Below are 144,179 nucleotides of genomic sequence, written 5' to 3'. Positions count from 1 at the left end.
TTGTTATTGTCATGTATCTCACACTACTGTAGATAACTGTATCTTACCATGCTATACATGACTGTAACCAGATATGACCTGTAATCACAAGCTTACCTTAACACCAGGGGTGCACTTGCAGGAGACACTGGATATACCTGTTGCACACAAGTATATAAAGACAGGTCTCATTCGAGAGCTGTGTAATAAGGGTGCAGGTCCTGATTGACCTTGACTTCAGCATGTGCCTTGTGTGAGTCTGTACTGCAGGGACAGGACTTTACAGTGGTGACAAGTTACGGGATTACAGAATCCACAGAATGGCGACCAACTGCTCAGATGAAAAATACAATGCTGGAGATAATTGGGAGGACTTTATAGAAAGGCTCCAGCAAAGCTTTGTAACCAAAGACTGATTAGGCGATGAAAAGGCAGACAAGAGAAGAGCCCATCTCTTGACCAGCTGTGGCTCGAAAACATACGCCTTAATGAAGGACCTGCTAGCACCCGAGAAACCAGCAAACAAGTCGTTTGAAGAGTTGAGCACACTGGTAAGAGACCATCTGAAGCCAGCGAGCAGCCTACACATTGCCAGACACAGGTTCTACAACTACAGACGTTGTGTGGGCCAGAGCATACCCGACTTCGTGGCGGAACTTCGGAGGTTGGCTAGCTTATGTGAGTTCTTCAATGAACTAAGGAGCGAAGTACTGAGAGATTTTTTTATTGAAGGAATAGGCCACGCAGGCATATTCCAAAAGCTCATAGAGACCAAGAACTTGACCCTAGAGGCAGCAGCACTGGTTGCACAGACATTCTTGGCAGGAGAAGAAGAAACGAGGTTGATCTACACTGCGGGTACGACAACTAACGAAACATCGGAACAAGGAGTTCACAGCGTGAAACAAGCTGCTATCCCCACACTCAGACAAAGGCAGGAGAGCAGGTCCTCAACAGCAGGCAGTGGCGCCTGAAGCCATCAAGGGCCACATGATTGGCTGTTCACACCTCATCAACCCACAATGCGAGCAATCAACTACAAACTGAGAAAAGCTCAAGAGAAATCAGCCAGCTGCAGCTCATCCTTTGGAAACAATGGAAGCGGTCTGTGCTGGAGATGTGGGAGAAGGCACTCATCAAGGGGGTGTCGATTTCAGCATGCCGTTTGCAGAAACTGCAACTATACAGGACATCGGCCCGCATGTGCAGAAAAACGCCAGCTCGGCTGGTATACGAATCGGAGGGGTCGGAAAGCGGACCAGAAGACGGTGGGTACAATACCCAGATCACCGAGGTACAGCGGATCAACACGATTAATGGCCACTGCTCTTACAACAAGACGCCTCCAATAATGATGAGGGTCCTACTCAACGGGATACCCGTCAACATGGAGCTGGATACGGGAGCGAGTTAATTTCTCATGAGCACTCAACAATTTCAACAGCTGTGGCCGCACAAAAGCGACAGACCAAAACTCACAAGGGTCGACACCAAACTAAGGACCTATACCAAAGAAATCATCCCAGTCCTTGGCAGCACCATGCTCTCAGTCACACACAAAGGGACAGTGAACCGACTTCCCCTGTGGATTGTCCCCGGAGATCTCCCACTGCTGGGGAGAAGCTGGCTGGCAAAACTAAATTAGAAATGGGATGATGTTCACGCCATGTCATCAGAGGAACGGACCTCCTGCTCAACAGTTCTAAGTCGATTTGAACATCTCTTTCAGCCAGGTGTGGGCACCTTCAAAGGGGATATAGTCAAAATCTACATCACACAGGATGCTAGACCGGTCCATCACAAGGCTAGAGCTGTGCCCTATGTGATGAGGGAAAAGATTGAACATGAACTGGACTGGCTTCTGCGGGAAGGCATTATCTCACCCGTGGAATTTAGCGACTGGGCAAGTCCCATTGTCCCAGTCATGAAGCCTGATGGATCTGTACGAATCTGTGGGGATTACAAGTCTACCATAAACAGAGTCTCCCTACAGGACCAATACCCACTGCCCAGAGCGGAAGACCTATTTGCCACATTGGCTGGAGGAAAAATTTTCTCAAAACTAGATCTCACATCTGTGTATATGACGCAAGAACTGACCGAAGAGTCTAAGCTACTCACCACCATCAACACACATCGAGGCCTTTTCATGTACAATCGATGCCCATTCAGCATCAGGTCGGCAGCTGCTATATTCCAGTGCAACATGGAGAGTCTGCTCAAGTCCATCCCGGGGACGGTTGTATTTCAAGATGACATACTTATCACGGGCAGGGACACCGACTCCCATCTCCGCAATTTGGAGGAAGTACTAAAGCGGTTGGATCGGGTAGGCTAAGATCCAAGTGCCTATTTCTCGTGCCCGAGGTTGAATTTTTGGGCAGAAGGATTGCCGCTGATGGACTCCGCCCAACAGAATCCAAAACCGAAGCAATTCGTCTGGCACCCAGGCCCCGGAATGTCTCGAAACTGCGCGCCTTTCTCGGGCTACTCAATTACTTTGGGAACTTTATGCAGAACTTAAGCACACTGCTGGAGCCTCTCCACATGCTACTCAGAAAGGGGTGCGATTGGTTTTGGGGGGACGCCCAGGAACGCGCCTTCAAGAAGGCACGCAACCTTCTGTGTTCCAACAGTGTTTTGACTTTCTTTGATCCAGGTAAAAAGCTAGTCCTTACGTGTGATGCGTCAGCGTATGGGGCCGGGTGCGTTTTACAACATGTCAATAGTGCGGGTAAATTACAAGCCATAGCTTATGCCTCCAGGTCACTTTCGCGGGCGGAGCGCGGGTACGGAATGGTGGAGAAGGAGGCGCTCGCGTGCGTGTATGGTGTCAAAAAGATGCACCAATACCTTTTCGGGGCCAAGTTCGCGTTAGAGACCGACCACAAGCCCCTCACGTCCCTGCTATCCGAGAGCAAGGCAATAAACACCAATACCTCTGCGTGCATTCAACGGTGGGCACTCATGCTGGCGTCTTACGACTATACCATAAGGCACAGACCAGGCACAGACAACTGTGCCGGCGCGCTTAGCAGGCTATCCCTGGCGACCACGGAAGGGTCTGACAAACAGGACTGTGAGATAGTCATGGCAATCAATGCCTTTGAGTCCACAGGTTCGCCCAGGATGGCTCGCCAAATCAGAGCCTGGACGACCAGCGACCCCACGTTATCCTTAGTAAAAAGATGTGTCTTAACTGGTGACTGGGCAGAGGCTCGCAATGCCTGCCCCGAGGAGATCAAACCTTTCCATAGGCGCATGCATGAGCTGTCACTACAAGCAGACTGCCTGATGTGGGGCAGCCAAATGGTTATGCCTCTACGAGGCAGAGAGGCATTTGTCCGGGAGCTCCACCGCGAGCACCCGGGGATCGTTCTCATGAAGGCCATAGCCAGATCCCACGTCTGGTGGGCTGGCAATGACGCGGACTTGGAGCTCTGCGTCCGACGGTGCACCATTTGTGCCCAACTCAGTAATGCCCCCAGGGAGGCCCTCCTGAGCCCCTGGCCCTGGCCTACCAAACCGTGGGTGCGGGTGCACGTAGACTATGCGGGCCTAATCATGGGCAAAATGTTCCTCATAGTTGTAGATGCATTTTCAAAGTGGATCGAATGCACCATTTTAAACTCGAGCACCACCTCCACCACTGTGGAGAGCCTTGGAACTATGTTTGCAACGCACGGAATTCCTGACATATTGGTCAGTGATAATGATCCGTGCTTCACCAGTGCAGAATTCCAAGATTTCATAAGTGACCGCGGCATAAACCACATTAGGACGGCACCATTTAAGCCGGCCTCCAACGGCCAGGCGGAGAGAGCAGTGCAAATCATTAAACAAGGCATGCTCAAAATCCAAGGTCCCACGCTGCAGGGCCGTCTATCGCGACTGCTGCTGGCATACAGATCTCGTCCACATTCATTGACTGGAGTCCCCCCACCCCGCGCAACTATTGATGAAACGGACCTTAAAAACAAGGCTCTCATTAACCTGCCGGAGACATGTAGACCAAGTCAAAAGTAGATTCACCAACAACACTGATGAACCAGAGGCAGACTACAATGTGGAACTCACACCACACCTGCTGGACAGACAGAGGGAACAACCTGAGGAAAGGGCAATACTAACAGACAGCCCAGGAGAGACACCAACAATCATACTGAATGAAACAGACAGCCCAGGCGAGATACCAGCAATCGCACCGAAAGAAAAACAGGCACCAAGGCAAACAACTGAACCACAACTAAGACGCGAGAGCATACACCACCTGAGAGACTGAACCTATAAAGATAATAAGACCTTGGGGGAGGGTGATGTCATGTATCTCACACTACTGTACATAACTGTATCTTACCATGCTATACATGACTGTAACTAGATATGACCTGTAACCACAAGCTTACCTTACCACCAGGGGTGCACTTGCAGGAGACACTGAATATACCTGTTCCACACAGGTATAGAAAGACAGGTCTCAGACAAGTGTGCCATTTGAGAGCTGTGTAATAATGGTGCAGGTCCTAAGTGACCTTGACTTCAACATGTGCTCGTGTGAGTCTGTACTGCAGGGACAGGACTTTACAGTTATGTTGATTGAGGGATAAATATTGGCCGGGACAAGTGCCATGCAATGACTATCTCCAACAAATGAGAGTCTAACCACCGCCCCTTGACATTCAACAGCATTACTATCACCAAATCCCCCACCATCAATGTCCTGGGCATCACCATTGACTAGAAACTTAACTGGACCAGCCACATAAATATTGTGGCAACAAGAGCAGGTCAGGGGCTGGGTATTCTGCGGCGAGTGTCTCACCTCCTGACTGCCCACAGCCTTTCCACCATCTACAAGGCACAAATCAGGAGTGTGATGGAATACTCTCCACTTGCCTGGGTGAGTGCAGCTCCAACAACACTGAAGAAGCTCGACACCATCCAGGACAAAGCAGCCCTCTTGATTGGCACCCCATCCACCACCTCAAACATTCACTCCCTCCACCACCGGTGCACCGTGGCTGCAATGTGTCCCGTCTACAAGATGCTTCTTTGGCAGCACCTCCCAAACCCACGACCTCTACCACCTAGAAAGACAAGGGCAGCAGGTGCATGGGAACACCATCACCTGTAAGTTCCCCTCCAAGTGACACACCATCCTGACTTGGAAATATATCGGCTGTTCCTTCATCGTCGCTGGGTCATAATCCTGGAACTCCCTCCCTAACAGCACTGTGGGAGCACCTTCACCACACGGACTGTAGCGGTTCAAGGCGGCGGCTCACCACCACCTTCTCGAGGGCAATTAGGGATGGGTAATAAATGCTGGCCTTGCCAGCGACGCCCACATCCCATGAACGAAAAAAAACTTCTAAGGCATTCCTTAGTAACAAGAGTTTTACTGGACTTCCCTTCTTGCTACTAACTTCCTCAACTTAAACTGACGTCCCCTGGTACTTGGACCCAAGTTGCCTGATGTTTAACATTTAGTAGAACGGGGATACTATCAGGGTTGTTGACTATGTCATACAGAAGATTAAAATGTTTAATTATCATTTTCTCTGGCCAAATCAGTAACTTCTTGGGATCATATGGTTGAGTTTGTCCCAATCACATGCGATGTTACTTTGGGAAAAATATTTCAGGTCATTGGTGGATTTTCTACAGTTCTATGGTTTAATTAATAGCTTGAAAATGTTGTTTACTTTAATTATAGTAATGGTACCGGTCTTTTTATACTCTCGAGTTGCAGCCAATGAAGTTTGAGTAACTGAAAAAAACTATACCATGAATTAAGATGTACGATTTTATAGATACGGAGGCCTAGAAACTCGATAGCGCAATGCCAGATATGCCTGCACCCATTCAAAAAGCACAGACAGCACATCAACTTCAACCTGCCTGCTAAGTATCATGATTGCAGTGCACAAACGAGCCTGCTCCTCTAAAAGGCAGTCTGCAGCTCTTAAAGGTGAACTTCCTTCTGCTGATGAAAACATTTAAAAGTGCTCCAGCACTAGGCAGTCTGCACCTCTCAAAGGTGAGCTGCCTTCTGCTGATCAAAAATGGTAAAAGAGCTTTAGCACTAACACAAATGGCTCAACAGGCCTGGGAAGGGGCCCGGATGCAGTACTCAAGCTTTGTGCAGGGGATCAACACTGGAAGAGAGGTCCTCTACCCACAGGGGGCCAGGAGACCCTCCAGAAAAAAGGATGTGGGACTAGATTGCCGAGGCCGTCATTGCCAGCAGTGTGGTCCCCAGGACCTGGCTACAGTGCGCAAAGAAGTTTCATGACCACAGACCATTGGTCAAGGTCAGTGAATACATCTTCAAAAACTGACTCCTACCAACGGCACCACTAGCCTCACACACTGCTCAATGCACCTCATCCTCATCACTCACGTTCTAACAATCTTTGCCAAACACAAGGTACAGCTCACATTCCTAGCTTCACCTCGCCCCCTTGGAGGATACAGTGCTGGCCATTGGCCAGTGGCAGGGCTGAAAGAATATAAGATGTCTGTATCCTCATATGTTATCCATTTTCCCACATTCCACTTCCCCCTAATCCCACAATATCTTCTGATTTACAAGCTGTACGTGGTGCAAGCATGCACCCCTCCTTTACCTCCCTCCCCTCACCACAACCCTATCCTTGTGTCTTCCTCATTTCAGATACCCAAGAAATCAACAAGAAGAGGGAGAGGAGAGTGAAGAAGAAGAAGAAACACAATCACTCGATTTCACACTCCCAGCCACCAGCTCCTCAAGGTCGTCCTGCGAGGCCATCTGCAGTGTCTCCCACTGAAAGTCAGCAGCCTTCCAGCAGCCTTGCTGCAGCCATTGGGGTAGCACTGCATAACATCACTAGGATAGGCAAAGACACATGCAAGACACTCACTAAGGGAATGCACAGATGTGATTAGTTGATGTTTTGATGTAATTATTGGGTGCATATATGGATAAAGTTGGATTGGAAAGTTTGCTTTGTGGGGCTTTTATTTCAGCATGGTGGCCAAGAGGACGCTGTGATGGTCAGTAATAGTGGGAAGATAAGGTGTGGGACAAATGTCAAAAGAGGAATTGAAGTTGTGTTCACTGGTGCTGCAGGGGGATGATTCCATCCCGGATATCCCGGCCGCAAAAGGAATTGTCTGGGTTGCCTCCTTCCTTCTGCTTCCTGCCCTTCCCGCCCTCTGTGAGCAGCTTGTCCCCTTTTTTAGGAAGGATAGACAGAAAGGAAAACGAGGCGGGGTGGCGTTGCTGGTTAAAGAGGAAATCAATGCAATTATAAGGAAGGACATTAGCTTGGATGATGTGGAATTGGTATGGGTGGAGCTGCGGAATACCAAAGGGCAGAAAACGCTAGTAGGAGTTGTGTACAGACCACCAAATAGTAGTAATGAGGTTGGGGACAGCATCAAACAAGAAATAAGGGAGGTATGCAATAAAGGTACAGCAGTAATCATGGGCGACTTTAATCTACAAATTGATTGGACTAACCTAACTGGTAGCAATGCGGTGGAGGGGGATTTCCTGGAGTGTATTAGGGATGGTTTTCTAGACCAATATGTCGAGGAACCAACTAGAGAGCTGGCCATCCTAGACTGGGTGATGTGTAATGAAAGCGACTAATTAGCAATCTTGTTGTGCGAGGTCCCTTGGGGAAGAGTGACCATAATATGGTAGAATTCCTTCTTAAGATTGAGAGTGACAAAGTTAATTCAGAACCTAGGGTCCTGAACTTAAGGAACGGTAACTTCGACGGTATGAGGCGTGAATTGGCTAGAATAGACTGGTAAAGGATACTTAAAGGGTTGACGGTGGATAAGCAATGGCAAACACTTAAAGATCACATGGAGGAACTTCGGCAATTGTACATCCCTGTCTGGAGTAAAAATAAAACTGGGAAGATGGCTCAACCATGGCTAACAAGGGAAATTAAGGATAGTATTAATGCCAAGGAAGAGGCATATAAATTGGCTAAAAAAAGCAACAAACCTGAGGACTGGGAGAAATTTAGAATTCAACAGAGGAGAACTAAGGGTTTAATTAAGAGGGGGAAAATAGAGTACGAGAGGAAGCTAGCAGGTAACATAAAAACTGACTGCAAAAGCTTCTATAAATATGTGAAGAGAAAAAGATTAGTGAAGACAAACGTAGGTCCCTTGCTGTCGGATTCAAGTGAATTTATAATGGGGAACAAAGAAATGGCAGACCAATTGAACCAATATTTCAGTTCTGTCTTCACGAAGGAAGACACAAATAACCTTCTGAATGTACTAGGAACAGTGGGTCTAGTGAGAAGGAGGAACTGAAGGATATCCTTATTAGGCGGGAAATTGTGTTAGGGAAATTGATGGGATTGAAGGCCGATAAATCCCAGGGGCCTGATAGTCTGCATCCCAGAGCACTTAAGGAAGTGGCCCTAGAAATAGTGGATGCATTGGTGAGAGTCTATCGACTCTGGATCAGTTCCTATGGACTGGAGGGTAGCTAATGTAACACCACTTTTTAAAAAAGGAGGGAGAGAAAACAGGGAATTATAGCCTGACATCAGTAGTGGGGAAAATATTGGAATCAATCATTAAGGATGAAATAGCAGCGCATTTGGAAAGCAGTGACAGGATCGGACCAAGTCAGCATGGATTTATGAAAGGGAAATCATGCTTGACGAATCTTCTGGAATTTTTTAAGGGTGTAACTAGCAGAGTGGACAAGGGAGAACCAGTGGATGTGGTGTATTTGGACTTTCAAAAGGCTTTTGACAAGGTCCCGCACAAGAGATAGGTGTACAAAATCAAAGCACGTGGTATTGGGGGTAATGTATTGACGTGGATAGAGAACTGGTTGGCAGACAGGAAGCAGAGAGTCGGGATAAACGGATCCTTTTCAGAATGGCAGGCAGTAACTTGTGGAGTGCCGCAGGGCTCAGTGCTGGGACCCCAGCTCTTTACAATATACATTAACGATTTAGATGAAGGAATTGAGTGTAATATCTCCAAGTTTGCAGATGACACTAAACTGGGTGGCAGTGAGGAGGATGCTAAAAGGCTGCAGGTTGGACAGGTTAGGTGAGTGGGCAAACGCATGGCAGATGCAGTATAATGTGGATAAATGTGAGGTTATCCATTTTGGGGGCAAAAACACAAAGGCAGAATATTACTTGAATGGCGGCAGATTAGGAAAAGGGGAGGTGCAACGAGACCTGGGTGTCATGGTTCATCAGTCACTGAAAGTGGGCATGCAGGTACAGCAGGCGGTAAGGAAGGCAAATGGTATGTTGGCCTTCATAGCTAGGAGATTTGAGTAAAGGAGCAGGGAGGTCTTACTGCAACCTGAGTGAGGCCTCAGCTGGAATATTGTGTTCAGTTTTGGTCTTCAGGGATTCCAGGGATGGCTGGACTGTCATATGAGGAGAGAATGGATCAACTGGGCCTTTATTCACTGGAGTTTAAAAGGATGAGAGGGGATCTCATCGAAACATATAAGATTCTGACGGGACTGGACAGGTTAGATGCGGGAAGATTGTTCCTGATGTTGGGGAAGTCCAGAACCAGGGGACATAGCCTTAGGATAAGGGGTAGGCCATTTAGGACTGAGATGAGGAGAAACTTCTTCACACAGAGAGTTGTTAACCTGTGGAATTCCCTGCCGCAGAGAGTTGTTGATGCCAGTTCATTGGATATATTCAGGAGGGAGTTAGATATGGCCCTTACGGCTAAGGGGATCAAGGGGTATGGAGAAAAAGCAGGAAAGGTTTACTGAGGGAATGATCAGCCATGATCTTATTGAATGGTGGTGCAGCCTCGAAGGGCCAAATGGCCTACTCCTGCACCTATTTTCTATGTTTCTATGTTGCCTCTGCTCCATCTCCATGTCATGGTGCACCCAAGCGGGACTGCAACTAGAGTCCCCAAGACTGGGAGCAAGTGGTCTTCTCAGAGGCCTTCCTTTAAGAGCCAAAGCCTTGCAAATGTCCAGCAGCACTCCCTGCACACTTAAAAAAAAATGTACTGCACCAAGCCACTACTTCAATAGAATGTAAAAAAAACAATCTAAAAACAAAAATCTGAACTTACCTGAAAGCTGTGTGTGCCCCTTTAAGGAGCTCTGGCAGCGGTTCCCTCGCATTGCTGGGCGCACGTTCTGCCGTCCGTGGTTTGCCGACGTCCAAAATCCCAGATCGTGCGTCAATTCAGCATTGCGCGCCGACTGATGACACAATCTGGATCATGTGACGCGAGAGCAGGCAACATCAGCGCTGCCGACCTGCCCAAAATGGCTGCCGCCGCTTTCCACACTGGAGACGAGGCAGCTGCCATTTTACTTGCAAACTGGCCTTAATGGCCGTCGCAAATGGCTCCAATCTCCTGGACAAACACTTGCATTAAGAATTGATATCCTGCACATCACGTTAATTGGTGCCAGATTACACATTCTATTGCCATCAGGATTGTTCCTTTTAGCACAGGTTCAATTACTCATTTCTATTCATCAGGCTGGTAAATGTGAACAATTTAAATCGGATCAGATATCTCAGTTTACTACCACCAGTAGATTACAATGCACTGGACTGGGATATGCTGTGTTCATAGATTGGTAGTAAGTATGATATCAATAAAGATTGTATTGCATTTATATAGCGCCTTTCATGACTACTGGGCATCCCATTTACAGCCAATGAAGTATTTTTGAAGTGTAGTCACTGTTGTAATGTGGGGAACGCGGCAGCACATTGCGCACAGCAAGCTCCCACAAGCAGCGATGTGATAATGACCAGATGATCTGTTTATGTTATGTTGACTGAGGGATACATTTTGGCCCAGGACACCGGGGATAACTCCCCTGCTCTTCTTCAAAATAGTGCCATTGGATCTTTTACATCCACCTGAGAGCACAGACGGGGCCTCGATTTAACATCTCATCTGAAAGACGGCACCTCTGACAGTGCAGCACTCCTTCAGCACTGCACTGGAGTGTCAGCCTAGATTTTTTGTGCTCAAGTTCCTGGAGTGGGACTGGAACCCACAACCTTCAGAGGCAGTTGTGCTACCCACTGAGCCACTGGTTGACCAATGCCAGAAACTTGGCTGAAGTATTTTTATATCGGACAGTTTGACTTTAGGACTCACAGTTCGCAGCAGATTGCGAGGAATTCATCTCATTGAGGCTGGAGCTTTTTTAATAACTGAAATGGAAGTGAAGTCAGAAGCAGAATGTTTTAGTGAGAAGTTTGTAATGATAAACAGTCTGTGATAAGTAACCAGGCAACTTTCAACAACTGTTACAAACTGCATAACTCTCCAGGTACTGTTCAAATGGAACAGTTTATATAACTCATAAACTGTGATGGTTACACTCTGAACTTAGCCCACAAATCTTTCTACAGCCAGACTCCTTATTTCTCGTTGAATATTTTGAGAGAAAATCGACAAACTATATTAACAACACGCAAAACTTTGTTGGCCTGAATTTAAAGTGCAGAACTGTGTTAAAGTGCATCAATAATAAGCACTTGTATTTGAAAATACTCTTGAGCACCGTAATACTATTTGTTATCACAGATTCATAGGGCTCAATTTTCCCCAATTAGCTGCACCATTTTTTTGGCGTGTGTCGTTTTTTTTGGAGTAAATTAAAATCTCCAAGTTTCCCCAAAGTTTCTGCGCCAGTGTAATTCACTTAGGTACGATATTTTTGCGTCACAGGAGGCAAAACCTGATGTCTGAGCCAGTTTTTCACATTTAAGCAAGTTTGGCCAACTTACATTTCTCCTAGGACGGCGTATGTGACCACCCCCAAAAAACCTTCTGGACACTTAAGAAAAACCAGCGCACATTAAAAAATCAGCACAGAAAGATGTCATTGTTTTTATGCAAAGTTTTGGAGGGAGTCAAGAAGGCAAAGAATATGCATCATAAATCGTAATTGTTTCAAGGTCAAAAGGGAGAAAATGGAAGTCTAATGCAATTCTTTAATTTTTGATTTTTTTTCTAACTACCACGCCACCAGCGAACGTCTCCTCACTGGGCTCAAGAGTCGGAGCGTCAGCTGGCAGGATCGCTCCCTAGTGGGTGGCACTCTCACCTCTGAGTCAGAAGGTTGTGGGTTCATCGTCCTACTCCAGGGACTTGAGCACAAAAATCCAGGCTGACACTCCCAGTGCAGTGCTGAGGGAGCGCCGCACTGTCGGAGGTGCCGTCTTTTGGATGAGACGTTAAACCGAGGCCCCGTCTGCTCTCTCAGGTGGACGTAAAAGATCCCATGGCACTATTTCAAAGAAGAGCAGGGGAGTTATCCCCAGTGTCCTAGCCAATATTTATCCCTCAATCCACATAACAAACAACAGATTATCTGATCATTATCACATTGCTGTTTGTGGGAGCTTGCAGTGTGCAAGTTGGCTGCCGCGTTTCCCAATTTACAACAGTGACTACACTCCAAAAATACTGCATTGGCTGCAAAGTGCTTTGAGACGTCCAGTGGTCTGAAAGGCGCTACGTAAATACAAGTCTTTCTTTCTCTCATTTCACCACTTCAACATATTACTGTATCTTCCTGTGGTCAGCCCAGCGAGCCCCTTCCCTTTTCCCTGCAGAAATGGTACTCGATGTTTAAACAAAAACTGGAGACAATGAAAGGAATCTTCTTCTTTCCTATGGTAGTTACAAAGCAAATCAAATGTCAATATCTAAGTCATATATCCAGGCCAAAGTTTCAGGTGTAACAGCGTGGATATCTTGTAGGCTGCCTGCGAATTCCCTCTGAGGGCTGTGCTCAGTGATGTGCCCCAGGGTCTGATTAGGAGCTCCAGAGTCACATGATGGAAATACTTTAATCAGGGGAAGTCATAACGGGGAACAAAGAAATGGAGGACCAATTGAACAAGTACTTTGGTTCGGTATTCACTAAGGAGAACACTAACAACCTTCCGGATATAAGAGGGGTCAGAGGGTCTAGTAAGGAGGAGGAACTGAGGGAAATCCTTATTAGTTGAGAAATTGTGTTGGGGAAATTAATGGGATTGAAGGCCGATAAATCCCCAGGGCCTGATGGACTGCATCCCAGAGTACTTAAGGAGGTGGCCTTGGAAATAGCGGATGCATTGACAGTCATTTTCCAACATTCCATTGACTCTGGATCAGTGGAGGGTAGCCAAAAAAGGAGGGAGAGAGAAAACAGGGAATTATAGACTGGTAAGCCTGACATCGTTAGTGGGTAAGATGATGGAATCAATTATTAAGGATGTCATAGCAGCGCATTTGGAAAATGGTGACATGATAGGTCCAAGTCAACATGGATTTGTGAAAGGGAAATCATGCTTGACAAATCTTCTGGAATTTTTTGAGGATGTTTCCAGTAGATTGGACAAGGGAGAACCAGTTGATGTGGTATATTTGGACTTTCAGAAGGCTTTCGACAAGGTCCCACACAAAAGATTAATGTGCAAAGTTAAAGCACATGGGATTGGGGGTAGTGTGCTGACATGGATTCAGAACTGGTTGTCAGACAGGAAGCAAAGAGTAGGAGTAAATGGGTACTTTTCAGAATGGCAGGCGGTGACTAGTGGGGTACCGCAAGGTTCTGTGCTGGGGCCCCAGCTGTTTACATTATACATTAATGATTTAGATGAGGGGATTAAATGTAGTATCTCCAAATTTGCGGATGACACTAAGTTAGGTGGCAGTGTGAGCTGCGAGGAGGATGCTATGAGGCTGCAGAGCGACTTGGATAGGTTAGGTGAGTGGGCAAATGCATGGCAGATGAAGTATAATGTGGATAAATGTGAGGTTATCCACTTTGGTGGTAAAAACAGAGAGACAGACTATTATCTGAATGGTGACAGATTAGGAAAAGGGGAGATGCAACGAGACCTGGGTGTCATGGTACATCAGTCATTGAAGGTTGGCATGCAGGTACAGCAGGCGGTTAAGAAAGCAAATGGCATGTTGGCCTTCATAGCGAGGGGATTTGAGTACAAGGGCAGGGAGGTGTTGCTACAGTTGTAAAGGGCATTGGTGAGGCCACACCTGGAGTATTGTGTACAGTTTTGGTCTCCTAACCTGAGGAAGGACATTCTTGCTATTGAGGGAGTGCAGCGAAGGTTCACCAGACTGATTCCCGGGATGGCGGGACTGACCTATCAAGAAAGACTGGATCAACTGGGCTTGTATTCACTGGAGTTCAGAAGAATGAGAGGGGACCTCATAGAAACGTTTAAAATTCTGATGGGTTTAGACAGGTTAGATGCAGGAAGAATGTTCCCAATGTTAGGGAAGTCCAGAACCAGGGGTCACAGTCTAAGGATAAGGGGTACGCCATTTAGGACCGAGATGAGGAGGAACTTCTTCACTCAGAGAGTGGTGAACCTGTGGAATTCTCTACCACAGAAAGTTGTTGAGGCCAATTCACTAAATATATTCAAAAAGGAGTTAGATGTAGTCCTTACTACTAAGGGGATCAAGGGGTATGGTGAGAAAGCAGGAATGGGGTACTGAAGTTGCATGTTCAGCCATGAACTCATTGAATGGTGGTGCAGGCTATAAGGGCCGAATGGCCTACTCCTGTACCTATTTTCTATGTTTCTATGGGCCCAAGTATCCACAAGAAAAAAAACGGGCGCCCCTCCGAGCTGGGCGCCCGTTTTTCGCGCCTAAAAAAATCCTCGGTATTCTCCACCTACTTACAGGTCCTCTGGCACTCGGCGCAGCCAGCACGAGCTGTGAGGGGGGCGGAGCCAGGTCCCGGCGCTGAAAACAGTGCCGGGACCTCTGCACATGCGCGCTACAGTCAACACGCAAGTGCAGTAGCTCCAGGCGCCGAACTGTGTGGGAGGGGCCCGAAGCACGCAGCCCCTAGCCCTGGCTGAATGGCCTCACTGGGGCTGCGTGAATGAGGCTCCTCCCACGGCCAGCTCCTGCTCCCCGCCCCCGACAAGACCCGACACCCGCTCCCCCCCCCCCTGCCCCGACCCGAGACCCGCCCCCCCCACTGGACCCGACTCCCGACTCCCGGACTGGATCAGATCCGACCTGACCTCTCCCTTCCCCACCGCCCCCCCCTCTCTCTCCCCCACCCCCGCTTTCTCTCTCTCCCTCCCTCCCCTCTCTCTCTCTCCCTCCCTCCCCCTCTCTCTCTCTCCCTCCCCTTCTCTCTCTCCCTCCCTCCCCCTCTCTCTCTCTCCCTCCCTCCCTCCCTCCCTCCCTCTCTCTCTCTCTCTCCCTCCCTCCCTCCCTCCCTCTCTCTCTCCCCCCCCTCTCTCTCTCTCCCCCCCCTCTCTCTCCCTCTCTCTCCCTCCCTCCCCTCTCTCTCTCTCTCTCCCTCCCCTCTCTCTCCCTCCCTCCCCCCCCCTCTCTCTCTCTTTCTCCCTCCCTCTCTCTCTCCCTCTCCCGCTCAGCGGCACGAACGGCTGCAGAATTCTCCCTGGCTGAAGCACTTTCACACAGGTAGGAAGATGGTTTATTTAATCTTTTCTTGGCTTATAAATGTTTATTCAGGTTGGATTTATTTGTATAATATTTGTAGAAGTATAAATAAGGATTTATTGTCAAATTTAATGACTTCCCTTCCCCCCCCACCTCGTTCTGGACGCCTAATTTGTAACCTGCGCCTGATTTTTTAATGTGTAGAACAGGTTTTTTCAGTTCTACAAAAATCTTCACTGGCTCCATTCTACTTTAGTTTGGAGTACATTTTCACTGTGGAAACTTTCAAATCAGGCGTCAGTGGCCGGACACGCCTCCTTTTGAAGAAAAAATTCTGTTCTAAACTAGAACTGTTCTACCTGACTAGAACTGCAGAAAAAAAAATGTGGAGAATTGCGATTTCTAAAATAGTCCGTTCTCCACCAGTTGCTCCTAAAAATCAGGCGCGAATCATGTGGAAACTTGGGCCCTATGTTTCTATGTTTCCACCGATGGAGAAGGTGGCAGCATCGACCATGACCGGTTCTGAGGCGGTCGATGGTTGTCCACTGTTTGCGAGGAAGGTTTGATCCTTCAGGTTGTACTGTGGGGTCCTCGATAAGGAATCCATCCCATATGTCGCAGTTCTTCCAAGCATTTCGCCATCGGTCATCAAGGCTGAGGGGAGATCACTGAAGGGCATCGGCGACGGTCCAAAATGGCCTTCTATAAAGGAATACAAATGTGTTTCAGAAAGCTGTTAAATCAATTTTTTTAAGCTTTCTGTTGATAAGGCTCATTCTTGAATCAGTACAATACAACCCTTTCTAATACAGTCTTCCACATGTGAGAGTTTGAAATACGTAGGTGAGAAGAAAAATACCAATTATAGACATCAGAGGGCGTACCTGGTCCAGCTGAGAGTGAAGCAGTGACACTTTCTGTTGGTCTTGATTTTAATGCCCTGATTAAGCAAATGTAACTGTTTGTTAAAACTTCTGTCTATAAGGGCAGACTTTCAGGTGATGATTTGAGTTCCACAGGCAGAAGTGGGATGTGATGTTTTGCTTCTGAAATTCCACGTACATCTTTTGGACTGACCCAGAATGTTGAGTTGCAACAACTGTTCCTGGCGTAAACTTACAGGTCGATCCCAAGTGCTAGCAATTTTTGCGGTACTATTTCAGTCATAATCCTGCATAAATCTTTTGAACATTTTTGCCCAGTGTGCATGCAAAGCGGTTTCACTCAATACCAGCACTGCAGTTACAGCATAAGTAGAATCATAGAACGGTGACAGCACAGAAGGGGGCCATTCGGCCCATCGAGTCCGTGCCGGCTCTCTGTAAGAACATTTCAGCTAGTCCCACTCCCCCGCCCTGTCCCCGCAGCCCAGCAGATTTCTTTCCTTCAGGTACTTATCCAATCCCCTTTTGAAAGCCACGATTGAGTCTGCCTCCACCACCCTTTCAGGCCGTGCATTCCAGATTCTAACCACTCGCTGCGTAAAAAAGTTATTCCTCATGTCGCCTTTGGTTCTTCTGCCAATCACCTTAAATCTGTGTCCTCTGGTTCTCGACCCTTCCGCCAATGGGAACAGTTTCTTTCTATCTGTCCAGACCTCTCATGATTTTGAACACCTCTATCAAATCTCCTCTCAACCTTCTCTGCTCCAAGGAGAACAACCCCAGCTTCTCCAGTCTATCCAGCCAGATCCCAGACTCGGTAGCCCAACGTGAGACTGGAATAAAGAGAAACTCTCCCTGAGGGAGGTGGTCTCCCTCCACTTCACCAGAGTCATTTCAGGCTACACAACACTCATCTAGCACCACTGCAAAGCGCTTTTCAGCTTCCCACTGATGCTAAACACTATTGGAAACAGCTTGCTGATGGGTTTGTTTAATTAATATTGAAGCACACTAAAAGTTAGCTTTCAACTGTGTAACATTCTCTTAATTAAAACAATCCTTGACTCACAGAGTTACAAAATGACGTCTTTTGTAATTTGGGGCCTCATAGACTTATTGGCTGCCTGTGGTAGTCGCCTTGTCCAATCCCCATACAAATGGATGCTTGGCAGTGCAATGATTGTATTTTCACATGGTCTTAATGTACAAGTGGGATGATAATTCGAATTAATACAATGTTCTAGTAAGCTAAGAGGAACTGCAAAACAGAAATTAACCCTCCCAGCTCCGTTGATGAATCTGTTCATCGAGGGACTATTGGGCTGTGTGGAATATAGACATGTTTACTTATAGTTAGGTAGCTGCTTCCTGGCTTTGATTCCATTTTCACATCATAGAATGGTTTACAGCACGTAAGAATGCCATTCAGTCCATCAAGCCCGTGCCAGCTCCCTGCAAGAGCACCTCAGCTAGTCCCACTCCCCCGCCCTTTCCCCGTAGCCCAGCAGATTTTTTTTGTTTCAGGTACTTATCCAATTCCCTTTTGAAAGCCACGATTGAATCTGCGTTGGACGCGTGATGCGCACGCGTCGAAAACCGGCTTTTCCGACCAGTCAAGTTCTGGCTTTGACAGATCGTACACATCTCAGCAGCCATGACATTCACACGGGCAAGATTGCGATATTTACCCATCTCTTACCCAGCGAATGTCCTTAAAACTCTTGCGCCTGGTAAAAGCATAGCCTACTTATACCACCGTAAGAGTTTTAAAGCAAATAAAAAAGATAAAAATAAAATTTAAAAACACATTTTTCTGCTAAAAACCCACTAAGGTAAGTTTATTTTAAATCCTAATTACAAAACTTTTAAAAATCAGAAAAATACATAATTTTTGTAACACATTTATTAACTTCAATTTAAATTAATGTTAAATATGTGATTAAAAAAAAAATTATTTGTGTTTGGGTGTTTGGGGGGGGAGGGGATGGTTCTCATTCATCATCATGACAATTCCTACTTACGGAGTTCCCATTATTATGAATGAGAATACTTTACCTTGATTGGCTGCCCAGTGCCATGTGACTCCAGCGTTGCCCTGCGTATCTGCGCTGCGCGGGGAGAGAAGGCCTCCGACCGGGATCGCTGGAGGGCGCAGCAGCAAACGGTGGGTGCAGATCTTTGTTATTATTTCCTGGCGGGCGCCCGCGAGAAGCCCAGCCCCGGGATTTCAGGCTCAATGTGCGCTGTTAGCTGCCAGTCTCTCAGCAGGTACCGCGGGGCCGGGCTGCTCTGGGACCATGTGCGATTGCAATGACGAACAGGGTCAGATCCGGCTGAAATCTCTGAACTACAAGGGGACCTTCAGCATGCCGCCGGAGGGCAAGCATCAGGGTAGAACACAGGTCGGGGCCATAAACAGCGAGCGGCCCCTGGACAGTGTGGTGGCATACCACTTCAGGGGGCAGCGCGAGCTGGTGCAAGAGGGTGACGGCAGGGAAGAGGGCGAGTGGATTGGAAGTCACCAAGGTCCAGGCCGGTGATTGGAGCGTGGGCAGGTACAGCAGGAGCGGCGAGGTTGGGGCGAAGGAGCGGCGAGAGATCGTGCAGCGACATAATCGAGGCCCAGGAGGCGCGTGAGTTCGGGGCCCAGAAGAGCCGAGGGCCTCGGGGCAGCACGGGCCAGCCCACACTGCGATATGTGTGCGCACTAGGTCCGTGCAGCAGGTCTCCAGTCGGCCTGGTTAATCCTTGCCACTGGATAAAGGCCTAGCTCTGTCAAGCCCGTGTGGTGGCTGGTGTGCAGTGGCCACCACACGTTAAAAAAATCCACGCACAGGCATCTTCCACCCCCTCAATTGGAGTTCAGGACTGGAACATCGGGTCCTTCATTGAAACATCTCTGAACCCATGTGGAAGCAAGTCATCCTCGTTCGAGGGACCGCCTATGATGATGATGATGATGACTGCCCCTTTGCACTTCGTGCAGAGGTTGTGCACTCCACAGCTGGTTGGCCCGCTGTGTGTTATATAAACCAGTTAAGCAGCTGTTCAGTTAGTTCAGCAGCATTACGTTCACGTGGTTCACAGTGACCCCTTTTAATGCACCAAACTTCCACGGAAACAGTGGGCCCTAAATTGCGCACATACCTGAAGAGGCCCCACAAGTTCCGGGTTTAGGCACGCAAAGCACCAATGTCTTTTGACAGATCGCGCGCATCCCCGGGAGAAGGGCCTTTGCGGGCGGAGATTTGTGCTGTTTGCCCAACTCCTGCCCAGCGAATGTCCTTCAAACTCTTACGCCTGGTAAAAGCAGATGTAAGGTATTAAGTATCGGATAACTCCATGAGGCTAAGTACGGAGAGCTAGTTCAGGTACGACCTTACTCCAGTTTATTTACTCTCAAAGTGAGGATTCAACATGGTTGCCAACATTATATACATGGCTTGCACGGGTTTGCCAGTGACCATTAGGACTCCGACAGTCACGCCCTCCTGTGACAGGTAAAACCAGTTAACATACATAACATCAGCCCTGTTTTTTTTAAACAGTGTAAGAGTTAGAAATTTCCCAGCCTGTCGTTATTTGATAAATAACGTCATTTTTGTGAAGAAATAAGAAGAAAAATGTCGCCATTTTTTAAAGAGGATAAATTTGGCCAAAGAATATCCATCGTTAAAATAACACCGTTGCTGGAGGAATCGTGTTTAATACCGCCGTCCTCTCTAACTTTACAGCGGGGCCGATATCGCCAAAAATACAGGGGAGAAAACACAAAAAAAAATTGCAAAAATAAAAAAATTAAAAATGAGAAAACATTTACAAAAACCTTAAGAAATGAATCGCTGAAAAACATTTTTAATTTAAACTTCAACTTACATTTTTTGCAGGTCATTTTACCAACGTTTTGAGGCTGCATCGCCTGCTTTTCCCATCCGTTGTTTTTTGACCCGAGTACGGGTTCACCGAATGGCCAAATTTAGGTGGTGCGATTTTTAAGGTACGGCGATCCGGAAAATGGCGATATTTTCAAAACGCCATTCTTAAACTTTGAGGAATTTTGTGCACTTTATTTAAAGAACACGAAAGCAGTTTTAACTCGAAAAAATCACATTAAACCGTTCGTTAGGCTGGCTAATTTCTAGCCCCTGTGTTTTAAAAGATAGAAAAAATAAATGTTATCACTAATTTTTATATTAAAAACCCTGTCCATTAAAGTACATTTATTTTTAACTCTATTAAAACATTTTTAAACATTTAAAAATTCAATTTTTTTCCATAAAACATTTAATTTAATTCAATTTCAATTCCAATTCATTTTAAATATGTGAGGTGTTTTTTTTAATTGTGTTGTGTTTCTGTGTTTTTGGGGGTTTTCTCATCGATAGTAATGGGAGCTCGTACAAACGGAACTCATCATTATTATCAATGAGAATATTGCATTGTAATTTGTAGTCTGGGCCCACGTGATCCCAGATTGTGCCAACATTCCCGGGATGTGTGGACCTCTGCGCTGGTCTCTGCATCCCGGCCTCGGACTGAAAGTGTTTGTTCCTCCGGGACCACCAGGCACTTTCGTAAAAGAAAATCCGGTCGGAAGCCTCCAACCACAATTGTTGGCCCTATTGATGCAACCAAATTCTATTGAAATCAACGGGACTGAATATCGGGGCGTGGCGTATAACGGAGAGCGATGCGATCCTGGCTGCTTTGAGCTACCGCCCAAGACAAATCTCCACACCAGTAACATAATTCACCTTCAACCCACAGTCTGTCCAGGAAGAGGAAGTTCACCTCCTACTCTGCAGCACACGGTCATGATATCAAGTTTATCTTGAGACCTAGTTATCAGTAAGGACCTTGTTCTTTCCTGGACGCGGGGCAGTTACAAGTACTGTAAAACTGCGTCATTGCTCAGGCTAGTTTCCCTGTGCGAGTCAGAATTAGCAGTGACTCTGCTCTATTGCGTGTTAAACAGATGGAACTAACTTTTATCTTTAGCAGGAGATGCTAAACCTCATCATCATCGGCAGTCCCTCGGAATCGAGGAAAACTTGCTTCCACTCCAAAACTGAGACCTTAGGTGACTGAACAGACCAATACGAGAACCACAGTCCCTGTCACAGGTGGGACAGACAATCGTTGAGGGAAAGGGTGGGTGGGGAGTCTGGTTTGCCGCACGCTCTTTCCGCTGCCTGCGCTTGGTTTCTGTATGCTCTCGATGATGAGAGATAAACCGATGATGGGTGTGCGAGGGAAACACTTTGACCTGTTGTTGTAACTTGGCCCTCGCTTTAGCCACCTCCCTGATCTCTTTCAGCCGTGAGAACGAGATGATTTAGAACAGGGACCTTTGAGGAGCGCAAGCATCGTGTCAATTTTTCCTTCGAAATTACCACTGAGACTGCAATGTATTTGCTTCATGGTTCTTTGCTTAAGAATTCATAGCGACACATTGCTATTGAGAACTAGTTGATTTATCAGCAAAAGATTTATCAATTACACTGCACATTACCAGTTCATCCACCAGGCTCACAACCACCTGCCTCATCGTGGATCCTCTGAACCCAACTGGCTGGGGTTTTATTGAGTCTTGTGAACATCACGTGACTGGCTAAGCCACTCACAATGCAACAGCTCCACCAAACTGTGAGCATACTCGCAAGGACCTGTGGCCTATTTAAACAACAGCCCTCAGCAGGCTGTCAATAGCAGGTCTCAAACCTTATTCAAAACTTCTGCTTCCCTCTCTGAGCACAGGAATGGGTCTAAAGTTCCTTCAGCACTGCTTCTCCTCCGGAAGTGCGGTGGGACAGGATTTCCAAGGCTCATGGCTGCCACAGGGCTAAACCCCATCCCTAAATAGAATCATAGAAAGGTTACAGCACAGAAGGAGGCCATTTGGCCCATTGAGCCCGTGCCGGCTCTCTGCAAGAGCACTTCGGCTAGACCCATTCCCCCCGCCCTTTTCCCGTAGCCCTGCAAAAATGTTTCCTTCAGGTACTTATCCAATTCTCTTTGAAAGCCACGATTGAATCTGCCTCCACCACCCTTTCAGGCCGTGCATTCCAGATCCTAACCACTCGCTGCGTAAAACAGTTTTTCTTCATGTTACCTTTGGTTCTTCTGCCAATCACCTTAAATCTGTGTCCTCTGGTTCCCGACCCTATCGCCAATGGGAACAGTTTCTCTCGATCTACTCTGTCTAGACCCTATGTGATTTTGAACACTTCTATCAAATCTCCTCTCGACCTTCTCTGCTCTAAGGAGAACAACCCCAGCTTCTCCAGTCTATCCACATAACTAAAGGCTTTCATCCCTGAACTCTAAGGGAATCAAGGGCTATGGAGATTGAGCGGGAAAGTGGAGTTGAGGTTGAAGACCAGTCATGATTTTATTGAGTGGCGGAGCAGGCTCGAGATGCCGTACGGTCTATATGTTTTTATTGTAGCGCTCTATTGTATCCTTTGGCTGGAGTACCAAGGTGCTCTGTCATCTTGCCACTATTATTTTATTCATTTAAGACTTTTTTGTTATTCGTTCCTGGGATGTGGGCATCACTGGCAAGGCCAGCATTTATTACCCATTCCCAACTGCCCTTGAGATGGTGGTGGTGAGCCACCTTCTTGAACCGCTGCAGTCCGTGTGGTGAAAGTTGTGTACGTAAATAAACAGACAAACTGCAACAGGAGTAATGTAACTAACTGTGTCCTTCATAGCAACTCCCAAAACCAGCATGAACCAGCTTGTTTACAGCAGTGTGTGAATAACTCCCGCAGGGGTCCGAATGCCTGTCTAGTGTCCTGTAACAAACAAATAAGAGTATGAACACAACAAACGTACTCCCACAGTGCTGACTATTTAGTAGTGGTTTGGTACAACCGAGTGGCATTGCCGTGGGTCTGGAGTCACATATCGGCCAGACCAGGTAAGGACGGCAGATTTCCTTCCCTAAAGGACATTAGTGAACCAGATGGGTTTTTACGACAATCCGATAGTTTCTTGGTCACCATTATGGATGCTGATTATTTGTTTCAGATTTATTTAATTAACTGAATTTAAATTCCCCAGCTGCCGTGGTGGGATTTGAACTCACGTCTCTGGATCATTAGTCCAGGTCTCTGGATTACTGGTCCAGTAACATAACCACCGTTCCCGATGTTGTCTTTCTCTTAAGAGTAGCAGGGTCTTTTAAACCAAAATTGAGCTAATCTTTTGGTCCTGTTACTCACTGGGAATTTTTGTGTTTCTGTCAACTATCAAAAGTCAATCAGTTGTGTGAAGTGAGTACCTGATAACAGTTCTGAGGGCATGGTTTTGGCATTTATTGTTTCTGAAAATGCACAATCATTGTACATTGCACCTCTGCCAAGTACAGTATGTAACCCGGCCTCTTAAGTTACTGCGGCAATGACACCCAGATAATTATGATAAGGCACAAGTTAAACTGTTGGCAGTCGAGTCATAAGGTGCAAAGTTACTGAGTTATGGGAGAGCCAGGATTATCACGGAGTCTCCAGGAACAAAATATCAATCTCCGAGACACCGCTGCAAGAATGCAGTTGTGAGCCTAGTGGATGAACTGATAATGTGTAGTGTGATTATCAAACCTTTGTTAATAAACCAACTAATTCTTAATAGCAATGTGTTGCTATGAATTGTTAAGCAAAGAACCCATGAAGCAAATACATTACAATAGGGTACGATGAAGAAGGGGTGAGAGGAGGCTTGTGTGGGGCATGAACACTAGTATGGACTTTTTGGGCCAAGTGGCCTGTTTCTATGTAATATTACATAAAACAAAATAGGGAATTACAACAGTGAGATTTAACTTTAAGTGAGAAGCATCATTGAGATTTGAACTCTCACTAATGCAAGCTGTGGCTATTTTATATCGGAACTTTTAGGCCTTAAACCCCTGGTGCAATGAACTCAGAGTCTACGTGTTATGCTCTTTAAACTCTATTGTTTATTTTGCTTTCCATCATTAGCAAGGTCACATTATTCTCCCAGCTGTTGTTTAGTTTAAAATCTCAGAAAAAAAGGACAATTTAATGACTCGTTTATTGGGGTTATCTGGATTATGTGCAGTGTTAGCATACCATGAAACAAAAGGGAAATAATTATCTGTAAAAAAAATATTGTGTAATTAGTGACTACAGAGTGTCTCTGCATTCATTAGGGGGGGAGGGACAAGCAGCCGAAATGCTACCCTTGGAGTGGATGACTAGGAGCACAATATTGGTCATTGAGAGAGGATCACATGACAGCAATGTTGCTCAGGAAGGGGAGAGCAGCTTGGTGAGCGAGCGAGTTGAACCAGGGCACTTTCTCAGAAGAAAGTGGGGTTGAGTGATTGGGCCACTAAGATTGGGACATGGCGGGGGTGGGGGGGGAAGGGCTGGAGATATATACAAAGAGGTGGTAGTTTGCCAGGTGAGGCAGGAGAAAACCCAAGGAGAGCTGAAAGAGCCAAGATATTTTTAAAAAGGTGAGCAATTACAAATACTCTTACCCCTATCGCATTTCCATGGCCTGTGCTCAGGAAACATCAAGCGCCACTGCTTTAGTCACGGAATCTCTACTCTGGCGAAACAGCAAAGGCTATTGATGCTTAGCTCCAAAATAAATCATTTAGGACATAATGAAGAAGAGAAATTTGTGGACAATTCTACTCACTGAAACTCATTATGTGACTCGAGTTCATGCAAAACTCAATTGATTCCCGCTCACCCATCACCCCTGTGCTCGCTGACCTACACTGGCTCCCGGTTAAGCAACGCCTCGATTTAAAAATTCTGATCCTTGATTGCAAATTGGTCCATGGCCTCACCCCTCCCTAACTCTGTAATCTCCTCCAGCCCCACAACCCCCTCCGAGATAACAGCGCTCCTCAAATTCTGGCCTCTTGAACATCCCCGATTTTACTTGCTCCACCATTGGTGGCCGTGCCTTCAGCTTCCTGGGCCCTAAGCTCTGGAAATCCCTCGCTAAACCTCTCCGCCTCTTTTCACCTCTCTTTCTTCCTTTAAGATGCTCCTTAAAACCTACCTTTTTGGCCAAGCTTTTGATCATCTGCCCTCATATCTTCTTATGCGGCTCGTTGCCAAATTTTGTTTGATAACGCTCCTGTGAAGCGCTTTGAGTTTTTCTACATTAAAGGTGCTATATAAATACAAGTTGTTGTTGTTCCCGAATGCTATATTGTAAAAGATAAACACAGCTGTTTATTTCTATAAATATTTTTAATGCTTCACGTTTGACACTGTTCTTATCTTTGCAAACATGGCAAATCATGTGGTTGCTTTTGCTGGATATTATAATGGAGCTCTTTATAACATTTTAGAACATGTTCTATCATGTGCTTTCGTTGGCTGACAATGGGAATGTGAGAGGGCAAGAAAATGCACATGCACTTAATATTCAACCTACACGCTCAAGTCCATCATTATTTTCAATTGCAGAAGTATCAAGGCTAGTTGCCTTTTTTGATATTATCATCCATCAAATGAAAACACTCTAACGGCCAAAAATAAATGCAAACATTCACAAGTCACTAGGATATAAAATAAAATCTTAGAGGATGTCTTCAGTGATGTTTGTTGTAGTTAATCAGGACCTGTGCCGTTTGTCCCATGTGACCGTGCACAGGGAGGAGCCTGTATTGCACAGCAACATAAATAAAAAATGAAAATCAGATGGTCCTACAATGGGTGACCCACCCGCTCTGTCAGGCATAAAGGTGAAAATTACCCCCTATATATAATTTCTTTTAAAAATTTTCATTTTTATGTTTCCCAACATGGTATCGCCATTTTCCAATTCAACAACAGGAGGGCTATCTGCTATCTGGCCTCTGCAAGGTTCCACAGATGAGAAGATAGCTGAAGACCCTCCATGTGTGTTTCCACATGTGGGGGAGACCAAAACTAGGGGCCATAAATACAAGATCGTCACCGGTAAATCCAATAGGGAATTCAGGGGCAACGTCTTTACCCAAAGAGTGGTGAGAATGTGGAACTCGCTACCATAGGGAGTAGTCGAGGCAAACAGCATAGATGCATTTAAGGGCAAACTAGATAAGCACATGAGGGAGAAAGGAATCGAAGGATATGATGAGAGGGTGAGATGAAGAGGGGTTGGAGGAAGCTCGGATGGAGCATAAATGCCGGCACAGACTAGTCGGGCCGAAAGGCCTGTTTCTGAGTTGTACATTCTATGAAATTCTATGTAAACCAACTTGGTTACAGGCTAAGGCAACAGGGAAACAAAATCTTAGATTACTTTACACTTGGTGACCAGAGCCTATACTGCTTGCACACTCAAACTCCATATAATGGCTGGGATTTGGCGGTAAGAATAATGGTGAGGCCATCAACGTTCACCGTTATTAAGGAATAAATCGGACAGCGATCTCCAGAGTGCACACAGGTGCAGTTAAAGGAAGTTGCTGCCCCAGGGTGTCCCGCTCCTCCCCAAGCTTCGTTACACCGGTTCCTCGCGGAGAGATTCAGCTTTCAACACACGAAGGGCATGAAGTTGCGATACTTGCCCACTAGATACACACGAAAGACGGCAGAGAAAGTTAGGGTTGGTCCACTCAAGTGCAAGTGAATTTTTAACAGCATGATCAGCAATGTTCCAGGTTATTTTTTTTTGGGGGTGGGGGGGGTGCCTTTAACGGGTTGCGCAGCCCGTTCAAAATTCCGCGCGCACGCTTTTTGTTTTCAACTTAAAAGCTGGCTCAGCAGCTCCACGGACCCTGGAGCGCTGTGTGGCAACACAACCGCGCAGCGTAAAGGGAACATTGGGGATAATTACTGCCAAACAAACTCACCGACATTGAACATTTATTGTTACACGTGTGGAGCTTCAATCCTGCAGAATTTAATTATTGTTGGAGATTTTTTTTTAAATTTACTTCTTTCTGTCTCTTTTATCTCTCTCTTAATCCCTTCTTTCTGCCCTTCTGTCTCTTTAGTTAGCTTTCTGCACATGATTTGACATTGAATTAAATTTTCGAACTTAGAGTTCCTGGTTTAGACTCTGCAGCTTGGCTATTAACAGCCGGTGGGGGGGAGAGGGGGGGGCACGTGAGTGGTAGGGGGGCAGTGGTGGGTGGCGGTGCGGAGCTTCAGATGGGAATCCCAGAAGTCCGGGCTCCCCTGCATGCTGTGAAGGTTACCCGGAGGTTAGCCTGATTGACAGGTGTAAAGTCCTGACCCTGCAGTACAGACTCACACGAGGCACATACTGAAGTCAAGGTCACTCTGGACCGGCACCTTTATTTCACAGCTCTCGAGTGCCACACTTGCCTGAGACCTGCCTTTATATACCTGTGTGGGACAGGTATGCAGTGTCTCCTGCAAGTGCACCCCTGCTGGTAAGGTAAGCTTGTGGTTACAGGTCATATCTAGTTACAGTCATGCATAGCATGGTAAGATACAGTTATGTACAGTAGTGTGAGATACAAACGTAGGTCCCCTGCAGTCAGAATCAGGGGAAGTCATAACGGGGAACAAAGAAATGGCGGATCAATTGAACAAGTACTTTGGTTCGGTATTCACTAAGGAGGATACAAACAACCTTCCGGATATAAAAGGGGTCAGAGGGTCTAGTAAGGAAGAGGAACTGAGGGAAATCTTTATTAGTCGGGAAATTGTGTTGGGGAAATTGATGGGATTGAAGGCAGATAAATCCCCAGGGCCTGATGGCCTGCATCCTAGAGTACTTAAGGAGGTGGCCTTGGAAATAGCGGATGCATTGACAGTCATTTTCCAACATTCCATTGACTCTGGATCAGTTCCTATGGAGTGGAGGGTAGCCAATGTAACCCCACTTTTTAAAAAAGGAGGGAGAGAGAAAACAGGGAATTATAGACCGGTCAGCCTGACCTCAGTAGTGGGTAAAATGATGGAATCAATTATTAAGGATGTCATAGCAGTGCATCTGGAAAATGGTGACATGATAGGTCCAAGTCAGCATGGATTTGTGAAAGGGAAATCATGCTTGACAAATCTTCTGGAATTTTTTGAGGATGTTTCCAGTAAAGTGGACAAAGGAGAACCAGTTGATGTGGTATATTTGGACTTTCAGAAGGCTTTCGACAAGGTCCCACACAAGAGATTAATGTGCAAAGTTAAAGCACATGGGATTGGGGGTAGTGTGCTGACGTGGATTGAGAACTGGTTGTCAGACAGGAAGCAAAGAGTAGGAGTAAACGGGTACTTTTCAGAATGGCAGGCAGTGACTAGTGGAGTGCCGCAAGGTTCTGTGCTGGGGCCCCAGCTGTTTACATTGTACATTAATGATTTAGACGAGGGGATTAAATGCAGTATCTCCAAATTTGCGGATGATACTAAGTTGGGTGGCAGTGTGAGCTGCGAGGAGGATGCTATTAGGCTGCAGAGTGACTTGGATAGGTTAGGTGAGTGGGCAAATGCATGGCAGATGAAGTATAATGTGGATAAATGTGAGGTTATCCACTTTGGTGGTAAAAACAGAGAGACAGACTATTATCTGAATGGTGACAGATTAGGAAAAGGGAAGGTGCAACGAGACCTGGGTGTCATGGTACATCAGTCATTGAAGGTTGGCATGCAGGTACAGCAGGCGGTTAAGAAAGCAAATGGCATGTTGGCCTTCATAGCGAGGGGATTTGAATACAGGGGCAGGGAGGTGTTGCTACAGTTGTACAGGGCCTTGGTGAGGCCACACCTGGAGTATTGTGTACAGTTTTGGTCTCCTAACTTGAGGAAGGACATTCTTGCTATTGAGGGAGTGCAGCGAAGGTTCACCAGACTGATTCCCGGGATGGCGGGACTGACCTATCAAGAAAGATTGGATCAATTGGGCTTGTATTCACTGGAGTTCAGAAGAATGAGAGGGGACCTCATAGAAACGTTTAAAATTCTGACGGGTTTAGACAGGTTAGATGCAGAAAGAATGTTCCCAATGTTGGGGAAGTCCAGAACCAGGGGTCACAGTCTGAGGATAAGGGGTAAGCCATTTAGGACCGAGATGAGGAGAAACTTCTTCACCCAGAGAGTGGTGAACCTGTGGAATTCTCTACCACAGAAAGTAGTTGAGGCCAATTCACTAAATATATTCAAAAGGGAGTTAGATGAAGTCCTTACTACTCGGGGGATCAAGGGTTATGGCGAGAAAGCAGGAAGGGGGTACTGAAGTTTCATGTTCAGCCATGAACTCATTGAATGGCGGTGCAGGCTAGAAGGGCTGAATGGCCTGCTCCTGCACCTATTTTCTATGTTTCTATGTTTCTATGTTTCTAAGACTTCACCCTCCCCCAAGGTCTTGTTGTCTTTATAGGTTCAGTCTCTCAGGTGGTCTACGATCTCGCGTGGAGCGTCTTAGTTGTGGTTCAGTTGTTTGCCTTGGTGCCTGTTTTTCTTTCAGTGTGATTGCTGGTATCTCGCCTGGGCTGTCTGTTTTGTTCAGTATGATTGCTGGTATCCCGCCTGGGCTATCTGTTGAGACTGCCCTTTCCTCAGGTTGTTCTCTCTGTCTGTCCAGCAGGTGTGGTGTGAGTTCCACATTGTCGTCTGCCTCTGGTTCTTCAGGGTTGTTGGTGAATCTACTTTTCACTTGGTCTACATGCCTCCGGCAGGTTTGGCCATTGTCCACTTATACAACCAGTAGCCTGTTTCCTTCCTTGCCTGTTACTGTCCCTGCAAGCCATTTGGGACCCCTGCCATAGTTTAGCACAAACACTTTGTCCCCTATCTCATTCTACCTCCCCTCGAATTTCGGTCATGGTACTCAGTTAGCTTCCAGCGCTTTGCCTCAACAATTTCATGCGTGTCTGGGAGGATTAACGAGAGCCTAGTCTTTAAGGTCTGTTTCATCAATAGTTGCGCGGGGGGAACCCCAGTCAACGAATGCGGACGAGATCTGTATGCCAGCAGCAGTCACGATAGGTGGCTCTGCAGCGTGGGACCTTGGATTTTTAGCATGCCTTGTTTAACGATTTGCACTGCTCGCTCCACCTGGCCATTGGAGGCAGGCTTGAAATGTGCCGTCTTAACGTGATTTATGCCGTGATCAATTACAAAGTCTTGAAACTTTGCGCTGATGAAGCACGGACCGTTATCACTGACCAATATGTCAGGAATTCCGTGCATTGCAAACATGGTTCTAAGGCTCTCCACAGTGGTGGAGGTGGTGCTCGAGTTTAAAACGGTGCAGTCGATCCACTTTGAAAATGCATCGACGACTACGAGGAACATTTTGCCCATGAATGGGCCCGCATAGTCTACATGCACCCGCGACCACGGTTTGGTGGGCCAGGGCCAGGGGCTTAGGGGGGCCTCCCTGGGGGCATTACTGAGTTGGGCACAAATGGTGCACCACTGGACGCAGAACTCCAAGTCCGCGTCAATGCCAGGCCACCGGACGTGGGATCTGGCTATGGCCTTCATAAGGACGATCCCCGGGTGCTCGCGGTGGAGCTTCCGGACAAACGCCTCTCTGCCTCGCAAGGGCATAACTACTTGGCTGCCCCATGTCAGGCAGTCTGCCTGTAGTGATAGTTCATGCATGCGCCTGTGGAAAGGTTTGATCTCCTTGGGGCAGGCATCGCGAGCCTCTGCCCAGTCACCAGTTAAAACACATCTTTTGACTAAGGATAACGTGGGGTCGTCCAGGCTCTGACTTGGCGAGCCGTCATGGGCGAACCTGTGGATTCAAAGGTATTGATTGCCATGACCATCTCACAGTCCTGTTCGTCGGACCCTTCCGTGGTCGCCAGGCATAGCCTGCTAAGCGCGTCGGCACAGTTGTCTGTGCCTGGTCTGCGCCTTATGGTGTAGTCGTAAGACGCCAGCATGAGAGCCCACCATTGAATGCACGCTGAGGCGTTGGCATTTATTGCCTTGCACTCGAATAGCAGGGACGTGAGGGGTTTGTGGTCAGTTTCTAACACGAACTTAGCCCTGAAAAGGTATTGGTGCATCTTTTTGACACTGTACATACACACGCGAGCTCCTCCTTCTCAACCATACCGTACCCGCGCTCTGCCCGTGAAAATGACCTGGAGGCATAAGCAATGGGTTGTAATTTACCCGCATCATTGACGTGCTGTAAAACGCATCCGGCCCCGTATGCTGACTCGTCACATGTAAGAACTAGCTTTTTACCTGGGTCAAAAAAGGCTAAAACACTGTTGGAACATAAAGGTTGCGTGCCTTATTGAAGGCGCGTTCCTGGGCGTCCCCCCAAAACCAATCGCACCCCTTTGAGTAGCACGTGGAGAGGCTCCAGCAGTGTGCTCAAATTCTGCATAAAGTTCCCAAAGTAATTGAGTAGCCCGAGAAAGGCACGCAGTTCCGAGACATTCCGGGGCCTGGGTGCCAGACAAATTGCTTCGGTTTTGGATTCTGTTGGGCGGATTCCATCAGTGGCAATCCTTCTGCCCAAAAATTCAACCTCGGGCACAAGAAATAGACACTTGGATTTCTTAACTCTTAGGCCTACCCGATCCAATCGACTTAGTACTTCCTCCAAATTGAGGAGATGGGAGTCGGTGTCCCTGTCCGTGATGATTATGTCATCTTGAAACACAACCGTCCCCGGGATGGACTTGAGCAGACTCTCCATGTTGCGCTGGAATATAGCAGCTGCTGACCTGATGCCGAATGGGCATCGATTGTACATAAAAAGGCCTCGATGTGTGTTGATGGTGGTGAGTAGCTTAGACTCTTCGGTCAGTTCTTGCGTCATATACACAGATGTGAGATCTAGTTTCGAGAAAAGTTTTCCTCCAGCCAACGTGGCAAATAGGTCCTCCACTCTGGGCAGCGGGTATTGATCCTGTAGGGAGACTCTGTTTATGGTAGACTTGTAATCCCCACAGATTCGTACGGATCCATCAGGCTTCATGACGGGAACGATGGGACTTGCCCAGTCGCTAAATTCCACGGGTGAGATAATGCCTTCCCGCAGAAGCCGGTCCAGTTCGTGTTCAATTTTTTCCCTCATCACATAAGGCACAGCTCTAGCCTTGTGATGGACCGGTCTGACATTTTGTGTGATGTAGATTTTAACTTTAGCCTCTTTGAAGGTGCCCACACCTGGCTGAAAGAGATGTTCAAAACGACTTAGAACTGTTGAGCAGGAGGTCCCTTTCTCTGACGACATGGCGTGAACATCATCCCATTTCCAATTTAGTTTTGCCAGCCAGCTTCTCCCCAACAGTGCTGGGAGATCTCCGGGGGCAATCCACAGAGGAAGTTGGTTCACCATCCCTTTGTGTGTGACTGAGAGCATGGCGCTGCCAAGGACTGGGACGATTTCTTTGGTATAGGTCCTTAGTTTGGTGTCGATCCTTGTGAGACTTGGTCAATTGCTCTTGTGCGGCCACAGCTGTTGAAATTGTTGGATGCTCATGAGAGATTGACTAGCTCCCATGTCCAGTTCCATGTTGACGGGTATCCCATTGAGTAGGACCCTCATCATTATTGGAGGCGTCTTGTTGTAAGAACAGTGGACATTGATCGTGTTGACCCGCTGTACTTTGGCGTCCCGGGCACTGTCCCCACCGTCTTCTGGTCTGCTTTCCGTTCCTTCCGATTCATATACCAGCCGAGCTGTTGTTTTTCTGCACAAGCGAGCCAGGTGCCCTGTATAGTTGCAGTTTCTGCAAACAGCATGCTGAAATCGACACTCCATGGTTGAGTGCCTTCATCACATCTCCAGCACAGACCGCTTCCATTGTTTCCGAAGGATGAGCTGCGTCTGGCTGATCTCTCTTGAGCTTCTCTCAGTCTGTAGTTGATTGCTCGCATTGTGGGTTGATGAGGTGTGAACGGCCATTCATGTGGCCCTTGATGGCTTCTTGCGCCACTGCCTGCTATTGAAGGCCTGCTCTCCTGCCTTTGTCTGTGTGTGGGGGTAGCGGCTTGTTTCACGCTGTGAACCCCTTGTTCTGATGTTTCGTGAGCTGTCGTACCCGCAGTATAGATCAACTTTGTTTCTTCTTCTCCTGCCAAGAATGTCTGTGCGACCAGTGCTGCTGCCTCTAGGGTCAAGTTCTTGGTCTGTATAAGCTTTCGGAATATGCCTGCGTGGCCTATTCCTTCAATAAAAAAGTCTCTCAGTACTTCTCTCCTTAGTTCACCAGAGAACTCACGTAAACTAGCCAGCCTTCGAAGTTCCACCACAAAGTCGGGTATGCTCTGGCCCACATAGCATCTACAGTTGTAGAACTTGTGTCTGGCCATGTGTAGGCTGTTCGCTGGCTTCAGGTGGTCTCTTACCAGTGTGCTCAACTCCTCAAACGACTTGCTTGCTGGTTTCTCGGGTGCCAGCAGGTCCTTCATTAAGGCGTATGTTTTTGAGCCACAGCTGGTCAAGAGATGGGCTCTTCTCTTGTCTGCCGTATCATCGCCCAACCAGTCTTTGGTTACAAAGCTTTGCTGGAGCCTTTCTATAAAGTCCTCCCAATTGTCTCCAGCATTGTATTTCTCATCTGAGCCGTTGGTAGCCATTCTGTGGATTGTGTGATCCCATAACTCGTCGCCACTGTAAAGTCCTGATCCTGCAGTACAAACTCACATGAGGCACATGCTGAAGTCAAGGTCACTCTGGACCTGCACCTTTATTTCACAGCTCTCGAGTGCCACACTTGCCTGAGACCTGCCTTTATATACCTGTGTGGAACAGGGGTATGCAGTGTCTCCTGCAAGTGCACACCTGGTGGTAAAGTATGCTTGTAGTTACAGGTCATATCTAGTTACAGTCATGTATAGCATGGTAAGATACAGTTATGTACAGTAATGTGAGATGCATGACAACAGGCTTGGCTTCCAGTCGGGCAGGGAGCAGGAGCAGGTAGGTCTGATCCCCGACCCCCGTGGCCTTTGTATGGCTGGGGGGGGGATGTATGATTGTAATGAATGGCAAACATCGTTCATTTGCCACTGACCGCAAAATCCAGGCCAATATGTAGTCGCTGCTTCCACAGATAATCTCAAGTGTTGAACTTTAACTGCAGTACCAGTTATGCCTGCAGGTGGTGCTGCCACAGCATCACCTACTTGCCTCACATTTATTGCAGTTACATTTCAAGGGGGATAAATTGGATAAGCCCAAAGTCGGGTGCGGGGATCGCGGGAATCGCGGATCGCCATTTATTGAATGGCGGTGCAGGCTCGAACGGCCGAATGGCCTACTCCTGCACCTATTTTCTATGAAACGCGATCTGCCCACACCCGCTGAAAGTAGTGCAGGCAGCACTGAGACCAGCACTAAACGCGCTGCTGCTTGGCTCAGCACCCAACAGTATCGTGGGGGAGTCTGATCGCTATTTAAACTTAAACAGGAAGAGGTAGAGGTGGTGAGTAATCGAGAAGAGGATACACCGCCACTTGATCTGAGATTCAAGGCACCAGCTCAGAGAATGGTACTGCGCGGACTTTAGAGGGTCGTGTAGAGGCGGGATCTGCAGGCGGTGAGTCACCAGGCACAAATGGGCAGGAGGAAAGGGTAGCTCAGGTGCCAGCTCCCTGGAGGGCAAGGTCACACACAAGTTCTGCTGCACGGGACTCAGATGAAGACTTTGATGGGGCGGCTTTCAGAAGAAGGGCGATGAGCGGGCACACGGAAAGGCTCAGTGCAAAGGCAGGCCTGCTAGAGAGCCTCCTGTCACTTTCAAGGAGCATGGAGGAGTCCGGCTCCAACATTGCACAGGGCGAGGGCTTTGAGCGGAACATGATTTCCTGGATGAAAGTGACGAGCAACTCCATTGGAGCACTTGTGGACCTAACCATGGTGCTGGGTGTGTTAGGGGACCTCGAAGTGGCCCGACATCTCCGTGCTACACTGGAAGCTCAGACTGCACGTCCCGCCTGCGCCACTGCCCTCACCAAGATGGCGATCAGCGCAGACCGTGCCGGAGGTGGGCGGAGCCAAGGTGGCTGCCATTTTTTCCCCAAAATTGGCCTTAACCGCCGGCGCGAACGTGCTGAATTTCGCATCCCAACACTTTTAGAATAAATTTCATCACAGACAGAGCCTGGCATAAGAGTTTGCAACGCATTTTGGAATGAAACATTTTGAATCGCAAAAATGTTTAATAGAAATAAGAGTGATCAGACAGGGACAAATGTGAAGCAGTCAAAGATGGGTTTAGAGTGCATGTACTTAAATGCAGTAGCGTGGTAAATAAAGTTGATGAGCTGTTTGGAACAAGTCGCCACACAGGACTATGATAGAGTGGCAATAACAGAGACCTAGCTCAAAGAAGGGGAGCATTAGTATTTAATATTCCTGGCTACAAGGTATTCAGGAAAGATAAGGTGGGGATAAAGGAAGGGGATAGGGGTAGTGGCATTGATCAACTAAACTATTATAGCACTGAAGAGGGACGCTGTAGTTGGAGGGGGGGGGGGGTGGACTGAGGGAGCGGTCAAAGGAAGAGTATATTTGGTTACAATTAAGGAACAGTCTCATTTTAACATGTACATCTTTAGTCATCCAAGTAGCTCTAGCTTTGGATGACTTTCCTACATTATATAAAACCATCACCTCTTTGAAGGCCTCCCATTGTTCAATTACTGTTTTGCCTATCAATTTTTGATTCCAATCTACCTGGACCAGATCCCTTTTCAACTCACTAAAATTAACCTTCCTTCCGTTAAGTATTTTTACATGATTTTCCATAACTATTCTAAACCTGATATTATGATCACTGTTTCCCAAATGCTATCCCACTGAAACATGCACTGGAGTGTCAGCCGAGATTTGTGTGCTTAAGTTTCTAGAGCGGGACTTGAACCCATAAAGCTTCTGTCTCAGAGGCGAGGGTGCTGCCCACCGAGCCACGGCTGGTACTATCATAGGAACATAGGAGCAGCAGGAGGCCATTTAGACCCTTGAGCCTGTTCCACCATTCAATAAGATCATGGCTGATCCACATAGCTGCCTTTGTCCCATATCCCTTAATACCTTTGGTTAAAAAATAATCAATGTACAATTGGGTATTTCAGTTTCAACAAGTGAAACTAACATGAAATTCATGCAGTTGTAGAGCCAAATCTTCTTAAATAGGTCATTCATTTTGCTCAATTTTTATGCACATCCTGGGCATACATCCAAGTAGGGTTGTTACAGTGTGCTGTAGTGTAATGGTTCAATTTAACTTGCTTCTGTGTATATTTCTCTCCCATTTAAGATTCATAGATTAGCCTGAATATATGGTTCATCAAGAGCAGGCTACAAGAGGCTGGGTTTTCTGCGGCGAGTGTCTCAGCTCTTGACTCCCCAAAGCCTTTCCACCATCTACAAGGCACAAGTCGGGAGTGTGATGGAATACTCTCCACTTGCCTGGATGAGTGCAGCTCCAGCAACACTCAGGAAGCTCGATACCATCCAGGACCATGCAGCCCACTTGATTGGCTCCCCATCCACCACCTTAAACAGTCACTCCCTCCACCACCGGCGTACCGTGGCTGCAGTGTGTACCATCTACAAGATGCACTGCAGCAACTCGCCAAGGTTTCTTTGGCAGCACCTCCCAAACCCGCGACCTCTGCCACCTAGAAGGACAAGGGCAGCAGATGCATGGGAACATCATCACCTGCAAGTTCCCCTCAGGTTACACACCATCCTGACTTGGAAATAGATCGTCGTTCCTTCATCGTCACTAGGTCAAAATCCTGGAACACCCTCCCCAACAGCACTGTGGGAGCACCTTCACCACACGGACTGCAGCGGTTGAAGAAGGCAGCTCAAGGGGCAATTAGGGATGGGCAATAAATGCGGGCCTTGGTAGCGATGCCCACATCCCAGGAGCAAATAATCATTTTCTCTTTGTTTCTACACCTATCAGAGAGATCAAGAATACACGGTGTGCACCCTGTACTAGCTCTAGTATAACACAGTGATAAACAGATGTGATGGTTTATTACGTTAAAGGTGCTATATAAATAGAAATTGTTGTTGTCAGCCCTGAGACACTGCCTCCCATTGACTAGATGTATAAGGCCATTCGAAGGTCAGGAATGTTGCCCTGCCCAGTGAGCACGACTAGAGTTTGGGGAGACACTCGTGAATGATGCACACTAGGGTGAGGTACTGAAGAGCAGCCGGTGTCTGTATTCTTCCAAGGAGGCCTCGGGAGAGAAAAGGATGGGTGAAAATTGAACTGATAGAATTGGAGAGAAATAAAACACAGCCCTATTGGAAATAAAGTGAGACAGTAAAATAAATCTGACCATTCGTTCCTTTCAATCTTGACCTGTCGAGAAGAGAAGCCTTGGGTCTGTAAGGAATCCAATGGATTTTGACAGACTGACACATTAAACAGAAAATAGGGAACAAGGATAATTAAAGAAGAAACTCATTCTACTGAATCACTGAAATGTAAAAGGGGAAGTTTCAATACACTTATCGGTATTCTTGTTCTGTTTTGTGCTTCAGAAATACTGGGCAGAGGCAACCTGGGAATAAATATTTTCTGTATGACTTTTCCCCATTTTATATCATAAAATCCTATCCATTGGTATTAGAAATAAAGACTCTATCATCTTTACGTCTGCAGTACCTCATTCAAGTGGGCGTCATTCACGTATGTCTCCCCAAACTCTACTCATGCTCACTGGGCAAAGCAACTTGCCTGTCCTTCTAATGGCCTTATACATCTAGTCAATGGGAGGTTGTGCCTCCCTGATTAGATACTGATTGTTAAGGGAGTGTCTATATAAATGTTCATCTGATACTAAACCGTATAAAACACTAGTTAGGCCACAGCTCGAGTACTGCGCACAGTTCTGGTCACCACATCACAGGAAAGATGCGATTGCACTAGAGAGGGTACAGATGAGATTTACGAGGATATTGTCAGGACTGGAGAATTTTAATTATGAGGAAAGATTGGATAAGCTGGGGTTGTTTTCTTTGGAACAGAGGAGGATGAGGGGAGACGTGATTGAGGTGTATAAAATTATGAGGGGCCTAGATAGAGTGGATAGCAATGACCTATTTCCTGTAGCACAGAGGTCAATAACCATGGGGCATATATTTAAAGTAATTGGTAGAAGGATTTGAGGAGAACATTTATCACCCAGAGTTTGGCGGGGCTCTGGAACTCACTGCCTAAAAGGGTGGTAGAGGCAGAAACCCTCACAACATTTTACATGTACTTGGACATGCACTGGAAGTGCTGTAACTTGAAAGGCTAGGGACCAGGAGCTGGAAAGTGGGATTAGGTTGGATAGCTCTTTGTCGGCCGGCACGAACATGATGGGCAAAAATGGTTTCCTTCCGTGCTGTAAATTTCTGTGATTCAATGAATCATTGATACTGAAATGCTCTAGAGATAACTATAGCACCCTCAGTCCCATGTGGTTAAATATGACATGTGTTTGAACCTGTGGGTTGTAGTTGGCCCGCTGGTATGGGTTATGTCTTTAGATGCTTTGATAATGACTCCACGAGGCAATGTGTTGTACTTGAACTGTAGTGACCTTAGTCCTTTATTGATAACTCCAGAGTGAGGATCACACCTGGTGGCCTGCCTTTTACACTAGGCCAGGCACACCTGTACAGGTAACCTGCAAGTCTCCCACTGCAGTGCCCTCTGGTGGCACCTCTTGTAATAGTGCAAACAGTAACCATGTAGGATACATGACAGTATGCCCAACTAAATATCTGGAATACTTGGCTTTCCAGTGGGGACCCGGGATGGAGAATGCTGCATGGTACAGTGTAGACAAGGAAGGAACAGATGCAGGATACAAATCTGTGGCCATTTCAGTTGCAAATGATAGTAAATCATTTTCAGCATTATTTTGTACAATAGAAACAGACCTGTTCTCCCTGATATCTGCGTGAGTTTAGCCAGTGAGTTGCTGAACTGCACAGTCCCAATTTCAAGCCGAGATCTGTGCTGAATGACCTCATTTCAGTTGGAGTGCTTCAACTGGCCTTAAAACCTTGGGTTAGGTAAGGGGAAAAGCACTAAAGTTCCTGCTCTTGATTTACAATATTTTACTGATGATCCTGCTATGTGTCACCAGATTCACCAGAATGATATCAGGGCTTTGAGGGTTAAATTATGAGGACAGGTTGCATAAACTGGACTTGTATTCCGCTGAGTTTAGGAGATTGAGGGGTAATCTGATCGAGGCGTTTAACATGTTAAAAGGATTTGATAGGGTACATACAGAGAAACTTTCTTCTGGTGGGGGAATCAAGAACAGGGGGACATAATCTTAATTGTGAGGGGCATTACATGATACAAAGCTAACAATGTAAAAAAAAAGAAAGACTTGCATTTATATAGTGCCGTTCACGATCACCAGACGTCTCAAAGCGCTTTACAGCCAATGTTGTACTTTTGGAGTGTAGTCACTGTTGTAATGTGGGAAACACAGCAGCCAATTTGCGCACAGCAAGCTCCCACAAACAGCAATGTGATAATGACCAGGTAATCTGTTTTTTTGTTATGTTGATCGAGGGATAAATATTGGCCAGGACACCGGGGATAACTCTTCGAAATAGTGCCACGGGATCTTTTACGTCCACTTGAGAGAGCAGACGGGGCATTGGTTTTTTCCCACTAGGAGTTAGAAGCCTAAATAAAGAACTAACCAAGTTATCTATCATTAAAAGTGGGAATCCCTACTGAACAGTCATCGTCCTTTAATAACTAGTCGGCCAACTGGAAGATCTCCAGATTTGGATATTATCTTGGTTGCTAACTGTGAGAACAGATTCCTCTAGCGAAACAGAGAATGCTACGTCTGCTCAACCAGGGTGTTCAAGAAAACCAGTTTGTGAAGCCGATAAGGGTCTACTAAAGCGGCCTTTGCTTGTATCTTTTCTGTAGTAGTGGGATCAGGGGAAGCAGAAAACATGTACAGAAACCTTTGTGCCCAAGAAAGAAGAGACCATTCCACCTCCAGGCTGCCATTGCTTGTTCTCGAGTAGAAATTTGGGAATTTTTGGTTGTCTGCAGGAGCAAATAGATCTATTGTTGACACCCCAAATCCCGAATATTTCCCGAACCACCTAAGGTTGGATTTTCACTTGTGAGGGCGAGTTGTGAGATAAGAGAGCATATGCAACTACATTAACTATCCTCACTAAGTACTGAGCCAAGTTTTTTTTATTTATTATGTTGTTTTTGGGTGTTTTAGGGGTTTATTCTCATTGATAGTAATGGGAACTCGTAAAATCGGAGTTCCTCTCAATGAGAATACTGTACCGTGATTGGTTGTCCAGGCCCACGTGACTCCAGCTTCTCCGTCTGTATCTAGAAACATAGAAACATAGAAAATAGGTGCAGGAGTAGGTCATTCAGCCCTTCGAGCCTGCACCGCCATTCAATGAGTTCATGGTTGAACATGCAACTTCAGTACCCCATTCCTGCTTTCTCGCCATACCCCTTAATCCCCCTAGTAGTAAGGACTACATCTAACTATATCTAGAAGATGTGGACGCACTGCGAAACATGTGGAAAGGCAGTCTCCGACTGGAATCCAAGTTACCTCCGGGACCACCAGGTACATTCGGAGAGAAATTTCAGGTCGGAGGCATTCGTCCAAAGGAAGCCTCTGACCAGAATTTCAGGGCCCTCACCTCTTGATTGAGGCACAAGTAAGCAAGATGAATACAGCTTGGCCTAGGGAGTGAGAACAAGCCTCTCCAACTTGTCACTCTTATAGACTGCCATGGTGGTGCCCATCCACATGCATACTAACTTGCCTGTACTGAGATCTGGCAATGCTCCAGAGACAACCGGAGCACCCTCAGTCCCAGGTCTTTGAAAGGGCAGGTTCAACCTTTCAGTCATATTTTCCCCTGATCCCAGACTCTGCACCATGGGCACCCCGTGCTAATAGGGATGAGTCTATCACCATCCTTAACAGCAAAGGAGGCTGCCATAGGAAACGTCCCTGCAAGATATTTGCTCTCGTGACCAGCCTATGAGATCCAGTCAATTCGTATAAACTGAGAGGGGGGAGGTCTGCGGGGGGAGAGACGGGAGGTCTGCGGGGGGAGAGACGGGAGGTCTGTGGGGGGAGAGGTCTGCGGGGGGAGAGGGGGGAGGTCTGCGGGGGTAGAGACGGGAGGTCTGTGGGGGGAGAGACGGGAGGTCTGCGGGGGGAGAGACGGGAGGTCTGTGGTGGGAGAGGTCTGCGGGGGGAGAGGGGGGAGGTCTGCGGGGGGAAGAGGGGAGGTCTACAGAGGGGGAGAGGGGAGGTCTATGGGGGTGGGGGGAGGCCTACATGGGGAGATCTGTGGGGAGGGGGGGAGAGAGGACTGCTCCACAGGGGGAGAGAGAGGTGGTCTGTGGGAGGGGGTGGGAAGAGAGGAAGTCTGCGGGGGCGCTGGGGGGGGGGGGGTGAGGTCCGCGAGGGCAGAGTGGGGAGATCTGTGGGGGGGGGGGGGGGGGGGGAGAGAGAGGGGTGGTCTGCCCGCCGATTGCCAGATGGCCCTTTCGGTTGTCTGTCTGCCCTAATCCCAAAACCCACATAGAAAAGATTGAAAGGCTATTTCATTCCTGGCCCTCTGAAGCAGTCACACAACGCAAGTGGCAATTGGATTAATGACTTCTACATAAACTCCTTACATATGTGAAATCTCTTTGGCAAACTATTAAAATATTTAATGTTAAGAAAGACGTAATAAAAACAGAAAATGATGGACGTCTCAGGTCAGGCAGCACCTGAGGAGGGAGAAACAGAGTTAACGTTTCAGGTCTGAGACCCAGAAAGACATGTTCATTTGTGTGCTGGGCACAATCCTTAGCTATACAATTTTTCAAACGGAAGGCGATGGACCATGACTCTGCTTAAAAAATACAAAGAAGGGAAGGCCATCAGTTGCAGCAAATGCCAAACCCAATGAGTCAACCACAGAACACGACATAATAGGCTGCCAGGTTCCGCATTTCAGCCCTTCCCGGAGTACTACCCCGATCACAAAATATTATTTACAGAACTCTGACGCAATCCAGCATTTACGATACCTCATTGGGACACCTCTATTTCACGACCGGTTTCTTGTTAATCTGTATAACAGGAAACGACGGTCCAACCATTGTGACTTCCAGGTACAGCACTTTCTGCCAAGAGCTGACTCCCGAACAAGGTAATGTCTTCGCAGATTAGACTAATGTGCATTGTTTAAAATAATGTTTGACGATTCGTGGTACTTTGTGAGTTGTTAAAGTCGCTTTAAATAGCATTTGTTGAAATCTGATGGACTGTAAAGAGTCCAGACCTGGAATTGAGGCAGATTGAGTGGTTGAAGGAAGGGTCTACTTGGTGCGTAGACCCCGGCCATTCATTGTCAACCCCACAGAGATGTTTCACTTTGGTGCTGCAGCGACCTTCAACATCTTTAAAATGAACCAAATGGCAGAGCGGGTTTTCAAATAGCCGACTTAACCAGCCCAGTCTTCAATCGCAAATGGTGAATTGCAGCGTTTGTTTTAGCCTCAGCTCATTGGAATTGGCGAGAAGGCGATCAGTCCTGACCCTTGTGGAATTGGATCTCAGCCCCGGGTACACCGGGCCGGGACCAGGTACACCGAGTTGGGACCAGGTACAGAGCAGTTCTACAACATTCTCTCTTATGGTCGTCACTTCTGAGAGTTGTGTTCACGGATGAGTTAATGGTGATATTTTCGTCTAGAGAATGATAAAGTAAGGTTGGTTAGCTCTTCCTCAAACTCCGCGTTGCTTCCGGGCTAGGTTGTAATGACATGTCCATACTTAAAAAAAAAACTCTATTGGTACCATGCCCGGCTATAATGGGGAAAATCAGAGTGTCAGGCTCCAGCTAGTTGAAAACCATCAAATAATCGATGGCTCAGCTCATCTGCACTGAAAATGGCAAGCTCAATATGACAGCTGGAGCATTCTAGGTTCAAGTCCCACTGCAGAGACTTGAGCACAAAAATCTAGACTGACACTCCCAGTGCAGAGACGTTAAATCGAGACCCTGTCTGCTCTCTCAGGTGGCGGTAAAAGATCGCAGGGCACTATGTTGAAGAGCAGGGGTGTTAGCGCCGGTGTCCTGGCCAATATTTATCCCTCAATCAATATAACAAAAACGGATTATCTGGCCATGATCGCATTGCTGTCTGTGCGCAAATTGGCTGTCACGTTTCCCACATTACAACAGTGACTACACTCCAAAAGTACTTCATTGGATGTAAAGTGCTTTGGGACACCAGGTGGTTGTGAAAGGTGCTATATAAATACAAGTCTTTTTCTAATTATATGTTATCTTCTCAATTACAATAATGCATTCCCATGGAAATCTCAATTCAGATCAGGAAAATACTGGAGTGAAGCTCAAATGACTTTGGTCAACAAGTGCGCTCACTGATGTAACAGGGAGTCCATCGTTTCCATTTGTAGAAGTCAATTATAAGTAATTTTATATCAGCCAATACAAGGTAATAAAATGGAAACGCCCAGGCCGATTGAACCATCAGGTATTCAGGAGTGCAGCAGTTTCTTAAATTAGTTTTTAAAAAACCGTGTAGAATTTGTATTGAAAGTACCTTTCCTGCTTCCCCCTCTTCCTTTTACATAGGTTTTGATGCTTAATAGGGTGTAGTTCTCCCCCCAAAATTCCCCCTCCCCCCCCCCACCACCCCGAAGATGCAAGAGCTGTGTCATCTTCATCTACTGACATGGCCAAAGAATCAGCACACCATACCCCTTTGAAAGGTAGAAAATATTTAATTAAATGGATAGATTTCCTGCAGCATTGTTTATAGATAAGTCAAAGGATAAACTGTTTTCATTATGTATGGCCGTATAGCGGCTGGAATACAACACTCCGAATTATTATGCTGTTCTAATTACAAGAGCGACTGCCTCATCCGTCAAATGAAATGCCAATTCTGTGTTTATTAAAAACCTGAAGGGGGCGATAGAGAGAAGGGAAGATCACCTCAACACCTTTCAGTTTTTCCTCAATCTAATGCTCGTGCCCCAAGATTCAATGAATTGTTTTTTCTTGGAGCATTGCATAAAAGTTTGTAAAATAATAATAAAAGGCAAGAGTTTCTTTACTGAACTACCCAGGTTAAAATATCTAACTAAATCCACATTGGACAGTTTTGTTTTTTGAAACAGTTGACACAAACTACAAAATGTCTCATTTAATATGCTGCATTAAGATGGATGTTGTTTGCTGTTGGTTTAGTGATCATGTCTGCAGACACCACCTCATGGGGCTCCGGGACAGAGAACCAGGCTTCAAAACTGATCGAAAAGTCCAAAAAATCACCTTTTGTACCAATAGGTGAGTCTTTGTATCCAATATTAAAGTTAGCTGTGTGTGTACACTTGTCAATGATGTGCTGTTTTATTTTCAAATGGTCATATTTTATGAAAAGGAGCTAGTCAATGGAAATGAAATGTGAAACGTGTGCTTGGAATAAATGGCCATTAAGAGTGCCAAGGTATTAGAAAGGGAATAGAGAGTGAACTTGTGTTATGTCCAACATTCCCATTAAGCCGGGCGGCCACGTAGCTCTGTTGGTTCCCCGCAGCCCGGGACCGGCTTTTCGAATTTTGCGAATGTGTGAAACTATGAATAAGCCGCGCAACCCCGTAAAGGGACCGCACACGCAAAAAGAATTAGGGGGAACACTAACCCAATGAAATTGAAATGATAGACTGATGTTCTGCATCAAAAATGGACATTGCATTATATGAAATATTGTGGAACTACTACTTATACATTGAATCTCAATTACTGGCTGTAAATTGAGCGTCCTGTATCTGGTTTCACAGCAGAGTTTGGGGGGTGGGTATACACAGGGCAATGATTAAAATACAAACCTGCTCTTCAGTGAGAATCTAATTTGATTTCCTTCGGCATCGTTTTAGAAAAGGCTGCACTCACTGATGGCATCAATGGGATTGGGAACTTGCATCGGCTCAGGCTTGTGTCCATACCACTTCCACACATAGCATATCAGTGCTCAAACCTCTTACATCGATCAACATGTTAATGAGAACAGTGAACTCATAATTAGGCTTGAATTTATTATAAACAGCATTTGCAAATCTCCCTTAAATACTGGGAGGGATGAATTAGCAGAACCTTAGAAAATTCTGACGGGACTGAACAGGTTAGATGCAAGAAGAATGTTTCTAACGTTGGGGAAGTCCAGAACCAGGGGTCATCTAGAACCAGGGGTCACAGTCTAAGAATAAGGGGTAAGCCATTTAGGACCGAGATGAGGAGAAACTTTTTCACTCAGAGAATTGTGAACCTGTGGAATTCTCTACTGCAGAGAGTTGTTGAGGCCAGTTTGTTAAATATATTCAAGAGGGAGTTAGATATGGCCCTTAGGGCTAAAGGGATCAAGGGGTATGGAGAGAAAGCAGGAATGGGGTACTGAGGTGAATGATCAGCCATGATCATATTGAATGGTGGTGCAGGCTCGAAGGGCCGAATGGCCTACTCCTGCACCTATTTTCTATGTTAGCACATGAACTTAGTCTAGTAGAAATAACAGTAAAAACAGATAGTAAAACCTTTAACTGATATATAAACGGAAAAGAGTGACTAAAGTAAATGTTGGTCCCTTAGAAGATGAGAAGGGGGATTTAATAATGGGAAATGTGGAAATGGCTGAGACCATAAACAATTATTTTGCTTCGGTCTTCACAGTGGAAGACACAAAAACCATGCCAAAAATTGCTGGTCACGGGAATGTGGGAAGGGAGGACCTTGAGACAATCACTATCACTAGCGGGGTAGTGCTGGACAGGCTAATGGGACTCGAGGTAGACAAGTCCCCTGGTCCTGATGAAATGCATCCCAGGGTATTAAAAGAGATGGCGGAAGTTATAGCAGATGCATTCGTTATAATCTACCAAAATTCTCTGGACTCTGGGGAGGTACCATCGGATTGGAAAGCAGCTAATGTAACGCCTCTGTTTAAAAAAAGGGGGCAGACAAAAGGCAGGTAACTATAGGCCGGTTAGTTTAACATTTGTAGTAGGGAAAATGCTTAAAGCCATCATTAAGGAAGAAATAGCGGGACATCTAGATAGGAAAAGTGCAATCAAGCAGACGCAACATGGATTCATGAAGGGGAAATCATGTTTAACTAATTTACTGGAATTCTTTGAGGATATAATGAGCATGGTGGATAGAGGTGTACCGATGGATGTGGTGTATTTAGATTTCCAAAAGGCATTCGATAAGGTGCCACACAAAAGGTTACTGCAGAAGATAAAGGTACGCGGAGTCAGAGGAAATGTATTAGCATGGATCGAGAATTGGCTGGCTAACAGAAAGCAGAGAGTCGGGATAAATGGGTCCTTTTCGGGTTGGAAATCGGTGGTTAGTGCTGTGCCACAGGGTTCGGTGCTGGGACCACAACTGTTTACAATATACATAGATGACCTGGAAGAGTGTAGTGTAACAAAATTTGCAGATGACACAAAGATTAGTGGGAAAGCGGGTTGTGTAGAGGACACAGAGAGGCTGCAAAGAGATTTAGATAGGTTAAGCGAATGGGCTAAGGTTTGGCAGATGGAATACAATGTCGGAAAATGTGAGGTCATCCACCTTGGGGGGGAAAAAAAAACAAAACAGTAAAAGGCATTATTATTTGAATGAGGAGAAATTACAAAATGCTGCGGTGCAGAGGGACCTGGGGTCCTTGTGCATGAAACTCTTTTAGGAGTCAATAAAAAACATTAAACCGTGCCCCCCCGATCTGGGGGAAACACCAACATTTACAAGGCCCTTTTTTTTATTTTTTGGGGTTTTTTTTTGTGCACAAAATCAAATTTTTTCCAAGTGCCCCCTATAAAAGGGGAGGGGGACACTAAAAGCACCGGCAATTTAAACAAATTAACTTAAAAACATAAAATCAAATTAAAATTTGGTTGCCGGGCATGATGATGCACTCCAGTCCCTCCGGTGCCCACCTCTCGCGGAAGGCCGCGAGCGTACCGGTGGACACCGCGTGCTCCATCTCCAAGGACACCCTGGACCGGATGTATGCGTGGAAGAGAGGCAGGCAGTCTGGCTGAACGACCCCCTGCTGCCTGGACCGGCTGATGGCCCCCTTGGCCGTGCCCAGGAGCAGTCCTACGAGGAGGCCCTCGGACCTACCCGCTCCCCTCCACACAGGGTGCCCGAAGATCAGGAGTGTGGGACTGAAGTGCAGCCAGAATTTCAGGAACAGCCCCTTTAAATAACAGAACAGGGGCTGCAACCTCGTGCACTCAATAAAAACATGGAACACGGACTCTTCCAGACCGCAGAAATTGCAGGCGGCCTGGGAGCCCGTGAACCGGCTTAAAAATTTATTGCACGGCACTGCTCCGTGCACCACCCTCCTTGTGCATGAAACTCTTTTTGGGAGTAAACAAAAAACATTAAACCGTGCCCCCCCCCCCCGATCTGGGGGAAACACCAAACATTTATAGGCCCTTTTATTTTTTTGGGCACAAAAACATATTTTTTCTCCAAGTGCCCCCTATAAAGGGGAGGGGGACACTAACAGCACCGGCAATTAAAACAAATTAACTTAAAAACATAAAATCAAATTAAAATTTGGTTGCCGGGCGTGATGATGCACTCCAGTCCCTCCGGTGCCCACCTCTCGCGGAAGGCCGCGAGCGTACCGGTGGACACCGCGTGCTCCATCTCCAAGGACACCCTGGACCGGATGTAAGAGCGGAAGAGAGGCAGGCAGTCAGTCAGGTTGAACGACCCCCTCGACCGCCCGCTGCCTGGACCGGCTGATGGCACCCTTGGCCGTGCCCAGGAGCAGGCCTCCTTGTGCATGAAACTCTTTTGAGTTTATCTGCAAAACATAAAAACATTAAACGGTGCCACCCGACCTGGGTGACACAGCAGACATTTTCAAGGCCCCTTTTTTTTTTTTGTTTTTTTGGTTTTTTTTTTGGGGCGCTAAAATCAAATTTTCCCAGTGCCCCCTATAAAAGGGGAGGGGGACACTAAAAGCACCGGCAATTAAAACAAATTAAACTTTAAAACGTAAAATCAAATTAAAATTTGGTTGCCGGGCGTGATGATGCACTCCAGTCCCTCCGGTGCCCACCTCTCGCGGAAGGCCGCGAGCGTACCGGTGGACACCGCGTGCTCCATCTCCAAGGACACCCTGGACCGGATGTAAGAGCGGAAGAGAGGCAGGCAGTCAGGTTGAACGACCCCCTCGACCGCCCGCTGCCTGGACCGGCTGATGGCACCCTTGGCCGTGCCCAGGAGCAGTCCTACGAGGAGGCCTTCGGACCTTCCCGCTCCCCTCCGCACAGGGTGCCCAAAGATCAGGAGAGTGGGACTGAAGTGCAGCCAGAATTTCAGGAGCAGCCCCTTCAAATAGTGGAACAGGGGCTGCAACCTCGTGCATTCAATAAAAACATGGAACACGGACTCCTCCAGACCGCAGAAATTGCAGGCGGCCTGGGAGTCCGTGAACCGGCTTAAAAATTTATTGCACGGCACTGCTCCGTGCACCACCCTCCAGGCCAAGTCCCCGATGAATAGTGGGAGGACCCCTGCGTAGAGTGCCCTCCATCGGGGACCCCCGCCTCCTCCGGACGGCAAGATGGTACGCCATGGCGTGTCCGGACGGCCGGCGAGGATGGCAAAGTTGAGGGTGTGCAGGAGCAGCCCGTACAGGAAACCCCTCCGCGCGGAACTGAAAGGCACGGAGGGGATTTCCCCGAGGCGGCTCAAGTTGTGAGGCGCCGGCCCCCGAGGGAGGTTCCGGGGTTTGGCGCCGATGAGGAATTCCGTCCGGACGGGGGTCAGTTCGGACGGGATCTCCCCACGTGCTTGAGCCTCCTCGATACACCTAACGGAGTCAGGGCCCAGAGCTGTTTTTAGCGACTCGATGGCATCGGCCGCGTGGCGGACGTTGGCCGAATTTAGGCGCCGCGCCAGCGTGACTGGCGCCATCCAGCCCGCTCCTCCGCCATCGAGCAGGTCCCTGACCCTGGTCACCTCACCAGCCACAGCCCTCTCTTCCGACCGCCACATAAAACCTCGGCCGTGGAGGTACGGATTCCCGAGCAGCGGCTCCTGCAGGACGGCCGCCACTCCAGCCGGCGGAGAGCTGCGCTTGGTGGAGACTTTGTTCCAGACCCTGATGAGTTCCCTGTAAAAGACAGGCAGCTCCCGGAGGGCGGTCCTGGCACCCCCCAAGTTCACAAACAGGAGCTGCGTGTCATAATTGAGGTCGAGCTGCTGGCGGAAGAAATACCTCGCCAGAGCACACCACCTAGGAGGGGGCTCGACGTAAAGGTATCTCTGCAGGGTCTGAAGACGGAAAGTCGCGAGCTGGGCGCTGACGCACACCAACGACTGACCGCCCTCCTCAAGCGGGAGACTCAAGACCGCGGCAGAGACCCAGTGCTTCCTGTTGTTCCAGAAGAAGTCCACCAGCTTCTTCTGTATCTTGGCGACAAACGCAGGGGGAGGGGTCAAAGTGACCAGCCGGTACCACAGCATTGCGGCCACCAGCTGGTTTATGACTAGCGCTCGACCCCTGTAGGACAGCACTCGGAGCAGTCCTGTCCAGCGCCCTAGGCGAGCGGCGACCTTGGCCTCCAGCTCCTGCCAGTTCGCCGGCCAGGCTCCCTCGTCGGGGCTAAGGTAGACTCCCAGATAGAGGAGATGGGTCGTGCTCCAGGCAAAAGGCCTGAGCTCCTCCGGCAGGGAGTCCACCCGCCACTGACCCACCAGGAGTCCGGAACATTTCTCCCAGTTGATCCTGGCGGAGGACGCGGCCGAGTAAATCTCCTGGCACTCACGCATCCTCCGCAGGTCAGCGGGATCCTCTACCGCGAGGAGCACGTCATCGGCGTAAGCCGAGAGGACGACCTCCACGCCCGGCCCTTGCAGAGCCAGTCCCGTCAACCTCGTCCGCAAGAGGCGCAGGAAAGGCTCCACGCAAACGGCGTATAACTGGCCGGACATGGGGCATCCCTGGCGCACCCCTCTCCTAAAGCGAAGGGGCGCCGTCAAGGACCCGTTAACCTTAATCAGACACTCCGCGGCGGCGTACAAAAGTCGGATCCGGGCGACGAAATGCGTCCCGAACCCGAAAGCGCGCAGAGTTCCGAGCAGATAGTCGTGATCCACCCTGTCGAACGCCTTCTCTTGGTCGAGGGATAGGAAGGCGACCGACAGACCAGCCTCCTGGGAGCAATGGATGAGGTCCCGGACCAGATGGATGTTGTCGTGGATCGTCCGGCCCGGGACCGTGTATGACTGGTCGGGGTGGATCATGTGGTCCAGCACGGCACCAAGGCGAGCAGACATCGCCCTGGCGAAGATTTTGTAGTCCGTGCTGAGGAGGGAGACCGGGCGCCAGTTCTTAAGGAGGCGGAGATCGCCCTTCTTAGGCAGCAGGACGATGACTGCCCTGCGCCAAGAGAGGGGCATCTCCCCGGTCGCCAGACTTTCCCCCAGGACCCGCGCGTAGTCGCTCCCCAGGACGTCCCAGAACGCCCTGTGGAACTCCACGGTCAGCCCGTCCAGCCCCGGGGATTTTCCCCTCGAGAGCCGGGCGAGGGCACCGGTCAGCTCCGCCAGGCTTAGCGGAGCTTCCAGATTTTCGGCGCCCTCCGGGCTGACCTTCGGCAGGTCCTCCCACAAAACTCTACGCGCTTCCTCGCTGGACGGATCCGGAGAGAACAGAGCCCCGTAATATTCACGGACCCTGTTGTTGACGCCCTCCGGATCCGAGACGAGAGAGCCGTCGTCGGCCAGCAGCGTCAAGAGCTGCTTACGGACACTCTGCCTTTTTTCCAGCGAGTAGAAGAAGGGGGAGCCGCGGTCCAGATCCCGCAGGAACCGGATCCGCGACCTCACGAACGCGCCTCGGGACCCGACGAGCTGCAGGTCCTTCAGCGCGGCCTTCTTCGCTTCGTACACCGTCCGCAGGGCCGGGTCCTGGACGACTTGACCGAGACGGGCTTCCAGGTCGAGCACCTCTTTTTCTAGGCGCCCGACTCTGGCCGCCCGCCTCTTGGTCGACCCCCTCGCGTACTCTTGACAGAAGACGCGGACGTGAGCCTTGCCCACGTCCCACCATAGCCTCAAGGAGGGGAAGCCCCCCTGCTTCCTTCTCCAGTCGGACCAGAATCGACGGAACGAGTCCTGGAAACGCACGTCCTCCAGCAGCCGGTTGTTAAAGTGCCAGTACGCGGACCCCGCCCTCGCGCGGAGCGAAGCGAGCTCCGCCCACACCAGGTGGTGGTCCGAACACGGCACCGGCCGCATGGAGGCCGCCGGGACGCAGGAAACGTACGCCCGAGACACGTAAAGGCGGTCGACTCTAGACCATCCAACTCCAGGCCTCACCCAAGTAAAGGCGCTGGAGTCGGGGTGGAGATTTCGCCAGACGTCCACCAAGTCGAAGGACCCGACCAGGTCCCTCAACTTCTCCATCGCCGTCATGCACTGCGGGGCACCGGAGCGGTCCCTCGCCTCGAGGGTGCAGTTAAAATCCCCCCCGAGGACAATGCAGTCGCCGACGTCGACGGAGCCAAGAAGAGCGGACACCTCTTCAAGGAAGCGCGTTTGCTGCGGGCCGGGATGAGGGGCGTACACGTTCACGAGATGGAGCGGCACGTCCCCCAGGCGAACCGTTACGTGCAGCAAGCGGCCTGGCACGGGCTCCTCGACCCCCAAGATCTCCGGCTGAAAATGCGGGCCCAGCAAGATGGCCACCCCACTAGAAATGGCGGTGAGGTGGCTCATGCGGACCTCTCCTTGCCATTCCAGGAGCCACGTGGCTTCGTCTCCCGGAACGGTGTGGGTTTCTTGCAGGAAGCACACCGCATATTTCCCCTCCCGCAGGAGCGAAAAATTGTCAAATCTACGGCGTGCCCCTCTGCCGCCGTTGATGTTGAGGCTGGCTATGGTTATCTTCATGGCAAAAGCATAGTGCAACCTCTACCTTAACCTATTGTGGGGGAGGGAGCGGAGTCTTTTGTTGAACTCCGCTCCCTCCGCAGCCCAGCGAGGAGTCCCTCGAGCTCGCGCAGCTCAAGGTGCTGCTCCTTTGTCAAGGGCCCGCCCGCGGCCAAGGTTTTGACGGCGGCGCGGACGGACCCCTTGATCAGTTCCGGCTCGGACCATTTTTCCAGGGCCAGTCGGGCTTGGTCGCGGCGACCCCGGCTCTGGGCCAAAAAGTCCCGGAGTTCCTTTGCAGGAATGAGGAGGGCCTCAGCGGCGGCCGCGAGCAGATCCACCGCCTCCCTGGCGGTGGTCTCTAGTTCTTCTCCCGCGTCCCCCACCGAGTCCCCGTCCTCCTCCGGGAGGTGGCCGCCAGCAGCCGGCCCATCGACCGCACAAGGTACGGCAAATGAACCGGCCGCTCCAACCGGCCCTGGCACTGCCCCGATCCCACCCCCAGGATCGTCGGCAGAGGAGTCCCCACTGGGCTCTTTTAAAAATGGTGCTGGGTCGGGAAATGACAGCGGAAGGGGTTCCCCCTCCGCCCCAGGAACCGGAGAACAAGGAGAGACCCGGCCATAGGAAATCCCCAGGCTCTCCAAGTGCTCCAGCTCCACAGCAAGAGGCGAGGGTGGGTGTTCCTCCCCCTCCCCGCTGCCACCCCCCGGCCCAGCATCTACAGTGTCATAATTATTTGTTTGTATTTCTGCCGGGTCGAGCGACTCCCGGGGGAAGTTGGATAATAGCTGGGCGGGCTCAGGTTCGGCCTTTTCGGCCCCGCCCGCCTCAGTCCCCGGGACGCCCGGCCCGGCGGCTACGCATTCCTCCGCGGTCCCCACGCCCCCCACGACAGGCAGATCTTCCACTCCATCCCCGGGAGGCAGAGGCTGGGCAGCCTCAACTGTCTCACCCTCCCCGGGGAAAGACTCCTCGCGCCTGCAGCGCAATTTGGGGGCGCTGGTGGGGGACGCGGGACACGCGGCGGGCACCGACTCCTCCGCGGAGGGATGTTGTTCCCCCTCCGCGTCATTGGGGCGGTGCCTCTTTTTGTTCCTGGGGGCGCGCGGAGTCAGGGAGACCTCCATGTCTGCCGAGGCCTCCCGCTCCGCCCCCCCCTTTTCCTTTTCTTGCCCGCGCCCGGGCCCCTCTGTGGTGTTGTTCAAGGGCTCGGGCACGGGCTCGGGGCACCCCGCGCTCGCCGGTGACGGGGTTGGGCTGAGCGCGGTGGTCAAATTATCCGGCGCACTGAGGGGACCCGCCTCTTGATGTTTTGTCTTCTTCCGCGCCTTCTTTCCGGTCGGACGCTCTCCCTCCCCCCCGCCGGAGGCCCTGAAAACAAAGGCCTCCGACGATGCCCGCGCACCCATGGCTCCCGGCACGCGGACGCAACTAGGGGGAGGGGTGGCGGCGGCGCCAGCCTTGGCCGCCTTCGATGGTTTGGCGGCCTTGGAGGCGGGGCAGTTCTTGCGAACGTGCCCCACCTCCCTGCAGGCATGGCACCGCACGCCGTCCGACGTCCAGAAGACGCGGTAGGCAGTCCCCTCGTGCACCACATTAAAAGATCCCTCCGTCGTCTCCTCCTGCGCCAGCCGGACAAAGAGCTGGCGGCGGAAGGAGAACACGTGGCGCAGGCTGTTCTCCCTGAGGCCGAGCGGTATGGGGTTGATCCCTGACCTTACCTCCCCCAGTTGTTGTAGGTGAGGGAGGAGGAGCTCAGCGGAAACAAAGGGCGGGACGTTTGAAATGATGACCCTCTGCGCGGTGGCCTCGAGAGGGTCCACCGGCAGGAACGTCCCGCCCACCGTGAGCCCCTTTTCAAGGGCCAGGGACACCGCCCGCTCCGACCCCAGGAAGAACACGGCCTTCCCAGACATCTTGGAGGCTGCGACAATGGCCGAGGGGCCGACTACCCCAGCCATCGCCCGCACGCACTCCTCAATGCTCATTGTGGGGTGAGTGTAGCTCTTGACCCCGTGTTTCCTGGTTATAAGTCTGAACGGTGGCAGGGCAGCGGGTGGCGCAGGAGGTGCCGTGGATGTGGACACCGCCTGCGCATACGTCCTTGCTGGCCCTGCCACCGGCGTGGATGGGGTCGCCATCACGGGGTCCCTTTAAGGGCTACACCCACCCCAGAGTCACAGGCCTTAATGGTCTTTAATGGCCTCGTATGTTAACTGAGCAGAGGAGCCCTTAACGAGGCACCTCTCCCCTCGTTGACAATTGGGGAGAGGCCTTGCTCCCTCTGCTCAGTTGTCTTAATTGGTTTTTTTTTTAAATTTCGGAAGAAAAGGGCTCTCAGAGAGAGAGGGGAGAAAACGAGAGTAACGGAGAAAGAGAGAGGGGGGTGGGAAGGGGGGGGGGGCTGCGAGGGCAGGTCTCCCCTCGCAGCTGTGGGTGGGTGTACTCCCCAGATGGCAAAACACAAAAGTCTTTGGGGTGGTCTTCAGGTGGGGGGAGAAGATGTCTTCACCTGGGGTAGCTCGAGCCACCAGGCACTCCTAACGATCTTTAATTGGGTGATTGAGAAAAACAACAATCTTCAGCCTGGTAGCTCCAGCTATCCCAGGCTAGGCAAATGTGGGGGGTGGGGGGGGTTCCAATTGTGGGGGGGGCCTAGTTGTAAGCACGGCCCCCACGCACACTTCCACACACACACACACCCCCCGCGATGTTCCGGCCCTCAGTGGTCTTCTTTCCTCCCCCCACCGATACAACAAAGTCTGTTTGGGGAAATGCACCCACACCCACCTGCAGAATGTAGAGTCTCCCTCCTTCCACACTGGATGTTGTTGTGGTTTTTCCCCCTCTCTCCAACTCCTTGCAGAAATGATAAAAGTTGTTGAAAAGTTTTCTGCTTTTTCCTCCTCTCCCTCTGGATTAAAGTTGAAGGTGAAGCCCCTTCCTTCCTTCTATTCCTGGGCTGGTCTCAGGGCTCTCCAGGCAGGAGCTCAAGTTGCTAGCAGCTCCACTCACTGCTCACAGCTCCAACTGAGCAGGACACGCCTCCACAGCTCCCCAATTGGTCCTTGTGCATGAAACTCTTTTGAGTTTATCTGTGAAAACATAAAACATTAAACGGTGCCACCCGACCTGGGTGACACAGCAGACATTTACAAGGCCCTTTTTTTTTTCCTTGTGCATGAAACTCTTTTGAGTTTATCTGTGAAAACATAAAACATTAAACGGTGCCACCCGACCTGGGTGACACTCCAGACATTTACAAGGCCCTTTTTTTTTCCCCCTTTTTTGTGTTTTTTTTTTTGTGTTTTTTTTTTTTTTTTTTTTTTTTTTTTTTTTTTTTTGGGCACTAAAATCACAATTTTTCCCCAGTGCCCCCTATAAAAGGGAAGGGGACACTAAAAGCACCGGCAATTAAAACAAATTAACTTTAAAACGTAAAATCAAATTAAAATTTGGTTGCCGGGCGTGATGATGCACTCCAGTCCCTCCGGTGCCCACCTCTCGCGGAAGGCCGCGAGCGTACCGGTGGACACCGCGTGCTCCATCTCCAAGGACACCCTGGACCGGATGTAAGAGCGGAAGAGAGGCAGGCAGTCAGGTTGAACGACCCCCTCGACCGCCCGCTGCCTGGACCGGCTGATGGCACCCTTGGCCGTGCCCAGGAGCAGTCCTACGAGGAGGCCTTCGGACCTACCCGCTCCCCTCCGCACAGGGTGCCCAAAGATCAGGAGAGTGGGACTGAAGTGCAGCCAGAATTTCAGGAGCAGCCCCTTCAAATAGTGGAACAGGGGCTGCAACCTCGTGCATTCAATAAAAACATGGAACACGGACTCCTCCAGACCGCAGAAATTGCAGGCGGCCTGGGAGTCCGTGAACCGGCTTAAAAATTTATTGCACGGCACTGCTCCGTGCACCACCCTCCAGGCCAAGTCCCCGATGAATAGTGGGAGGACCCCTGCGTAGAGTGCCCTCCATCGGGGACCCCCGCCTCCTCCGGACGGCAAGATGGTACGCCATGGCGTGTCCGGACGGCCGGCGAGGATGGCAAAGTTGAGGGTGTGCAGGAGCAGCCCGTACAGGAAACCCCTCCGCGCGGAACTGAAAGGCACGGAGGGGATTTCCCCGAGGCGGCTCAAGTTGTGAGGCGCCGGCCCCCGAGGGAGGTTCCGGGGTTTGGCGCCGATGAGGAATTCCGTCCGGACGGGGGTCAGTTCGGACGGGATCTCCCCACGTGCTTGAGCCTCCTCGATACACCTAACGGAGTCAGGGCCCAGAGCTGTTTTTAGCGACTCGATGGCATCGGCCGCGCGGCGGACGTTGGCAGAATTTAGGCGCCGCGCCAGCGTGACTGGCGCCATCCAGCCCGCTCCTCCGCCATCGAGCAGGTCCCTGACCCTGGTCACCTCACCAGCCACAGCCCTCTCTTCCGACCGCCACATAAAACCTCGGCCGTGGAGGTACGGATTCCCGAGCAGCGGCTCCTGCAGGACGGCCGCCACTCCAGCCGGTGGAGAGCTGCGCTTGGTGGAGACTTTGTTCCAGACCCTGATGAGTTCCCTGTAAAAGACAGGCAGCTCCCGGAGGGCGGTCCTGGCACCCCCCAAGTTCACAAACAGGAGCTGCGTGTCATAATTGAGGTCGAGCTGCTGGCGGAAGAAATACCTCGCCAGAGCACACCACCTAGGAGGGGGCTCGACGTAAAGGTATCTCTGCAGGGTCTGAAGACGGAAAGTCGCGAGCTGGGCGCTGACGCACACCAACGACTGACCGCCCTCCTCAAGCGGGAGACTCAAGACCGCGACAGAGACCCAGTGCTTCCTGTTGTTCCAGAAGAAGTCCACCAGCTTCTTCTGTATCTTGGCGACAAACGCAGGGGGAGGGGTCAAAGTGACCAGCCGGTACCACAGCATTGCGGCCACCAGCTGGTTTATGACTAGCGCTCGACCCCTGTAGGACAGCACTCGGAGCAGTCCTGTCCAGCGCCCTAGGCGAGCGGTGACCTTGGCCTCCAGCTCCTGCCAGTTCGCCGGCCAGGCTTCCTCGTCGGGGCTAAGGTAGACTCCCAGATAGAGGAGATGGGTCGTGCTCCAGGCAAAAGGCCTGAGCTCCTCCGGCAGGGAGTCCACCCGCCACTGACCCACCAGGAGTCCGGAACATTTCTCCCAGTTGATCCTGGCGGAGGACGCGGCCGAGTAAATCTCCTGGCACTCACGCATCCTCCGCAGGTCAGCGGGATCCTCTACCGCGAGGAGCACGTCATCGGCGTAAGCCGAGAGGACGACCTCCACGCCCGGCCCTTGCAGAGCCAGTCCCGTCAACCTCGTCCGCAAGAGGCGCAGGAAAGGCTCCACGCAAACAGCGTATAACTGGCCGGACATGGGGCATCCCTGGCGCACCCCTCTCCTAAAGCGAAGGGGCGCCGTCAAGGACCCGTTAACCTTAATCAGACACTCCGCGGCGGCGTACAAAAGTCGGATCCGGGCGACGAAATGCGTCCCGAACCCGAAAGCGCGCAGAGTTCCGAGCAGATAGTCGTGATCCACCCTGTCGAACGCCTTCTCTTGGTCGAGGGATAGGAAGGCGACCGACAGACCAGCCTCCTGGGAGCAATGGATGAGGTCCCGGACCAGATGGATGTTGTCGTGGATTGTCCGGCCCGGGACCGTGTAGGACTGGTCGGGGTGGATCATGTGGTCCAGCACGGCACCAAGGCGAGCAGACATCGCCCTGGCGAAGATTTTGTAGTCCGTGCTGAGGAGGGAGACCGGGCGCCAGTTCTTAAGGAGGCGGAGATCGCCCTTCTTAGGCAGCAGGACGATGACTGCCCTGCGCCAAGAGAGGGGCATCTCCCCGGTCGCCAGACTTTCCCCCAGGACCCGCGCGTAGTCGCTCCCCAGGACGTCCCAGAACGCCCTGTGGAACTCCACGGTCAGCCCGTCCAGCCCCGGGGATTTTCCCCTCGAGAGCCGGGCGAGGGCACCGGTCAGCTCCGCCAGGCTTAGCGGAGCTTCCAGATTTTCAGCGCCCTCCGGGCTGACCTTCGGCAGGTCCTCCCACAAAACTCTACGCGCTTCCTCGCTGGACGGATCCGGAGAGAACAGAGCCCCGTAATATTCACGGGCCCTGTTGTTGACGCCCTCCGGATCCGAGACGAGAGAGCCGTCGTCGGCCAGCAGCGTCAAGAGCTGCTTACGGACACTCTGCCTTTTTTCCAGCGAGTAGAAGAAGGGGGAGCCGCGGTCCAGATCCCGCAGGAACCGGATCCGCGACCTCACGAACGCGCCTCGGGACCCGACGAGCTGCAGGTCCTTCAGCGCGGCCTTCTTCGCTTCGTACACCGTCCGCAGGGCCGGGTCCTGGACGACTTGACCGAGACGGGCTTCCAGGTCGAGCACCTCTTTTTCTAGGCGCCCGACTCTGGCCGCCCGCCTCTTGGTCGACCCCCTCGCGTACTCTTGACAGAAGACGCGGACGTGAGCCTTGCCCACGTCCCACCATAGCCTCAAGGAGGGGAAGCCCCCCTGCTTCCTTCTCCAGTCGGACCAGAATCGACGGAACGAGTCCTGGAACCGCACGTCCTCCAGCAGCCGGTTGTTAAAGTGCCAGTACGCGGACCCCGTCCTCGCGCGGAGCGAAGCGAGCTCCGCCCACACCAGGTGGTGGTCCGAACACGGCACCGGCCGCATGGAGGCCGCCGGGACGCAGGAAACGTACGCCCGAGACACGTAAAGGCGGTCGACTCTAGACCATCCAACTCCAGGCCTCACCCAAGTAAAGGCGCTGGAGTCGGGGTGGAGATTTCGCCAGACGTCCACCAAGTCGAAGGACCCGACCAGGTCCCTCAACTTCTCCATCGCCGTCATGCACTGCGGGGCACCGGAGCGGTCCCTCGCCTCGAGGGTGCAGTTAAAATCCCCCCCGAGGACAATGCAGTCGCCGACGTCGACGGAGCCAAGAAGAGCGGACACCTCTTCAAAGAAGCGCGTTTGCTGCGGGCCGGGATGAGGGGCGTACACGTTCACGAGATGGAGCGGCACGTCCCCCAGGCGAACCGTTACGTGCAGCAAGCGGCCTGGCACGGGCTCCTCGACCCTCAAGATCTCCGGCTGAAAATGCGGGCCCAGCAAGATGGCCACCCCACTAGAAATGGCGGTGAGGTGGCTCATGCGGACCTCTCCTTGCCATTCCAGGAGCCACGTGGCTTCGTCTCCCGGAACGGTGTGGGTTTCTTGCAGGAAGCACACCGCATATTTCCCCTCCCGCAGGAGCGAAAAATTGTCAAATCTACGGCGTGCCCCTCTGCCGCCGTTGATGTTGAGGCTGGCTATGGTTATCTTCATGACAAAAGCATAGTGCAACCTCTACCTTAACCTATTGTGGGGGAGGGAGCGGAGTCTTTTGTTGAACTCCGCTCCCTCCGCAGCCCAGCGAGGAGTCCCTCGAGCTCGCGCAGCTCAAGGTGCTGCTCCTTTGTCAAGGGCCCGCCCGCGGCCAAGGTTTTAACGGCGGCGCGGACGGACCCCTTGATCAGCTCCGGCTCGGACCATTTTTCCAGGGCCAGTCGGGCTTGGTCGCGGCGACCCCGGCTCTGGGCCAAAAAGTCCCGGAGTTCCTTTGCAGGAACGAGGAGGGCCTCAGCGGCGGCCGCGAGCAGATCCACCGCCTCCCTGGCGGTGGTCTCTAGGTCTTCACCCGCGTCCCCCACCGAGTCCCCGTCCTCCTCCGGGAGGTGGCTGCCAGCAGCCGGCCCATCGACCGCACAAGGTACGGCAAATGAACCGGCCGCTCCAACCGGCCCTGGCACTGCCCCGATCCCACCCCCAGGATCGTCGGCAGAGGAGTCCCCACTGGGCTCTTTTAAAAATGGTGCTGGGTCGGGAAATGACAGCGGAAGGGGTTCCCCCTCCGCCCCAGGAACCGGAGAACAAGGAGAGACCCGGCCATAGGAAATCCCCAGGCCCTCCAAGTGCTCCAGCTCCAAAGTAAGGGGCGAGGGTGGGTGTTCCTCCCCCTCCCCGCTGCCACCCCCCGGCCCAGCATCTACAGTGTCATAATTATTTGTTTCATTCTCTGCCGGGTCGAGCGACTCCCGGGGGAAGTTGGGTAATAGCTGGGCGGGCTCAGGTTCGGCCTTTTCGGCCTCGCCCGCCTCAGTCCCCGGGACGCCCGGCCCGGCGGCTACGCATTCCTCCGCGGTCCCCACGCCCCCCACGACAGGCAGATCTTCCACTCCATCCCCGGGAGGCAGAGGCTGGGCAGCCTCAACTGTCTCACCCTCCCCGGGGAAAGACTCCTCGCGCCTGCAGCGCAATTTGGGGGCGCTGGTGGGGGACGCGGGACACGCGGCGGGCACCGCCTCCTCCGCGGAGGGATGTTGTTCCCCCTCCGCCTCATTGGGGCGGTGCCTCTTTTTGTTCCTGGGGGCGCGCGGAGTCAGGGAGACCTCCATGTCTGCCGAGGCCTCCCGCTCCGCCCCCCCCTTTTCCTTTTCTTGCCCGCGCCTGGGCCCCTCTGTGGTGGTATTCAAGGGCCCGGGCACGGGCTCGGGGCACCCCGCGCTCGCCGGTGACTGGGTTGGGCTGAGCGCGGTGGTCAGACTTTCCGGCGCACCGAGGGGACCCGCCTCGAGATGTTTCGCCTTCTTCCGCGCCTTCTTTCCGGTCGAACGCTCTCCCTCCCCCCCGCCGGAGGCCCTGAAAACAAAGGCCTCCGACGATGCCCGCGCACCCATGGCTCCCGGCACGCGGACGCAACTAGGGGGAGGGGTGGCGGCGGTGCCAGCCTTGGCCGCCTTCGGTGGTTTGGCGGCCTTGGAGGCGGGGCAGTTCTTACGAACATGCCCCACCTCCCTACAGGCATGGCACCGCACGCCGTCCGACGTCCAGAAGACGCGGTAGGCAGTCCCCTCGTGCACCACATTAAAGTTCCCCTCCGTCGTCTCCTCCCGCGCCAGCCGGACAAAGAGCTGGCGGCGGAAGGAGAACACGTGGCGCAGGCTGCTCTCCCTGAGGCCGAGCGGTATGGGGTTGATCCCCGACCTTACCTCCCCCAGTTGGTGTAGGTGAGGGAGGAGGAGCTCAGCGGGAACAAAGGGCGGGACGTTTGAAATGATGACCCTCTGCGCGGTGGCCTCGAGAGGGTCCACCGGCAGGAACGTCCCGCCCACCGTGAGCCCCTTTTCAAGGGCCAGGGACACCGCCCGCTCCGACCCCAGGAAGAACACGGCCTTCCCTGACATCTTGGAGGCTGCGACAATGGCCGAGGGGCCGACTACCCCAGCCATCGCCCGCACGCACTCCTCGATGCTCATTGTGGGGTGAGTGTAGCTCTTGACCCCGTGTTTTTTTGTTATTAGTCTGAAAGGTGGCAGGGCAGCGGCTGGCGCAGGAGGTGCCGTGGATGTGGACACCGCCTGCGCATACGACCTTGCTGGCCCTGCCACCGGCGTGGATGGGGTCGCCATCACGGGGTCCCTTTAAGGGCTACACCCACCCCAAAGTCACAGGCCTTAATGGTCTTTATTAGGCCTCTTGTAGATTGACTGAGCAGAGGAGCCCTTAATGAGGTACCTCTCCCCTAGTTGGCAATTGGGGAGGGGCCTTGCTCCCTCTGCTCAGTTGTCTTAAATGTTTTTTTTTTAAATTAAATTTGGAAGAAAGAGGCTCTCAGAGAGAGAGGGGAGAAACAGAGTAACAGAGAAAGAGAGAGGGGGGGTGGGAAGGGGGGGGACTGCGAGGGCAGGTCTCCCCTCGCAGCTGTGGGTGGGTGCACTCCCCAGATGGCAAAACACAAAAGTCTTTGGGGTGGTCTTCAGGTGGGGGGAGAAGATGTCTTCACCTGGGGTAGCTGGAGCCACCAGGCACTCCCAACGATCTTTAATTGGGTGATTGATGACAATCTTCAGCCTGGTAGCTCCAGCTATCCCAGGCTAGGCAAATGTGGGGGGTGGGGGGGGTTCCAATTGTGGGGGGGGCCCAGTTGTAAGCACGGCCCCCACGCACACTTCCACACACACACACACCCCCCGCGATGTTCCGGCCCTCAGTGGTCTTCTTTCCTCCCCCCACCGATACAACAAAGTCTTTTTGGGAAATGCACCCACACCCACCTGTAGAATGTAGAGTCTCCCTCCTTCCACACTGGTTGGTTGTTGTGGTTTTTCCCCCTCTCTCCAACTCCTTGCAGAAATGGTAAAGATGTTTAAAAGTTTTCTGTTCTCCTCCTCTCCCTCTGGTTAAAGTTGTGGTGAAACCCCTTCCTTCCTTCTCTTCCTGGGCTGGTCTCAGGGCTCTCCAGGCAGGAGCTCAAGTTGCTAGCAGCTCCACTCACTGCTCACAGCTCCAACTGAGCAGGACACGCCTCCACAGCTCCCCAATTGGTCCTTGTGCATGAAACTCTTTTGAGTTTATCTGTGAAAACATAAAACATTAAACGGTGCCACCCGACCTGGGTGACACAGCAGACATTTACAAGGCCCTTTTTTTTTTCCTTGTGCATGAATCCCAAAAAGTTAGTTTGCAGGTGCAGCAGGTAATCAGGAAGGCGAATGGAATGTTGGCCTTCATTGCGAGAGGGATGGAGTACAAAAGCAGGGAGGTCCTGCTGCAACTGTACAGGGTATTGGTGAGGCCGCACTTGGAGTACTGCGTGCAGTTTTGGTCACCTTACTTAAGGAAGGATATACTAGCCTTGGAGGGGGTACAGAGACGATTCACTAGGCTGATTCCGGAGATGAGGGGGTTACCTTATGATGATAGATTGAGTAGACTGGGTCTTTACTCGTTGGAGTTCAGAAGGATGAGGGGTGATCTTATAGAAACATTTAAAATAATGAAAGGGATAGATAAGATAGAGGCAGAGAGGTTGTTTCCACTGGTCGGGGAGACCAGAACTAGGGGGCACAGCCTCAAAATACGGGGGAGCCAATTTAAAACCGAGTTGAGAAAGAATTTCTTCTCCCAGAGGGTTGTGAATCTGTGGAATTCTCTGCCCAAGGAAGCAGTTGAGGCTAGCTCATTGAATGTATTCAAATCACAGAGAGATAGATTTTTAACCAATAAGGGAATTAAGGGTTATGGGGAGCAGCAGGTAAGTGGAGCTGAGTCCACGGCCAGATCAGCCATGATCTTGTTGAATGGCGGAGCAGGCTCGAGGGGCTAGATGGCCTGCTCCTGTTCCTAATTCTTATGTTCTTATGTAACTCGTATGAACTATTGAAACAGTATTGAATACTGATAAATTAATGTTCATTACAGGTATGGCTGGATTTGCAGCAATAGTAGGTTATGGACTTTATAAACTACGGACCAGAGGGAATACCAAAATGTCTGTACATCTTATTCACACCCGTGTGGCTGCACAGACATGTGTAGTGGGAGCTATGACTTTGGGTAAGTTTTGGTCTTCAGTGAAACTGAACGCGTTAGCTGGGAGGAAAATGTATAAAAATAGAAACTGAAAACTTCTGACAGTGGTGCAGAGAGTGCACCAAGGTGGAGAAAGCGGATTAGAGGTAGAGGAATAGCTGATTCCAGAAAGAAAGAAACTTGCATTTATATAGCACCTTTTACAACCTCAGGATGTCTCAAAGTGCTTTACAGCCAATGAAGTACTTTAAGTGTAGTCACTGTTGTAATGGAGGAAATGCGGCAGCCAATTTACTCAATCGTTACCTGAGCTCACGGTCATCTCGTCAAGTGCTTCCAATGTGAGTTAACTTACAAGCCTGTTGGATTTGGTTGTGTCCATCCTGCTTCCATCAAAAGGCCAAGATTAGCCCAGACCCAGATTTCAGTGAATCAGCAACAGTGATTAATCAGCTGACGCACCGCAATCAGACACGAGGAAACTGGTGGTTTGCTTGGATTTTACAGATTACACAATAAACACGATACTGGAGGGCGGAATTGGCAGAACCGCAGCCTGGCACACCAAAGCTGCCCCCGAGAAATAAATCCAAATTGCATTAGTTCCACCTTTGTGTCTAACTCTTACACAACCCTTTCCGTGCTGCATTCGGAAATTAAAAAGGAAATCCTTGGCTCCGAACAACAGACCAGTTTGTTCAACTGATTGTCGAACCTGCCAAAGCTTATGGTTTGGATTGTTCAGTTGGAACGAGATGTTAATAATTGGTGCCCGATAAAGCACTGTCATAATTCCTATTGCTTTTCTCCTGCTTGAATCAGCTAAACGGTTAACAGGACTATTCTGGTATTCCACAATGAAGACGCTTAATTTTAATGCTCTTAGCAAGTTTCTAGTTCCTACAATCTAATTGCAATGTAGACAGATACATTTCCTTACAAGTACATTCTGCATTAACTTCAACAACTGAGTTCATATTTTGTTCTCCATTGCCTTGCAGGTGTCATGTATTCCATCTACAAAGAATATGTGGTGAAACCAAGTGAAGCAAATCTTCCCAAGTAAATGCCTTGTGTTGTATGTGTTTATTATAGTTAATGTCCCACTTCATATTGAGATGGCCTCAGTGAATTGAGATTGTGTTAATAGATGTGCAGTGTATTTTTCCAGAAATAAGATTGATAGTTTTGTATTTTGCACATTGGCTTATCTTTGCACGGTCAGGATTTCCTGTTCTTTAATAAACCAAATGACAATGTACATCAAATGATTCAGTCGTTTTGCTGGTGGTCTGATTCTTAAGCACAACATACATGAACACAGTTACAGGCTCCTCAGATCAAACCTATGCCAAATCAGCTTGGATAGCACAGCATTTTCATAAGAAAAACTCAACCAATAAGTGAATGCATAACTGAACAATTTTTTTTTAAATTTTGCGATGTATTTTATTAAAAACATTTCACCTGCAATACGAACATATAAAATTCAGAGCGGTTCACTTTCTGGCTTAATCGTTCTATACTTGTACGGTTCCGCTAGCTGCAGTCAGTGTGACTGTGTCTGAACTATACCATGTACAAAATCCTGCTGTGGGGCTACAAGTAGTGGGTCCATGGCCCTTGCTCTTAGGCTGTCGTCTCAGTTACAAGGGGTAATTGAGAACCACGTCTTGCTTTGCAAGTTCCAGCAACATAGGATCGTCGAAGAACTTGCTGATACTGACATCTTCACTGAGGCCCTGTTAAGAGATGAAGTGGTGACATTTGTCAGATTTATTCCTACTTATTATAGCTTACAATCTCCTAAATTTATTATAGGAAATAGAAGGTAACCCATAATACAAAACCATTGAATCATATCACTTAGTGCTAATACAACAGCTGTAAATGTGAATCACTGAATGCCGGAGGGTACAGTTTAAACATTAAATTAGAAGCCACCTTCTTAAAATGCGCTGAAAGCAAAGGCACTAAGTGCAATTTCTGAAGTGGTACTGTGTACCATTTGCGTATAATATCCTGGAAGGGATTTTGTTTTAGTCCATATGATGATATAGTTATAGGTGGTCAGATTCCGACGATAAAGGGTTAACTCCCAGAGATACACGAGCAATTTAGAATGTTGATTCGGATGGTTTCTGGGTGGGGAGACCAGAAGGTTACACGTTCCCTCAGTTCTGAGACCACGCCTGGCCCTGGATATTGGTTGCCATTGAGAGGGACAGTGAATGATAACCGTTCCATACAAGGGCTCGACAAATCAAAGCATACTGGTGTCACCTGTCCCACATCAAACTGGAAGGGTAGGGGTATTTATTGTAAGTTAACAGCTGGGCGGACCAATCGTCACAGATCTGAGAGGGGTCAGAGAACTGTATGCGTTTCTTTCTCCCTCTGTGTGGAGAATCAGTTGGAGACATACAAAGTTCCCAGAATGGTACAGTAAGTTCATCCGGTTTGTAACTTAAATCCCATGACTGGTTAGCTTTGGAACAGTTAGCTTGGAAGTGAATATTGCTCAGTGTGGCGGTAGAGTTGCATATTTATGATTTTTTAATGGTATGAGGAGTGGTGGGTCAACAGAACTCTGTTCAACCATGTAGTTACGGAAAGTAAACTAGTTTATTGGCTTATAGTTGTATCTTCTCGCTAGGGTGGTTTCAGTCTTGTCTTCTGCGCGCAGGTGAAAAATCATATTCAGTATATGCACTAAGGGGGGGTCTATGTTACGATCCCCATGTCATGTTACTATTTGTCCAGATACCCAACAATTAAGGTGCACTCAGAGGATGCAAAGTCCACTTACAGCAGTGACCGACCGGTGATGCTGAGGTGCACAGTAGCGCACATTTGAGAAACTTGTAACAGTGCCTTTATGCAAGTAAGAAATCTCCTAGCCTCGCTAATATTGTGGAGGCTGAGTCATTTAAGGTGGAGATAGTCAGATTTTTGAACAATAAGGGAGTCAAGGGTTATGGGGAGCGTGCAGTGAAGCAGAGTTGAAGCCAAGATCAGATCAGCCATAATCTTATTAAATGGCGGAGCAGGCTCGAGGGGCCAAATGGCCTACTCCTGTTCCTATTTCTTATGTTATGTTAAGTTGGCTTGAAAGACAGGAAAGATCAAGACCCAAGCCCAGGTTGCTGGAGTTAGAATTTAGTGCTTAAAGGATGCTGGTCTTGGAGTGCAAGCTGTATATTTATCATTGGATCAATAACACTCAAAGTGCACATAGTGTGAAGCATTACTCTCTCAGGCTTCCAGTGACACATTCATTAACTAATGCAACATTTTCCAACAAATAAACCAGTGTGGGAGATATAGCAATCCATTTAGTTAAATATTGACAGTGGTAGACTTTCAGTAATCAAGACACATGAGTTTCATCAGCATTTTTAAAAGTTAGAAAATAATTGCTACTATAGGGTATAATTAGTTTTCGGTCATGACAATAACATTCTGCTCAAATGGAGTGATTCTAATATTTTAAACCATGAAAACGTTACAGTAACATATAAACAGGGTATAGAAAATGAATCCCTGTCTTTTCTATATGCAACAAAGACATTTTATGGACAGGCATTCTGCCCACACCTTCATTATTCTGTTCCAGGAACGTCCCTACATTTACAAGTAAATCCATTTATTTTCAGAATGATAAATCGCTGATTATGCTTTCTGAAATTTCTCAGTCATTTCAATCACTTCATGGTTTTAAAACATTATGCTGCCCTCTTGATGTTATGGAAAACAATAAATTGCACTAAGCAATACATACAGATCACTGCTTACAGGCCAAAAAGCGCAATAGTTGAACTAGTGCTCCAGATTCTTCAGAGGCCAACAGCAAAGATCTGCAAGTGTGGAACTTTCACGGCCTGGCCTGTAGTTTCTTTGCCTCATATTCTGATCTTGACCTACAGGGCTCTAGTCTGTATAACTAACAGAAAGTATGCAGACATTTAAGGATCTGCATATTTCTGAACTGGAGGCGATTATTCTTAGAAGGGTCCTTTGTCCTTTCTTGTTATATCAAAAGGCTGAACTTCAAGGCAACAGTCCGAAACATCAAACTGAAAGTTAGCTAAAGCTCAGAATGCATATCCATCCATTTATGAATGTTTATGCGATAATGTGAACCAAGTTAGAGTCTAATGTAGTCAACTGTCTTGGTTAGTAGTCAAATACTGTAAAACTTGTTAGTAGACCACATTGAAATAGGGAACTACTTCAAACAACAGCTCAACCTGCCCCTTATTACTGAGTAAACAATACCCTATCGAGCAGGTAAATACGTCCACTTCTACAGCTACCAAGGGTTCAAAACACATCATTTTATGCCAGATTACCTTTCTCCTTCTGGTTTTGATCATGAACTCTCTGGCCAGGTGAGGCGCAGGCTGTGGTTCCAAGGGTCGGATGATGATACTCTTGTCCAAGGGGTCACCAGGCACAATCTATGCACAGAACCGCAAAACTCATTACTTCAAGTAATTACAGTGAATGCTTATTCTTGCAGCCTCTTGAAACAGTTGGTGCTTTTTAGAAGCGTGTTTGGAATTTAGTTTAAAAGGAACCAATAACTATATTTTTGGGAGTCAAGGGTTATGGAGAGGGAAGTGGAGTTGAGGCCAAGATCAGATCAGCCATGATCTTATTGAATGGCGTAGCAGGCTTGAGGGGCCAAATGGCCTACTCCTGCTCCTATTTCTTATGTTCTTATTTTTATGAACACATTAAAAAAAAACACTCAGGGTGTGAGCATCATTGCCAAGGCCAACATTTATTGCTGAGTTGCCTAGAGTTTGATAAAACAGTGGTTTGGTAGGCCTCTTCAGAGAGCAAAGAGTCAACCATTTTGGTGTGCGTCTGGAGTCACATAGGCCAGACTTGGTCAGTTGGCAGGTTTCTTTTCCTAAACGACGTTAGGGAACTCGTTAGGTTTTTACGGCAATCAATGAGCTTTATGGTGACTTAAAAAAAAAACAATACCAGCTTTTTGTTTCCAGATTCTGATTGTGCCTCTTAATTAGATTGTAAAAATGGGTGAATTTTATGCTGAATTGCGCAGCCCTGGTCAATGGAGAAGCTGCGAGTTCACCCATGCAGGTGATGCATTTAGTTATATAAAGAAATGGCACCTTTCACATCCTCAGGATGTTACAAAGAGCTTCACAGCCAATGAATTACTTTAAAAAAGTGTTGTCAGTCACTGTTATGTAAGGAAACAACACCAATTTCCAAACAGTGATAATGCAACGATCCCCAAGTACTGCACTGACGCATTAGCCTATTACGTGTTCAATTCCTGAACCCACAAGCTTCTGACTCCGAGACCAGCACTGAGCCATGCTGACATTTGATTAGCAGCTGACTGATGAAAGATTTGAGTTGTGCAAAGGAAGAGATACTTTCCAATGAATACAGAGCAATAGTTTGCTTTGGAATGATAAATTCTCACCTGCCAATGGTGGAAGACGGAGAGGGAGAAAGCCTGTCCCTGTGTGTGTGTCCGCAGATCCGTCTCAAAACCAAACGAGTCAATCGCTGGGACAAATGCTTTGATTGTATAAAGTGGAGAACCTGGGATTGGTGCATCCTGTGTCACATGGCCTCTGCAGATACAAAATAAAACCACTGCAGAGGAACCATCTTCCGCTCGTAGGTTTACATTTTTCAGTCTTAATGGCAGTATGAACCAGCATTATCAATGTAAAAATTCTTTATACTGCAAATTCTCACTGCAGAGCACTTGTTATCCATGACAAATGTGCAGTGTTTAAGTTGCTATGTCGATCAGAGCAACCATGTAAAACATCCCTGATGCAACTCACTTGAGTGGAGTTTCATGAAGAAAGTATAGCTCCTATACTCCATTAGTCACATGATAAACACTCTAGTCTTTTCAGAATTCAGATAATCTGATGTTGTGTTAGGGCCGTTCAAAGTTACTATTGTATTTATAGCAAGAGGGCAGATACATTTCACAAACAGTAATGTTTCACTGAACATGCCACCAATAGGAGTTTAGATGAGAGGTGATCTCATTGAAACATACAAGATTCTGAGGGGGATTGACAGGGTAGATGGTGAGAGGTTGTTTCCCCCTGGCTGGAGAGTCTAGAACTAGGGGTCATAGTCTGAGGATAAGGGGTCAGCCATTTAAGACTGAGATGAGGAGGAATTTCTTCACTCAGAGGGTGGTGAATCTTTGGAATTCTCTACCCCAGAGGGCTGTGAATGCTCAGTCGTTGAGTATATTCAAGACAGAGATTGAAAGATTTTTGGATACTAAGGGAATCAAGGGATATGGGGAGGTTGGGGATGATCAGGCAGGAAAGCGGAATAGAGGTCGAAGATCCATGGCCTTACTCAATGGTGGAGCAGGCTCGAAGGGCCATACGGCCTACCTCTTGTTCCTAATTCTTATGAATTAATTACTCCGTAAAGTACTGAGCAATACAGAGCAGAAAGGCTATACCTGGCTTCAGCACCTCCATGTTACGGACAGAAAAATGTCACTTCTGTTTGCTATCCTGTGGCCGCTGCTGGAGCGTGCACTTGTGCAGATATCAGCTAACGGGAGATCGGCCTCGGCTGTAGTGAGACGCAATGCCTCTGCTCACACAACAAGCAGTCACTTGGACGAGATAGTGGAGCACTGCGGGCGCACATGGGACCGTATTGCAACACGAGTTTGTATTTTAGGGGAGGAGAGAAAAGGGAAAGACGACTGGTGGAGGGGGGCAACAAATTACGCAAAAGATGGACTGATAAATCCTTCAGGTTACACATTCATTGAGAATAATCCATGATACTAGCAGTAATGTGTTACCAATCCTGATGTTACTATTGGGATTTGTTTTCCAATCAACTCAAGTTCACATGTACTTTTACTAGATTACATCACATGCAACTATAATCTGTGTGGTTTCATGTTTTTTTTTTAAAAGATACTGTGAATCTCAATCCTGGGCGAGCTGATGTTAGAATCATTACAGCACAGTAGGAGGCTATTCAGCTCATCGATCCCATGCTGATTCTCCAAGAGCACTTCAGCGAGTCCCACTTCCTTTCCCCATAGCCCTGCAATTTCTTTTCTTCAGGTACTTATCCAATTTCCTTTTGAAAGCCATGATTGAGTCTGCCTCCACCGCCCTTTCAGGCAGCGCATTCCAGATCCTAACCACTCGCTGCGTAAAAAAGTTTTTCCTCATGTTGCCTTTGGATCTTCTGCCAATCACCTTAAATCTGTGTCCTCTGGTTCTCGACCCTTCCGCCAATGGGAACAGTTTCTCTGTCTGCTCTGTCCAGACCCCTCATGATTGTGAACACCTCTATCAAATCTCCGCTCAACCTTCTCTGCTCTGAGAACAACCCCAGCTTCTTCAGTTTATCCACGTTACTAAAGTCCCTCATCCCTGGAACCATATTTGTAAAATCTTTTCTGCACCCTGTCTAAGACCTTTTCTGCATCCTTCCTATAGTTCAGTGCCCAGAGCTGGACACACTACTCCAGTTGTGGCCGAACCAGTATTTTACAAAGGTGGTTCATAACTTGCTTGCTTTTGTACTCTGTGCCTCTCTTTATAAAGTCCAGGATCTCATATGCTTTTTAAAAAAAAAAATCCTGCTTTCTCAAGCCCTGCTACCTTCAATGATTTGTGCACAAACACCACCAGGACTCTCGGTTCCTGCACCCTCTTTAGAATTGTACCCTTTAGTTTATAGTGCCTCTCTTCGTTCTTCCTACTAAAATGCATCACTTTGCACTTTTCTGCGTTAAACTTCATCTGCCACGTGTCCGCCCATTCTACCAGCCTGTCTATGTCCTCTTGAAGTCTATCCCTATCCTCCTCATTGCTCGCAATATTTTCAAGTTGTGTCATCTGCAAATTTTGAAATAATGCCCTGTACACCCAAGTCCAAACCATTAATATCTTCACTTTTCACCCAGTATTTTAATTCCTTCGTTTAAACAGACGGTGTGTGATATAAATACTATTTAAATAAATTTAAACATTTAGTAAATTAAACATAGCGGTAACATTTCTCCTTCATTTTGCTTATTTAGGCCTCCCTCTGCACCCAGTCTGTACTGTAACATTTTCAGTGAATACAGCAATAGGCCTGTCCTACCTAAAATTGAAGACAAAGATTAAAGCACGACAGGGGTAGAATTAATCTGCATACCTCCTTCTCGCCAAGACTGTATACACTGCTGAAACACAGTCTGCTGGTGCCTGCACCTCCACAAAGTAATAAGGCTCCATCAGACGAGGCGTGGCCTACAAAAAAGGTGCATTTTATTGGCCAGCCTAGCAGCATATTACAGAACAGAGATACTGTATTTAGGTACAGATATTTTATATTCCAATAGCTGCAGAAACAAATTGTTGATCTGAATAAATTTGTTGAAATTGACTGTGCTGAATGGATAAAGTACATTTATATGAAAAACAGAACCAGAAATTTTGTTCATAAAACAGAATAAATCTATAGGCAAATTCACTCCCAAAAGAATAAGTGAAAGACAAAAAATATTTTGCACAGTAAAACAAATTTATTCCAACATCCAGGTTGTATACTTTTCTGCACGCTTTTGTAATTTTACTTATCAAATTAGGAAATGATACTGCAAAACAGCTGAGCATTCAAAGAGGCGAAATGTTACAGTGATGCCCTTACCATCAGGAAAGCGGAATATACCACTCGTCTGGCTGTGGGGATAATTTGCCCTCCACCCCGGTGCAATGGTTCCTGAGCTATTACTGCATCCAGAATCTTGAACTTCACGTTACGAATTGCTGTGAAGAAAAGATACAAATTCACAAATTGTGCACATCAAGACCACCTTACACTGCGAAACAAACTATTAGAATTTAGAATTGGAGTTGTAATGCTTCCACTTAAAACAAAATCTTTAAAACTTTATAAAATATATTGACATGTATCTGCCATTCAGGGTTATTGGTGAAGTGAGACCAAAACGCCGATGGAAGTACTATCAGCTTGACTTCTCTTTTCGCAAATCAGAAGGTTATAGGTTCAGGCTTCACTCCAAGACTTGAGCACATAATCGGGGCTAGCACTCCAGTGTAGTATTAACGGAGTGCTGCATTCAGAGGTTTCACCCTTTGGAGGAGAGGTTAAACTGATGCTTTATCCGTTCTGGTGGATGAGAAATAATTCATGAACTATTCGAAAAGGACAAGAGGTTCTCCTGATGCCCTGGTTAATATTCCTCCACAGCCAATACGGTCAGGTTAATTGCTTATTCACCTTACAGCTGTTTGCGGGACCTATCTGTGCACAAAATGGTTGCCAGGTTACGAGATGGAAAGAAAGAAGAAAGACTGGAATACTGCGTGTAGTTTTGATTTCCATATTTACGAAAGGATATACTTGCTTTGGAGGCAGTTCAGGGATGGCTCACAAGGTTGATTTCAGAGATGAGGGGGTTGACTTATGAGGAAAGGTTGAGTAGGTTGGGCCTCTACTCATTGCAATTCAGAAGAATGAGAGGTGATCTTATCGAAACTTATAAGATTATGAGGGGGCTTGGCAAGGTGGATGCAGAGAGGATGTTTCCACTGATGGAGGAGACTAGAACTAGAGGACATGATCTTAGAATAAGGGGCCACCCATTTAAAACTGAGATGAGGAGAAATTTCTTCTCAGAAGGTTGTAAATCTGTGGAATTTGCTGCCTCAGAGAGCTGTGGAAGCTGGGACATTGAATAAATTTAAGACAGAAATAGAGAGTTTCTTAAACGATAAGGGAATAAGGGGTTATGGGGAGCGGGCGGGGGAAGTGGACCTGAGTCCATGATCAGATCAGCCATGATTGTATTAAATGGCGGAGCAGGCTCAAGGGGCCGTATGGCCTACTTTTGCTCCTTTTTCTTATGTTCTTATTTATATAGCGCCTTTCAAGACCACCAGACGTCCCAAAATGCTTTACAGACTACACCTTCTTAAGTGTAGTCACTGTTGTAATGTAGGAGACATGGCAGCCAATTTGCACACAGCAAGCTCCCAGTGACAGCAATGTGATAATGACCAGATAATCTGTTTTAGATGTTGATTGAAGGGATAAATATTGGCCCCAGGTCACCGGGGATAACTCCCCTGCTCTTTTCGAAATAATGCCATAGGATCTTTTACATCCACCCAAGAGGGAAGGCGTCCCTTTGTTTAATGTCTCATTCGAAAGACGACACTTCCGACAGTGCAGCACTTCCTCAGCACTGCACTGAAGCGTCAGCCTAGATTTTTGTGCTGAAGTCTCTTGCATGGGACGTGAATCCACAACCCTCTGACCCAGAGGTAAAAGTGCTCCCAACTGAGCCACAGTCAGATGCAAGTTCTTTTTTTATTATGTATCCAATCTCTGGATGCATTAAAAGTGTTCACAAGATAATTATGAACGAGGGTGGTCATTCAGAAGGCTTGAGTTCATCTATCCAGATTAATCCTAACGTCACCGTACCACAGCATCCAACTGGCTCTCCAGCATTTTCACTTCCATAGCTCGATCTGGAACTTCATCCTATTTATTAATTACTTATTGCATGAAGAACTTCCTGTTATCAGTCCTAAATTTGCCTTAACCTTTACTGTGCTACAGATGAGTCACCTTGACTACGCACAATTGGCCTACAAACACTATGGAGAGGACGACTCGCCTAGAGCTAAGACTCAATAATATGAAAGATTGGCCTAATCACATTTACAATGCATCCGTGTTAAACTTTAGAGTACCAGTCTTTGATTATCGTAGAAAATGGGTCTTGAGACATATTTTGCAGTCCAAATGTTCTGCTATTTTTCTGATCCTTTGAGCAGTCCAAGGGCTGAGGTTCCATACCGAGACAGTTCTCAGCCCATTTTCTGTACAAGAAACATGTATTTTCAAACTATATTGACCATGTCTTCCTTCTTGGATCTCTCTAAGCAATCTTCCAGCTGCAGCTAATAGTTTGTAACTTGCCAGGGCCTCGGCTATTGTTACTCTGAAATTCACTGCGAGGACATGTCCAATCCTGGAATGGCTGCTTTTCCAATGTTCTCTCCTCTTGGGGAAGCAAGCGATCGCTACTTTTGTTTGGCATTTTGTAGAGGAGGGTGGGCGTGACTTCACATCCTACCATGTCGTTTTGCAGATTAGGGCTCCAATATCAAATCTGAAATACATTGCCCCAGTGACAGCACCATAAGATTTGCTGGAATTAAGTTTTCTCCAGGTTACTGGCATTGTTGATCCTCTGATGTAGTGGCATGGAACAATACAAAATCTCTCATATTTCATTCTCTTGTTAAAAAAGCTACCACTCTGTGTATTGCTTTTGTCTTGTAACCCAACAAAACAGTGTTTAGCAATGGGGTCAAGCGTGCCAGGCATAAGTACGTGAACAAAGTACAAGAAATTATGGCAGAAACACAATATGAGGGATGAAATTAATAAACTAAAATTGATAAAGTTGAGTGCAAGAGCAATGTTACTGTAACAAGACATACTTCTAAGTACTCTGATCAATTATACATTCATAATTTCTCATATCTTCAATTACAAAAATTATTCTACCAATTACTGAAATATCAAACGTGAAGACATTGTTTTTATTGCTTCTGGCCAATACATACGCTCATCACAAAGTGGTCCTTCTCGAGTTCCCCACTGGAATCCCTGGACGATGCTGTCCTTCACGTAACCTAAAAGTGCTTTATCCACCTAAAATCGGATCAGTTAAAAAAAAATAAGCAGAAGGCAAGTCTATTGCGGGCTCATTATTGTTAAGCTGAAGGGAAAATGTGAACTTAATACGATTTTGCCAGCTCTAGAAACTTTTTTTTTGTCTTCAGAAGTGCTCAGCTAACATCAGCTGCCATGCTAGCCAGCTTTTGGGCTCAGGATCATCTTTAATGCTGGATTTTAACTGGAAGGCACAAGCACCTCGACACTATTACCAGGAAAGCACTGCTGTGTGATCAGCCACGAGTAAAGTTTCCAGCCTACAGCTTTGTAGTACCCTTTGATCAGTACCTGGATGCTATAAAATCCATCCCATGAGCATAGAAACATAGAAAAATAGGTACAGGAGTAGGCCATTCGGCCCTTCAAGCCTACACCACCATTCAATATAATCATGGCTGATCATGCATTTCAGTACCCCATTCCTGCTTTCTCTCCATATCCTTTGATTCCTTTAGCGGTAAAGGCCACCACATCTAACTCCTATTTGAATATATCTAACGAAGTGGCCTCAACAACTTTCTGTGGTAGAGAATTCCACAGGTTCACAACTCTCTCTGGGTGAAGAAGTTTCTCCTCATCTCGGTCCAAATGGCTTACTCCTTATCCTTAGACTGTGACTCCTGGTTCTGGACTTCCCCAACATCGGGAACATTCTTCCTGCGTCTAACCTGTCCAATCTCGTCAGAATTTTATATGTTTCTATGAGATCCCCTCTCATTCTTCTAAATTCCATTGAATACAAGCCTAGTCGATCCAGTCTTTCTTCATATGTCAGTCTGGTCATCCCGGCAATCAGTCTGGTGAACCTTCGCTGCACTCCCTCAATAGCAAGAATGTCCTTCCTCAGATTAGGAGACCAAAACTGTACACAACATTCAAGGTGTGACCTCACCAAGGCCCTGTACAACTGTAGTAAGACCGCTCTGCTCCTATACTCAAATTCTCTCGCTATGAAGGCCAACATGCCATTTGCCTTCTTCACCGCCTGCTGTACCTGTATGGCAACTGTCAATGACTGATGTACCATGACACCCAGGTCTCGTTGCACCTCCCCTTTTACTAATCTGTCACCATTTAGATAATAATCTGCCTTCCTGTTTTTAACCACCAAGGTGGATAACCTCACATTTATCTACATTATACTGCATCTGCCATGTATTTGCCCACTGACCTAACCTGTCCAAGTCACCCTGCAGCCTCTTGGCATCCTCCTCACAGCTCACACTGCCACCCAGCTTAGTGTCATCTGCAAACTTGGAGATATTGCATTCAATTCCTTTGTCTAAATCATTAATGTATATTGTAAATAGCTGTGGGTTATGTGATCCAAGTAACAAAACAATGTCAGTTCGTACCTCATCCAAAATCCAGACTATTTATGTTATTGTAAATTCAACAACCAAACATGCAAGTCTTGGAAAGTGAAATCCAAGAGTGAATTGGATGGTTAGAACACAATCTCACAGCTCAGATAATGTTCAAAAAATGAGTCTTGCCACTGAATACCTTCCAAACTACAAATGTGAACAATACTCTCAAAAAAAATTGATTGGGAAGGCTGTGGAAATCATTCGAAATGTAATTCATGTACAAAAGGTGGGAATAGAAAGTCATATGGTACATTTGAATTTACTTGTATCAAACATAACAGGAGGAGTCTGTTAAGTGTTGGGTTTAAGCTTTTTTGCACATTGAACTTTTGCAAACCATGCTCAATTTGTACTTCTATGAAAATGATTCATGACAAATAACAGAGCTATCATGAAAAGTGCCTCCTTATTTTTTTTGCACACTTACCTCGGACGGCAATGTATCATCAACCAAAATGTTAGGGCCTGTAGTATCCGGTCCAAAAGCCCAAATGGATCGGGCAGCCAGCAAATCCCAATCGTACTTAGTCTGGAAAAATTCACCCAGTTTTTTCCTATAATTTGGCAGACAAAAGGATACACTTTTAAGGGCTATATTACTAGAGTTAAAATCTGAGGAAAATACAAAAATAAAGTTTTGCTTTGTGAACAAATGTCAACATATTTCTATCGTCCATTTGAAATAGTTCCAAAGCACAGCATAATGTGTTATTTACACATACACCACATAACATCTTATAAACAATGACCTATTCTCGTTCAATAGGTAATGGTTATACTGGAACTCAACAATGACATTTTGAAGAACTGATAGGAGATGTAGAACTAGATCCAAAATCAAACATCCAGCAACCAAAATGTTTGAAAAAAAATATCCTTTAACACATTGGAACCACAGCATCATTTCTGATGATTTGATGCACCAGTGTCATTCTCTGAACATAAATTTATCTTTTTAGGTTCCCCAGCCATGCAGCATTCTTGCAACAAGACTAATCAAAAGTGCAAAGTGACACAGTCGTGAGGAAAAATGAGAACACTCTGGTCAAGAATAAAGGTAGTTAAGAGGCCTTAATTGAATTATATAAACTTATATGTTTATAGATAAGGTACTTTGGGAAAGTAGGACCAGAAAATATAAATATAAGCTAGTGAAAAATAAACTTAAAACACTTATTGGGAAGACCTTTTTACTTAAAGAATGCTAATTTGTTTAAATAATCTTCCAAGTGGGGCAATGCAGATAAAAACTTTAGCGACACTCAATAAGTAGTTGGATGTTGTACAGGTAGAATCATCATCATCATACTCATCATAGGCAGTCCCTCGGAATCGAGGAAGACTTGCTTCCACTATTAAAGTGAGTATTTTGGTGGCTGAACAGTCCAACACGAGAGCCACAGACTCTGTCGCAGGTGGGACAGACATTCGTTGGGGAGGGGGGGGGAGGGGTGTGTGTGGGACTGATTTACCACACGCTCCTTCCACTGCCTGCGCCTGAGCTCTTCATGTTCGCAGCGTTGAGATTCGAAGAGCTCAACGCCCTGCTGGATGCACTTTCTCCACCTCGGGTGTTCTTCGGCCAGGGATTCCCAGGTGTCAGTGGTGATGTCGCACTTCACCAGGGAGACTTTGAGGGTGTCCTTGTAACGTTTTCGCTGCCCACCTTTGGTTCGGTTGCCATGAAGGAGCACCGCATAGAGCAATTGTTTAGGGAGTCTCGTGTCTGGCAGGGTAGAATCAAAGTACTAGGGAAATGAGCTGAATTACATTTCCTGTCCTTGATTTTTCTCATTCCCAAAACTAAAGCGATACCCCAAAATGATTGGTTTGTAAATAGCGACATTAGTAACTGAATCACCTTCCCACTCAGTAAAGTGTATGATAAAATCCAGTATTGTGTATTTCATACCTGTTCCAGGTGATTTGGACCACTTCATTCTCAATGTCTTCTGCCAAACCTTTCTCCAGAGGTTCTGCAATCATTGTAATTTTATTCCTTTGGGAGGAGGGGGGAGTGGGTGAAAAAAAAAAAGAGAACACAAAATTAATGAAGAGAGCATGTCGTGTATTAAAGGTACATATTTTTTTTTAATCCTTACTCTAAAGTGTTATCTCCCACACTCTTTTCCTTGTCTCCCTGAGCCAAATGCATAACCTGTTCCACTAGTGCTGCTCCAGGCTAGCTGCTAGAGGGTGCACAAGAATTGCCCAGTACCAAGCTGCCATTTGATTTAGTTTCCCACAGTAACACTGCAAAGACGGAGTGAACACAGAAATTAACTCATTGTTCTGGTGAAGTACACTGTGCCATACTTCCAAAAAGACATCTAATGAGAATCTATAGATTCTCTATATTTACAATGAGCGAACTGACTGTTACAAGATTTTCCTAAAATAGGTTAATTTAAATGTGAGAATCAGTAAAGTTATTTTGGATGTCTTTCAGTTTCTATTTTGCATCGATACAGGGTGGGGGGGGAAAAGAGAACTGAATCCCAAAATATCCAGGTAAATTTGGAGAAAATCAACCTTTATTTGGAACTTGGCTGAAACGTTAGAAAATGAGCAAGAGATGAAAAAAGGCATAGCCAAGCTAAATAACAACCATAATTATCTACATAACATACAGTCAAAGCTTGAGGACGTTACCGCGTCCTTCAAAATCAATGCTGTGATCTGCAGCATGTCCTTTCTCCCTTCACTTTGTTTGCTGTAATCAGTTACTCTGAATTACTTTAATTGCCTATTTACAGGCAACAGAAGAGAAGAGAAGAATTATAAAAGAATGCAGGTATGAGTACAATTGTTTCCATATAAATAAGTGTTAGAGCAGTCTACAAATTGTGGCCTGTACTGTTTGAAAGCTGAATGAGTTGTGCGTGTTATGTGTTAGAACAAATTATAAAGCATTACATGGTTCCACACACAGCTAATGCAGCCAATCCATTAACCTATGATCACTTTTTTCAGTTCTGACAAAGGGTCATCGGCCTGAAACATTAACTCTGTTTCTCTCTCCACAGATGTTGCCTGACCTGCTGAGTATTTCCAGCATTTTTTGTTTTTATAACCCATGATCATTGTTTGTTGTGGGGAAAACATTTATACCACCTAATTACTTTAGGTTGCAAAATTTTAATTGAGAGTAAAACAATTATGAAGCAGTACCCTTAAAAAGTACAAATGGCAAAACCTCCCTCTATCTACTTCCTGTAGAAATCTTGGGCCCAAAGATTTGCCTGTACAATGTCATTATATCAGGCAATTCACACACGGAGATAACAAATGCAGTGGGGGCGCACACTTCTGGACCATTAGCAAAACAGGAAACATAGGAGGTTTCTGGAGAGAATTCAGGAGGAATTTAGCTTTTACTAATCCACCAACTAAAAAAAAAAATGGAAAGCATGACAAAAATTGATTTTATAAAAAGTTTGCATGATCCTTATTTTATATGCACCGTCAATAATTTAGTAGGGAATATGTGGATCCATTACAGAAACAATGACAAATCTTTCACACACTACCTGTGGGTAAAACAAAGGATTCAACTGCAGCTTTAAAAGTTAATGGGAGCTGAAAATTGTGTTGTTCACAGCAGTGCGATTGCAACGAATGCAAGAAACTCACTTTTTGTTGGGTGTCTCTGCAAAACATTTGAGAGATGAGGTTTCCACAACAGTTTCACAGAATGTTACAACAGGGTCAGCCACCTGTAAGAGAAAGTCAACAGTTATCATCATAGAAATTTGCAGCATGGAAGGCGGCCATTTCGGCCCATCGTGTCCACGCCGGCCAACAAAGAGCTATCCAGCCTAATCCCACTTTCCAGCTCTTGGTCCGTAGCCCTGTAGGTTAAGGCACTTCAAGTAGCCTTTAAACGTGGTGAGGGTTTCTGCCTCTACCACCCTTTCAGGCAATGAGTTCCAGATCCCCACCACCCTCTGGGTGAAGACATTTCCCCTCAAATCCCCTCTAAACCTCCTACCAATTACTTTAAATCTATGCCCTTCTGCTAAGGGAAATAAGTCCTTCCTATCCACTCTATCTAGGCCCCTCATAATTTTATATATCTCAATAAGGTCTCCCCTCAGCCTCCTCTGTTACAAAGAAAACAAACTCAGCCTTATCCAATCTTTCCACATAGCTAAAATTCTCCAGTCCAGGCAACATCCTTGTAAATCTCCTCTGTACTCTCTCTAATGCAATCACATCTATAGTTACTAAGAGAGGAACAATTAATTTTGCATGAAACATATACAACTAGCATCAAATTTTAGGAGCCATACATCAGAATGGAAAGTCACAATATTGGTAAATTTGCATGACCTTAATATCAATTTCAGAATACATCTTCCTAAGGTCGTGCATCACACAGTCCAGGTAGAGTTCTCCAGTGCCCAGTATTACATGCTCCCCGGACTCCTCTACCTTTAACAGACAAAGCACAGATACAATGAACAATTATTATTACGGGTAAGGAACTTGCTCACTTCACTATTTGATGACAGCAGTAACATTTTTGTTGCCATGACCTTTATTAAGAGTGCAACACAATTGTAAACCCATTTATAAGCCACGAGACATACCTCACAGATGAAATCTTTCAACCATAGTTTCGTATAGGCAAATAACAGTCCAGCCAATAGAACAAATTGTCTGTAGAAAATACTAAGTAGTGACAGAAACTTTCAGGTTCTTACTAATGAGGGCTCAAACCCATTTTATTTTTATTTATCTCTATTAGTTGCAAAATTCCATTTCTCCCCATCAGCAATGCCACAAGTTAACAAAGTAATGATAGAGCAAATTTATGTATCAAAACAATTAAGACTATTCAAAGAATATTGGGAATTAAGTGTTTTATGGTTTAGAATTTCTACAAATGCTTTAGAAAACAGCACAGAAAAATTCACATCATTAAGTTATACTTACAAATGCTGAAGGATGAAAATGTAAACATGAAGATAAGGTAGTCAATACCAAAGCATAGAAACTATTTGGTACAATCCTCACAAAAGGGATAATGTTGCTTTCATCCAATGATTTATAGTAAGTAAACATTCTTGAATGTGGAGATTAATGTAACCAATGCAAGTATTGAAAGCTACCTACTGTATTTTCAATACACAGTTCATTGCTTCATCTTCACGAGCACTACAAATCCAGCTGCAATCCACAGCCTTGAACCCATCTGCAACAATATATATGTTTGCCGCAGTCTGCACTTTTGTTTTAACAACAGTTACTTATATTTATATAGCGCCTTTAACGCAATAAAACGTTCCAAGGTGCTTCACTAGAGTGTTATAAAAAAGAAATTGGACACTGAGCCATATGAGGGGGAGCTATTAGGGCAAATGACCAAAAGCTTGGTCAAAGAGGTAGGTTTTAAAGAGCGCCTTAAAAAAAAAAGAGAAGTGAAGAGACAGAGAGATTTAGGCAGGGAATTCCAGAGCTTAGGAACTAGGCAGCTGAAGACACGGCCACCAATGGTGGAGCATTTCAAATTGGTGATATCATCCGGCAACACATGAATTTTCATATGTACGCTGATGATACCCAGCTGTACCTCTCCTCCACCTCTCTCGAACCCCCCACCGTTAACATGCAATGCATATTTTTTTTAATTAGAATTTAACCTCAAACAGTTTGAGTTACTTGTAGGCTGATCAAACGTAATTTATATTCTCTTCTCAATTACAAACAAAAATGTTTGCTTCCTAGGATTACAAATGATCAATGTGAATCGGTTCAAAATCTGCACCTTGTGTTTCATTCATTCAGAGGTGAAACCCATCATATTTAAGCCATGACCCACCACCTCTTTACTAGGCAATATCAGTAGCGCATCATTTTCTCGTAAATACTGGCTAAAATGAATAAAGAGCACTTCCGCTTAAACTAAAATATGAAGAGCTTGGACAGTTAAATGTGGCTTTGAAATGAGATGGTGACAGCTGTGGCCCATTGGTAGTACCCCCACTTCTGAGACAGAAAATTGAGGGTTCAAGTTCCAATCTACAGACTCGAGCACAAAATCTAGGCTGACACTCCCAGTGCTGCACTGTTGGAGGTGCAGTCTTTCGGATGAGATGTTAACAGATATCCGGTCTGCCCCATCAGGTGGATGTAAACGATCCCATGGCACTATCTGGAAGAGCAGGGAACTTCTCCCCAATGTCCTGGCCAATATTTATCCCTCAACCAACATTACGAACATCTGGTCATTTGTTGATTGTGGGAGCTTGCTGTGCACAATTTGGCTGCCACGTTTCCTACATGATAACAGTGACTACACTTCAAAAAGTACTCCATTGGCTGTAAAATGCTTTTGGTGACCCGTGTTCAGAAAAGTGGAGTTGATTTAGAAGATCAGCTATGATCTTATTGAATGGCGGAGCAGGCTTGAGGAGTCTGGCCTGCTCCTATTTCTTACGTTATGATATAAATGCAAGTTCTTTCTTTGAGAGTATACAAAACTTCTTACAAATGATAATTGCATTCATACCTTAGTAGTTAGTGATGGGTAGCTTTTGTTGACCTTTCTTAAGCCGTCCAACATTTTTGGAAGCTCAGATGGATTGACAGGTTCCACAGCTATTTTAATGACAGATGCTGTATTAAACTTGAGAGGCCTGAAGATCTGAGCCTGAAATTAGAAGCAAACACCAAAGTCAGAGAGGCAGAAATACCCATATTAATGTTTGAAACACGAGAAACTTGACACACCAAGGTCAGATTGCTGCCCAGAAAACGGTGCAAACACCATTTACAAATGGTGTTTCTGCGGCTGTTCTGCCAAATTGTCGGCGAACGATTGGAAGAACCTCCGTGGAAATTTACCCCCATCGTGTCGTCTGCTAGGCATTGTTTTTTCCACAGATATTTACCAACAGCCATGAATTATAAAGCAATGAACTAACTGATCAGTGGCAATGCAGACACGAGTAATTGTAACAGCTATATCCTGCCTTTTTGGTCATGAGATCTATAAAAACAATTATGCACAAACTTTATTAAACCATTTTATTTTCAAATGGTATTTTTAAATAGCGCTAAAATGTTTTACCTCATCATTGCCTCTTGGTTCTGTGATGGTAGCTGTCTTTACAATGGGTTGGTCCACTCCTTCTATGAGCACCCAGTTACCAGCTGGAACTCTGTTAACCTCTATATGATACCTTAAAGGATAAGTCATAACATTTTTAGGTCAGAAAACAATTAGAGTAAGGGATTCAATAATGTTAACTATTTCATAATTTATACAGATTGACTGAGGAATCAATTTTTTATTTATTAACAGATACTTTAACAAATGTTCCAGAATTTCAACCAATAACCTGTGCAATTATGTTGCTGAATAGTATGATAATTATAACCGTGGTCAGCTTAGCATACTGGAGCACTGAAATCCTGTGCTGTACCATGAAGGACATGGGTTAGTGCCCATGACTACTCAGACACATTTCCAATCCAGGCCAAGCCACCATCAAAGGGAGCTACAGTGGAGTTCAGCATTTCCAGTGAGTAAACTTATGCCACGAAGTCAATTCCCAATATATTTTTTAATTCATTCACGGGATGTGGATGTCGTCAGCAAGACCGGCATTTATTGCCCATCTCTAATTGCCCTCGAGAAGGTGGTGGTGAGCCACCTTCTTCAATACAACCGAGTGGCTTGCCAGGCCATTTCAGAGGACAGTTAAGAGTCAACCACATTGCTATGGGTCTGGAGTCACAAATAGGCCAGACTGGGTAAGGACAGCAGATTTCATAAGAACATAAGAAATAGCAGCAGGAGTAGGCCATTTGGCCCCTCGAGCCTGCTCCGCCATTCAATAAGATCATGGCTGATCTGATCTTGGCCTCAACTTAACTTCTCTGCCTGCTCCCCAATCGCTCAAAAATCTGTCTATCTCCGCCTTAAATGTATTCAATGACCCAGCTCTCTGGGGCAGAGAATTCCACAGATTTACAACCCTCTGAGAGAAGAAATTCCTCCTCATCTCAGTTTTAAATGGGCAGCCCCTTATTCTAAGACTATGTCCCCTAATTTTAGTTTCCCCTATGAGTGGAAATATCCTCTCTGCATTCACCTTGTTGAGACCCTTCATTATCTTATAAGTTTCAATAAGATCACCTCTCATTCTTCTGAACTCCAATGAGTATATGCCCAACCTATCTTCATAAGTCAACCCCCTCATCTCCGGAATCAACCAAGTGAACCTTCTCTGAACAGAATTTCCTTCCCTAGTTTCCGGTAGTTTCATGGTCACTATTACTAGATTTATTTAAGTATTTGAATTTAAATTCCCCAGCTGCCATGGTGAGATTTGAACTCATGTCTCCAGATCATTAGTCCAGGCCTCTGGATTACTAGTCCAGTAACATAACCACTATGCTACTGTACCCCTAATAGTTGGTTCAGAATGGAATTAGCAAAAGTCCAGTCACTGTGGCCACCTTCTCAGTTAGGGAATGTTGGATTGCATGGCGAATGGACAGGAAGAGCAAGAAAAGGATAACTTGTAAAATGTTCAGGAAGGGAAAACAGAATCAAAGTGCAATTAAAACGTAGTCTATGGCAGCGATTCCCATATCTCCAATCACAGTGTGACAAGACCCTCGTGGGAGTCAGTTTTCTGGCTACAGGGAAGAAGGGAAAGACAATTTGAGTGTCAATCACCCTGGCCCCTCAAATACCCAATAGCTTTCTATATGGGAGCCAATTTGCAACCCATCCACAACTTGAGAAATAGGTAAAGCACAGACAAATAAAATACAAACAACAAAAAGTTAACTTATTTAGCTTTACTACCCTTCATTAATTCTTGAAATTCGGCTAATTTCTACAGATCCCTTACAGTCACCATACAGTATCACCTATTGGTCTTTTTTGGAAAGGAGGAAAAAAGGTCATCATTTATCGGTTATTACTGCAACAGTGATGTTAGCATTATCCATTTCAGTCAAAATTTCTATCCAATCTGATTGGTAGAAACATTCCTAATAGGCACCTTGCAACTGAAATCCAGAGCCTGCCCACTGTGCAGATTTGTGAATCTTCCTCATCCTCCAGTGTGTAGTTCTCTCCAAGTACTTTCACTGGCTGCCCTGCATGAATAGTTCCACTCAACACCCTGCCAAATGCATGGAACTGTACACCATCCTCCGTACTGTACATCTTAGTAGTGTGGCACATCAGAGGGCCCTGTGCAAACACAAAAATCATACACAAGCGTTTCACAGTTGTAAGTTAGACTAACATGAATATGGAACATCTGCCAACGAAACAAGTACGGTTAACGGTTAATCTTTTAATACAACAAAGCAGATGAAACAATGGCAATAAAATCTCTTTTTACTTCAATTCCCAATCTTTTAAATGAGCAGGAAGTAAACACTAAATAGAGGGGAAAGCCTTGGTTATCTCTGGTGATCAGTTAAAAGGGTCATTGGGGACAGTATGGGATCAGGTTGTCAGCCCACCCTCATGGCTGCAGAATCATTTGGTTCGAAGGACCAAAAATATAGGATGCATCACAGTAAAAGCTTTCAGAAGGAAATTAAAAAAAAAGACTTTACTTACATCAGGATCACACTCTAGCATCGTCTCGCCAAGATCCAAATCCAGGCTGCCTGTGTACGTATGTTCGATTTTATTCCTTGCACCAGACTGCGGGGATGGGATATGTTGCACACACATATCCACCAAGCCTGTACAAAAGTTACATTGGGTATCAAGGCTCATGAGCAACAGGAATCCTTGTACAGTTTCTGCCAAAACTACAGCAATACTATTTCTGCACTGTAATAGAATGCTATGAATCCACTGAACAGAATGATAACCGGCCTAAAAATGAGAATCTATGGGGGAAAAATTTGGGTTGTTTGCGCCTCCCGTTAGCACCACCGGGGGGCGCTAATGGGACGCAAATGACTTTTCGGCTGCGGGCTTAATGGTGGCGCTAACCAATAGCGCCCCGGGTTGCTGCACCGGCAATGACGATGTCATCACTGTGCGCTGCGACCCATTTCCACCCCAGAGTGAAAATTCGGTAGCACCCCGTGGGGCTGTCGCGGCTGTAGGCCACTTGTGGGGTGAAAATTAAAGGGAGAGGTGCGGCACTGAAAATTAAAAAATGGGCGACTTACCAGTCACGGCCTTGTCAGCCCGCTTCTGTGCCGAGCCGCTGCCACGGCACCACACTCCCTGGTGCTCCAGCGGTGGCCGCTTGGCTCCCTCCTGTAGAGTTGGCAGCATGGCCCTCCCCTTAAATGGAAGGGGAGGGCCCTGTGTTCGCTCCAACGCTACGCGCCCCTCCGCGTAGCACTGGGAAATTTGTGTTGGTTAGCGCCCCGGACCCGCCCCCGAGAGGATGTGGAGTGCTGTATTTGGGCTCCACTCCCTCTAGGGGGCAGTAAGCCCAATTTAGCTCGCGCCTCGCAGCTGTTACGCAATTTGTTTGTGTGATTATTGGAACCTGCTTGTACAAACACAATAGTTGGGTAAATGTAATTCTGTAAATCTTTTACAGTTTATAATTTTTATAGAAACTTACTTTGTACAGGATTCCCATCCTACTGCCACAATAATCTGTCATGCAACACACAAATTATAATTGTGACCCGATGGCCAATATCATTATGGCTGACCAATTGATACAAAATACATCTGAATTGCAGCGGTCAATAAGCTGCTAAAGGTTAGGCACTGTAACGTCCACATTTGGAAATGTTGGGAATATATAAACCAATCAATAATTTACGTCTTTCTGGCTTATTTCCCATGGCGTTGTTCATGGGCAGTCTAGGGATTTCTGCACATTTATGTTTAGCTATTAATCCGAGCATGTCCCTTTGAGGCACCATCATGAGTTGTGGAAATTCACAGGGTACAAAGCACAACACTGCTAATAGCCTTTTACATATAAATGTAAACTGACTGTCGGAAATAGTACAAGAACATGGCTACTCTTGTTAAAGTTATAATTACTGCTTTCATCTACTTAATGCAGCTTCCCCTTCCCCTATTTTCCACTCCCTTCTAAATACAGCGGCTCATGCGATTTTAATTGCACATTTTTTTCAATGTGACAAGGAAAGGTCTTGTCTTGTCTGAAACTGCTGACTATTAAATTACCTGTAAAGTCACCAAAGAATTTTTTGCAGACAAGTCGGAGCAAGGGCCTGATGTTCAGCTTTAATTCTTCCTTGGTCAAGTGAATGCCAAGTTCATCCAACGTGCGTGGCAGTGTCGTATCTACATCACCAACAACCTGCGCATAACATGTAAACATTTAATACACTGCTCAGCAGAATTAAAATCTACATTCCTGCTCGATAACCTCCAAGAACATTTCAAATTATCTTTTTCTTCGCTCACTCCCACCGAGGTGGACTTCTTGCTTCCATCCCCCCCTCCCACCCACCAATCTTGGTCCAATTATTCCCCACCTTCTCGCCCTGCTCTCAACACTCAGTATGCATTGTGTCTTTCTTGTTGGGGGAAGGGGATCATCAAAACATGAACAATGTTTACAATATCTACAAGTAATGACTCCTAGAGAGAATTCAGAACATGTTAATCTCAAGTGTTGGAAAAGTTGCATTCAAGCGACATTTTCGGACACCTGAAGGTGATTTAGGGTCGTTCTCAGAGACAAGCTATTTGATAATCCTAGTTAGCAAATAAAACCAGCAGGAAGGCCGGAGGAGCCCCATTCCCAATCCCTCTACCTGAATGCTAAAATTGGACAATATGATTGCATGCTTAGTCCAAGGCGGTTCTGCAAAAAAACCTGCCTCCACTGCAAAGAAACTCAAGCATGTATGTGGATAACTATCTTGGTAACAGCATCATTTCCCACATTTTGGCTATGTAAGGGGATCCAGAGTTGAAGCACTCATTATTATGTTCATCAGAGATTCAGTTAAACAATTCTGAAAAGTTTAGACTTTTTGTTTTTACTTTAGGGATAATTTAAAGCAGTGTGTAAGTCAAGCATTGTAGTGCTGTTATGCTGCATTCTTTTACTACAGTGTAATTATAATCCTCGTCACTAAAATCAACTATTAGTTTGAATGATTTGCTCCAACTGTGCTTTCCACTTTTGAAAGTGAACAGTGAAATATAGTGGGCAGCGTTTGCTGTGAAACACTGCGGTAAAAAGGCAACTATTAATCCTGTAGCACCTTGCTCACATTTTTTGTATGATTAGTAGAGGTGTGGGTCTGCTATTGGAAACTTTTTGTCGTAAATGCAACCCCAAAGACTTTTTTCAATCAACACAGATGCAATGGGCCGAATTGCCTCCTTCTGGGTCGTAATTTTCTATGATTCTATGATTTGCAAAAAAAAACTTTTTACATTAGTTAGGCTATTAACTGTACACTTTGACCTGTCTGTAAATCAACTGGCTGAGGAGAAAACAATGACAGAGCCAAATTACTTTTCAAGAAGTATTTTGAGTGATTCGATTTATTCACCATCTTCTCAAGAAACGTGCATGTGCGTGAATTACAATAAATGTATTTGCATATCAGGTGGAACAAATCTACATTGGGCAGGGAAAAATTAAACATGAGAAACATATTTAGAACTGACATCACGGTGTGGCAGGGAAATATGACACAGGATGCAAGATGAAATCATATGCCAGACATACGATATCTAGATATATACATCGAGGGAACAGAAGCAAAAAACACATCTGCTCAGGGTTTCTTTCCCAGCAATCAACCAGTTAAAAAATGGTAATGTAGCCCATTGAGCCTGCTTCGCTATTCAATAAGATCATGGCTGATCTTCAACCTCAACTCCACTTTCCTGCCCGATCTCCATTTCCCTTGATTCCCCTAGAGGCCAAATACCTATCTATCTCAGCCTTCGAATATACTCATGATCAACGACTCGGCATTCAACAGCCCTCTGGGGCAGACAATTCCAAAGATTCACAACCCTCCGAGTGAAGAAATTCCTCCTCATCTCAGTCTTAAATGGCCGATCCCTTATCCTGAGACTGTGGCCCCTGGTTCCACTCTCCAGCCAGGGGAAACAATCCCTCATCATCTATCCTGTCAAACCCCCTCAGAATCTTGTATGTTTCAATGAGGTCACCTCTCATTCTTCTAAACTCGAGAGTATAGGCCCATTCTACACTAGCGAAGCAATCATGCATAATTTTGGATGTTAGATCACCACCCTCTTTATTACCATTACTCTTGGGCTCTCTATTCCACAATTAATGTACAACAGTAACCTATATTAAAAAAAAACATCCACAGCTCTCCAGATTGTTCAGTCTATACTTGCATGGTTTTAAATGTCATCAGAACTACTTGACTAAAAGCTTTGAATGAGGTGCCACGCTCAAAATGCTAACTTGTCTGTTCTTTCCACAAATGCTGACCGACCTGCTGAGTGTTTTCAGCATTTTGTTTCAGACTTCCAACTTTTGTTGTAGAGTAAGTTATAGCCGTGCAACTACAGTCAACCGTCTACTGTTTCTATTAAGCGGTGTGTCAACAGTACAATTTTGCTATACGTACCTGAGAAAGAATCTTATAGACAGGCTCCAGGACAAACTCTACAAAACTTCTCTGAGAGTTACTGGTTGGTGCTTTCTTAGTAAACTTCCGTCTGAAAGGAGAATGTATTTGTGTGTGCATTAGCTTGAAATCAATTTTGAAATTTATAATTTAGTAAGAAAATAGGTTAAAAAAAAGCGAGCCAATTCCCCTAAGCTCTTTTTAAAATATGCATTTTAAAAGTCCGTTTACATATTCTTGCCTTTTGCACCAAGAGGGCTAAGTAAGAACCAACTCTTAGATCAATGACCCTCTATGGCTAGCCACTAGGTGTGCCAGTGGAGCCCAGTGAATCTCCTAAAATGCATTTACACTACAAGTTTAAGGTTGATGAAAAACGGTGCTGATGTTAAACATGTAATTCTGGCATCAGAACCCAAGCTGACCCTGGAGCGAAGTCACTGGAGATTCCATCTTCAAGGGCGTCTCATTCACTGCGTTGATGTCAGGTCGAGCTCTAGATTCAGGATATGTACATGTAATGTAGATGCAAAGTAAAACTGCTTCAAACCAAGTCTGTAGTTGTATTGCAAGTGCATCTTGAAGCTTGCTTACCAACAGGCCACATCCCATTACTAGTGCTTCACTGAAATGTTACATAGAAACATAGAAAATAGGTGCAGGAGTAGGCCATTCAGCCCTTCTAGCCTGCACCGCCATTCAATGAGTTCATGACTGAACATGCAACTTCAGTACCCCATTCCTGCTTTCTCGCCATACCCCTTGATCCCCCGAGTAGTAAGGACTTCATCTAACTCCCTTTTGCATGTATTTAGTGAATTGGCCTCAACTACTTTCTGTGGTAGAGAATTCCACAGGTTCACCACTCTCTGGGTGAAGAAGTTTCTCCTCATCTCGGTCCTAAATGGCTTACCCCTTATCCTTAGACTGTGACTCCTGGTTCTGGACTTCCCCAACATCGGGAACATTCTTCCTGCATCTAACCTGTCTAAACCCGTCAGAATTTTAAACGTTTCTATGAGGTCCCCTCTCATTCTTCTGAACTCCAGTGAATACAAGCCCAGTTGATCCAGTCTTTCTTGATAGGTCAGTCCCACCATCCCGGGAATCAGTCTGGTGAATCTTCGCTGCACTCCCTCAATAGCAAGAATGTCCTTCCTCAAGTTAGAAGACCAAAACTGTACACAATACTCCAGGTGTGGCCTCACCAAGGCCCTGTACACTGTAGCAACACCTCCCTGCCCCTGTACTCAAATCCCCTCGCTATGAATGCCAACATGCCATTTGCTTTCTTAACCGCCTGCTGTACCTGCATGCCAACCTTCAATGACTGATGTACCATGACACCCAGGTCTCGTTGCACCTCCCCTTTTCCTAATCTGTCACCATTCAGATAATAGTCTGTCTCTCTGTTTTTACCACCAAAGTGGATAACCTCACATTTATCCACATTATACTTCATCTGCCATGCATTTTCCCACTCACCTAACCTATCCAAGTCACTCTGCAGCCTCATAGCATCCTCCTTGCAGCTCACACTGCCACCCAACTTAGTGTCATCCGCAAATTTGGAGATACTACATTTAATCCCCTCGTCTACATCATTAATGTACAATGTAAACAGCTGGGGCCCCAGCACAGAACCTTGCGGTACCCCACTAGTCACTGCCTGCCATTCTGAAAAGTACCCATTTACTCCTGCTCTTTGCTTCCTGTCTGACAACCAGTTCTCAATTCACATCAGCACACTACCCCCAATCCCATGTGCTTTAACTTTGCACATTAATCTCTTGTGTGGGACCTTGTCGAAAGCCTTCTGAAAGTCCAAATATACCACATCAACTGGTTCTCCCTTGTCCACTTTACTGGAAACATCCTCAAAAAATTCCAGAAGGTTTGTCAAGCATGATTTCCCTTTCACAAATCCATGCTGGACCTATCATGTCACCATTTTCCAAATGCACTGCTATGACATCCTTAATAATTGATTCCATCATTTTACCCACTACTGAGGTCAGGCTGACCGGTCTATAATTCCCTGTTTTCTCTCTCCCTCCTTTTTTAAAAAGTGGGGTTACATTGGCTACCCTCCACTCGATAGGAACTGATCCAGAGTCAATGGAATGTTGGAAAATGACTGTCAATGCATCCGCTATTTCCAAGGCCACCTCCTTAAGTACTCTGGGATGCAGTCCATCAGGCCCTGGAGATTTATTGGCCTTCAATCCCATCAATTTCCCCAACACAATTTCCCGACTAATAAAGATTTCCCTCAGTTCCTTCTCTTTACTAGACCCTCTGACCCCTTTTATATCCGGAAGGTTGTTGGTGTCCTCCTTAGTGAATACCGAACCAAAGTACTTGTTCAATTGGTCTGCCATTTCTTTGTTCCCCGTTATGACTTCCCCTGATTCTGACTGCAGAGGACCTACGTTTATCTTTACTAACCTTTTTCTCTTTACATACCTATAGAAACTTTTGCAATCCGCCTTAATGTTCCCTGCAAGCTTCTTCTCGTACTCCATTTTCCCTGCCCTAATCAAACCCTTTGTCCTCCTCTGCTGAGTTCTAAATTTCTCCCAGTCCCCGGGTTCGCTGCTATTTCTAGCCAATTTGTATGCCACTTCCTTGGCTTTAATACTATCCCTGATTTCCCTCGATAGCCACGGTTGAGCCACCTTCCCTTTTTTATTTTTACGCCAGACAGGAATGTACAATTGTTGTAGTTCATCCATGCGGTCTCTAAATGTCTGCCATTGCCCATCCACAGTCAACCCCTTCAGTATCATTTGCCAATCTATCCTAGCCAATTCACGCCTCATACCTTCAAAGTTACCCTTCTTTAAGTTCTGGACCATGGTCTCTGAATTAACTGTTTCATTCTCCATCCTAATGCAGAATTCCACCATATTATGGTCACTCTTCCCCAAGGGGCCTCGCACAATGAGATTGCTAATTAATCCTCTCTCATTACACAACACCCAGTCTAAGATGGCCTCCCCCCTAGTTGGTTCCTCGACATATTGGTCGAGAAAACCATCCCTTGTGCACTCCAGGAAATCCTCCACCACCGTATTGCTTCCAGTTTGGCTCGCCCAATCTATGTGCATATTAAAGTCACCCATTATAACTGCTGCACCTTTATTGCATGCATCCCTAATTTCCTGTTTGATATCCTCCCCAACATCACTACTACTGTTTGGAGGTCTGTACACAACTCCCACTAAAATTTTTTGCTCTTTGATGTTCTGCAGCTCTACCCATATAGATTCCACATCATCCAAGATAATGTCTTTCCTAACTATTACATTAATCTCCTCTTTAACCAACAATGCTACCCCACCTCCTTTTCCTTTTATTCTATCCTTCCTGAATGTTGAATACCCCTGGATGTTGAGTTCCCAGCCCTGATCATCCTGGAGCCACGTCTCCGTAATCCCAATCACATCATATTTGTTAACATCTATTTGCACAGTTAATTCATCCACCTTATTGCGGATACTCCTTGCATTAAGACACAAAGCCTTCAGGCTTGTTTTTTTAACACCCTTTGTCCTTTTAGAATTTTGCTGTACAGTGGCCCTTTTTGTTCTTTGCCTTGGGTTTCTCTGCCCTCCACTTTTCCTCATCTCCTTTCTGTCTTTTGCTTTTGCCTCCTTTTTGTCTCCCTGCATTGGTTCCCATCCCCCTGCCATATTAGTTTAACTCCTCCCCAACAGCACTAGCAAACACTCCCCCTAGGACATTGGTTCCGGTCCTGCCCAGGCGCAGACCGTCCGATTTGTACTGGTCCTACCTCCCCCAGAACCGGTTCCAATGCCCCAGGAATTTGAATCCCTCCCTGCTGCACCACTGCTCAAGCCACGTGGTGGTCTCCAGTGGTATTGTTTGTGAGGTTGGATACTGCACAGAAACGTTATACCATGTAGCACACAATCCCATTATTTTGCTGTGAAGGTACTTGAAGTTTGTCAGTCCCTTCAAAGCTGAAAATTATAGCCACCACAAAATCTTGAGGTTAGTTTTTGCCTGGATGTGTGCAGCTGCATCAACACTTAAGAAACTTGACACCATCCAGGACAAAGCAGTCTGCTTATTCGGCACCTCATCCACCACCTTCAACATCCACTCTCTCCACCACTGGCACAGTGTGTCTGCAGTGTGTACCATCTACAAGATGCACTGCAGCAACTTGCCAAGGCTTCTTCAACAGCACCTCTAAAACCCGTCACACACCATCCCGACTGGAACATACATCTCCATTCCTTCACAGTCTCCGGGTCAAAAGCCTGGAACTCCCTACCCAACATGATTGCGGGTGCACCCTCACCACATGGACTGCAGGGATTGAAGGCGACTCACCACGCCTTCTCAAGGGCAACTAAGGATGCGCATTAAGTGCTGGACTTGCAAGCAATACCCATATTCCGAGATTGAAGATGAGGTTACTCTTCGGAGGTTGGGGCTGAGGCACGATGTTGGAACAGAGAAGAGAGAACTTTACTGTGCATCCGCGCTGTAAGTGACCTGGGTTCCAGGAATCCCTCGGGCATTAGCTTCCTTCATGAGCACAATTTTTTTTAAACAAAGGGGCAAAAATATATATATTAGCAAACAGCGTAAAAATTTAGCTGTTGGATCACAACTATAAGAAACTTGAGCGAGTTTAAACTTACGTTTTTGGGTTAAAGTAAATGTCACCCCATAGACGCTTTGCAAACTCCATATAGTTAATGTCCCCTGTTTAAAAAAAAAAGAGAAATTTTTCTGAAACATCCCATTCTACATTTTGGATAGTAATCAAAACCAGGCACATAACTGTAAACAACAGTATATATTATATATATGTGACAGAGACTGGAGGTCCCACATTAGTTTCATCAGTCACCTGAGAACTCATTAGTGTGGAAGCAAGTCATCCTTGACTCCGAGGGACTGCCTAAGAAATATATAGATACATTTTTTAGAAAATTAGTTGATTCTTTACTGCTCATGATCAATTAAAAAGCTTATTTTGCTGTCTCCAATTCATGTCTCACTATCTCGTTCCAATTCGGTCTCTGTTTTGGTATCTCTGTAGGCCCTCAACCCTTTCTCTCTACAATTTTCCCTCACCTTCTATTCCATACACTCGTATGCGTCTCTCGCCGGATGCCTTCCTGGTACTATGTGGGGAAGAAACTAGACCGTTGCAGCAGAGTCGGGTTCAGGGAACAGAATAGTGGGTCTGGATTTGGAGGAATGGTGCCACGTCTGGGATAGTACGGAGCCCCAGCCTTGAGCTTGACAGAGAAAACAGCAAAGTCTTGGCAGAACTTGGAAATACGTGCGTGTGTGATGATGGTACATGATAAATGATTCAAAAGGAAACCAAGCAAAAAGGTGGAACAATGCAGTCGGTCACTTTGCGCATTCACTTTCTTGCAGGCATTGCTAAAACTGGGCTTTAGGCAGGTCACAAGGGAGAGTGTATCCGAGTTTAGGATGTCCATAAAGTCCGGCATGATGTATCAGGGTGTATGGGAACATTGTTACAGCAATTGTAAGGTGGGATGGGTGAGGTTATGGGTAGCCTGAATGAAGTGCTTATAATGTAAGTTTTATTTTTAGGAGCATAAAATACAGTGGATGAGGTACTCTTGTGGCAGTCATATATTTTTCTTAATAGAATGCAAACAATTGTTTTTGTTGTTAAACTAGTTAGCAACAGCACCATAGAGATGGTCCTAGGATTGGCCTCGGCTTCCAGGTCTTGTGTCTCTACTGGATCTATTTGGTTTGTTGTTCGGGGATCTGATTGATTGGAAAGACTACAGACGCTGGCTCTGTGATTTGTTTGATCAAAGGGAATCCACAATATTATCGTGCTACGCACATAAAACTTTTAATATAGAATATCTAATTCTTGTCGTTGAACTTTTCTCAACCAAGAGGACACGGGGCGGGGGGCAGCTGGTTTGCTTCAAGGCCTCTGCCAGAGGCACCCGAGCCAACCACAAGAGCAATTTGTCTGGCACATCTCCTGAATAGAATGCTCAGATCAGTGGAGCAGGCATATCGAACAGTCGTGCAATGCAGAGGAAGCAATTAAAGTGCTCTGGTGTTAGCAAATTTTAGGCCAGGTTTGTATCTCCCAGTTTACAGACTCCAAATCAACTGACACCTCTAAAGGGGACTGGATCAATAGCTACTGAACTGTGGAACTGAGGGCGGTAGCAATATTAATACTATTACTTGTTTTTAAAATGAGGGGAGGTAGGGAAAGTAACTACAGTAGATCAGCAGATAAATGAAGATGGTCCATATAATTATATAGAATGCACAACACAGAAACAGTCCATTTGGCCCAACTGGTACATGCTCCACACGAGCCTCTTCCAACCCCTCTTCATCTCACCCCATCAGCATATCCTTCTATTCCTTTCTCCCTCATGAGTTAATTAGCTTCCCCTTAAATGCATCTATGCTATTCGTCTCAATTTGTGGTAGTGAATTCCACATTCTTACCACTCTCTGGGTAAAGACGTTTGTTCTGAATTTCCCTAATGCATTTATTAGTGACTATCTTATATTTATGGCACCTAGTTTTGGTCTCCCCCACAAGTGGAAATATCTTCTCTACGTCTACTCTATCAAACACCTTCATAATTTTAAAGACATCTATCAGGTCACCCCTCACTGTTCTCTTTTCTGTTCGATCTTGCTTGATGAATATAACCACTCAGTTCTGGTATAATTGATGCAATTTGCACCTTCGGCAGTGCCTCTATATACTTTTTATAATATGGGGACCAGAACTGTGAACAGCACTCAAAGTTCATAATCATACATGCGCTTTGGATGGAGTAGATGATGCCTGGAGTTTCTTATATTTTTAGCTCTGTACAATGACATCCAAAACTTTGAGAAATGAAGACACTTATCATCCAAGTCTCTGCCCTATCTCCATACCCCTTATTATATTTGATTCTTAAATATCTCCCTATCTTTGAAATACTTCAATTGAATCGGAATCCATGGCCATCTAGGACTGTGCATTCCACAATGTGGGAATGAGCTTTTTCCCCTGAATGTGACTTTAACTGATTTAGTTCCAAGTTCTAAGATTAGGAATCTCCGGATTACTCCCAGTGCCACAAGCTAGTGAGTACAGAAATAGGAGGATAGAGCAGATGAATACGTGGCTGGAAAGATGGTGCAGGCGGGAGGGCTTTAGTTTCCTGAGGCATTGGGACCGCTTCTGAGGGAGATGGGACCTGTTGCACCTCAACAGAGCCGGGACCAATATCCTCGCCTGGGGGGGGCGGGGGTTTGCTAGTGCTGTTGGGGAGGGTTTAAACTAGCTTGGCAGAGGGATGGGAACCTGAAAAGAGATTCAGTAGGGAGGGGAGAAAAGTTGGAATTAGAAAGCAAAAATAAAGTGAGTGAGTTTGAAGGAGAGAGGAAACAAGCAGGAAAAAAGGGTAAAAAAACAAACTTGAGGCACTTTGTCTAAATGCACGTGGCATTTGTAATAAAATAGATGAGTTGGCGGCACAAATTGAGACAAATGGGTATGATCTGATAACCATTACAGAGACTGGTTACAAGGTGACCAGGACTGGGAATTAAATATTCAGGGGTACTTGACAATCCGGAAGGACAGACAGAAGGAAAAGGAGGTGGGGTAGCTCTATTGATAAAGGATGGAATCACTGCAATAGTGAGAAATGATATTGGTTCAAATGATAAGGATGTTGAAAGAGTTTGGGTGGAGATAAGGAATGATAAGGGGAAAAAGTCACTGGTGGGCGTAGTCTATAGGCCCCCTAACAGTAGCAACTCTTGGTCGGAGCATAAACCAGGAAATAGCGGGGGCTTGTAAAAAGGGAACAGCAATAATCATGGGTGATTTTAACCTCCATATTGATTGGACAATTCAAATTGGTCAGGGTAGCCTTGAGCAGGAGTTCATAGAGTGCATAAGGGACGGGTTCCTTGAGCAGTACGTAACAGAACCAACCAGGGGGCAGGCTATCCTGGATCTGGTCCTGTGTAATGAGACAGGATTAATAAACAATCTCCTAGTAAAGGATCCCCTTGAAATGAGTGATCATAGCATGATTGAATTTCAAATTCAGATGGAGGGTGAGAAAGTTGGATCTCTAACCAGCGTACTGAGCTTAAATAAAGGAGACTGTGAAGGTATGAGGGCAGAGTTGGGTAAAATGGACTGGGAAAATGGATTAAAGTGTAGGACGGTTGATGAACAGGGATGTACATTTAAGGAGATATTTCACAATTCTCAAGAAAAATATATTCCAGTGAGGAGGAAAGGGTGCAAGAGAAAAAATAGCCATCTGTGGCTAACTATGGAAATAAAGGACGCTATCCAATTAAAAACAAGGGCATACAAAGTGGCCAAAACTAGTGGGAGGACAGAAGCCTGGGAAGCTTTTAAAAGCCAGCAAAGAATGACTAAAAAAATGATTAGAAAGGGGAAGATAGACTATGAAAGTAAAGTAGCACAAAATATAAAGACAGATAGCAAGAGTTTCTATAGGTACATAAAAAGAAAAAGAGTGGCTAAAGTAAATGTTGGTCCCTTAGAGGACGAGACTAGGGAATTAGTAATGGGGAACATGGAGGTGGCAGAAACTATGAACAAATATTTTGCATCAGTCTTTACGGTAGAAGACACTAACAATATTCAAACAGTGAATAATCAAGGGGCTATTGAGGGGGTGGGGGAGGAACTTAACACAATCACAATCACTAAGGAGGTGGTACTCAGTAAGATAATGGGGCTAAAGGCAGATAAATCCCCTGGACTTGATGGCTTGCATCCTAGGGTCTTAAGAGAAGTAGCGGCAGGGATTGTGGATGCATTGGTTGTAATTTACCAAAATTCCCTCGATTCTGGGGAGGTCCCAGCAGATTGAAAAACTGCAAATGTGACGCCCCTATTTAAAAAAGGAGGCATAACAAAATGCAGGAAACTATAGACCAGTTCGCCTGACATCTGTGGTTGGGAAAATGTTCGAGTCCATTATTAAAGAAGCAGTTGCAGGACATTTGGAAAAGCAAAATTCAGTCAGGCAGAGGCAGCATGGATTTATGAAAGGGAAGTCATGTTTGACAAATTTGCTGGAATTCTTTGAGGATGTAAGAAACAGGGTGGATAAAGGGAAACCAGTGGATGTGGTGTATTTGGACTTCCAGAAGGCATTTGACAAGGTGCCACATAAAAGGTTACTGCACAAGATAAAAGTTCACGGGGTTGGGGGCAATATATTATAGCATGGAGAGAGGATTGGCTAACTAACAGAAAACAGAGAGTAGAGATAAATGGTTCATTCTCTGGTTGGCAATCAGTAACTAGTGGAGTGCCGCAGGGATCAGTGCTGAGATCCCAACTATTTACAATCTATATTAAGGACTTGGAAGAAGGGACTGAGTGTAATGTAGCCAAGTTTGCTGATGATACAAAGATGGGAGGAAAAGCAATGTGAGGAGGACACACAAAATCTGCAAAAGGACATAGACAGGCTAAGTGAGTGGGCAAAAATTTGGCAGATGGAGTATAATGTTGGAAAGTGTGAGGTCATGCACTTTTGCAGAAGAAAATCAAAGAGCAAGTTATTATTTAAATGAAGAACGATTGCAAAGTGCTGCAGTACAGCGGGACCTGGGGGTACTTGTGCATGAAACACAAAAGGATAATATGCAGGTACAGCAAATGATCAAGAAGGTCAATGGAATCTTAGCCTTTACTGCAAAGGGGATGGAGTATAAAAGCAGGGATGTCTTGCTACAGCTATACAAGGTATTGGTGACGCCACACCTGGAATACTGCGTGCAGTTTTGGTTTCTATATTTACGAAAGGATAGACTGCTTTGGAGGAAGTTCAGAGAAGGTTCACTAGGTTGATTCCAGAGATGAGGGGGTTGACTTATGAGGAAAGGTTGAGTAGGTTGGGCCTCTACTTATTGGAATTCAGAAGAATGAGAGGTGATCTTATCGAAACCTATAAGATTATGAGGGGGTTTGACAAGGTGGATGCAGAGAGGATGTTTCCACTGATGAGGGAGACTAGAACTCGAGGGCATGATTTTAGAATAAGGGGCCGCCCATTTAAAACTGAGATGAGGAGAAATTTCTTCTCTGACGATTATGGATCTGTGAAATTCGCTGCCTCAGAGAGCTGTGGAAGCTGGGTCATTGAATAAACTTAAGACAAAAATAGACAGTTTCTTAAACGATAAAGGGATAAGGGGTTATGGGGAGCGGGCAGGGAGGTGGAGCTCAGTCCGTGATCAGATCAACCATGATCTTATTGAATGGCGGAGCAGGATCGAGGGGCCGCATGGCCCACACCTGTTCCTATTTTTTTATGTTCTTATTAGTTTCAATTCTAAAACGATGTCCCCTTGTTCTACATCTCCCTACTAGAGAGAAGTCATTTCCTTTTTAACCATTAATCATTTTCAATGCCTCAGCAAAACAACTTTTAACCTACTCATCTCTGGGGAATATATTCCCAAATCTCTCATTAACCCTGATGAATGGTCACTGGATACCTTCCAAGATCAGTATATTTTTCTTACGGTAATATTCCCAAACTGGAGCACAATATTCCAAATGAGTTCTGATCAATGCTATGTATAATTGCACAAGTTCTTCCATGCTTTCATAGGCTAGATCGCTTCTGAAAAAGCCCAGTATCCCATTAGTTTTTTTGATTGCACTCGTGAGCTAGCTTTAAATAACTTATGTACTCTAAATTATTCATCTACATTCCATATATTTAATACAGGCACACTTAATGTCTGCCAGTTCTTCAAACTTTTGTCAAATGAACGAAACTGACCAAAGTCTATGGATCATTATATCTGTAGGTTAAAAGTACTGAATGTTTTTCTGTCATCTCCAATTATAACGAATGCTCACCATATGTATCAGCATAGATCTTGGCAAAGGATCCCAGAGTGAAGCAAATACTGTACTGAGAACTGGCAAAGCAAACATTACCCAGCAGAGGGGAAACAATCAGGTTTTCATCTGTTGAATAGACACTGCAGAGGGAGAAAGAGAGAAAAAGGTTTAAACAAGGGTTGTACAATTTCTTTTTCTGTTTTTTTATGATTCTATAAAAGGTAGACGAAAGGTAGAGGAGGTAGCACCAGTTGGAAAGCTAACACCTGCAATGAACCAAATGACCTCCTTCTGAGCTATCATTTCTCTGATTTTATGATCCTTCTGCATCATGTACCCTTAAGAGAAAAAAACAGAAATCTTAACCCAAGCCTCTGATAACGCTCCTCTTAAGCCAGGTACCAGGACTTGCATTGATGCAGCATAATGTTGCGCACACTGCGATTTTGTTTCCTCCTTCTGGATAACTACTTAAGTCTCGTCAAGACCCCTATATCCAACAAAAAGAGCCAGAAACATAGCGTGTAGTGAACCACAGATGCCAAATCGTGCCCCATCATTTGAAAAATAACATTAGTTTATTTAAAATAAGCTAAAATCGTGTTGAGGCAGCTCAGTCCCACATAGCAGTCAAGCATTTTACAAGAAATCTAGCATAGTCAAAATCGCCTTTTTGTACGGGTGGAAAAAAGGCGAATGTCTCACCTCCTGACTCCCCAAAGCCTTGCCACCATCTACAAAGCACAAGTCAGGAGTGTGATGGAATATTCTCCACTTGCCTGGATGAGTGCAGCTTCAACAACACTCAAGAAGCTCGACACCATCCAGACCAAAGCAGCCAGGATGACACCCACCACCTTAAACATTCACTCCACCAGTGGTGTACCGTGGCTGCAGTGTGTACCAGCAACTCACCAAGGCTTCATCGACAGCACCTCCCAAACCCGCGACCTCTACCACCTAGGCCAAGAGTAGCAGGCGCATGGGAACACCACCACCTCCAAGTTCCCCCCCCACCCCCCAAGTCACACACCATCCTGACTTGGAAGTATATTGCCGTTTCTTCTTCGTCGCTGATTCAAAATCCTGGAACTCCCTCCCTAATAGCACTGTGGGAGCACCTTCACCACAGACTGCAGCGGATCAAAAAGACGGCTCACCAACACCTTCTCACGGGCAATTAAGAATAGGCAATAAATTCCGGCCTTGTCAGCGATACCCACATCCCTTGAACAAATTTTTGAAAAAAGGAAAAGGAGGAAGTCTTGTTAGTTCTTGGAATAGATGCTACTTGAAATGTTCACCCTGAAGGAGGAAAAGCTTTCAGCAGCAGTCTTGTCGCCACAGAATCATAACCCCCTGTTGGATGACAAAAGTGCCATTAATAATGTCTGTGGTGATGTCCATGGCTGATTCCCTTGTCCTCCCCTTGAAGAAATGTGTAATGAAGCAAAACTCCACAGAACCGGAATAATTCATGCGTTCTCAAATATGCAAATGTTGCGCTATAATAGAAGACGAAACAACAATTCCTTTTACCTGTTTTTAAAAAATACAGATAATGTAACCTGGAGCTGCAGTCTCATCATGTAAATTTCTAGGCATTTGAGAGGCAGCTTATGGCACACATACCCTTTAAGTTTATTTTTAATTAGTTGAGACAACTCCAACCTTGTGTGTTTCCCCCCCCAATTCACGCAGATACTAATGGGTCAAATTTGGATATATTTTTGGAAAAGGTACAGAAAAAAAAATTGGGTTTAAACTTGCAGAGACCTTGAATATACAAGGACAAAAATATTCCCTACAGTAATGTAGAAAGTACATCACCATTTTATTACTATAATGCATTTTCAAAACAAAAATGACAGCCTACCTGAGCAAACCATTGACTTCATCCACAATGTGACGCAGTTTGTAATATGCATCAGTTGGAGGCAGTTTCAGCTCCAGGATGAGTCTGTCTATTTTATTGATGCAAACGGTGACAGCTAGCTTCTCCTGTACCGCATGTTTAATCAATCTCTCCGTGTTCAGCATTACCTGCAGATTCCACAAAAATACCACATTACACACAGCATTGTCTTAAAAACATCGAGACAACGTTAATAAAACTGATCAGATATATCACAGCTAAACGCTTGTTACAATGCTTTAAACTCAGGTGAGGGGTGGCAATACTGAGGAATGGAACGTTTCCCCATTTTCTGCAGCTGTCCATGTTCACTTCACCTAGGTCATATATCGCATGGATCGGATGAAAACCAAATCTTCCTCTTTATGCCCCCTGCATTTTCACTACTGTGGATCTCCGCTTCAATCTCAGAAGAGGTCCCTTTACTGTACAAGCAGGAAATTTCCGTTTATGACATCAGATAACCATCTAATCTCAGTAAAAAAAAAAATAAGTTGCCTTTATGTTTCACCTTTCACACGTTCTATTGGTAGAATGTCAACTTACGGCCAAATTTTAGGACTTTTCTTATTCAAGCCGTCTTAAAAACTAGGCCAAATCTGCGAAAAATTCTTTACGCAAATCCTTAAGTCCAAAATAAAGATTTTCACTCCCCGAGAGATAGATTTGAATAATGGTTTCAAAAAGTAATGAAAAAAAACGTTGTTTGAGTGAGGAACTAGTTTTAAAAATCTCAGGCCGAGCAGAGCGGAGGCATTTCCCACATGGAGGGAACAGCAGGGAAGGGGAAATGATCTACACCTTCTCCTCTCCCACCCTTCAATTTAGAGCAGGATTTGGAAAGAGCTGAGAGAGACCACATTAAACAAAAGGCTCTGCTTCTAATAATTTGATCAGCTCAAAATACAACGGTGTAGAGCTTTATTGTAGAGTAGTATGGTGCAACAAAATATTGAAATAGACAATTTCACACAATCATGCAGGGAGCAGTAGGTTTAGAAATCTTCAGTTTCGAAGAAAACCGCCTTCACACTAATCTGATCATCCCTTTGGGTTCAGACAAGGGTTAAAAACGTAGATTTCTAAAACTGCTGAGAATCTTTCCAACTTGCTTCTTGCCACTGAATAAAGAAGGGATTGATCCTGTGTGACTTTACCTCAACTAGTATGAGTTTGATGCAGCAGTGACTGCACCTCGAAATTAATTTGTGGGAAGCCCTTTGAAACATCCCTCAGAACTGGGATGACGTGCAATATAAATGCAAATTTTTTGGTGTGTTGTTTGTCAGACTCCTCCGCAAACCCAATTTCTTTTCCTTGCAGTTTAATATAATACCGACACCAGTTACTTTTGTAGATTCTGCCACTCTTGACAAACGCCACTATCAATTAAATCATTAACCTCACCCTGTTCTGGAATCAGCCCTTCCTGCCATTTTAGACATTGGGCCATTCACCAGAGATGATCTAGATAAATCATTCAACTGAATGATGCCAGCAGAGGTTAGACTTCTGTTACTTTTAATCTTCAACATGTTGCAACGCGCACAGTGTAGCAGTAGATATTTGGACATGGGGGAAGACAGTATTTCTATCTGTTTTAAAGGGCATTATGGATGTGATATGTTATATAAATTTTCAGAGTCTTCAAGTTTCATACATGTCTTGAGACTCGGGGAGAAATTGGGTTTGTTCGTGCCTCCAGTTAGCGCCCCGGGGTGCAAACGACTTTGCCCGGGCGCAGCGTGCTAACGACTCCTGCTAAATTTTAGTGGCTTTGGTAATGGGTAGCGCCCTGCTCCTGTAGGCCGCTCATGGGACATTAAAGGGGATGCGGTGCTCGGAGAACAAAAAAAAAATCGGCATCGTGGAACGTGAGGTCCGTGCCGCGATCTGGTAGCCAGTCACTCCGCTACCCGGAGGTCCAGGCAGGGACCCGCACATTCGGCAGCTTGGCCCTCCGCATTAATGAATGAGGGGGTCCCTTCTACATTTCAGCGCATAGCCCTGCGCCCCACACCGTTTGCTTCTGCCCTGCTCATGCCAGACATGCTCTCGGGGGCGGTAACTCCAATATCGCGAGCGGGGCGGTACTTCCACGCCTGCTGCAGGAACTCCCGCCTCGAGGCAAGTACCGCTCCCAAACAGGGCGCCACGCAATTTTCCCTATTCAGTATTTTCTGCGAGGTGTACTTCTTTCATGTACCGAGACAGAATTTGACTCTCATGCATTGCTATGCCCAGAACCTGGAAACTATCTTAGTTCACAGCTGTACCCAGAAAAAAAAGGTTATTTTCTTTTAGTCTACAACAGACCTGAACCTACTCACCCCCTCTGCTGCATCAATGAACAGTACCATACCGTCAGAGATCCTGAAACCTGCTGTAACCTCATCAGAGAAGTTGACATGTCCTGAAAATAAAATACATTCCATTTATAGATGGGCTGAGAACAGTTCTAGCAGCAGGAAGGCAGTCTTGTAAATCAGCAAGTATAAGAATGAAAGTCTCGAAGCTATTGATCATTACAACTTCTTTCATTTAAGTCAGTTACACCAGTTCTTAGTGCAGCTATTGGAGGGAACACAAGGCAGTAGTGAGGAGTTCCATCTCTAAAGATGAGGTCAGACAAAAGAAAAAAACTGCTTGAAACATCAGGCCACATTAATGAAAAGACATTTCATTGGCATCTTTCAAAATTAGGTCTATAAAAATGAAAATAAAATGAATGAATTTGTGCAATTCTAGGATCAAAATCAAGGGCTAATTTGATGCCATTATTTATCCAACAGATAGACCTTAACAAATAATATAGGAGTTACATAAGGCTTATTGTATAAACTGTATCTAACTACCTTCCTGTCAGGTTTCCTGTTTAAACTATTGATACAGGAAATAAAAATAATTGGACTGCAATCACGCTTAGTAGCAAACAGGATGTGTTCATGTAAAACTCCATCTTTTAGTGTCTGTGGTTCAGGTGGTAGCTCTCTTGTCTGAGTCAGAAGGTTGTGGGTTCAAGTCCCACTCCAGAGACTAGCGCACAAAATTCTAGACATACACTCCACTACAATATTGAGGGAGTGCTTCATTGTTGGAGGTGCCGTCTTTCGGATGAGACGTTAAACCGAGGCCCCATCTGCCTTCTCAGGTGGATGTAAAAGCTCCCATGGCACTATTTTGAAGAAGAGCAGGGGAGTTATCCCCGGTGTCCTGGCCAATATGTATCCCTCAATCAACATCACAAACAGATTATCTGGTCATTATCACATTGCTGTTTGAGGGAGCTTGCTGTGCGCAAATTGGCTGCCACATTTCCTACATTACAACGACTACACCTCTGTAGTACTTCATTGACTGTAAAGCACTTTGGGAAGTCTAGTGGTCGTGAAAGGCGCTATATAAATGCGAGTCTTTCTTTTTTTTTAAATTTTTAACCAAGACATTAACATTTGAACCCATCAGATTAAGGAACCTCATAGCGGCATGGTTGCAACCACATTGTTTTTCTCCAAGTCGTGGATGAAGTCAAAATCATTGCTGGGAATTTACAAACTCAGAATCAGTGAAATAGTTCAATGAAAACTAGTTGTTACCAGCATCATCTCATGAGCTGAACAACATAGCCTGTGGTACAACAATTTTAAAACATTTGCGGCCAGTTCATAGTACACACCTGGAGTATCTATGATGTTGAAGAGATAGGATTTGCCCTTGGAATCTGGAAGGACCATTGTGACTGGTGTACTCTTTATACCTACTCCTCTCTGGAAAGAAAGTCATTGCAGAAATTATCCAAGAGAATTTCAATAAGCTCCAACTAATTCAAATAAAAAGCAGCATTTTTGTGCTTACCTCCTGCTCTGTAAAGAGTATATCAGTGTAGCGAAGCTGAAAACAAACAAAATACATCTTCATCGTGTTAACTGTTTTGAGTATTAACTTGGTGGTTGCAACAAGACAAAAGCTACATTGGAGCCTCAATTTATCAAAGTCCAGGGAAGTGAGCACAGTCAATACTTTCAGCATTCCTAACCAATATACTGGCCCAGAATTTGCGGCCAGCAGCGAAGCGAAGGCATTTGCTGTTAGCCCCAAACTACACTCCGCACTCGGTTCTCACATGGGGAAAAGGCAAACCGAAAATAAAGATGCACAAAGTTTCTCAAACATTAATGGGGAAAGATTCCGTTGAGCCCCACTTGGAGGCTGTAAGACTTTGTGCCGGGCTCAGAAGTCTCACCTCTCGAGAGAAATTGGGGTTACCGCCCCCGAAAAGAAGTGGCGTGCAAAACAGCACGTTCCAGTTCTTTTCCAGGGCGTGGCGGACTCGTCGGGAGCGGGGCGTAGCGCTACGCACTGGGTCGCATAGGAGGGGCTCTTCCTTTAATTAAAGAGAAGGGCAAAAGCTGAAAACTCTGCAGTATAAAAATGGGCCTACCCGGACCACCGGGGAGTGGGGGTGCCGTGCCAACAGCCCAGCATTCTAAGCACCCATGGGGCGCACCAAAACATCAGAATTAAAAAAAATAAAACCAGCGTACCTCCCTTGCGAGGGGCCTGTCGCCCGGTTCACGTCCCCATAAGCTGCCGCTGGCATTGCCTGGCACAGCTTCAAGGGGCGATACCCAATTTAGGGTCCGGGGCACTAACGGGGCTACTGCCACCACTAAACTCCCATGGAATTTAGCGCGAGTCATTAGCGGTGCTGCGCCCGGGCGAAAAGTAGTTTGTGCGCGCCTCCCCCCTCCCGGGGTCACTAACGGGAGAAGCAAATGACCAAAATTTTTAGGCCTAATTTTTATAAAAATGGACAAATTTCACACTGCACAAAATTTTAATTGGTTTTCCAGGCCCTTAACATTTGTTTAGCAGTGAATACACTGTTAAAACCTTAATTGCACCCAATTCCCTTGGGTCTAATTTTTAGCGGGAATTTTAACAGTGTGCTTACTGCGGAAGAGCTGGAGTTTGTCGTCAGTTTCAACGATTTACGAGATTTCACTCTGTGGGGGGGTGGGGGGCACAGCGCAGTCAGTTTCGGAGCAGTCATTGACAGACCGTAACTTCGATTTCCGCATGCGCTTGCACATGTGCCAAATCCCGATGTTGTGGTCAGTTTCAGCGGTGGTATGCCAGCGTACTCTAAGAGTATGCCATTATACTGATCGCAAATTCAGGACCGTTAAGCTTTCTTCTCGTCTGCCCCAGTTCTATTCTCCTAACTCTTCAGTAGGACTTCTGCTCTCTTAAGCTGCTATTGACAGGTCTTTAAATTGTGTCTGCCAGAATAAATGATGCAGCTGCAACTTACATTATTCGACAGCACTGATCTGCTGCCCGCCCACTCTTTTCACTCCACTACTCAGTCAGCAAACGGAACAATTGGCCCAAGACCAGGAGGTGTGTGGGTCAGCATTATTCCTATCTACTCCATTGGGACGGACAGTTTGAATTTGACATGCTTAACAAAGGAAACATCCGGCCTCAGGGTTCCTCTATCCTTGGCGGATAATCCGAGAGGGGACGAATCAAGAACTCTGATAGATCACGATATTCAATCGACCAATGGTCGATCTATCAAGTCTCCACTGTATACATGCTTGGAATTTACTTTTAAACCGCTTATTTTTAAAAAATAGGTTACATCAACCTCAGTAAAAACAGCAGAAAAAATTATTCAAACATCATCATCATAGACAGTCGAGGATGACTTGCTTCCAGATTAAAAATGAGTTCTCAGATGACTAATAAGTCCAATGCAGGAACTACAGTTTCTGTCGCAGGTTGAACAGACAGTGGTTGAAGGTACGTTGGTTGAAGAAACAGAACCAGAAAGAGCAAAGTAGCCAACAAGTGATCAATATAACAAATATTGAGGTTTAACTGGATCCTATAACTTTAGTTTTATTATTCTGAATAGTTAAGTCAAATGTAAGCTTCAGGCTTTAAAAGTTAAAAAGTACTGAATAATACCGCTATGTGCCGAGTAGGCAAACCAGTACGAATATAGTCAAGAATGATATAACCATCGTTAAGATTTCCCAGATAAACGCACAATATTAAGAAAATAGAAGATCAAGTTGTTAAAATGCTTACGTCTCGGTCATCCTTTTTACGAATCTCTGGGTGAGTCTGTTCAATTAAGCAATCAACAAAATTTGTCTGAAAGAAAAATTATTGTAAAATGTATAAATTCAGCTGATTATATCACAATAACACGCCACTTATAATATTGGATATTTGCTTCTGCAAGTTCTTTTTCATTACTACCAGTCAAAATAATGAATACTCTGTACCACATTTAAGGTTGCCCCCTCGGAGTACATCATTAACAACACTTCCATATGCCAGCAACAATCATGAAGCGCAGGATATGCATAATTATTTGCAGATCTTGATTTTTAATCCTCCAAATGTACTTAAAGTTCAAACCATTCTCTGCAATTGACGAAGTACCTCCACACATCGATTACATACCTTCCCATGATGTAAATGCCCACAGAGAGTAATGTTCCGAATTAGCTCAGAATTGTCCATCAAATCTGCAAGGAATCTGAGATTGGGAAAAAAAAGTGGCCATTCATATAAATGTTTATACTTTCACTTTATTGATAATCAAACGTGCACTAGACTGCCAACAGAAAATAATTATTCAATCATACGGTTACAGGTATATCTAAGAAAGGTATCAGTGACTTGTCTTGAATCAAAACATTATTTGGTTGGTATACCTAAAGGGCTTGATGCTCAAAGGATTTGCTCCCTGTGAATAAACAGCCCTTTGCAGGGGACTTGTGCCTTCTACCTCAGGGTCCTGCATTTAAATGGAGCTATGATGTGCCAGTTGTAAGGTTACCACATTGAATGAACCAGGAAACTCTGTCATTTCCAATGGGTGCATGCACATAGCACTTAATTATAAGAGTACAGGTACAGTAGCATAGTGGTTATGTTACTGGACTAGTAATCCAGAGGCCTGGACCAATGATCTGCGAGTTCAAATCCCACCATGGCAGTTGCAGAATTTAAATTCAGGTAATTAAATAAATCTGGAATAATAAGCTAGTATCAATAATGGTGATCATGAAACTATCGGATAGATGTAAAAACCCATCAGGTTCACTAATGATCTTCAGGGAAGGAAATCTGCCATCCTTACCTGGTCCAGCCTATATGTGACTCCAGACCCACAGCAATGTGGTTGACTCTTAACTGCCCTCTGAAATGGCCTAGCAAGCCACTCAGTCGTACTAAACTATTACAAAGTATACTGCAGCGAGTCAAGGCAGCGGCTCATCACCACCTGCTCAAGGGCATTTGGGGATGGGCAATAAATGCTGGCATTGCCAGCAACACCCACATCCTATGAACAAATAATTTTTTTAAAGCATTTAATTATCCACAAATTAGGACAAGAAATAGCATCCTTGGTTGAAGAGACCATGATGGTTGGTGCAAAAAACAAACAGTGCTGCAGCAGGGGTGTTTTGGGGGCTGGATTTAAGGAATACGCTTAGTTCACAACAGACAGATATTCTGCATATAACTGCATTACATCTAACCCACGAGTAATCAATGTTGGGCACCGAAGCTTGATTTAAAAAAAAATACTGCTTTCAAGGGTACCACACAAGTATGCACTTACTCCATATCATACACTGTTTCCGGTAACTCCTGCTCCATCAATGTAAACTTCTTTTTCTTGACAGGTTTAATGATAGGTTCTGAAAGTTGAAAAACCTCAATTACAAAAACAGCAACAAGTGATTCCATTAAAAACAGAGTTAAAAATGTACTTCAATGGACAGCCATTATGCAACTGCCTAAACAGACTCATTAATAACTTTACTCAGAAACATGTTACGGAAATAAGAGAGCCACCGTCAAAGAATATTATAGATTTGCTTCAGTTTAAATTAAAAGTTTTCTTGAACACAGACCTCCTTGTTGCCAACAAACAACTATGCCACACACACCATGTTCCATTCCACTTTAACAGTGACTACCCTCCAAAAGTAGTTCATTGGCTGTAAAGTGCTTTGGGATGTCCTGAGGTTGTGAAAGGCGCTATATAAATGTAAGTTCTTTCCTTCTTTCACTAATGTTGCTCCTCCTAGCCTGCAAGAGCAATCCAGTTAGTCCCACTCCCCACTCTTTGCCCATTTCCCTGCCATTTTTCCTCCTTCACTGTAAATCTGGCTATCGACCCATCAGCCACTGGAAACAGTTTTTCTTTATTTACTCTAGCTAAAGCCTATGTGATTCCAAACACCTCTATCAAATCTCCTCTTAGCTTTCTCTGCTTCTCTGTGTACTTAAATAAGGTCTGTGCAGATCTCCAATTATTCACACACAGCAAACTTTGTTTAGCGGTTGCTTGCACTGGTTAGTGGAGCTATAGTAAATATTAAATTCCAATTCATGCGAGATGGCCAGAGGTTAGCAACCTTTATAGGTCAGCAAAAACTAATTACAACATTTAGGCATTCATTATTTTAAAAGGCAAATTTATTCAGTCTTGACCATAGCATTTTTTGAAAATTGACATTTAGTGTTAAGATTAATCAAACGTTTCCTACAGAAATGAATGTTACTGGTTATTCAAAACACTAACTAAAAATTGTGAGCAACAACATTGGCCAACTATGTGGTTAGCACAAAATTAAACAACCTAATTTTGTTATGTATATATAAGGCTATGCAGTTCAAGGCACTTAAAGCACAGAAGCTGTCTATTTTACATGGGGAAAGCAGTTTGCTATTATTTTTAAATTGACAAAATAAAATCTGTTAAGAAATTGAAGATTGAAAAGCTTTTTTGGGCGAGGAGACTAGAATGCATAGAAGCAAGAACAGAAGAGGTAGGGAGGGGGGGGGGGGGGGGGAAAGCAGTTTTAAAACAATTAAAACCCGTGTAACACAGAGGAGTTTGGAGAACCATAACCGAAAGCTCTTGAATTATTTCAATTGCTCCACCTTACCTGTAAGTGGCTGAGTATCCTCCTCTTGGACGATTGTCTCTACCTCAGGCCCATACACTTCCTCTGCTGTAGGGTAATACTTCTTATCCTCATGTAGCACCACCTCCATTCCAACGTGATCATCATCCTGATCACCAGCTTCTTCATCATCGTCATCCTCCTAATATATTCAAACATAAAAGCATTTTTAAAACAACTGTCTGAACATTGATGCAACTACTTAGAGACATTATTTTACTCCCCTGTATAAATAGAGGAAATGCAATATAAAAGCTGCTTTGTATAAATATTGGACTTTTGGCATTTCAAAGAGTAATAGTATTACAAACATATGAACAATGACAGATAGGTAAAGAACCTCGAGTCCGTCGAGCTTGCCGCACACAATAGCGATACCTCGAAAAACAAAATCTGGGAAATTCTTCTCTGACCCATCTAGGCAATTGAAACTTGTCCAGGTTACTCTGGCCCTGAATTCCCTGCAGTACCTTACTTTTGTAAGAGGTGATCTCCGCACCAGCCAGAAACTGGTCCAGCTCTCGCTAGAAGGAATTCAGCGAATCAGCATCAGCCTGTTCCAGAGGTCCACTATTCTCTGGAAAAAGAAACACCTCTCGACATCTAACCTAGAGCTGGCCTTATAAAACTTAAGTTTGTGGCCAGGCTATTATTTAGTTAAAAGATTTCAGAGGTAATATCATTATTGTTTAGTGCATGTTCAATGTATTGATGCACAATGTAGTAAACCATTGAAAAACAGTAAGGAAATCTGCACCTCCAATAACATTCAGCCAAGATTTGTATTCCGATCATCTGATGAGTAAGCAGCTGAAGTGCAGCATCATGAAAAATTGGTGCACACTGCAAAATTAGTTCCAAAAGTTAACATTAAGACTTTCAGTACATTTGATAGACATTTTCAGTGCATTGAAACAGTATGCATTTAGATTGAGCACTGAAGAGATTTCTAATTTCTGACCGAAAAATCAGTCCGTATTCAATTTCCCCAATTAATCGTTTAGTCAAAAAACTGGAACAGGATTGAGCTGTGGAAGCTGGGATTGTTTTTAATAAACAGGAGTGCTTTTAAACACAGACTTTGTATCGATTTAGAGTTTGTAACTCCGCTAATATCAGTGCCACTGGCGGGGTCAAATACTGCCTTTAATGCTCATTTCTGCAGATGAAAATTGTAATTGGATCATTTATTGGCTAGCAGTCTCAAGTCTGGCAGCCCAAGTCAGAGACAGGTGTGTGGTGGAGGCGGAGGAGGGAGGGGGCACATCAACTTATCTCACTGGCAGGAGCTGAAAAGGAGGGGAATGGGGGAAAGGATATGCAAGCAGCTGAAAACGTCACTGGACTCCTAATTAGCAGCAACAGGGAAAGTGTCAACGCCAGCAAATTTATTACAGTTTGCATCTTCAGAACAGTTACGCATCAACAAGCAGTTCTTTGTTTTTTATTTTCTGTTTTCAAGTGGATCTGCCCGCTGTAGAAATCAGCTACAACATAAATAAGTCACGTCCTACAGCAAAGAGACGATTAACTGAGAATAATGCAAGCACAACATTTATTTATATAGTTATAAATAGTTATTTACATAGTAAAACATCCCAAGGCGCTTCACAGGAGTGTTATGACAAAACAGATAAATGTGAACCGAGCCACACAAGAAGCAATAATGGCAGATGACCAAAAGCTTGATTAAAGAGGTAGGTTTTAAGGGGCGTCTTAAAAGGAGGAAAGTGAGGTAGAGAGGCGGAGGGGTTTAGGGAAGGAGTCCCAGAGCCAAGAATAAAATACTGCAGTCTCAGTGGGCTGCCGTACATTTTAATTTTGACCTACTTTACAAGTCTTTAAATGGACCCTTGTGAATTCATTATTAGCTGTAGTGTCAAAAATTAAGTGATCCAGAAAAATACTTGCCTGGTCTATTCCAAAACAAAGTCAGCTGAGCAGCAGGTAGCCATTTGACAGAAACAAATTCTACCTGTCCCCTACTGACTTGCAGAGCCACATATATTATGGGTTTATGTTTGGAATTTTTTCCTACAATATTGCTGTACAGGATCCTAAGAATTGATAACGCTCTAACTAGTGCATGTCAAAACACAGATGGTCAACATGAATATTGCTTAATGAAGGAAATGGAACTTATTTGTAAGTGGCTTTCAGTGACGCTCACAGGACGGAGCATGTGGCTTTGCCATGATCACATCTGGTTTTCGGAGATTCCATCTTGAAAATCTCCTCGGTGGTGATCACTGTATGGTATCCTCACACTCTTCCCTACAAGGCTACACATGCCCCGGCATTAATCATTGCATTTGACAGTAGCATTACAGGACTAGGACAAGAGTTGGCAGCAGAACAAACGGTCCATCGCTTACAGCTCATGACCACAGTCACACATCACTGAGTTACTGACATTGTGTTACTAGGGGCCATAGAAGGAGCATTCATGTTGCAGCCTCTCAGGCTGTTTATCAGTCTGCGAATCCTTGCACTACTCACACTCGTCTCCTTAGTGGTAAGTAAGTATGCAAATCCTGGTGTCATTTTTGACTCAAGTTTAACTACTTAAACAAATATGAATACTTGAGTTTAAACACTTAATGCAAAAACAATTTTTATTTTGAATACATGTTAGAATTTGGGGTTCAGAGAGAGTCAGGGAGAGATAGTATTCGCAAATCTGTCTGCTTTATCCTAATGCAGAATATCACACATATATGGGGCCCAAGTTTCGGGTGGAGTTGCTCCTATTTTTTTTGAGCAACTAGTTTAGTTTGGAGCATCTTAGAAATCGCAATTCTCGGCATTTAGTTTGCTCCAGTTCTAGTGAGTTACTTTAGATTAATTTTAGTTACATTTTTTTTTCCCAAAAGGGGATGTGTCCAGCCACTTACGCCTGATTTGCAAGTTTGAACTGCGAAAAGTTACTCCAAACTAACTTAGAATGGAGTAAGTGTCCACTTTTGTAAGTTCTGAAAAACCTCACCTAGAGTTAAGTTCAATGCAGGCACAGTCAGAGACAGGGGGTGGGAAGTTTAAACACAAAGGACTAAAGCATTAAATACATCACTTAAAATGGCCTAAAACCTCTTGCGATTATATTTTGCCTTATATCTGCTGAGTGAGGACAGTTTTTTTTTGTAAGCGCACAGTTTAAACCAACTCTTGCTACATTAGCTGTTTTTACATTACTCGAATACAGAAAAATGTCATAACGAACATAACTATATTCTTACACCTCTCCCAGCAGGTTACATGGCGATTGGGAGCGGGGGAGTGGAGGATAGGGAATAGACCACTATGAGTGTGGTGCAGGCTTGATGGACCAGCTGATCTTTCTCTGCCCATCATTCATATATAATTTGCAAAAGTGGTGCCATGTCCCTTTAAGGACACACAGACTCCGTTGTCTGGCCAGGACACTTTGCAGATTGGAATGTGGTTGTCAGTTTCAGCCAGCATTTTAAGATCGATTTGCATCTGAAATACAGCATGATACATGGAGTGATGGAGCGTGATGCAGGGAGCGTGATGCCTGGATTGTGGTGATGTCTGGAGCGTGATGCCTGGACTGTGGTGATGTCTGGAGCGTGATGCCTGGACTGTGGTGATGTCTGGAGCGTGATGCCTGGACTGTGGTGATGTCTGGAGCGTGATCTCTCACGGACAGGACAGACTACAATAGATAGGCCAAGTTAAAAACAGTTTAACTCCCCCTTAGAAATTCAGTTTTCTTCCAGACAGTCATTTTACATCTATTAGGAAAGGATTATCATTTGAACACTTCCTTAAATATACTCTAATGCATTATACTTTATATAACTGATAGTTTCAGGTTGATGTTTTCAAGAGTGACATTTGATGGAAAGAGATGTTTCCCTTCTGAAAAACCTTCCCTACACTTAAGGAAATCGGCGCAGAGAAGACAAAATCGGCAGAGAGAAGATGCCATTGTTTCAGTCGAGCTGAAGACACGGCAGGGGGAGTGTATGGAGTCCTTTCGGCCCAGGATAGGTGCAGGTCGCTGCAGGGTCCTTTCAGCCCAGGATAGGTGCTGGTCAGTGCGGTGTCCTTTCGGCCCGGGATAGGTGTGGGTTGGTGTGGGGTCCTTTCGGCCCGGGATAGGTGCGGGGTCCTTTCGGCCCAAGATGGCAGCGGCGTCATTTTCTGTTTCCAGCCCAGCCTCAGCCCTTGGTCAGCAGTTTCCAGCCTCAGCCCTTGGTCAGTTTCCATTCCCAACACCAGCCCTTCAGAGCATCCCTCGTTACCCTGGCAACATCAGTTTCTGGCACAGGTCTTAAGCTCCACTCACAGAGCTTAAGGCCAATGTGCGCCGCGCCAAATTCAAAGATAATTCCGGCGAAACTCAGAACACTTTTTTCTGGCGTAGTCGGGCCACAAAAAAATCGGATGTACCTCTTCAACTGCGGCAAAAATCGCCCATGTGGAAAATTGAGCTGCAAAGGATCCGAATACAGAATATTTTTGGGAATATTTATAGAGGAATTAGTATTAATTATAATGCATTGAAAAAGCTAATTAAATGCTGCACATTACTTTTCAAACTATGAGCCTAGGATAAATATTGATTCATGTGGTGAAAATTAAGCAGACATTTCTCTCAACTGGCAAGACATGGAGTAAATACACTGAACATTATGATTTTAATATATCAGATTTTTTTTTAACCTGGTGATTCTATGACAAAACAAAGTCTATCTGGAGAATAACCGATATGTTATTTGGGCATCGTCAAGACAAATCCTAAAAGAAACTGTTATGTATTTAACTCCTTGTAACCTGCATCACACCTGACTACCAGAAGGCCTACCAGTTGGAGTCCCAAGGGATCCCAGCATCCCTTGGGAGCACAGTATATAAGCAGGCCACCCACGAGGTACCGGCACTCTGGAACCTTAATAAAGGAGCTAAGGTCACACTTGCTCATTACACACAGTACTCAGTCTGACCATTTATTATGAGTGTAACAAACTGTAAAGCCACATGGGTCCATATCTGAACACAGTGAACATTAACCTCACCTCATCCAGATCATCATCCCTGCCGAGGCCATCTTCCTCGTCAGAATCCAACTCTGGTCCAATGTAGTTACCAAATTCATCATACAAATCTGTATCCATGATGGGGACTCTGAAATGTATAGACAAGTTAAATTACATAAGAACATAAGATATGGGAGGAGCAGGAGTAGTCATTTGGCCCCTCGAGCCTGCTCTGCCATTCAATAAGATCATGGCTGATCTGACCCTAGCCTCAACTCCACTTTCCTGCCCGCTCCCCATAACCCTCGACTCCTTTATCGTTCAAAAATCTGTATTTCCACCTTAAATAAATTAAATGACCCAGTCTCCACAGCTCTCTGGGGCAGAGTTCCAAAGATTCACGAACCTCAGAAGAAATTCCTCCTTATTTCCGTTTTAAATGGACAACCCCTTATTCTGAAACTATGCCCCCCCCTAGTTCTAGATTGCCCGACGAGAGGAAACATCCTCTCTACATCTACCCTGTCAAGCCCACTCAGGATCTTATATGTTTCAATAAGACATAGAATAATACAGCACAGAAGGAGGCCATTTGGCCCTTCATAACTGTGCCAGCATGGGCATTGTGGGATTGCAGCATACTAATGCAATGGGCTGAATTTTCAGGTCATTTGCGACCGAGTTTTGATCCTCCGCAGTGAAAAATGGGGCGGGTGAGCTATTTTTCGTCTGGGCGCGATCCTCAGCTTGGTTTTTGTGGCGGCACTTAAAAGAGCTGTGGCGAGCGTGCAACACCGGCAGGTGGTGAGTCTCACCCGACCCGTACACCGCGATGACCGCCAGGTGCAGCCCTGCCGGCGGCGGTGAGTTGGATAAACTGCAAAAAAGGCAAGTTCCAGTTTTTATTGTTTTGCAGCGATTTATGTTGCAAGGGTGTTGGCAATGTCTTTGTGAATTTTATTTTCCCTCCCAAGACATCTCGGGAATCATAAAGACCACTAAAGTTGGCGAGGATCCGGTTTTAGTACAACGCCTCCCTTAGTGCTACGCAAGGCCCAAATGGCAAAAGTTGCTCCACACAGCGCAAACTTTAATTGGGCAGTAAATTTCCTGCCCCGCCTCCGTTTTCGCCCCGAAAATGGCAAAGCAGAAAATCTAACCCCAATGTCCATCTGAAATTCCTCTCTCCACTATTTACGAGAGGGCATTAATGCAATTTTTTATCAAATTGATTAACTCCTCCGCTAAACTAGAAGAGAGAAAAATTTCAGAGGAACCCATTAAGGCCTCATGGATTATTATTCCACAATGTAATTCCAAGGCCATGGTTTATATTTTATTCAAAAGCTGCAAGAGAGATTCTCGTCCCGTATTTTCCCTAACATTCAACAAACTCCACATAACATTTATGCTAAGAAATTCAAAGCTACAAGGTCATGCAATGGTAACAGCCTGGGAAAAGAAGAAAATAGTTAATTCTTGAAAATATAAAGAACAAAGTGCTCAACCAGTGAATGCGGTTAGAGAGCCCTCCTTTCACTTCTAGAGTGCAGTTCAAGTGCTGGCAGTCAGTATTTTTCTTGACATGTAGATTATAACAAATACACACATTTTGAAAGATATAAATTTGGAAGAGATCAGATCTATAATTTGACCTGGATCCACCCAGAATTCCCTTTAAGGAAACCAGGCCCAAGCAAAATAAAATAACAGAAAATGCAGCTTCTGAAAAAGAGAACATTTCCTGAAGGATATATACCCCAAAAGACCCCCCTGTGTCTTTTCTCTTTTAAGATACAGTACAGACAAACTTGTATATATGTGTTTTTAAATTGAGATTTTCAGGATTCACAATTTGTCTTTTTACCCCCAAATGAAATAAGTTTAATGCAGTCTGAACTAAGCTGGGCAAAAGTTTGCATAAAATTACTCAGCATTTCATAGAATCATAAAACACAGAAAGAGGCCATTCGGCCCATCGTGCCTGTGTCAGTTCTTTGGTAGAGTTATCCAATTATTCTCAGTACCTGCTCTTTCCTTATGGCCATGTACTTTGTTACACCTTCAATTACTTATCCAATTCCCTTTTGAAAGTTACTATTGAATCTGCTTCCACCGCTCTTTCAGGCAGTGCATCCCAGACCACAACAACTTATTGCTTAATTGTTTGTGCCTTTATGTAGCCTCTAGTTCTTTTGCCAATCACCTTAAATCCGTGTCCTCTGGTTATTCACCCTTCTACCACCGTAAACATTTTCTCCTTATTTACTCTTCCTCATCTCTTCACCTTCTCTGCTCCAAGAAGAACCCCAGCATCTCCAGTCACCTACATAACTGAAGTCCCTCGTACTATTCTAGTAAATCTCTTCTACACCCTCCGAGTCTTTGACATCCTTCCTAAAGTGTAGTGGCCAAAACTAAACACAATACTCCAGCTGCGGCCTAACCAGTGTTTTATAAAGGTTTAGCATAGCTTCCTTACTTTTGCAATTCATGCCTCTACAAATAAAGCCAAAGATTCAATATACTTTTTCAACAGCCTTCTTAACTTGTCCTGCAATCTTCAAAGTTTTGTGCATAGACACCAGGTCTCTCTGCTCCTGTATCCCCATTAAAATTGGCCCATTTAGTTTATATTGCTTCACTTCACACTGTTCTGCATTAAATTTCATCTCTCACGTGTCTGCTCATTTCACCAGTCTTTCTATGTCCTCCTGAAGTCTGTTACTATTCTCCTCATTGTTTACTACATTTCCGAATTTCGTTTCATTTGCAAACTCTGAAATTATGCCCTGTATACCCAAGTCCAGGTCATTAATATATATCAAAAAAAGCGCCAACAGGTCCTAACACTTGCCCCTGGGGAACACCACTATATACATCCTACCTCACCCCCAGTCTGAAAATCCACTGTCCACCATTACCCTCTGATTTCTGCCTGAGCCAATTTTGTATCCATGCAGCGACTGCTCCTTTAGCCCCCACAGGCTTCAATTTTGCAAACAAGCCTATTATGTGATATTTTATCAAACGCCTTTTAAAAGTCCATATACACATCAATTGCACAACCCTCTGTGTTGCTTCATCAAAGAACTCAATCAAGTTAGTCAAACACAATTTGCCTTTAACAAATCCGTACAGACTTTCAATTATTACCCCAGACTTTTCCAAATGTCAATTTTGTCCCAGATTATTGTCTTTAAAAGTTTTCCCATCACTTACCTTTGGCTGACTGGCCTGTAACTGCTGGATTTATCCCTCTCCCCTTTTTTGAACAGGGGGGAGGGATAAACCCAGTCCTCTGGCACCACCTCCACCCTTTTACTATTTATGTTTCTAAAAGACTTTTGGCTCCATTTTAAGTTGGCCACTAATCTGTTCTCATTTACTCTCTCTTTGCCCCTCTTATTCCTTTCTTTAGATCTCCTCTGTACTTTCAGTATTTAGCTTGCTTCTTTGACACTAAAGTAATCGGATGACCTCTTTAAAGGAGGCCATAAAGATAGCTGCCATGCTATTTGCTTGCATATGATTATTTTTCACTTTTGATAGTAAAAAGAAATTGTCAAAATCTGCAGTATTTAATCACTGATGGAAAGTGTGAAAATTACAGCTTCCAAAATTAATAAAACATCGTCTTTCTTAGGTTTACTGGAGTGAACACAATTTGGTTAAAAGTATGGAGAAAAAAAAGTGTACAAAAAAAATCTACTGTTCAGATTTCATTCGTGTGTATAGTTGTGAGAAAAAATACAGATGCACTGTACCATCCAATTCAATAGATCGTTAAGCAGTTGATTTAAAAGGTTAACAGAAAAACACGAACACCAGCAGATCTCATTCCGCATGTTCCAAGCTGATGAAAGCAAGAACATGCTGAAGAAAACAACAGCTTCATTCTAAGCAAGTAAAGTACTACGACTGAATTATTGTGTACTAAAGAACAAACTTTCAGTCACAGTGACTTTCAGGATCTCAAAAGATCCCAAATTGCTTTGTAGCCAAATGAATTACTTTTGAAGCATTGCTACTATTGCAATGTAGGAAATGCAGCAGCCAATTTTCACACAGCAAGATCCCAACAGCAATAAAATGAATGATGTCATCCATTTTTGTGTTGAAGAACAAAATTCACATGACACCGGGAAAACTCTCCTGCTCTTTGAATAGAGCCATGCGGTCTTTTACATCCACTCGAGAGGGCGGAGAGTGCCTTGGTTTAACGTCTCATCCGAAAGACAACACCTCCGACAGTGCAGCACTCCCTCAGTACTGTGCAACGTGTCGACCAGGATTATATGATCAAATCTCAGGATTGGGGTTCAAACCCACAACTTTCTGACTCAGGCAAGCTAACACAAAAGGAAAATGTTATAAAGAAAAACTACATTAACAGAAAACTGACAAATCACACACGAACGCCTGGAATTCTAAAAGGACAAAGGATGTTAAAAAAACAAGCCTGAAGGCTTTGTGTCTTAATGCAAGGAGTATCCGCAATAAGGTGGATGAATTAACTGTGCAAATAGATGTTAACAAATATGATGTGATTGGGATTACGGAGACGTGGCTCCAGGATGATCAGGGCTGGGAACTCAACATCCAGGGATATTCAACATTCAGGAAGGATAGAATAAAAGGAAAACGAGGTGGGGTAGCATTGCTGGTTAAAGAGGAGATTAATGCAATAGTTAGGAAAGACATTAGCTTGGATGATGTGGAATCTATATGGGTAGAGCTGCAGAACACCAAAGGGCAAAAAACGTTAGTGGGAGTTGTGTACAGACCTCCAAACAGTGGTAGTGATGTTGGGGAGGGCATCAAACAGGAAATTAGGGGTGCATGCAATAAAGGTGCAGCAGTTATAATGGGTGACTTTAATATGCACATAGATTGGGCGAGCCAAACTGGAAGCAATACGGTGGAGGAGGATTTCCTGGAGTGCATAAGGGATGGTTTTCTAGACCAATATGTCGAGGAACCAACTAGGGCGGAGGCCATCTTAGACTGGGTGTTGTGTAATGAGAGGATTAATTAGCAATCTCATTGTGCGAGGCCCCTTGGGGAAGAGTGACCATAATATGGTGGAATTCTGCATTAGGATGGAGAATGAAACAGTTAATTCAGAGACCATGGTCCAGAACTTAAAGAAGGGTAACTTTGAAGGTATGAGGCGTGAATTGGCTAGGATAGATTGGCAAATGATACTTAAGGGGTTGACTGTGGATGGGCAATGGCAGACATTTAGAGACCGCATGGATGAACTACAACAATTGTACATTCCTGTCTGGCGTAAAAATAAAAAAGGGAAGGTGGCTCAACCGTGGCTATCAAGCGAAATCAGGGATAGTATTAAAGCCAAGGAAGTGGCATACAAATTGGCCAGAAATAGCAGTGAACCCAGGGACTGGGAGAAATTTAGAACTCAGCAGAGGAGGACAAAGGGTTTGATTAGGACAGGGAAAATAGAGTACGAGAAGAAGCTTGCAGGGAACATTAAGGCGGATTGCAAAAGTTTCTATAGATATGTAAAGAGAAAAACGTTAGTAAAGACAAACGTAGGTCCCCTGCAGTTAGAAACAGGGGAAGTCATAACGGGGAACAAAGAAATGGCAGACCAATTGAACAAGTACTTTGGTTCGGTATTCACTAAGGAGGACACAAACAACCTTCCGGATATAAAAGGGGTCAGAGGGTCTAGTAAGGAGGAGGAACTGAGGGAAATCTTTATTAGTCGGGAAATTGTGTTGGGGAAATTGATGGGATTGAAGGCCGATAAATCCCCAGGGCCTGATGGACTGCATCCCAGAGTACATAAGGAGGTGGCCTTGGAAATAGCGGATGCATTGACAGTCATTTTCCAACATTCCATTGACTCTGGATCAGTTCCTATCGAGTGGAGGGTAACCAATGTAACCCCACTTTTTAAAAAAGGAGGGAGAGAGAAAACAGGGAATTATAGACTGGTCAGCCTGACCTCAGTAGTGGGTAAAATGATGGAATCAATTATTAAGGATGTCATAGCAGTGCATTTGGAAAAAGGTGACATGATAGGTCCAAGTCAGCATGGATTTGTGAGAGGGAAATCATGCTCGACAAATCTTCTGGAATTTTGTGAGGATGTTTCCAGTAAAGTGGACAAGGGAGAACCAGTTGATGTGGTATATTTGGACTTTCAGAAGGCTTTCGACAAGGTCCCACACAAGAGATTAATGTGCAAAGTTAAAGCACATGGGATTGGGGGTAGTGTGCTGACGTGGATTGAGAACTGGTTGTCAGACAGGAAGCAAAGAGCAGGAGTAAATGGGTACTTTTCAGAATGGCAGGCAGTGACTAGTGGGGTACTGCAAGGTTCTGTGCTGGGGCCCCAGCTGTTTACATTGTACATTAATGATTTAGAGGGGATTAAATGTAGTATCTCCAAATTTGCAGATGACACTAAGTTGGGTGGCAGTGTGAGCTGCGAGGAGGATGCTATGAGGCTGCAGAGTATCTTGGATAGGTTAGGTGAGTGGGCAAATGCATGGCAGATGAAGTATAATGTGGATAAATGTGAGGTTATCCACTTTGGTGGTAAAAACAGAGAGACAGACTTTTATCTGAATGGTGACAGATTAGGAAAAGGGGAGGTGCAACGAGACCTGGGTGTCATGGTACATCAGTCATTGAAGGTTGGCATGCAGGTACAGCAGGCGGTTAAGAAAGCAAATGGCATGTTGGCCTTCATAGCGAGGGGATTTGAGTACAGGGGCAGGGAGGTGTTGCTACAGTTGTACAGGGCCTTGGTGAGGCCACACCTGGAGTATTGTGTACAGTTTTGGTCTCCTAACTTGAGGAAGGACATTCTTGCTATTGAGGGAGTGCAGCGAAGATTCACCAGACTGATTCCCGGGATGGTGGGACTGACCTATCAAGAAAGACTGGATCAACTGGGCTTGTATTCACTGGAGTTCAGAAGAATGAGAGGGGACCTCATAGAAACATTTAAAATTCTGATGGGTTTAGACAGGTTAGATGCAGGAAGAATGTTCCCAATGTTGGGGAAGTCCAGAACCAGGGGTCACAGTCTAAGGATAAGGGGTAAGCCATTTAGGACCGAGATGAGGAGAAACTTCTTCACCCAGAGAGTGGTGAACCTGTGGAATTCTCTACCAGATAGTAGTTGAGGCCAATTCACTAAATATATTCAAAAGGGAGTTAGATGAAGTCCTTACTACTAGGGGGATCAAGGGGTATGGCGAGAAAGCAGGAATGGGGTCCTGAAGTTGCATGTTCAGCCATGAACTCATTGAATGGCGGTGCAGGCTAGAAGGGCTAAATGGCCTACTCCTGCACCTATTTTCTATGTAACCCTCTATTCCCTTCTTCCTTATATGCTTATCTAGCCTCACTTAAATGCAACTATACCATTCACCTCAACCACTCCCTATCGTAACGAGTTCCACATTCTCACCACTCTCGGTGAATACATTTCTTCTGAATTCCCAATTTCATTTCTTACATTGATGGCCTCTAGTTTTTCAGATAAGACGTTAAACCGAGGACCCGTTTGCCTGTCTCAGGTAGACGCAAATGACCCCACAGCACTATTTTGAAGAAGAGCAGTGTGTGTCCTGGCCAATATTTATCCCTCAATCAACATTATCTGGTCATTATCACATTGCTGTTTGTGGGAGCTTGCTGTGCGCAAATTGACTGCCGTGTTTCCCTAAATTACAACAGTGACCACACTCCAAAAAGTACTTCATTGGCTGTAAAGCGTTTCGGGACGTCCTGAGGTTATGAAAGGCGTTACAGAAATGCAAGCCTTTCTTTGTTTTTATGTTGATGGCCTGTGGTGTTGTTCTGTCCCCCACCCTCCGCACACCGCAGCCGCTCTCGGGCCCACAACACACGCTGCCGGGGCAGCCCGAGCACCGAGGCCGCCCGAGCACCGAGGCCCTCCGCCACATCACTGACCTTTGGCTCCGGTTTTATTCAGTCGCTGCCGCTGCGATGTGTGTGTGTGTGGTGTGAGTGTTCTCCGGGCTCGGTGGCGCGGAGCGGGGACTCAGGGCCAGGGCTCGGTGCGGGATGGAACGCGAGGCCTCAGGTGCCTGGCAACCGCGCCGTGCAGCTCAGGAAGGACCCCTCCGGCACCTCAGCGCCACGTCACGGCGTGTCGAGCGCGGCCGCCTGGCGCTGAGGGCAGGACAACAACATCAACACAATGTCTCGCAAACACTCGTGTTTAAAAAAGCCTTGAGCTCGGTCAAAAAACATCTGGCCCAAGATTTCATAATGCGAGGTTTGGGTTTCCTTGCTGTTTGGTTTGGTGCCAATGGCCAACAGCAGTGTCAGCCATGGCTCAGTGGGCAGCACACACTCTCAGCGTGAAATATTGGGAAAGATTTGTTTTTAAAAATAGGTGTATAAAAATGAAAATAAAATGAATTAATTTGTGCAATTCTAGGATTAAAGTCAATAGCGAATTTGATACCATTATTTGTCCACAGACAGACCTGAACAAGTAATACAGGAATTATATTATAAAATTCGAGTAAGCAGCATTCGACACCCGGCCCGGAAATCATCGCGGTCCCGGCCTGCAAGACCATCAGCGGGCCGGGGCCATTGGAGGGAGCAGCGCGTGCTGCTGCAGGAGGGCGACGGCTACGAAGCCAGGTCGCTGATTGCAGTGCGGGCAGGCACAGCAGGAGGGGCGAAGGAGCGGCAAGTATCCGTAGAGGGAAGTGACCGGGGCCCAGGAGAGGCGTGAATCTGGGGCCCAGAAAAGGCGAGGGCCCAGGGGCAGCACGGGCCAGCCCACACTGCGATATGTGCGCGCGTTCGGTCTGTACAGCAGAGCTGGTCTCCAGTTAGTCTTGGGTAATCCTTGCCGTTGGACCAAGACCTAGCTCTGTCAAGCCCGTGTGGTGGCTGGTGTGCAACGTCCACCACACATTAAAAAAAAGCCACACACAGGCATCTTCCATCCTTCACAATGTAGTTCGGGATCTGGAATATTAGGCCCTTCATTGAAACACTTGTGAACTCATCCCTTTTTGGCATGGAAACAAGTCACCCTCGCTTCGAGGGACTGCCTATGATGATGATATTAGATTGCCAACCCTCTAGGATTGGCCTAGAGTCTCCAGGAATGAAGATTAATCTCCAGGACACTGCTGCAAGAAAACCCAGGGGAAAAATCATAGGGGCCGTTGAAACAAATTGTGTGTTTTATTTTCATTTTCTTTGAACACTTCAACTTATTAGTTATAAAAATATTGGAGATGATGATAAAAGTTTGACTGACAGTCAAGAATCACCCAAGTGGGTAATGATGAGTTCAATTGGCTGAGAAAGCAGGGCTCTGTGAGGATGGACATGTCAGGCAAAGAATGGCGGGAGTGTGGGGGCAGGGCAGTCAGAGGTGGGAGGTCATGTGATGCAACCTCCAGTGATACGTCCAAACAGAGTTGGCAACTCTAATTACATATTGCTAATTGAATACATTATATCTAACTACCTTCCTGCTGCCTTTTCTGTTTAACCCACATTACAACAGTGACTACACTCCAAAAGTACTTCATTAGCGGTAAAGCACTTTGAGATGTCTGGTGGTCGTGAAAGGCACCATATAAATGCAAGTCTTTCTTTTTAAACAATGGGTACAGGAAATAAAAATAATTGGAGTGAAATCAAGCTTAGTAGCAAACAGGACATGAAATATGAAACTCCTCCATAGAAACATAGAGACATAGAAAATAGGTGCAGAGTAGGCCATTCGGCCCTTCGAGCCTGCACCACCATTCAATAAGATCATGGCTGATCATTCCTTCAGTACCCCTTTACTGCTTTCTCTTCATACCCGTTAATCCCCTAAGCCGTAAGAACCATATCTAACTCCCTCTTGAATATATCCAATGAACTGGCATCAACAACTCTCTGCGGCAGGGAATTCCACAGGTTAACAACTCTCTGAGTGAAGAAGTTTCTCCTCATCTCAGTCCTAAATGGCCTACACCTTATCCTAAGACCGAGTCTCCTGGTTCTGGACTTCCCCAACATCGGGAACATTCTACCCGCATCTAACCTGTCCCGTCCCGTCAGAATCTTATATGTTTCTATGAGATCCCCTCTCACCCTTCTAAACTCCAATGTATAGAGGCCCAGTTGATCCAGTCTCTCCTCATATGTCAGTCCAGCCATCCCGGGAATCAGTCTGGTGAACCTTCGCTGCATTCACTCAATAGCAAGAACGTCCTTCCTCAGATTAGGAGATCAAAACTGAACACAATATTCCAGGTGAGGCCACACCAAGGCCCTGTACAACTGCAGTAAGACCGCCCTGCTCCTATACTCAAATCCCCTAGCTATGAAGGCCAACATACCATTTGCCTTCTTCACCGCCTGCTGTACCTGTATGCCAACTTTCAATGACTGATGAACCATGACACCCAGATCTCATTGCACCTTCCCTTTTCCTAATCTGCCGCCATTCAGATAATATTCTGTCTTCATGTTTTTGTCCCCAAAGTGGATAACCTCACATTTATCCACATTATACTGCATCTGCCATGCATTTGCCCCCTCACCTAACCTGTCCAAGTCACCCTGCAGCCTCTTAGCGTCCCTCTCACAGCTCACACCGCCACCCAGTTTAGTATCATCTGCAAACTTGGAGATATTACACTCAATTCCTTCATCTAAATCATTGATTTATATTGTAAAGAGGTGGGGTCCCAGCACTGAGCCTTGTGACACTCCACTAGTCACTGCCTGCCATTCTGAAAAGGACCCGTTTATCCCGACTCTCTGCTTCCTGTCTGCCAACCAATTCTCTATCCACGTCAGTACATTACCCCCAATACCATGTGCTTTGATTTTGCACACCAATCTCTTGTGTGGGACCTTGTCAAAAGCCTTTTGAAAGTCCAAATACACCATATCCACTGGTTCTCCCTTGTCCACTCTGCTAGTTACATCCTCAAAAAATTCCAGAAGATTCATCAAGCATGATTTCCCCTTCATAAATCCATGCTGACTTGGACCGATCCTGTCACTGTTTTCCAAATGCACTGCTATTTCATCCTTAATAATTGATTCCAACAGTTTCCCCACTTCTGATGTCAGGCTAACCGGTCTATAATTACCCGCTTTCTCTCTCCCTCCCTTTTTAAAAACTGGTGTTACATTAGCTACCCTCCAGTCCATAGGAACTGATCCCGAGTCGATAGACTGTTGGAAAATGATCACCAATGCATCCACTATTTCTAGGGCCACTTCCTTAAGTACTCTGCGATACAGACTATCAGGCCCCGGGGATTTATTGGCCTTCAATCCCATCAATTTCCCAAACACACTTTTCCGCCTAATAAGGATATCCTTCAGTTCCTCCTTCTCACTAGACCCTCGGTCCCCTAGCACTTCCGGAAGACAGAACCAAATTATTTCTTCAATTGGTCTACCATTTCTTTGTTCCCCATTATAGATTCACCTGAATCCAACTGCAAGGGACCTACGTTGGTCTTCACTAATCTTTTTCTCTTCACATATCTCTTGAAGCTTTTGCAATCAGTTTTTATGTTCCCAGCAAGCTTCTTTTCATACTCTATTTTCCCCCTCTTAATTAAACCCTTTGTCCTCCTCTGCTGAATTCTAAATTTCTCCCAGTCCTCAGGTTTGCTGCTTTTTCTGGCCAATTTATATGCCTCTTCCTTGTATTTAACACTATCCTTAATTTTCTTTGTTAGCCATGGTTGAGCCACCTTCCCTGTTTTATTTTTACTCCAGACAGGGATGTACAATTGCTGAAGTTCATCCATGTGATCTTTAAATGTTTGCCATTGCCTATCCACCGTCAACCCTTTAAGTATCTTTTGCCAGTCTATTCTAGCCAATTCACGCCTCAAACCATCGAAGTTACCTTTCCTTATGTTCAGGATTCTAGTTTCTGAATTAACTGTGTCACTCTTCATCCTAATAAAGAATTCTACCATGTTATGGTCATCTTTCAGTGTCAGCCGTGGTTCAGTTGGTAGCACTCTTGCCTTGGAGTCAGAAGGCTGTGGAGGCTTGTCCCACCTCTGCAGGCAAAATGGCCCCAGAAAGCAGCTGGTGGGGGAACCCTGCCAAAGCAACTCTTTCCAAATATCAAAAGCAAGCACAAAGATCCTAGCACTGTGCATGTGGATCACATCCTCTCGAGGTCACAGCGACCCAGTTGGAATAGTCAATTTAGGCTGACTGCGCTGGGTATCATAAACATCTCCTCACTCACACCATTAAAAATATTCTTGAGATGCCAGATGCTAAAAATACTTTTTCCATCATCATCATCATCATCATAGGCAGCCCCTCAAAGCGAGGATGCGAGGCGAGCATGCCGGGAGACCTCAGAGATGCAGTGATCGTGACCATCTTTAAAAAACGGGACTTCTGACTGCGGCAACGACAGAGGAATCTCCCTGTTACCAGCCACTGGGAAAGTCGTCGCTAGAGTCCTCCTCAACCGTCTTCTCCCTGTGGCTGAGGAGCTCCTCCTGGAGTCACAGTGCGGATTTCGTCCCCTACAGGGCACAACGGAATGCAGGGAACAGCACTGTAAAGTCCTTACTCAACAGCATGAAATCACACGAGGCACATTCCAGGGACAGGGCCACTCTGTGACCTTGAGTCTTTATTACAGCACTCCAGAAGTGATGACCCTCAGTGGGACCTCCCTTTATATACCTGTGTGATCAGGTAAGGAGTGTCTGCCACAAGTTCATCCCCTGTGGTCAAGGTGTGCATCTGAGTTGACTGTATACAGTAATACAGTGGTGTTACATTGTAGTTACAAACATGACATCACCTCCGCCCCGCCCCCCCCAAAGTCTTACTAGGATCATAGGTTTAGTCTTTCAGGTGGTCTACGCTCCCTCGTGGAGCGCCGCAGTTGGGGCTCTGGTTGTTGGACACTGAAGTGTCTGTCACCTGTGGTGATTCCGGCCTGTCCGGGCTGACCGCAGGGACTGTGCATTCTTCTGATTGCTCTTGTTGCACATTCGCTGGCGGTGGTATGAGCTCCATCTCGTGGTCTACTTCAGGTTCCTCCGTGTCCATGCTGAACCTTTTTTTTTACTTGATCTAGATGCTTACGGCATATCTGGCCATTGTTGAGTTTTGCCATGATGACCCTATTCCCCTCTTTGCCAATTACAGTGCCCTCAAGCCATTTGGGCTCCATGGCGTGATTGAGGACGAATACAGGATCATTCTTTCTATAAATCTGCCCCTTGAATTACGGTCATGGTACTCATTTTTTGACTTGCGCTTGCCCTCAACTATGTTGGTCAGGACTCAGTGGATGAGAGACAGCCGAGTTTTGAGTGTCCGTTTCATGAGTAGCTATGCGGGCGGGACTCCTGTGAGCGAGTGCGGGCGGGATCTATAGGCCAGCAGGAGGTGCGATAGGCGGCATTGTAGTGAGGATTGCTGCAGATGGGATTCGGCCCACCGATTCGACAAGCATAAGAACATAAGAATTAGGAAAAGGAGTAGGCCATCTAACCCCTCGAGCCTGCTCCACCATTCAACAAGATCATGGCTGATCTGGCCGTGGACTCAGCTCCACTTACCCGCCCTCCCCCCGTAACCCTTAATTCCCTTATTGGTTAAAAATCTATCTATCTGTGACTTGAATACATTCAATGAGCTCGCCTCAACTCCTTCCTTGGGCAGAGAATTCCACAGATTCACAACCCTCTGGGAGAAGAAATTCCTTCTCAACTCGGTTTTAAATTGGCTCCCCTGTATTTTGAGGCTGTGCCCTCCAGTTCTAGTCACCCCGACCAGTGGAAACAACCTCTCTGCCTCTATCTTGTCTTTCCCTTTCATTATTTTAAATGTTTCTATAAGATCACCCCTCATCCTTCTGAACTTCGAGTAAAGACCTAGTCTACTCAATCTATCATCATAAGGTAACCCCCTCATCTCTGGAACCAGCTTAGTGAATCGTCTCTGTACCCCCTCCAAAGCTAGTATATCCTTCCTTAAGTAAGGTGACCAAAACTGCACGCAGTGCTCCAGGTGCGGCCTCACCAATACCTTATACAGTTGCAGCAAGACCTCCTTGCTTTTGTACTCCATCCCTCTCGCAATGAAGGCCAACATTCCATTCACCTTCCTGATTACCTGCTGCACCTGCAAACTAACTTTTTGGGATTCATGCACAAGGAGGCCTCCGCGTAGGACTGCTCCTGGGCACGGCCAAGGGTGCCATCAGCCGGTCCAGGCAGCGGGCGGTCGAGGGGGTCGTTCAACCTGACTGCCTGCCTCTCTTCCGCTCTTACATCCGGTCCAGGGTGTCCTTGGAGATGGAGCACGCGGTGTCCACCGGTACGCTCGCGGCCTTCCGCGAGAGGTGGGCACCGGAGGGACTGGAGTGCATCATCACGCCCGGCAACCAAATTTTAATTTGATTTTACGTTTTAAAGTTTAATTTGTTTTAATTGCCGGTGCTTTTAGTGTCCCCCTTCCCTTTTATAGGGGGCACTGGGGAAAATTGTGATTTTAGTGCCCAAAAAAAAAAACCAAAAAAAAAGAAAAACACAAAAAAAAAAACCAAAAAAAAAAAAAAAAGGGGGGGAAAAAAGGGCCTTGAAAATGTCTGGAGTGTCACCCAGGTCGGGTGGCACCGTTTATTGTTTTTATGTTTTCACAGGTGAACTCAAAAGAGTTTCATGCACAAGGAAACAAAAGACTCCGCTCCCTCCCCCACAATAGGTTAAGGTAGAGGTTGCACTATGCTTTTGCCATGAAGATAACCATAGCCAGCCTCAACATCAACGGTGGCAGAGGGGCACGCCGTAGATTTGACAATTTTTCGCTCCTGCGGGAGGGGAAATATGCGGTGTGCTTCCTGCAAGAAACCCACACCGTTCCGGGAGACGAAGCCACGTGGCTCCTGGAATGGCAAGGAGAGGTCCGCATGAGCCACCTCACCGCCATTTCTAGTGGGGTGGCCATCTTGCTGGGCCCGCATTTTCAGCCGGAGATCTTGGGGGTCGAGGAGCCCATGCCAGGCCGCTTGCTGCACGTAACGGTTCGCCTGGGGGACGTGCCGCTCCATCTCGTGAACGTGTACGCCCCTCAGCCCGGCCCGCAGCAAACGCGCTTCTTTGAAGAGGTGTCCACTCTTCTTGGCTCCGTCGACGTCGGCGATTGCATTGTCCTCGGGGGGGATTTTAACTGCACCCTCGAGGCGAGGGACCGCTCCGGTGCCCCGCAGTGCATGACGGCGATGGAGAAGTTGAGGGACCTGGTCGGGTCCTTCGACTTGGTGGACGTCTGGCGAAATCTCCACCCCGACTCCAGCGCCTTTACTTGGGTGAGGCCTGGAGTAGGATGGTCTAGAGTCGACCGCCTTTACGTGTCTCGGGCATACGTTTCCTGCGTCCCGGCGGCCTCCATGCGGCCGGTGCCGTGTTCGGACCACCACCTGGTGTGGGCGGAGCTCGCTTCGCTCCGCGCGAGGACGGGGTCCGCGTACTGGCACTTTAACAACCGGCTGCTGGAGGACGTGCGGTTCCAGGACTCGTTCCGTCGATTCTGGTACGACTGGAGAAGGAAGCAGGGGGGCTTCCCCTCCTTGAGGCTATGGTGGGACGTGGGCAAGGCTCACGTCCGCGTCTTCTGTCAAGAGTACGCGAGGGGGTCGACCAAGAGGCGGGCGGCCAGAGTCGGGCGCCTAGAAAAAGAGGTGCTCGACCTGGAAGCCCGTCTCGGTCAAGTCGTCCAGGACCCGGCCCTGCGGACGGTGTACGAAGCGAAGAAGGCCGCGCTGAAGGACCTGCAGCTCGCCGGGTCCCGAGGCGCGTTCGTGAGGTCGCGGATCCGGTTCCTGCGGGATCTGGACCGCGGCTCCCCCTTCTTCTACTCGCTGGAAAAAAGGCAGAGTGTCCGTAAGCAGCTCTTGACGCTGCTGGCCGACGACGGCTCTCTCGTCTCGGATCCGGAGGGCGTCAACAACAGGGCCCGTGAATATTACGGGGCTCTGTTCTCTCCGGATCCGTCCAGCGAGGAAGCGCGTAGAGTTTTGTGGGAGGACCTGCCGAGGGTCGGCCCGGAGGGCGCCGAAAATTTGGAAGTTCCGCTAAGCCTGGCGGAGCTGACCGGTGCCCTCGACCGGCTCTCGAGGGGAAAATCCCCGGGGTTGGACGGGCTGACCGTGGAGTTCCACAGGGCGTTCTGGGACGTCCTGGGGAGCGACTACGCGCGGGTCCTGGGGGAAAGTCTGGCGACCGGGGAGATGTCCCTCTCTTGGCGCAGGGCAGTCATCGTCCTGCTGCCTAAGAAGGGCGATCTCCGCCTCCTTAAGAACTGGCGCCCGGTCTCCCTCCTCAGCACGGACTACAAAATCTTCGCCAGGGCGATGTCTGCTCGCCTTGGTGCCGTGCTGGACCACATGATCCACCCCGACCAGTCCTACACGGTCCCGGGCCGGACAATCCACGATAACATCCATCTGGTCCGGGACCTCATCCATTGTTCCCAGGAGGCTGGTCTGTCAGTCGCCTTCCTATCCCTCGACCAAGAGAAGGTGCTCGACAGGGTGGATCACGATTATCTGCTCGGAACTCTGCGCGCTTTCGGGTTCGGGACGCATTTCGTCGCCCGGATCCGACTTTTGTACGCCGCCGCGGAGTGTCTGATTAAGGTTAACGGGTCCTTGACGGCGCCCCTTCGCTTTAGGAGAGGCGTGCGCCAGGGATGCCCCATGTCCGGCCAGTTATACGCCGTTTGCGTGGAGCCTTTCCTGCGCCTCTTGCGGACGAGGTTGACGGGACTGGCTCTGCAAGGGCCGGGCGTGGAGGTCGTCCTCTCGGCTTACGCCGATGACGTGCTCCTCGCGGTAGAGGATCCCGCTGACCTGCGGAGGATGCGTGAGTGCCAGGAGATTTACTCGGCCGCGTCCTCCGCCAGGATCAACTGGGAGAAATGTTCCGGACTCCTGGTGGGTCAGTGGCGGGTGGACTCCCTGCCGGAGGAGCTCAGGCCTTTTGCCTGGAGCACGACCCATCTCCTCTATCTGGGAGTCTACCTTAGCCCCGACGAGGGAGCCTGGCCGGCGAACTGGCAGGAGCTGGAGGCCAAGGTCGCCGCTCGCCTAGGGCGCTGGACAGGACTGCTCCGAGTGCTGTCCTACCGGGGTCGAGCGCTAGTCATAAACCAGCTGGTGGCCGCAATGTTGTGGTACCGGCTGGTCACTTTGACCCCTCCCCCTGCGTTTGTCGCCAAGATACAGAAGAAGCTGGTGGACTTCTTCTGGAACAACAGGAAGCACTGGGTCTCTGCTGCGGTCTTGAGTCTCCCGCTTGAGGAGGGCGGTCAGTCGTTGGTGTGCGTCAGCACCCAGCTCGCGACTTTCCGTCTTCAGACCCTGCAGAGATACCTTTACGTCGAGCCCCCTCCTAGGTGGTGCGCTCTGGCGACGTATTTCTTCCGCCAGCAGCGCGACCTCAACTACGACACGCAGCTCCTGTTTGTGAACTTGGGGGGTGTCAGGACCGCCCTCCGGGAGCTGCCTGTCTTTTACAGGGACCTCATCAGGGTCTGGAACAAAGTTTCCACCAAGCGCAGCTCTCCGCCGGCTGGAGTGGCGGCTGTCCTGCAGGAGCCGCTGCTCGGGAATCCGTACCTCCACGACCGAGGTTTTATGTGGCGGTCGGAAGAGAGGGCTGTGGCTGGTGAGGTGACCAGGGTCAGGGACCTGCTCGATGGCGGAGGAGCGGGCTGGATGGCGCCAGAAACGCTGGCGCGGCGCCTAAATTCTGCCAACGTCCGCCACGCGGCCGATGCCATCGAGTCGCTAAAAACAGCTCTGGGCCCTGACTCCGTTAGGTGCATCGAGGAGGCTCATGCACGTGGGGAGATCCCGTCCGAACTGACCCCCGTCCGGACGAAATTCCTCATCGGCGCCAAACCCCGGAACCTCCCTCGGGGGCCGGCGCCTCACAACTTGAGCCGCCTCGGGGAAATCCCCTCCGTGCCTTTCAGTTCCGCGCGGCGGGGTTTCTTGTACGGGCTGCTCCTGCACACTCTCAACTTTGCCATCCTCGCCTGCCGTCCGGACACGCCATGGCGTACCATCTTGCCGTCCGGAGGAGGCGGGGGTCCCCGATGGAGGGCACTCTACGCAGGGGTCCTCCCACTATTCATTGGGGACTTGGCCTGGAGGGTGGTGCACGGAGCAGTGCCTTGCAACAAATTTTTAAGCCAGTTCACGGACTCCCAGGCCGCCTGCAATTTCTGCAGTCTGGAGGAGTCCGTGTTCCATGTTTTTATTGAGTGCACGAGGTTGCAGCCCCTGTTCCATTATTTGAAGGGGCTGCTCCTGAAATTCTGGCTGCACTTCAGTCCCACTCTCCTGATCTTTGGGCACCCTGTGCGGAGGGGAGCGGGTAGGTCCGAAGGCCTCCTCGTAGGACTGCTCCTGGGCACGGCCAAGGATGCCATCAGCCGGTCCAGGCAGCGGGCGGTCGAGGGGGTCGTTCAACCTGACTGCCTGCCTCTCTTCCGCTCTTACATCCGGTCCAGGGTGTCCTTGGAGATGGAGCACGCGGTGTCCACCGGTACGCTCGCGGCCTTCCGCGAGAGGTGGGCACCGGAGGGACTGGAGTGCATCATCACGCCCGGCAACCAAATTTTAATTTGATTTTACGTTTTAAAGTTTAATTTGTTTTAATTGCCAGTGCTTTTAGTGTCCCCTTCCCTTTTATAGGGGGCACTGGGGAAAAATTGTGATTTTAGTGCCCAAAAAAACAAACAAAAAAAAAAGAAAAACACAAAAAAAAACAAAAAAAGGAAAACAAAGGGCCTTGTAAATGTCTGGTGTGTCACCCAGGTCGGGTGGCACGGTTTAATGTTTTATGTTTTGCAAGTAGACTCTAAAAGAGTTTCATGCACAAGGAGGCCTCCTCGTAGGACTGCTCCTGGGCACGGCCAAGGGTGCCATCAGCCGGTCCAGGCAGCGGGCGGTCGAGGGGGTCGTTCAACCTGACTGCCTGCCTCTCTTCCGCTCTTACATCCGGTCCAGGGTGTCCTTGGAGATGGAGCACGCGGTGTCCACCGGTACGCTCGCGGCCTTCCGCGAGAGGTGGGCACCGGAGGGACTGGAGTGCATCATCACGCCCGGCAACCAAATTTTAATTTGATTTTACGTTTTAAAGTTTAATTTGTTTTAATTGCCGGTGCTTTTAGTGTCCCCCTCCCCTTTTATAGGGGGCACTGGAAAAAGGAAAATTTGATTTTAGTGCCCAAAAAAAAAAAAGGGAAAAAAAGAGGGCCTTGTAAATGTCTGGTGTGTCATCCAGGGCGGGTGGCACCGATTAATGTTTTTGTTTTGCAGGTAAACTCCAAAAAGAGTTTCATGCACAAGGGCCAATTGTGGAGCAGTGGAGGCGTGTCCTGCACAGTTGGAGCTGAGCTGCTGAGAGAGGAGCAGCTACCAACCTTAGCTCCTGCCTGGAGAGCCCTGAGAACAGCCCAGGAAGAGAAGGAAGGAAGGGGCTTCACCACTAACTTTCACCCAGAGGGAGAGGAGGGAAGCAGTGTCCCCTTCCCTTTTATAGGGGGCACTGGGGAAAAAAGGTGATTTTAGTGCCCAAAAAAAAACCCAAAAAAAGAAAAACACAAAAAAAAAAGCAAAAAAAGAAAAAAAAAAGGCCTTGTAAATGTCTGGTGTGTCATCCAGGTCGGGTGGCACGGTTTAATGTTTTATGTTTTATAGGTAGACTCTAAAAGAGTTTCATGCACAAGGACCCCCAGATCCCTCTGCACCGTAGCATGTTGTAATTTCTCCCCATTCAAATAATATTCCCTTTTACTGTTTTTTTTCCCAAGGTGGATGACCTCACACTTTCCGACATTATATTCCATCTGCCAAACCTTAGCCCATTCGCTTAACCTATCTAAATCTCTTTGCAGCCTCTCTGTGTCCTCTACACAACCCGCTTTCCCACTAATCTTTGTGTCATCTGCAAATGTTGTTACACTACACTCTGTCCCCTCTTCTAGGTCATCTATGTATATTGTAAACAGTTGTGGTCCCAGCGCCGATCCCTGTGGCACACCACTAACCACTGATTTCCAACCCGAAAAGGACCCATTTATCCCGACTCTCTGCTTTATGTTCGCCAGCCAATTCTCGATCCATGCTAATACATTTCGTCTGACTCCGCGTACCTCTATCTTTTGCAGTAACCTTTTGTGTGGCACCTTATCGAATGCCTTTTGGAAATCTAAATACACCACATCCATTGGTACACCTCTATCCACCATGCTCGTTATATCCTCAAAGAATTCCAGTAAATTAGTTAAACATGATTTCCCCTTCATGAATCCATGCTATGTCTGCTTGATTGCACTATTCCTATCTAGATGTCCCGCTATTTCTTCCTTAATGATAGCTTCAAGCATTTTCCCCACTACAGATGTTAAACTAACTGGCCTATAGTTACCTGCCTTTTGTCTGCCCCCTTTTTTAAACAGAGGCGTTACATTAGCTGCTTTCCAATCCGCTGGTACCTCCCCAGAGTCTAGAGAATTTTGGTAGACTATAACGAATGCATCTGCTATAACTTCCGCCATCTCTTTTAATACCCTGGAATGCATTTCATCAGGACCAGGGGACTTGTCTACCTTGAGTCTCATTAGCCTGTCCAGCACTACCCCCCTAGTGATAGTGATTGTCTCAAGGTCCTCCCTTCCCACATTCCTGTAACCAGCAATTCCAGTTCATTTTGGCTAACTAGCTCCTCCCCAACAGTGCGGGACCATTGCCCGGGACTATCCAGAGTGGCAGCCGGTTCACTAAGCCATCGTGCTTGGCAGCCAACATTGCACTGCCCAGCACCGGAATGATTTCTTTGGTGTAAGTCCGTAATTGTGTCTCAATACGTTCTAATTTGGGTCTACTGGCTTTGAGTGGCCATAGCTTCTCAAATTGCTGAACGCGCATGAGTGACTGGCTGGCCCTGGTGTCCAGCTCCATGCGTACTGGGATACCGTTCAACAAAACCCTCATCATCATTGGTGGCGTTTTGGTGTATGAACTGTGAATATTCGCCACATGGATCCGCTGAACCTCGGCGTCCATCGATTTGCTCCAAAAGTCATCCTGCCCCACAGAACCCTCTTCTGGTCCAGCTGCCTCATATATTAGTCTGGTTGCAGGTTTTCTGCACGTTCGAGCTAAATGGCCACTGAGATTGCATATTCTGCAGACAAACTGTTGGAATCTGCAAGATCTGGCTGAGTGTTTTCCCCCACACCTCCAGCATGAGTTAAAGTTTCCATTGTTGGGGACAAAAGTACTATGGCCAGGAATTATGTGCTGACTGTCCCTTTGAGTACCCTTTTAGTGGGTGCCATTGGCCCCATCCCGGGCCGTATTGTCTACTGTGATGGCGTGAACGTCCGTTCAGCCTGCCATTGTCTCTGTTGAGGTCCTGCTCTGGGGTCTATTGCTGCCTGGTAAATGTCGGACTGCCTCTGCGGGGCTCCTAGTAGCATTGATGATGTTGACTCCCCGATCTATCACCGCGTTGGAGGCAGAATTGCGCGCATAAATCATTTTCGTCTCTTCCTCCCCCACCATGAAAGTTTGAGCTAACAACGCCGCCGCTTCCAAAGTCAAGTCCTTGGTCTCAATTAACTTGCGAAAAATTCCCGCATGACCAATACCCTTGATAAAGAAGTCCCTTGGCATCTCACCCCCGCAAGCGTTTGTGAACTTACAGAGGCTGGCCAAACGCCGGAGGTCCGCTACAAAGTCCGGTATGCTCTGTCCTTCACGATGCCGGTGGGTGTAGAATCTGTGTCGAGCCATGTGTATGCTGCTCACCGGTTTGAGGTGCTCCCTGATTAATTTGCTAAGCTCTTCAAAGGTTTTGTCCAACGGCTTTTCATGAGCGCATAAGTCTTTGGCCCGCAGCTGGTCAGGAGATGAGCCCGTCGCTTGTCGGCCGCTGCATCCCCCAGCCATTCTTTCGTAACGAAGCTTTGCTGAAGCCCCTCGACAAAATCGTCCCAGTCTTCTCCAACACAGTACCGTTCCTCTGTGCTACCGGTGGCCATTCTTGTGGGTCGTGAATTCCCGTTTCTCGTCACCAATGTAAAGGCCTTACTCTACAGCATGAAACCACACGAGGCACATTCCAGACACGCTGTGACCTTGACTCTTTATTACAGGACTCCTGAGTGGGACCTCCCTTTATATACCTGTGTGATCAGGTAAGGAGTGTCTCCCACATGTTCACCCCCTGTGGTCAAGGTGTGCATCTGACTTGACTGTATACAGTAATACAGTGGTGTTACATTATAGTTACAAACATGACAAGCACCAGCCCTTATACATGGCATTCTTTGACCTTACAAAGGCCGTTGACATTGTCAACCGCGAGGATCTATGGAGCGTCCTCCTCCGTTTCAGATGCCCCCAAAAGTTCGTCACCATCCTCTTCTGCTCCACGACGACATGCAGGCCGTGATCCTTACCAGTGGATCTGTCATGTGTCTCACATTACTGTATATAACTGTATCTTACCATGCTATACATGACTGTAACTGGATATGACCTGTAACTGGATATGACCAGGGATGCAGTTGCAGGAGACACTCCATACCTGCCCCACTGTGGTATATAAAGGGAGGTCTCAGGCAAGTGCAGCACTGGAGAGCTGAAATTAAAGGTGCAGGTCCTGAGTGACCTTGACTTCAGCATGTGTCTCGTGTAAGTCAGTACATTAGAGTCAGGACTTAACAGTGGCGACGAGTTACGGGATCACAGTATCCACAGAATGGCTACCAACAACTCAGATGAGAAATACAATGCTGGAGACAATTGGGATGATTTTATAGAAAGGCTCCAGCAAAGCTTTGTGACCAAAGACTGGCTGGGCGATGATAAGGCAGACAAGAGAAGAGCCCATCTCTTGACCAGCTGTGGCTTGAAAACATACGCTTTAATGAAAGACCTGCTGGCACCCGAGAAACCAGCAAGCAAGTTATTTGAGGAGTTGAGCACACTGGTGAGAGACCACCTGAAGCTAGCGAGCAGCCTACACATGACCAGACACAGGTTCTACAACTACAGACGCTGTGTGGGCCAAAGCATACCCGACTTCGTGGCAGAACTTCGGAAGCTGGCTAGTTCATGTGAGTTCCCCGATGAACTAAGGAGAGAAGCACTGAGAGACTTTTTTATTGAAGGAATAGGCCACGCAGGCATATTCCGAAAGCTTATAGAGACTAAGAACTTGACTCTAGAGGCAGCAGCACTAGTCGCACAGACGTTCTTGGCAGGCGAAGAAGAAACGAGGATGATCTATACTTTGGGTACAACAACCAACAAGACATCGGAACAAAGGGTTCACATTGTGAAACAAACCGCTACCCCCACACACAGACAAAGGCAGGAGAGCAGGCCTTCAACAGCAGACAGTGGCGCCAGAAGCCATCAAAATCAAGGGCCACATGAACGGCCGATCACACCCCATCAACCCACAATGCGAGCAATCAACAACAGATTGAGGGAGATCAGCCAGACGCAGCTCATCCTTCGGAAACAATGGAAACGGTCTGTGTTGGAGATGTGGGGGAAGGCACTCAACCAGGGTGTGTTGATTTCAGCATGCCGTTTGCAGAAACTGCAACTGCACAGGGCATCTGGCTCGCATGTGCAGAAAAACAGCAGCTCGGCTGGTACACGAATTGGAAGGGTCGGAAAGCGGACCAGAAGACCAGTACAGCGGGTTAACATGATCAATGTCCACTGTTCTTACACCAAGACGCCTCCAATTATGATGAGGGTTCTACTCAACGGGATACCCATCAACATGGAACTGGACACGGGAGCCAGTCAATCCCTCATGAGCGTTCAACAATTTGAACAGCTGTGGCCGCACAAAAGCAACAGACCAAAACTTACAAAGATCGACACCAAATTAAGGACCTATACTAAAGAAATCATCCCAGTCCTTGGCAGCGCCATGCTCTCGGTCACACACAAAGGGATGGTGAACCGACTTTCCCTGTGGATTGTCCCCGGGGATCTCCCAGCCCTGTTGGGGAGAAGCTGGCTAGCAGAACTTAATTGGAAATGGGATGATGGTCACGCCATGTCGTCAGAGGAACGGACCTCCTGCTCAACAGTTCTAAGCCGTTTTGAACATCTCTTTCAGCCAGGTGTGAGCACCTTCAAAGGGGCTAAAGTTAGAATCTACATCACACACAATGCCAGACCGGTCCATCACAAGGCTAGAGCTGTGCCTTATGTGATGAGGGAAAAGATTGAACACGAACTGGACCGGCTTCTGCGGGACGGCATAATTTCACCCGTGGAATTCAGTGACTGGGCAAGCCCCATCATCCCCGTCATGAAGCCTGATGGATCCGTGCGAATCTGTGGGAATTACAAGTCTATCATAAACAGAGTCTCCCTACAGGACCAATACCCGCTGCCCAGAGCAGAGGACCTATTTGCCACATTGGCTGGAGGAAAACTTTTCTCGAAACTTGACCTCACATCTGCGTATATGACACAAGAACTGACCGAAGAGTCTAAGCTACTCACCACCATCAACACACATCGAGGCCTTTTTGTGTACAATCGATGCCCATTCGGCATCAGGTCGGCAGCTGCTATATTCCAGATCACCATGGAGAGTCTGCTCAAGTCTATCCCGGGGACGGTTGTGTTTCAAGATGACATACTCATCACGGGCAGGGACACCAACTCTCACCTCCGCAATCTTGAGGAAGTACTAAGTCGATTGGATCAGGTGGGCCTAAGAGTTAAGAAATCCAAGTGTCTGTTTCTCGTGAATTTTTGGGCAGAAGGATTGCCGCTGATGGAATCCGCCCAACCGAATCCAAAACCAAAGCAATTCGTCTGGCACCCAGGCCCCGGAATGTCTTGGAATTGCGCGCCTTTCTCGGGCTACTCAATTACTTTGGGAACTTTATGCAGAACTTGAGCATGCTGCTGGAGCCTCTCCACGTGCTACTCAGAAAGGGGTGCGATTGGTTTTGGGGGGACGCCCAGGAATGCGCCTTCAATAAGGCACGCAACCTTCTGTGTTCCAACAGTGTTTTAGCCTTTTTTGACCAGGTAAAAAGTTAGTCCTTACGTGTGATGCGTCAGTGTACGGGGTCGGGTGCGTTTTACAGCACGTCAATGATGCGGGTAAATTGCAGCCCATTGCTTATGCCTCCAGGTCACTTTCGCGGGCGGAGCGCAGGTATGGTATGGTTGAGAAGGAGGCGCTCGCGTGCGTGTACGGTGTCAAAAAGATGCACCAAGTTCGTGTTAGAAACCGACCACAAACCCCTCACGTCCCTGCTATCCGAGTGCAAGGCAATAAACGCCAACGCCTCGGCGCGCATTCAGCAGTGGGCACTCATGCTGGCATCTTAGACTACACAATAAGGCACAGACCAGGCACAGACAACTGTGCCGACGCGCTTAGCAGGCTACCCCTGGCGACCACAGAAGGGTCCGACGAACAGGACTGTGAGATAGTCATGGCAATCAATGCCTTTGAATCCACAGATTCGCCCATGAGGGCTCGCCAAATCAGAGCCTGGACGACCAGCGACCCCACGTTATCTCTAGTTAAAAGATGCATTTTAACCGGTGACTGGGCAGAGGCTCGTGATGCCTGCCCCGAGGAGGTCAAACCCTTCCATAGGCGCATGCATGAACTCTCACTACAGGCAGACTGCCTGATGTGGGCAGCCGAGTTGTTATGCCCTTACGAGGCAGGGAGGTGTTTGTCCGGGAGCTCCATCGCGAGCACCCGGGGATTGTCCATATGAAGGCCATAGCCAGATCTCATGTCTGGTGGCCTGGCATTGACGTGGACTTGGAGCTCTGCGTCCGGCGGTGCACCATTTGTGCCCATCTCAGTAATACCCCCAGGGAGGCCCCCCTAAGCTCCTGGCCCTGGCCCACCAAACCGTGGTCGCGGATGCATGTAGACTATGCGGGCCCATTCATGGGCAAAATGTTCCCCGTAGTCGTTGATGCATTCTCAAAATGGATCGAGTGCACCATTTTAAACTCGAGCACCACCTCCACCACTGTGGAGAGCCTTAGAACTCTGTTTGCAACGCACGGCATTCCTGACATATTGGTCAGTGATAATGGTCCGTGCTTCACCAGCGCAGAATTTCACGATTTTATAGTTCACCACGGTATAAATCACGTTAAGCCGGCACCTTTCAAGCCGGCCTCCAATGGCCAGGCGGAGCGAGCAGTGCAGATCATTAAACAAGGCATGCTCAGAATCCAAGGTCCCACGCTGCAGAGCCGCCTGTCACGACTGCTGCTGGCATAAAGATCTCATTCACACTCGTTAACTGGGGCTCCCCCCTCGCAACTATTGATGAAACGAACCTTAAAGACCAGGCTCTCGTTAATCCTCCCAGACATGCATGAAATTGTTGAGGCTAAGAGTCAAAAGCTAACTGAGTACCATGACCGAAATTCAAGGGGGAGGTGGAATGAGATAGGGGACAAAGTGTTTGTGCTAAACTATGGCTGGGGTCCCAAATGGCTTGCAGGGACAGTAATAGACAAAGAGGGAAACAGGCTACTAGTTGTACAAATGGACAATGGCCAAACCTGCCGGAGGCATGTAGACCAAGTAAAAAGTAGATTCACTGATAACACTGAAGAACCAGAGGCAGACTACAATGTGGAACTCACACCACACCTGGTGGACAGACAGGTGGAACAACCTGAGGAAAGAGCAGTCTCAACAGACAGCCCAGGCGAGATACCAGCAATCACACCGAACGAAAAACAGGCACCAAGGCAAACAACTGAACCACAACTAAGACGCTCCACACGAGAGCGCAGACCACCTGAGAGACTGAATCTATAAAGGCAATAAGACTTTGTGGGAGGGTGATGTCATGTATCTCACATTACTGTATATAACTGTATCTTACTAACTGGATATGACCTGTAACAATAAGCATACCTTACCACCAGGGGTGCACTTGCAGGAGACACTCCATACCTGCCGCACTGTGGTATATAAAAGGAGGTCTCAGGCAAGTGCAGC

At 46.7% G+C, this 144,179-nt stretch overlaps 2 protein-coding genes across 3 annotated transcripts; one reads left to right on the top strand and one right to left on the bottom strand.

Annotated features, from left to right (window-relative positions):
- Positions 1-42,320: 42,320 nt before the first annotated feature.
- On the top strand, positions 42,321-64,830 carry LOC139233867 (HIG1 domain family member 1A, mitochondrial-like). Of its 2 annotated transcripts, none has more exons than XM_070864481.1 (4): positions 42,321-42,404; positions 44,478-44,576; positions 63,452-63,586; positions 64,564-64,830. In XM_070864481.1, the coding sequence occupies exons 2-4, from the start codon at positions 44,483-44,485 to the stop codon at positions 64,626-64,628; spliced, it is 294 nt and encodes a 97-aa protein (XP_070720582.1). In that variant the 5' UTR covers positions 42,321-42,404; positions 44,478-44,482; the 3' UTR covers positions 64,629-64,830. The 2 variants fall into 2 exon arrangements, with proteins under 2 accessions (XP_070720582.1, XP_070720583.1); XM_070864482.1 differs by lacking the exon at positions 42,321-42,404 and adding an exon at positions 42,448-42,860.
- eftud2 (elongation factor Tu GTP binding domain containing 2) lies at positions 64,563-125,232 on the bottom strand. Its single transcript, XM_070864480.1, has 28 exons — positions 125,044-125,232; positions 117,124-117,232; positions 112,064-112,223; positions 110,728-110,806; positions 109,560-109,635; positions 109,179-109,244; positions 106,935-106,970; positions 106,756-106,846; positions 105,410-105,492; positions 103,041-103,207; positions 101,180-101,304; positions 94,926-94,989; positions 90,250-90,340; positions 87,842-87,977; positions 86,288-86,415; positions 85,716-85,909; positions 83,768-83,879; positions 83,207-83,347; positions 81,025-81,126; positions 80,326-80,408; positions 78,605-78,691; positions 77,120-77,246; positions 75,211-75,298; positions 72,254-72,372; positions 71,759-71,853; positions 69,027-69,180; positions 67,915-68,022; positions 64,563-65,304 (listed from the first exon to the last, which is right to left on the bottom strand). The coding sequence occupies exons 2-28, from the start codon at positions 117,220-117,222 to the stop codon at positions 65,209-65,211; spliced, it is 2,907 nt and encodes a 968-aa protein (XP_070720581.1). The 5' UTR covers positions 117,223-117,232; positions 125,044-125,232; the 3' UTR covers positions 64,563-65,208.
- Between the last annotated feature and the right edge of the window lie 18,947 nt (positions 125,233-144,179).

Source organism: Pristiophorus japonicus, chromosome 21 (assembly GCF_044704955.1).
Source record: "Pristiophorus japonicus isolate sPriJap1 chromosome 21, sPriJap1.hap1, whole genome shotgun sequence".
NCBI lineage: Eukaryota > Metazoa > Chordata > Chondrichthyes > Pristiophoridae > Pristiophorus > Pristiophorus japonicus.
The sequence above is the reverse complement of the archived record's forward strand: the minus strand, read 5'-3'. Positions and strand labels throughout refer to the sequence as shown.

Excerpts from the sequence above, each read along its gene's own strand:
- eftud2 (XM_070864480.1), bottom strand. The coding sequence starts at position 117,222 with ATGGATACAGATTTGTATGATGAATTTGGTAACTACATTGGACCAGAG. Across the intron at positions 101,305-103,040 it reads GAAGTCAATGGTTTGCTCAG|TGTCTATTCAACAGATGAAA; the intron begins GTAGGCTGTCAT and ends CTCCCTCTGCAG. Across the intron at positions 85,910-86,287 it reads TGCTAGAGTGTGATCCTGAT|GGCCCTCTGATGTGCCACAC; the intron begins GTAAGTAAAGTC and ends GTGTTTGCACAG.
- LOC139233867 (XM_070864481.1), top strand. The coding sequence starts at position 44,483 with ATGTCTGCAGACACCACCTCATGGGGCTCCGGGACAGAGAACCAGGCT. Across the intron at positions 44,577-63,451 it reads ATCACCTTTTGTACCAATAG|GTATGGCTGGATTTGCAGCA; the intron begins GTGAGTCTTTGT and ends TGTTCATTACAG. Across the intron at positions 63,587-64,563 it reads AGTGGGAGCTATGACTTTGG|GTGTCATGTATTCCATCTAC; the intron begins GTAAGTTTTGGT and ends ATTGCCTTGCAG.